The 144179-nt window shown below is 41.0% G+C and overlaps 2 protein-coding genes across 4 annotated transcripts; both read right to left on the reverse strand.

The window, feature by feature from the left end:
- Window positions 1–7226: 7226 nt before the first annotated feature.
- Window positions 7227–65889, reverse strand: RNF19A (ring finger protein 19A, RBR E3 ubiquitin protein ligase). 3 transcript variants are annotated; one of them, XM_086741091.1, is made up of 11 exons: window positions 64754–64771; window positions 31084–31145; window positions 27136–27889; window positions 21536–21744; window positions 19390–19534; window positions 18664–18826; window positions 14048–14162; window positions 11821–11982; window positions 11422–11635; window positions 9855–9998; window positions 7227–9465 (listed from the first exon to the last, which is right to left on the reverse strand). In XM_086741091.1, exons 3-11 carry the CDS (start codon window positions 27750–27752, stop codon window positions 8775–8777), a joined length of 2460 nt encoding a protein of 819 aa, XP_086597217.1. In that variant the 5' UTR covers window positions 27753–27889; window positions 31084–31145; window positions 64754–64771; the 3' UTR covers window positions 7227–8774. The 3 variants fall into 3 exon arrangements, with proteins under 3 accessions (XP_086597217.1, XP_086597218.1, XP_086597216.1); XM_086741092.1 differs by lacking the exons at window positions 31084–31145; window positions 64754–64771 and adding an exon at window positions 65875–65889; XM_086741090.1 differs by lacking the exon at window positions 31084–31145 and having other exon boundaries at window positions 64754–64842.
- Window positions 65890–127514: 61625 nt separating this feature from the next.
- ANKRD46 (ankyrin repeat domain 46) lies at window positions 127515–135878 on the reverse strand. Its single transcript, XM_010116770.2, has 3 exons — window positions 135538–135878; window positions 134162–134320; window positions 127515–129582 (listed from the first exon to the last, which is right to left on the reverse strand). The coding sequence occupies exons 1-3, from the start codon at window positions 135846–135848 to the stop codon at window positions 129366–129368; spliced, it is 687 nt and encodes a 228-aa protein (XP_010115072.1). The 5' UTR covers window positions 135849–135878; the 3' UTR covers window positions 127515–129365.
- Between the last annotated feature and the right edge of the window lie 8301 nt (window positions 135879–144179).

Genomic DNA, 144179 nt, shown 5'->3' on the forward strand with positions numbered 1-144179 from the left:
AGAGCATGCTGGGAACAGGGGTTTGTGGTGGTGCTCCTCTCAAAATATTTTTGAAATTTTTTAGAAAAGCCATCGCCAGGTAGAACAGGTGCTGTCACCCAAAGGGCAACTGTAAGAGATACTACAAGGGCTGAGTGTCATCATGGCACAGTTGCTTCTGGTCCCAAAAAGCTCCTTTACTGCAGAACCCTCACCACTACTCTTTCCTCTCCCTGCATAGTGGGACAGGCAGCAGAAGTTGGTGAGAGCCCAGTTGCTGGCAAACCATGCTCTCTGCTCTTTTGTGGGAAGTTTTTCTCCACTCATCTGCACCTGCTCTGCTTTTTGTAATCCAGTTGGACAAATCACAGAATCACAGACTGGTTTGGGTCGGAAGGGACCTTTAAAGGTCATCTAGTCCAACCCCCCCTGCAAGGAGCAGGGACCTCTCCAACCAGATCAGGTTGCTCAGAGCCTCATCCAACCTGGCCTTGACTGTTTCCAGGGATGGGGCTTCCACCACCTCTCTGGGCAACCTGTGCCAGTGTTCCACCATCCTCAGTGTAAAAAAAAAAAATTTCTTCCTTATATCCAGTCTGAATCTACTTCCCTCTGTGTTAAAACCATTACCACATCAGCTTATCACAACAGGCCCTGCTAAAGAGTTTCTCCCCATCTTTCCTGTAGGCCCCCTTGAGGTACTGGAAGGCTGCTCTAAGGCCTCTCCAGAGCCTCCTCTTCTCCAGGCTGAACAGCCCCAACTCTCTCAGCCTGTCCTCATAAGAGAGGGGCTCCAGCCCTCTTATCATCTTTGTGGCCTCCTCTGGACTCACTCCAACAGGTTGGGGGCTCCAGAGCTGGACGGAGTACTGCGGGTGGGGTCTCACCAGAGTGGAGTAGAGGGGTAGAGTCACCTCCCTCGACCTGTTGGCAACGCTCCTCTTGATGCAGCCCAGGATGTGGTTGGCTTTCTGGGCTGTGAGCACAAATAAAACGCTACTCCTCCTGGCAGGCCTTTCAGAAGGACATGAACTGAAGTATTTAGATTTGTGCATTACAAGAACTAAAACATATTTTTGAACAGCAGGGAACAAGATTTCTTCCCCACTTATAAATCAAGATTTATGACGTGAGTCAGTGTAACTCTGCTCACTGCCCACTAGCTGCAGCTACCCAAGGACAAAGGGCAGGCAGCTCGGCGCAGGGTACCACGCCTGGGTGGCTGAAGGAGTATCAAATATCGCTCATCCGCGAGTACCCCCTGCTTCAGCGGTCACTGCCTGTGCAGCACTCCTTACCTCCCCATCAGGATGTGACACATCTCGGTGCGAGCTGCAGCCTCCAACTGCGGCAGTGCTGGGCACTGGTGTCATTTCCTTGTGGTCCCGTGCTATTTCTCGGTTGCTGCTTGCTAAATGCCACCCTCATAAATAAATTCAGCAACACGAGAGTGGTTTTGCCAGTAAGCGAGGGGGGTTATAGGGGGTAAAGTGCCCAGCGCGCAGAGTGGGTTTTCGGAAACGTCTTGAGCATGCAGCCTGTGAGCACAGGGTAGCTCGAGCCACATAAACTCCATCAGCACTGCTCTGGTGCCTAAACCCTGATTTAGGCTGCTGTGAATTTTTTGTCTCCTTATTGCTGAGATGGTAAGCGATAAGAGTCCTTTTGTCAAGTCAGCTCACCAAGATCTGGTGTAAGCAGAGCTGTGTCTTGTCAGCCTGCTGGCTTTGCCCACCGGAATGATTGCTGCTGCCCACCATGTCTCAAAGGTCTGTGGCCTGGCACGTGAGCGAGGTGTGACGGCAGGTTCATGTTTGTAGCCGAGCTTCCAGCTGCTGCAAGGAGGCTGGAGGTTGTTCCAGGCAGAGCTCTGTTCCCTCTGGTGCCTGAGCCAAAACCAAAACATTTCCAGAGAAGCCCAGTACAGCCGTTTTTAATCATGTCTTAGGAATCAGCCCAGAGGCTGGTAAGGGGATGCTCTTACCCAGCTGTGCTCCCAGGCGCTTTACCTCCTTCTCCTGCCCCACAGTTCCCACAGAGCATGCAGTCAAACCCAACAGCTGGGAGCTGGCGATAAGGCCCAAAGCATTTCTCAGCAGTTTCACACTATTTGCTTATTTGTCTGTGTTTAACTCAGTGCACTCAGACACACTGCCGTACAGGCCACGGCTGAGGAGCAGCAGGACAGATTTGCTCAGCCAGGCAGTTCCACTCCCTTTGGGCTTCCCACATGCCGCTGAAGTGCCAGCTCTGTGTTTGTCTCAGCCCTGCCTGACGTCGGGGTCAGCACAGCTCAGTGCTGGACGGCCATGCTATGCTTGCGGCTTTTGGTGCTCTGTGGGAGCTGGGAGGTGAACCTGCAGAAGTGAAGCTGAAGGAGGTCACAGAGAAATCCCACTGCAGAGGCAGTAACAGACTTGATCTGCCTCAAACGCCGTCTTTCCCCACTCCAGGTGGGGGCTGCCATGATGGGGATGGTGCAAAGCTGAGATCTTGCAGGAGCTGCAGCTGGCCCCAGTACTCAAGGGTACTTTAAAATACATGTTTCAGTCTAATTACATAGATGAGATAGATAGATTGCTATGTTATTCTATTTTAGCAATAATTTCATCTGAATTCAAACAAAACTGAGAGACGAGAAGGTCTGGAGGCAGCTACTCAAAGAGGTCCTCCAGCACAGCCCAAGCATTCCCTTCACCACGACGAGAGGGTCAGACACACTGCACAATTGAGTTCCTCTAGCAGAGGACTCTTTACACAGGTACAGCCCAAAGAGGGGATGCTCCTAGGCACTGAACTCAGCTCATGTGAAAAGGGGACAAATGGTCAAGACTCGTCTCAGCAGCTTTTCCAATTACAGCTTCAGAAGGTGGTTTCCTGCTCTTGCAGAGGTTATTCCACCTTCTTGACAGTTTCTTTAGGGCACCTCACCCTTCTTACACAGGCAGGGTGCAGCCTCCTCCCTGGTGTGCAAGCAGCAGCTGTGCTCAGCACCAAGAGAGCTGTCAGCATTGCGCTCTGCCTGCACAGCTGACTGGCAGAGATCCTCCCATGGAAGCAGGTAATGGGAACTTTTGAGCAACGTTCTAGCTCGTTAAATCTGCAAGGCTTAGCACGAGTTCAGTGCTACAGCAGCTGGCAGCAAACTCACAGTGGTGAAGATGAGATCCCAGATGCTTCCAGGGAACTCAGGAGTCTGCTTTGACACAGCACCGTGACACCAGCAGGGCTGACCAGCACTACACACTCTCCCAGGAGGCAGCGTCTGTATACGATGGTGACTGGAGAGTGGCAGGTTTTGGCAGAACAATACAAAACCACGTCACTTCCTGGGGGAGAACTGGAAGCTCTTCGTCCAACATCACATTCACCTGTCTGCAGTCTATACCCTCACTTTATGCCGAACGTCCTTAACATTATCATGTGAACAGCAACAAACCACAGCTAGGGACTGGAGGATAACATCTTCAGAGCCATCTTCTAAGACTTGGGGTTCTTTTTGATTGACTTCCCTTAGGCACAAGAATTAGAGGCACAAACCACAAGAGTAGCACTAACACTTCCTTTGCCTCCCACACAAACTTCTTGATTCTCGTGTTCACATTTCCCTCTTGTTTCTCCTGCCCTTTGAGAATGAAGGTAATGAAGACAAAACCACCAGTTTGGGAGTGTCTCTCACCAAGATCAGACCTGGGGTTCTTTGATCCTCATGTGGAGAACATTTTGCTCCCACAGCAGCATCAGATTGCTCCATCCAAGAAGATCATGTGTCTGTCACCCTCAGGGCAGACAGGAACAGTCAAGGTGGTAATGGTGCTCTTTAGACCTTTATAATTTCAGAATGGTTCTCTCAGGTTCAATTCTGAGTTTCTGCTCAAGACTGCCTCAAGGTCACCTGAATTAGATGGAATGTTAATGTTTGTGTCTTTTCCTCCCAGAACACCAGTTGAAGGAGGGTGCAAAGTAGCTTTTGATAGTTTATTCTTAAAGTAACAAAACTTTTAGATTATGTGACTGCCAGAAAAGAAGACAGCAGTGGACACAGGTAAGCAGCATTATTCCCAAGGGAGGGCCACCGCTGGTTAGCAGGATCCACACCAGAGCCCAGGCTGCAGCAGTGCATCTACTAAGAATTTCTGCCACTTAAAAGAGGGGGGGTGGGGGGAATCTTTACAATGGTCACTTAAAGCCCTTAGTTGCACCTTGATCAGTCCTTATCCAAGGCAGAGGCATCCAAAAATGCTGCTGCCTTTTAGAGTGACATGCCATCGCTGCTTGTCTGCAAGGCAATGGTGAAGGTGATGTGCTGAGTAGCTGGATTTCTTCAGCTTCTCTGCACACGTTCACCTCCTGCCTGCCTCCCCATCTTCAGAATCTTTTCATTTCTTGAAACCTCCAGTGCAATGGAGGCAAGGAATCCCTGCCCACCCTGCACAGAGCACCCAGCCACAAGAGAGGTGGGAGCACCATGCAGTCCGTAGGATGTGGTTCAGAGAAGTGTTCAGCTCCAAATGCCAGTGAGATGCCTTCAGAGCACGGCTGTGCCACGCGGACAAATTTCCAAGCTTTCCTTTCCAAACACCAACAGAGGACAGGATATGTAACCTTTCTTATTTTTTTGCTTAGTACCATTTTGCCCCCTTTTTTGTATGATTTGGCTTAAATCTAATTGAATAAATTTTAAATAGACAATTTCATAAGCATAGGACCTGGTATTTTGGGTTGGTTTGGTTTTTTTTTTTTCTCTCCCAGTAAGGTAACTAAAAATCTCTCCCCTAAACACTTAAATAAAGTGAACTTTTATTAGGAAATTATTTTTAAGTTCATTAACTCCAGGTAATATTTTCGAGCCATCTCCTTGGTTATCCTTATAAAGCATTATTACCCATGAGAGTGATGGCATTACAAAGTAGGCAACTATTTAAAAATTAATTTGGATTTGCATCTTGAAATGACTGGAAGAGACATACGTCAGTAAAGTGTTTACATATCAGTAATCAGCTTATACATGCAAAAGTTTGAGACATTAATTCAACGAAAGGAAGGCATGTACAAATCCAGGTGCTTTACTACAAAAAAAAAAAAAAGCATATGCAAACATCGGGAGGAAAGATTGTATGATTGTTTATTTCTATTTAAAGTTCTAACTCTCTGATAGAGCAGATGTTAAAATTAATTTCCTCTTGAGATTCACAATCTGACATAAATTAGTCACACTGGCCAGGAACCATGAAGAAAATTTCTGAAAAAAAAAATCACCATGATAGGAGACCAGATGCAAACTCGATCTTTCCTGTGGTTTATTTAATTGAAAGAAAAAATTTGCTTTATTGAATTCTTATCCTGGTAGATCTATAAATAAGAGAAGCATATTCTTTATTAGTGTATTAATGGAAGTGTTGTATATTTTACTTTTTTTACAGACTCAAAACAAAATTCAGTGCTGCATTGAATTTATAGTGCTGTTTAGACAGCCTCACATATGAAATATTACCTCTGAATAAAAAAGTTACAAAATGAATCAGCAAAAAGTTTTCTGCTGAAAACTGACCTAAAAGTGAACAGAAAAAAACTTACACATATTTCAGCATGTTATCTCTTAATATGGCATATAAAATTATCAAAGATGGTTTTAGAGTGGCTGAAAATAACACTACCTTTTGATAAAGTTTACTTACAAGAGTAAGCCGTATTTCCAGTTTCCTGCACAGCAAATGGAGACCCTGAGAAATGAAGGTTTAAACTCACAGAAACAGGTCTTCCACTTCCCCATTCCCTGCTGAAGATTACATTGCATTGCTACAAATTGATGTGCTTCAGTCATTTCACAGGTGTCCTAGACAAACCTAAATCACACATTTTCAGACTGAGACATCAGCTTCAAAACAAAACTGAAAATAAAAGCCAAAGGGGAGGTCTGCCTTCTGCTGTACAGTGTGGAGCAAATAACTTCTGGCTTGATATGGCTAACGGAAGGTGGCTGTATGAGACTGCAGAGAAATTTAACTTACTCAGGTTTAGAAATAGGAGGCCTTGAAGAACATTCACCAGGTGTTGGACTGCTTGTGCAGTGACAGAAGCATGACTGGCTCACGTTTACCCCTTCCTCCAACCTCTGTCTAAAGATTCAGTTAACAGTTCAGTTCATGACTGTAACTGAGACATTTCTATACTGGCCTGAAAAATTACATCAGAATTCACAAACTGGTGCTGTAAGATGATCAACAGCAAATGCTTCATTCAGTTAATGCTGATCCTGATTCAATACATTTACTCTTCGGTAACAATGCATTTATTAAGTGTTGGGGGGGGGGGGGGGAGGGGCTGGGGTGGGAATCAATCAGGAGCAAAGCACAAAAAGAAACTATTAACAGTAACCTCCCTAAGTAAATATAAAATTTGCATTCACTTCCAATTCAGAGTGCCTGATGATATGGCAAAAATTGCCTGTATGCCTTGCTACCATTTCTAGGGTACACCGTTTCACTCATCCCATTTCTTATCCTCACTTTGAGCATCTGCTATCAGAAAAGGTATTAAAAAATGCTGTAATTGTAGCTTTAAAGTTGACCAAGCATAAGAGTTATCTTGTCATTGATTCTGATACAAACATAATTACATACAGGTTTGGGATGAGGCAGATCCAGCTATGTCTTCTGTAATGCATCCCAATCCATTTTAGTTTCTTACTTCCGGAGTCTGTCACGATGCAGGTAAAGAAAATGAGCCCAGTGAGTAGGCAGTTCAGCGAAGCAAAAAAATACCAGCTGTTACCCAGAAACTCTGGCCAATCTGCAGTATTTCAGAATGAATCTCCTACAGATTGTGAATTGGGAAGATCCCCACTTTAAATGGAGAAAGAGTCCTGAGCTTAGCTCAGCAATCTGACCATGGCCTGTCCATTTGTACCAAGACGGTGCAATTCTATTTCAAGTACTATGCTTACGCCAGAGCCGCATCCTCTCAACAGCCTACTGTCCTGCCTGCCACAGAGGCAGCTCAGATTGCTATTCTGTAAAAGATGAAAAGAAATCAGGTTGAAGCGTTGTACAAAAATGTAACTAACTTTAGATTCTATATTTCAAAGCATCAGAGCATTCAACCTCCAAAGCACACCTAACAAAATTAAAATGTTTAAAGGCAACAAGAGACGACAGCAGTCAGCACCTTACAGAAAAGCAGCTCCTGCTGGGAGCATACTCATGTTCACAGGCTAGCCAGCACACTCGACTAAGGACCACTAGAAGTCAGTATTTAGACATTTATTTCAGATAGGCAGTTTACACGCATATTATTGAGCAAAACTGAATTGCAAATATACAAATACTGTAACAAGCATTATCAAATAACATAACTGGCACTAGTGTTATAAGCATATTACTGAAACTGGTGAGGATAAGTCATGGAAGAGGATTGCAGCTCACGGCATTTTCTTTTTATCCGACCAAACTTCCAGTAGCACCATAATGGCAACATATGAAACACAAGACAGAACATTGTTAACTGTTATTCTGATATTCACAATTTTTTTTTTTTTTAATTTTAGTGAATTACATAGCAAAAAAAAAAGTTAACAGTGTAGGCGCTTTGGCCAACTTCAGCTTGTGTTCAGCTGTACATCTTCCATATGGAAAAGAAAAAGAAAAAAGCCAGCATATTTGGAACCCATCTTTGCACTTGGGCAGTCATTGCACTGCACTTTGATTCTGGGACTGAAGGTATGTATGTCTTGCAAAGAGATGTCATGTCCACTAAAGCCTGAGTGAGTCTTTGGTAGGCTAATACTTCATTATTATTACACATTTATCTACCACAGTCATTTTTTTCACTAGAATTTTCTTTTGTGATCCAAGGTGGCCAAAGAGGACATTCTGGAAAACATTACAGTAAAATCCTCAAACGACCAGGCACTTCAAACCCAGTCTTTTCCAAAGGCACCAAGAATTGATGGGGCACCATTCCCCCCCCCAATGAAAGGTGACTGCATCTGCTTTTCTACAATGCTTATAAGTCACTGGATTGTTATCTTACAGTTTTTATACACTCTATAATAGCCTTATCTGCTGCATGGTTGGTTGCATGAATAAATAAGTAACCCCACTGTTCTTCACAGGTGACATCTTCATTCCACCATACAATAAGTACCTATTTCTTCTGTTTCAAAACTATGCCAAATGCCATAACCTTGCTCAAAGTGTACACACATACAAACGCTTCCGACACAGGCTACATCCATCTGAAGATATGCAGTTCATTCTACATGCATTCTAAATACAATGTGTCCAGTTATGAAACAAAATTATCATTACAAATATTCACTGTTGAAATATGTTTATATAGGTCTCTGCAAAACTTTTGCTTCCCTCAAATAGAGTTCACACAAGAATGGTTTTAAGTCACTAACGCTCAGCTAACACCCATTTATCCCAAACCCCTTATTTTCCAAGTGAACAGTGCAGGACATATTATTCATTTCAGCATTTAACATATTAAGAATTTACCAATTTTTATCTAAATACACCAAGTATATGCTTTCAAGCAAAGTTGTGGCAAAAATACAAAACATGGACGTATTTGTACTGCTGTAATGCACTTGGTTAAAGCCTTCATGTCTTCACACAGGTCTAAGATCCATATGAAGTATTTTGCCTTATCAGACAAGTATATATAAAATGCAGTTGTATCAAAACCTTGCTTCTGCTGGTCACCTGAAACTTACGGAAGTCGCATGTAATTCAACCAGCTTTCAGACAGGGTTCGTTAGTGGTAAATTTATTTTTGCAGCACTTACAGGCTTAGATTTCAGTCTGAATAGCAGTGCTTAATTCCACAGCATGTTGTGAATGGTTGTTGTTTGTTTCTTTCAGTGTTTCACCAACACCTAAATCGACATCTGTTGAAGATCCATTATTAATGCTCTCCTCAGCAATGTAACTCAGCTGTGGAACATCAGTGCTTGGGGCTGTTGGAACAGGCGCAGGGATTCCACTTGGCTGTGGAGAGTTTTCCAGGCGATCATTTTCCACCTCTGGGAGAACGCTGACTGTGGTAAAGCGGGTATGATAGTCGCTGGAACCATGGCTACAGGAAGTTTTCATACTTTCCATATCTGAGCAACTAAACTCAGAAAAGTGACTTGAGTGAGAATCTGCTACAGATGGAATACTGTCGCTAAGAGAGGGAGAGTCAAATTCACTGGAGTTTGTGCTTTGTTGTTCCAACAGCTGAGCATCCATGTCCTCTCTTGTCTCATTTATCTTCATGCTGCTCTTCTTTCTCAGCTTTCCTTTACATTTTTTTCCTGCTGTTGTTTCTTTGGACCACTTGGTGGCACTAGATTTACTTTCTGGCAAGCAGGCCGACGAACAACCGGCATTACCACGACCTGCAGCACTGCCATCATCAACACTACTGCTTCCGCTGTTGTGTCTGAATTTGGCTGGCTTTGATTCAATATCCACTTGCACTTCCATACTGTTGCCTTCCCTAGAACAAAAAAAGAATCCGTGAGTTGAAGTGGTCATCTAAGGCAAGTCAGCTAACAGCAAAACAAACTCTTACTGCTTTCCAAGATATATAGCAAAAGAAAGTTAGAGATGTAACTGGTTTTAGAAAATTTAAGCGTTTAAACAAATAAACAATCCAAAGAAAAACATGAAGTCTGAAAGATCAAACGCTTAACTGAGCTACAGTGATGGCATTCCTCTCTGGAAATAACCTTGGAAAATATAAGCAAATAAAACATGCAATTAAATTTGTAACAAAACTTGCATTTTCAAAGGGTAATCATTAAAGTAGAACAGCTGGGGCATGCTTAGAATATCCTTTAATAATCAAGGCCTCTTAATGTTCTGTTTTCACCACATTTGTCTTACCTGTCCAAAGGGATGTAGGAGTTCAGGATGGATCCTGCCATCGCTTTGGTACTGGCGTTATCACTAACTGTTCCCAAGCTGACTGTGCCAGATTCTCCACTTAGACTGTATCGTTCTTTCTGCACGTCTGCTTGTACTTCCAGTCTTGGAGAGAACGAAAGAGAGTTGCATATACTGCAGCTACAGTTAAAGCACACTAACTGAAAATTGGCGTCACCTTGTAGAGTTTCTCCACCATTCAGTAGTAAGTAGAGTTTATTAGCTACTCCAATACAGAGGTGCATATTTACCCTACTGAAACAGGTTCTCTCTTCCCACTGTCAAAACCGACTATCTTCTGATCAAAAAATCCCAATTACACACACACCCAAAAGCAAAACCAGATTAATTTCCCAACAAAGCAAAGTGTTGCGTGTTAACCAGAGGTTCTGGATTCTTTCACTTCCCGAGATTTACAAGAACAACTTCCAGGCTTAGCTACAATTCTTTTGCAGATAGTGTACCATACTCTAAAAATGGAAAAAAACAATTAGAATGGTACATAAGTTCAAGACATTTTAGTTACCCTGTTTCTCCAGCTGCAAAATTATTACTAACCAAATCACAGGGAGAGAACTGTGTTCTGTACTCTGCTTTATATTGTATCCTTATCAGCTGCAACAGGAATAATGAAAGCTTGAACAATCTTAAGCTGGGCTGAGCAGATAAACTAGAAATCAAATTATAAGCTTTCTTCTAAATCTTTGTTTATCTATGTTCTGACAGTGAACTGGAAGTGTTTTTTCTTTTTGTTTTCCACTCTCAGCTCTGTAAAGAAGAGGATAGGTATACCTCACTCAGCAGTCACAGCCTGAAACACATAAGGAAACTCTTGATGCTATACTGCCCTCCTTATTCTATATAGCCTGGACTTCCGAATAACTCAAGAAAATGAGCAGTGTTAGCACCTAATTTAAACAGCAAATTCCATCCTAACACTAAATGTTAACAATCCTTTCCAGGGACTGCCTTTGTCTTTGCGGTGCAGGACAGCCAACAAAGAGTAAGCCCCCAATTCACAGGAGGCATTGAGCACATAAGTGACAAGAAGTTGCCACCTCAGCAAGGCCAGGTGCCCAGCTGCCTCCCCTCCCCTCCTCCCTACGTCCACTTTGAATTCACACTCGAGCCAGGTGTTCTGAAGGCACAGCTCAGTATTTCTAGACTACTAAACGAGTCAGCAGTTCTGACTTTGGAGTTATATGCACTGGAGAACACGACTCTGTTAGACGTGAGGTGCCTCCCTCTGACTCCTGGGTACAAGCCACTCTCCTGGGAAGCAGGAGAACAAGATCTCAGGCCCCACTCACCCTGAAAAAAATTAAAACTTTTCTTTGAGGATTGTGGTCTGGCAGGATTCTTGGAAATCAGCAGGTTTGTCAGAGACTAACTGTCTCTATTTCCCAGACACAGTTCCTTTTAATAGTAACCAATTTAAAAAAAAAGAAAAGTCAAACCCCCTAGTAACACCACTTCCTCTGCTAACGTGTAGAGCAGGATACCGTACAGCAAAAAGTGTGTCTCTTACCTGTTAAAGCAGTTAACCATTGCACTTCCTGAGAGACTCCCTGTTATGCTAGCCCCAGCCAAGGCCATGGTACTAGCAGTTTCGCTTAGGTTGTCCCGAATGGCTCCTATTCTGTCCATGTGGCTACCACTTGCACTCAAGCTGCCAGTCAGTCCTCCAACGCTTCCTTCGCCTATGCTAGGGTTATGACGTGCCTCTGCTACTGAAGTGGTATCTAGACAGAAATAAAGAAGTTAGTTGTCAGTAACTTGTCAGTTATGGAAGTAGAACTTAGTAGTTTCTAGAATGTGACCATGGAAACCATTCGTCTTCTGTAAATAAGTACTTTAGTATCTAAGGCCATCGAATGTAAGTCACAAAGTCCAAATTTATAGAAAACGAAACACTGAATTTTCTTACCTACAGCTGCATTTGTTCCACCAACATTTATATCATTTTCATCGTCAAATTCTATTCTGACACCTTTTCCATTGCCTGCTGACACACCACAGCCTCCACTTCGGCAGAGGGAAATTGGAACCACACCATACACGTAAGCCAGCATAATAGGAACACCAATACCTACAGACAAAAGCAGAATCATTCATTAAATGTGACCTATATTTTAGAGCCTTTCATAAAAGCTATTTTATTTTCCATGATTACTTAATATTTCACACTTGAAAGAAACCAGGAGGGAGCAAAATTAAGAAATATTGGTAAATCGCTAAGGTGCAATCACAGAGAAGTACTTTCAGCAGGCAGAACGTCCTCTACAGCACTGGTGAGCAGAGAAGCTTAATGTTTGATGAATTAATACTTCCAGTATGTCCATAACATCTTTTACAAACAAAATGAAAATACTTTAAAGGTTCATATAAGCTCCACTGGGGACTGTAATAATGTTCCATCTGAGAAGCACAAACAGTAGAGATCTATTTCAAATGTTATTCAACTAAAACTGTTACTACCTCTACTAATTTAATAAGAGTCTTGATTTCGCATCCACTGAAGTCAGATAGGGCTTTGCTATCAATTTAATAGGACTTAACATTATTACTACTGTGGGAGCTTTCATACTTATTGTATCACACTGATTCAATTAAAAAGAATTAATTACACAAGTTTTCCTTAAAAGTAAACAGTTGTGTGCAGCACAGTTGCAGGAGTTAAGGCAAACCAGTGAAAGGAACTGTGGGCTAAAGTGCATGCAGGTATACACACACACCCATCCATCCTACCGTTTCTAGTGGTCTGTGAAAGCTGCTACTCTGGCATATGAGCTAAACCATTGTATGGCTTTGCTGATGTAAGTACACAGAAGGTACAGAAAAAACACAGACTGAAAAATGGCAAGGTGGCACATCCTGATAAAGCCAGGACAGAGGCAGACCCAATGCAAAGGCCTCTCTGTCTTACCCAAAAGAAGGATTCCAGTTGTAAGAAGTCCCTTTCACTAGAAATTCCTCAGCATTCAAGGAGGAAATCTGTATCTCAAGGTTATTATTTTGGAAGCTACATGATGCCTGAGCCTGGAGGCCACGTGTTAATGGCAACAGGGCAAGAGTAAAACACCACAAAACTCAACTCTCTCCCTAAAAAGTCAAGTTTCATCTCCGGTCAGGAATAAGAAATAGCTCTTAAGAATGAGGTAAAGCAGACCTGTAAATACATCTATGACACTTTGTGTCCAACTACCTGTTTAGTGGGGATCTGACACCACAACTACATGAGAACAATGCAATGCAGACAGACACCAGAGACAGTTTTATGACTAGCATGTCTGCGTTTGCAGAGGTCCACCATTGTTAACAAGCAGTTCAGAGTACAGCTTCATAGCCAGTTTAAACCATCACTTGCTAAAAGTGTCCCTGTCTTCCTGAGGCCACTCATTCCTCTCTGAGCATTATTTTCTGGCACAAGGGGGAACACTGCATACACAACTGCGTGACGAATTGGATCAGAGGACGGATCCAGCTTAAAACTAAATGGTGGGTCTTAACGTGAATCAGTTATCCATGGCAGCTTACTGTGCAACTGTAAAGATGCCTGTGCTACAACAGAGGAGAAGCAAGGCAGTGCTGGGCAAGTTCACTCCTTTCAAAAAAATCAGAGTTTGTTTACAGTGAGCTTGAAATTACAGAGTAGGACAATCAGTATTTTGTAATGTACAGACAAGTCTTCCTCAAATGCTATCCTCAACAATCCCTATGAGAAACAATGCGATAGAACTCTGACTCCCAGAGCACAACAGTTTGTCAATTATTGTCACATTAAGTGTAAGAGACTTTTTCTTGTGTGTTGAGAAAAGTTTGATATGAAGTTACTCAAATACAAATATTCTCTGTGCAATAGTTCTTTCTTGGTCAGTCATTTAAAAAAAAGCTTTAAATACTTCAGTTTTAAAAGCCAGATATGACAGTGTGGAAAATTCCATTTGCAAGATAAAAATTATTTTTAATTCTTCATTTTAATGCAGCACTGTATTCTCCATGCTGCCTCAATAAATGTGTAACTCCTCATTATCTTGGTTCCTTCACCTATAAAAGGAAACTATGGGATTCATCTCAGCTGTTTTATTAATGAGTGCTTATAGAGCTCTAGTTGCACGGTGTTACAATTACACAAAATAGTAATATTTGCTTACCTACAGTTACCGCAGCTACAACTGGGGAAACAATTACAGACAAGGTTACACCACCTGCTATAGCCAAGTTTCGCTTGTGCTTCGAAATGTCTTTGCCTTCGTATCGATTGTGAATCTTGAGAGAAGAAAAGAAGAAAGGGTTTTTAGAGTATTATCATAATCAATAATACACTGCTGCAAGGATTGAAGAAATGACATATTATAGTTTGGAATCTGTACTCTGCTCTCTTCCAGAGACACCGCAATTTATGTCATGATTTATTCCTTATCTCCAAGAAGAGAAAATGTATACATTTCTTAATTTTAGACAACTTCTTACAAGCTAGAAGTCCTCCTATCCAGCAACTAAGCATTTACTTTCAGCCTCAAGTTAGAAGAGCTAAATCACTGAACAGCTTTTTTTTGTTTGTTGGTTTAATCATTACTCCAGCTTACATGGTTGGGAAAAGTAGACAATTTTCAGGATCAAAAAATTACCACATCTGATTAAACTGACACTTCTTATTCCCAGTCATCTTTCTCCTGAACAATATGGAGTGAAACTTTCACAGATTATTAGATCTATGGAAACAGAGGTTGACATAACAGAGCAGCTAAAATCTTGCAGAAAGGCAGCCTTCACCAAACATATCCTAGAAGGGGGGAGAGCACAAACTCCATTGCTCTGGCACCCTCTCATGACAAGTTGTTGAGATAGGAAATATTTTAGCAAACCCGAGTCTTAGCTGTGCTACTATTTACCAAGGAATCTGCTAACTAAAACCCTTACTGACGCTTCAAGTCTGCAGCAACTCCGAAATGTGACTTATCTGATGCAAATCCCACATGAACCCGAAAGGCCTTCAAAGATCACTGTTTTACAGAGATTTCCCACTTTTTGCATGTTTCATTTATTCTCTCTAGGAACACAGCTTTTCAGGAATATACACTTCATCTGTCATCATTCTTGGTTACAATGCAATTACAAAGGAACAATAGGTGGCTGTCTTAATGGTTGTCATAAGGCTAAGTTAATCCTCACTGCATCTAAGGAGGAACACAAAAGAGCGTACCAAGAAGATAATCACAATATTTTTATATCAATACGCTACTGAAAAAAAAATTACAAAAAAAAAAATGAGCTGGAAGTTTTATTAAATGCACTTTTGAAATTATAATTTCAATCAGAGATTTGGTAGAGTAGTTCTCATTTTGGAATAAACTTAAAGTATTTGTGTTTGTTCAGGAAGGACAGGCAAGGAAAGGGCAGAGAAGACCCTGCACTTCATATAAAGAGAATGTATTTACTTGCTCTGAGGTACATTACACAAAGAGCAACACAGAATGAGGGAGGCACTTGAATGTGGAACATATCTATGCATTAAAAAGGGAAAATTGAACATGAACACTCTCACAGTACGAGTGTGGAAGAATAACAAACCCAGGAAGATCAGGTTTCACGGGGCTCTAAGCAATTAGCAGGATCACCTCAGGCACTGAGCTTTACTGTTATGGGCGATTTTAACTACTGAAACAAAAAGCATACTGGATTCCTTAAACATAAAGCAACAAAAAGGAATGGAAGGGAGTGGTTACAGAGGAGAAACCAATTAAAAACATTAAGATAGAAGGTTACATTGGTAGGAATGACTATGAAGTAAGATACTTCCAAATATTGAGTAAAGAATATCCAAATAAAAATGCTGGGCCAGAAGAAGAGGGATTTCCATAAACACAGAAGACTGGTAGGTTACAAGACTTGTATCTATAAAAAGAGAGGACTATCACTTCCTTAAGGAAACTTGCAAAGCACAAGCACAAAGTCTTCCAGTACAGAAGACAGACAGCATGTTGTACAAGAACAATGAAGCTTCCTTTACTGAAGCAGCAGCAGCAGCATTAAGAAAATAGAAAGTAGGTCAGATTACTATGAATGGGTATAAAAGAGCAGCATGACGGTGTCAGGACAAAGTCAGAGAGGTTAAAATAGAGGAGACAAAAAGCAAGGGATTTCAAAGTCAACAAAAATTTATTTTACAAGTACACTGCTAGTAAGAGGAAGACCAAAATGGATCAATTTGTTATTTAACAAAAAGGAAAGAAAGCCAGCAGATGAAATTCGAGACTTATTATATGTTTTTTCCCTTCAGTTGTCACTAAATATCAACTATGAGCCAGGTGACTGGTGACAAAGGAGTAAGATCTGTAAAAAAAACAGTAAGTTAGAGCGTACTTACATGAGTTGACTGAAAAATATCTCAGTAAGCCCAATTTCAGAGCCCCTAATAATAATTTTTGAAAATTATTATTCATATGTCTGGAAATAAAATAATCAGGAAAGCTGGAAAAAGTTAAACTGCAATGATAATCTTTAAAAACACGTAAAACAAGAAGCTGGGGAATTAAAGACCAGGGAACTGCACTACAATTTCCTGAAAACTGGGAACTTGTAGACACCAAAGCAAATGCAGGACAGAGGATGCACTGTTTTCTTTCGAGTATAAATCACATCAACTTAATTTTCTTCTGTGACAAGATAACTAGCTTTGAGGATGGGGATAAGCACTGATTTGAAAAAAATTTCAACATTTTCTTCTATGACACTCAACAGGTTGTAATGGTCCAGAGTGAAAAATGGACTAGAGAAAACAGCTGTTACCTCCGTGTAAAATCATCTGAGTTGTCATGAGGTTTTTCACTCCTCAAACCGAAACTCTTCACCCTACACTCTTCCAAGAGATATGCCCTGGATCCAAGATTATTCAGCACGTTCATTAACCTTGAAGACGGAAGGAGAGGAATGTGTGTGTTGAATTCCAGGCCAATACAATCTGGCAAGGCTGCAAGAATGCCAGAACTCATATTAGGAGTCGAAAAGATGGCCTGAAATGACTAAGATGCAGCACAACAGTAATGAATTCAAGACTACCTTTAGGATGAGACCAATTGCCTAAATTACCAGTACGGTAGCGAAGGGTATGCGTTTTAGAGTAAACAAAATGAAAATAGCATGCTGTTGAAAAATATAACTGGCACTTATATGCACAGGATCACCCTTTCATTAAACTCAGCAGTAGTAATGCTTCAGCTTCACTGCTACATTCCAGGAGACAAGATGAGAATCAGAGTTCTAGAACAGTGTGTTTTCCTGACAGTTTGTCAAGGAAAAGTGGAAGTGCTAGGTTTGTTTAGAGAAAAGAATGAAAGTGGACTTAATCATCAAATATGTAATGGGATATTGCAAAGCAAAAGGTTCTTTCTGACAGTTGAAGATAGGGCAATAAGAATTTAGTGTAGGAAGAGAATTTACATTAATGTTAGAAAAATCAATATTACTAAGAAAATTAGGCTTGGAGAGCCTCTGGAATCTCCATCATCAGATGTTTTCAAGAAGAGTGCAAACATGTGACATGAGTCACAGAAAAATGACCATTAAGCAGTGGAGTACAATGGAAATTCTCATGAGGCTGCCCTCACAGGGTAACTTTCTGAGACTTTACCATTAATATATGAAAGGTGCTCAGTGATAGGGACCTATCCCAAAATCTAATGAGAAAAGCAGAACATGCAATAGTAATTTGAAACAGGCAACTCCTGCCTTCTTACTGTCATCATTTTTAAGGTTCCAGTGACTGTATGGCACCAAGCAAACAGAATACAAGGGCCAAATACAGTGGAAAAGTTGCACCCCTGGACTTTTTGTCTAGCAGCAACAGCTCATGTGAGAGAGAAACACCTCCCCCTCCCCGCAATAAGTGTAGAATTATGTGTCTGTGCCAGTCACTGAGAGAATCCATGCTGATAAAAGCAGAAAACCAAGTCTTCTGATTATGCCATCCAGTACACGTAACTGAACACTTAGCATCTGCTGAACCAAGCCATCATTTCAAAAAGTCCGTTTCCAGAAGATGTGGTTAACTTACTATTTTATCCTAAGTTAGAATTACAAGAGGTAATTATCTTGTTTTCCTTGCAATTTGTCATTGACTTAATACTAAAAGCTACTATGTTTTTGAGAGGAAATACATCAACTGCATTCTGATTAACATGAACATTTCTAGCCGATTCCCATAAACAGTAAAATGTAGATGCTGTCTAGTTACCTGCACTGAACGCTGCTCCACCCGGTGCACTGGCCCAAGGCAATTAACAAGCTGTTGAGTACAAATGCTTAAATGTGTGCACGCACAAACCTATACTAGCAGAATTTCATACTGAAATACTGGTAGCTAACTGCTTTTAAGAAAAATAAGAAGGATTTCCTTTTTGCCTTCCCTCTTCTCTAAATATTGTTTAATTCTAAGGGAAACCAGAGATTAAAAACAGCAATTTGGAAAAAGCATGCAAAAAATTCCATGGCAAGATGCAGAAATTGGAAATCGTCTGGAGTCTCGCTCTGCCTGTTTTAAGAGGAACTACATTCTTAAAAATATTGCTTCTCCTTCCTGTACAATTGAAACAAATATCCTTAAACAATTTAGGGGTTGGTTTGGTTGGTTTTAGGGGCTTGGGGTTTTTTTGTTTGTTTTGTTTTTTTAAAGACTGGTGAAGACAGCCAACTGAATGTAGTACTACCCAAGTCATACAATGCAGAAGGTAAAAACCTGAAGCATGCTAGGAGTTGTAGCACAGTTTACCTTACGTCCCACATACACAGGAATTCCAATAATCATAGCAGGAATGGCAATGCCAGCTATTAAGGCAATTCCTACAGGAGCTCCCACAAGTGTTCCTAATTGCCACAGTATTTTCTTCTTACGGCTCCACGGTTTCTTTCCCCAAAACGTGCAACCTGATGGGCTAATAGAAAGAAGTAAGAAAACTGTAAAGAAATTGTAAATAAATCAACATAACTATACACTACTGAACTGTTCTCTAGGTTCAAGTTACAGATGTTATAGATACCAAATCACCAGTTATCTTTTCTTAAGAATTTTTTTTTGCCTTTACAGCATATTTGGCAGTGTAAAAAGAAGCATATTGCATATTACCACATGCCAATCTGTGGTTCACAGGTAGCTTATATAATCAGAGTTTTTGTATTGCTTATGGTGAAGACAATACAGCAGTATTAGGACATCAATAAAAACAGTGGGTAAGTTCATCTAAAACACTTCATTTGTCGTACTAAGTACACATTGCATGCATCAAACTTAGAAAAATATTTTAAAATAAAAAAAATATCAAAGCACTAATTTAAATACATAATTTAAAAACTAACTTAATTCTCAGATATGGGTACTTCATCTGTGATTCTCTACTCCAATAGGAAGAAAGCCAGACTTACAGCACTCAGGAATCTACTTCTATATACTTTAGAAAACAAATTACCAACCAAGTAGATTTTTTTTTCTTAAATGTACCTTAAATAATGTAGATCTGAGATCTCTTTCATACATAGCCAACAGAATTCACAGCCACAGACAGCACAAGTCATATGATTGCAGCTTCCATCATTCATTTTTATTATATAAGCAGCACAGCGTGGGCATGGCTTTATGTCATCAGCTGTTTAAAAATGAGTATTAAGATATCAGTTTTTTAGATGAGCAGATTTAATCAAGATATAGACACACATTTGGAAAAACTGACTAAACCGTTATCTGAAAAATGGAAAAAATGTATTATAAGTTTGCTTTCCAAATCTTGATTTGGCAATGACTTGATAGCTATTTGTATTTGTAAACCTTGGACTAAGGAAAACAAGGTATATTAGATCACATTAAAGTAATTGAATAGTTAAAGCATACACTCTGTTCAAGGATTTTCTAAGCATAATGCAATATATATTAAGTCAGACATTAAACATGTATGTTAATAAAAGATGGATAATATGGCCCCTTTAAATACAATCCTCCTTTACAATTCATGCTGTTATTAATCTTTTACTGGAATATTCAGACTCCACTCTGTTATGTCTTCTCTTATCCTAAATCGACCTCCCCTTACACATTAAGTGCATTTCTTTGGTATCACCACAACATCCTCTAGTCCTTTTCACGGCCCTCCTTAACACTTAGTCCCTAAAAAAAAAAAAAAAAAAACCAAAACAAAAAAACCCCAAAAAAAAACTGTAGCAAAAAGAAAATTCTGAAGGCTCTCTTTGTTCCCAAGTCAAATATTGAAAAATGCGGTTAAGGGACTAGCTCTATCATTAACAAACAAGGGGTCACTCAGCAACAGTGAAATACTTGTATGCTGACACAACCACAGTTGTGATCTTCATTCCTTCACATTACTGATCAGCATCTGCACTTTGGGACAAGCTATTTACTCACAGCAGCAGAAGTAACTTGCAGCTCCTAGTGCAGAAGTGCAAGTTTATTGCCTCTAAGCTACTAGGTAGGACAAAGGGAAAACATGGGTTATACTTGGTATAAAGAATACCCAAAGAGGTGCAGAACCATCAGAATCAGTACCTCTACCAACTCCAGTGCAAAAGGACACTGAGCAGCTGAAAGGATGCACTAGCTGTTCCCCGATGGGAACAGACATGCAACCCTATAGGGCAGCAACTAAACTGAGCAAGTCCTTACAGGACAGGTATGGCAGAGCTACTGCTGTTCATGCTGGGAGTGACTGAAAAGGCAACAAAAGGAGCTGGTGTGCTCATTTATCTGAAGTTTATTTTTAAATTTATTTGAAAACTAGAGCAAGACACCGATTTTTAAGATAAGATGGAGCCAACACAAAAAACAAACTAGAGACTCCCAAGTCTAGGGCTGGATTGCAGAATGACAGCTCCAACTACATTCAATGTGCAAGAGAAACTCTTCTCCCCAAATATCTACTACCTTGTTTGGCCAGACAGACACAAAAGCTGCCAAACAGATCAGAGTTTGGCAAAACTCTGAGTCAATTCTTATCAATAGCAAACTGGACTCTTGCTCTGCAAGATCCTACTCTGAATAGTTTATCCTCTTTTAGGAGGGGTTACAAACAAGTTCAACTTTAAGAAGATGGAACAGTTTGCTTTCTGGTAGCCAGGACAGATGAGTATTTTACTGAAAAACAGAAATTAGTACTAACAAACAGACATCAAACATCAGGTCTGGCATCAGACTAACAGTCTCTTTTGAAAGCAGAAAATCAGTGGTTCTGAGTTTTACTTTTAACATCGTTCATTATTATCAGCCCTAGGAAATTTCACCTACAGTGGAGAAAATAAGCGTTCCCAGTGTGTAAGTGATACAATTAATGAAGTCAGCCTGCCAAACACAGAGAATGCCTTGCAGCAAGTTCCTTTGACTTCACATTTTTCAGCTACAAAGGAAGAACTTAAAATGCTTACAAGTCTAAGATTGAATTCAGGTGCTGTCGTCAGAGAGTACTTCAAAATGGTTAACATTTAAAATTTTAATTCAACCTAAAATTGTGTATTTTATGTTCCTGAAAGACAAAGCAGCTAGTTATCTACCATGCTAGTATTCAGTTCTTTCCTTTCTAGAGTTCATTGTGCAAATGTACTAAAAAGATATTTTACAGACACAGTATCCTAATCATAAATACCTGCTGCTCCAGATTCCTGGCTGTAGCTAATAGATGAAGAACGAATTGTTCTCAGGCGCAGACTCTGAGCTCTCTCCTGGCGAGCAGCATCACAGGTCTGGTTTGGATGCCAAATTTGCTTACAGTGGTAGCAGAACTCAGTCCCACAGCCTTCTCGTCCACATGTAAGTTTGGGACAGCTGGCACATCCAAAAGCAATCACAGCATATCTGGTATGACCAAGAGGGGCAAGAGAATTTTGTTAATAAAAATAGTCCTAGCTGTAGACCAAAGCAGACAAGACAGCCGCCAGAGCAGCTGAAGCAGGCATAAAGGCAGCGGACATCAGGAATTGACATTAGGTGGCCAACGCAGGTTCTTTACCACCTCCTTCCACAACTCTGTCGCTACTGCATTAGATTAAGGCTGTACAGAAATACCACATTCAGCATAACACTTTGCCCTACTCCACGTTAATAATTTCATGCAGTAATGAAATAGACTGCATTTAAGGCTGAATGCAGTACTGTACGGTTTAGTCACAAAGCACCCACAGTTTAGAAGAATGGGACAATAAAACCCAAGAGGTATTTAAGCAACTAGAAAAAGTTACAGTTTCAAAAGTGTCCCAGTCACTATGGGCATGTCTAAGCTTGACTCTTTCTATAATCTGGGAGGATCCCTGCCAAGTGATCTGTAGTGTCATCTATTAATGACATTTTAGTATTTTACTGGCTGCCTTTTATAATAAATACCACTATCTACTTTAAATAGATGTGTATTTATTCTTTATATTTTAACGTGTCAAAACAGCAAAGTATTTTATAAATAAGGATTTTTTTCCTCAACACAAATTTTTTTTTTTTGACAATTTTTGAAATACATTTCAAACTGTCTATGTAGAAATTCATAAGAGTTCAGGGCCTCACTGCCACCTGTACTCTGACAATACTATAGAACAAAAAGCTCTGAAAACTTTGGGATTTACACAACTGTGTTTCTTTATCAGTAATGATACTAAAAAAAAATTACTCCCACTCAAAATTTAGCTATTTTCATTTTAGAATAGCTACATCTGAAGCTCTGCAAAGTTAACGCAAGTTCTGTCCCTTTCATTCAGTGTTTTAAAACCAGCATGTTTGAGGTTCCCCTCCTGAGAAGTTCTGCAAACAAATAGGAATTTTCAACCTTTAATTTACAAATGATGCAGTTACAAATAAAACTGAGATATATGCTGGTCTGTTTTCAAATATTTTTTCTTTTCCAAGCAAAAACTTGTTTCAATAATTGCTGGACTCTTCTACATTGTTGCCAAGTTAATCAGCTCTATTTTCTCACTTAGAGCAACCATAAGAGATAATTGCCTTCTATGTACACAAAGAGACTCTAATCCAAATGTTTCTTCAACATACAGGGATACATTCAAGACTCGCTAACATTATACCAAAGAATCTCAAGCGCAGGCCACAGAATGAAGTATCAACTGATACCCTGCCTTCCATTCCTAAAAGAATGGAGGCATCTCTGAAAACACTCCTCATTTCGGATTGAGGTATTTGCATACCTTCAGAAAGTAACTTTTTCAACCAGAGCAAATCTCAGTTCAAACTGTATTAGATTACAGGTCTAATTTCAGCATTTTGCATTTATTTTACAGGTGATGTGAAAGTTCTTGTTAGACTGAGAGAAGGGACAAACAATCAAATTCAAAGTAACAACGAGTAAAGCAAAAACCAGAGGCAAAGAGCAACTAATTGAAGAAAGGATGTAGAGTGAGAAGAGGAATGAAGAATTTGTACTCTTTTGTCCATCTGCTTTTTGCTTTACAAAGACAAGAAAACCTAGGAATTGCTGCTCCCTTCTAATAACATCAGCAATACAATCTCAGAGCAAAATCATTAAATAATTTAGAAGAAAAGAGAGAACACATCTGGAATACTGATTCACTGAGGCTTGTGAAAATGACCCTGGAAAACTGATAAGAAGAAACAGAATATAAAAAGATTAGTCTGGAACAAAGTCCAAAAAGGTTTCCTTATCCGGGCTCCCTCCCCAGGGAAAAGATCATGTACTTGCCAGCATCCCATACCAAGCCACCACAGGTAAATTGTGGCTGGTCCAGACTTTTTACAGTATTTCAGGTAACAACAATGGTCAGGATGCATTTCAGCTTTCAACAAAAGCTGAGGGTCTGAGAGACCGTGGTGCCAGGGGTACGGACCACTTCTGGCATTAGACTGCTTTAGTGCTAGAGGCCCCACAGCTTCCACGCAGCTCATCCAGCTCATACTGCAAAAGAGATTCTCCTCCAAAGTAATCCATAGTTATTTTGTTGGGAAGATCATAAGAAATTCTCCACTGAAACAGCAGAAGTAGCAATAAACTTAATACTGCAATTAACTTTGCTTCAGTATCTGTTTGGTTCCACTTTTGCCATCTCTAGAACCTGTTCTTACCCCAAACACAGTGAAAGATAGCTGAAAGAGATACTTGCTTCTTAACTATTCTGTTGTTTCCTGAGAGCACAGGGGCCCATGATGCAGGAAAAAAAAAAAAAAAAAACCTGCAACAGACTAACTTAACTTCCCTCCTTTTTTTTTTCCTGCCTCATTTTTTGTTTCCCTCAGGGATCAAAGTTTTTATAATTATTTGCTCTTTATGTGGTCCAGATCTTCGTCCAAGTGTTATTCCCAAACTTGGAGAAAAGATTACATAGGATGTTTCATGAATGCTGAGGAGAGCTGAAGCACTGTCATGCACAACCTATTCAGTTCCTTCTTTTACTTATTTGTGCAGTAAGTTTTTCCTACCAAAATGCTCTACTGTGCACCTATTTCTTATTTATTACAGTACTTATTTCTAATTTTAAGGACAACTTTAGGAAATAATGCTATCCTCTGAAGTTATTGCACCTCTCCTACTTTGGGACTAACACATTCCATTCAGCTCCTTCATGAAATATTTGTTCCATGCTAAAATCAGGTCAGCTACCAGCACAGCCCTAATGCATTCTGCCAGTACTACATATCAAGCTGTTCAGACAAAAAAAAAAAAGCCTTCAGTTTTAATTGCATATTGTACAAGTTGATTACAGTTGCCAAAGCAGTTAGAAACTGACTACTATCGTACCACACAACTGTTAAAGCAAACGTCTGCTGATGTGAAGTTTGTGCATACTGTATGTGATAGCTCATCTTCAGGCAGCGTTTGTTAGCACAGGCTGTTCAGTGAAAGTCTGAGTAGTGTTTACTTCCCTAAACCTCACACCTGTACAATTCCTTCCGCCATCCTCTTTCTGTGCTCCAAAACATTAAATCCCCATTCTTACTTTCTATACCGCTCCCACTTCTCCTTCTCCCCTCCACCTGGGTGCTTTCTCCCCTGGCTAACAGCAGGGTGACAGATCACTGCTGCAGCGGCTGCCTGGAAGGTCAAAGTTAAAAAGGTAACTGTAGGATTCTGCAGGTGTTTTTCTTGCTGGAAGCATTATTGATGGCCTCTCTTTTCTTTTCTCCAAAACTTCTCAGATTAACTTATGTTGAACGTTCAACCCTCTCTGCCCAATGTATTTGAAGGTGCTAAAGGTTTCAAAAGCAATCAGGAGAAGGATGGGAAAAAAACCATGATTGATTGCTCAAGCAATCTTTAGGACGACAACCATAAAGAATAATCCTGCTGAGAAGTAACCAACTTCATCTGAATTTAAACTAGTAATGAGAACTCAGTAAGGGGGTACCTACCTGTGCATTAAAACCAGAATGCATCTATCACTGTAAAGCATTTCCCTACCACATGAAATTAGGAAAAGTCATACAGTTAAGGTCTCCCACATAGTACTAGTTTGTTCCCCTCACACAAACACTGGCTGCCTGGCAATATACTGTGTTTTCCACAGGATTCCACCCTCAGAGTAAGGAGCATGCAGTAGGCAGTTCTGGAGCAATTATTTAAATATTTGCTATCTACCAATACACTGCTGTGGTCCCACGCGATTGCATGGAACTGCAACTTTGCTCTGAAGATCCACTTTTTATTTTAAAGATGGTATTATCTACAGCAATCATTACAGTTTCTGATCATTTAAAGATACTTAGATTTAAAAAAAAAAAAAAACAGATAAGAGAAGTGAGGCACAAAAAAAAAAAAAGCAAGGTGAAAAGCGTCCATTAAACAAATCCACCTTAGTCTACTCACTGAAGTGCTAAAAAAGTACCTGAATCACTGAAACATGATTTAACAGAAAGTGATCTAACAGTTCTTACAAACTTCCCCTTACCTTGAGTAACAATCGTTTGTCCAGAACACAAAAACTGAGGGAAATTTGAGCAAAGCATACTTCTGCCTATCACATAATGCCTTCTAGTAGTTCTTTTATTTTGCAGTATTGAAATATCAAGAGCAACCTGTACGATTTTGTCCACACGACTTTGTTACAAGCTCACGCAACCAATCCATCTCTCAAGTAATTTTTCCTTCTCTGCGCAAACTGTACCACAGCAACGCCATCTGCTTTGGACCAGAGGACCTAGAAATTATCGCCTTTCCAGCCCTTTTGATTCCCATTAGCAAATTCTGTTTAATTTAAAGTAGGAAAGCAAAACTGTATTTCAAATATGTTTCTTAACATACCATTAAATTTGAAAGCCTCCTAAACATTAAGCACCTGAACATGAATACTGGAATATTTAATCTACCTAACAGTCAGTCCTATTTTGCTTGTTCTCTACCAACATTTTTCCTTTTCTTCTTTCTACTTATTGCTCATTCATGAGGCTTTGAAACAGAGATGTCATCTTTATGAGTTTTTAATGTGCACTGCACGCATGGATTTCAGTCATGGCTATAACCTTTAGGCATTATGATAACACAATCTCTAGAAAAGCAACTTGCTGAAGAATGGCATTATGAGACATCAACAGGAGAAAAGTATGATGAGCTGCACAGCAGTATTCAGCCTACTCATGTCAGAATTCAGAATGGTTTCAGAACTGTTGAAGTACTAAAGCAATGTTAAAATATTACATTCCTCAGATAATAAGCAGGAACAAGCTGATTATTATCTTACATCAGGATCCTGTCGACAGGCAATAAGTGGTGTCTCAACCAGCCGCAAGATGGAAGATACATGAAGCTGGAGAGGCCTTTTTATTGAGACAGCCTTCAATCATTTTCCACAGTTAAAAAAAAAAAAAAAAAAAAACACAAAAATATCCACTGTGCTTTAACAAATGGATTAAGTCACCAAATTTTCAATTCTCTTTAGCCTGAGCTTTGCACTGTTGCCTTGGCAGTGCAATATCTACTTTTTTTTTGCCTGCTGTAGATACATAGCAATACGTTTCATGACACTGTTGAAATTCCCTCTGTGCAGAAAAACCTCCTACTTGAGAAAGAGTTTTATTTTGGAAGGTGGGTTGTAGTTTGTTTTTGTTGTTGTTGTTTTGGTTTTCATTTGTTTTTGTTGGTTTTTGTTTTTAAAGAGAAATTCTTCCTGCTATCTACTGGTACAACACAGAACAAAATGCTAAATTAAAGCAATTAACTTTTTAAGAAGTATAATGCTATTAACATTATCTATTTATGCTGTCATTTTTTTGCAGACATTGGCATAAAATACATACCCACAATCTGGAGCTGGGCACCATCTACAATCAGGATCCGCAACGAGCCATCGCCTAAGCATAAACTCTTCGTATTTTTCCATCAAGATGTCGTCATTTAATATCAAACGAATATCGTGAGGATTAAATCGTTCTGAGCATTCTGGACAGCTAATATTAACTCTGCTCTCAGAGATTTCTATCCGGAGATACTGACGCAAGCAATCCACACAAGATCTATGGTGACAAGTCATTATCTCCGGGAACCTGTCCTTGGAGTGCCGCAAGAGGCACAAGGGGCATTCCATGAAGTCTCCACTTGGTTTGCTGCTAGAGGTTGTTCCATTATCAGAAGAGGTACATGTGGAGAAAATAGAGTTCTTGTCTGTGCACATTTCTGAATGAATACTTTCAATACTTGCAATTCCATCAACACCTCCATTTAAATCCCTTGACTTGCGTTTCGTGTCTTTTTTTCTCCGAAAAAGAGAGCCCAATGAAATTCTTCTTTTCTTTGGCGCCTTTTTAACTGACGGCAAGCTCACAGAGGAAGCAGAAGATTGGAGGTCCCGATCAGAGCCCATTTGCCGATGTAAACTCATGTCTAGGTCACTTATCAGAAATTGGTTAAATTTCATATACTATCCTAATCATTTTTAAGGATCAAAATAATAGAGTCAGAGGATACAGGCATGTTATTATGTAATCCAGTTTGAAAGTCTTCATGCAGAAAATCCACTGTATCTGCTTCCAGCAAATTCTTCAGAGGAATTCCCTATATCAGGAGAAAAGACGAAAAAAACCCATAGATTAGAATCACATCCATCAATTTTGTTTCTGAAAGATAGCAATCTAATGACCTGTTATTCATATGACTACCATCTTCTCCTCACCATGTGACCCAATACTTCTTCCTGTCAGCTTTTTCTATCCTTTATATCCTTCTCATCTTAACAAGCCTGAAATTGTCCTACGGTCAAGGACTACCGTCATTAAGCAATGTCAAGAATGGCATCTTCACTCCACTGCTCCCTAAAGGGAGTGGTGTATGTTTGTGTGCACATTTGTGTAGAATTTACCATAACCCAAGGTGACAACTAAATAAATGTATAACAAGTTCTTCTACAAAGCACAGTAACAGGCATACAGCGCTGGAAACTTTTCAGTCTTCTCTGTCTCACATTTTCCACACATGTGATAATGTCACATACAAACCCAATACAGTTAATTAAAAGAAGCAAAAGATTTTTGTGTGTTTTGAATCCATTTAGACTGCCAGCAGAAATTAAGTTATGTGGCTAAGTAACTCATGATATTCTCAAAACATGCGGGTTCTCAGAGAGGTACGCAGATGCATATTTATAATGTAAGGCACCTGAATATTTCAGGAAGCAGAGCTGCAGAGTGAGCGACAGCCAACGCTCTCTTGCTCTTCAACTTCCATATTGCAATTCAAGCAAAGACTAGAGGTAAGGTGATGACATTTGAATTCCTCATTATATTGATTTTTATTTAAAAATAAATAAATAAAAGCCTAGAGAACAGATTCCCATCACATATCAAGCTTCAATTATTCCCTGTGTACAAGACAACAGCAAGGATTGCTCTTCTGTCTTGTTGCTTAACTGGCTCTCAAGGGAAAGAAAGCTGTTTTCATATTTTCCTCTGACAGAGGAGACTGCTACAAGAAGTGGCAGATCACCTCCAACCAAAAGCACTAGCTTCCCCCAAACATGCAAATATTCTTACTTCTTGGAATGCTGATTGTACCAGAGGACTTCTTCTAACTCTCAGTGAACCGCAGAGAATGACGAGAATAGAATAGAATGAGAAGGCGTTTCTTACTCAACATCCGTGTTGCGTATCTGGATACAACTACCACTGGCACCATTTCTTTCCTTCGTGTTTCCCAATTTACCTCGAGAAAGGGCTGCACTGGGTTTCTCTGATTTTACCATAGGATCGTAAAATCAGAAACTGAATACTAAAAATAAGTCAAAAGGTAGAAACAACGGACCATCAATGAGGATACAAAAATATAATTTTTAACTTACACACCTTAGTATCAAGAAGATGAAGAGAGGTGAAAAAAACAACACTGACTGAGGTGAATGCCTCTACACACCAGAGCCCAGGCAGTCTGCACGCCAGCTAGAGACTGGCCAAAACACAAACGTGTGCTGTTTGTCAACGGGACGGGATCACTGAGATGACTGGGTCAAGACTAGGAAGTTTCAGAGGAAGACTGACCAGCAGCGGAAACGGGAATCCCTCTCCAAAGAGGAAACAAAGAAACAGCCAACAGGCTGTCCAGCTCACCAGAGCAATGCATGCAGCAAACACACCGCTCCCTCTTCAGACTACCATAGCTGGACATACCAGCAGGAAGCCAAGTCTACACTACTCAATTTATACCACCATCCAGTACAACAGTACCCCATAAAAATACTACCTGCCTCAAGTGTAAGAATTTAGAAGAAAAAAAGCGCACCACAAAAATCACACACATGCACAGGCTAAAAAAAAAAAAAAAAAAAACCACCACAAAAAAAAAAAACAACAAAACCCCCCCACAACTCATTTTGCTAAAGAGAGGTCTTAAGTTTTGGGGCACTAGACTTTTCCATTGGTTGATTTTTTAAGAAAAAAATTTAAAAGCCACTATATTTTATTTTTTCAAATGCTGAATTATTGTTATTTTCTTTTTTTTTTTCCCTAATAAAGAAAAGTCTTACCTCTGTGGAACACTATGCAAATAAAAAAAACAAAAAAAAAAAAAAAAACCAAACAAAACAAACAACTTATTTTATTCCCTGGGTCTAAAATAAAGCATATTTCAAGAACATAACACTCTTCCCTCCCTCCTAAGGGAACATTTCCAGCCTAAAATCTAGTCAAAAGGAATCTTGGATGCTTTACCTGCTTCTGTTCCCAAAACAAATGTAATAGTTTTACAGCTGCTGTTTCTCATTAAATGAACTAAAACATTCCCTTATCTAAAGAAAAAAGGGGAAACTGAAAAAAAAATGGTCAACAATGATGACAGAGGAACATCCTTCTCTCTAGAGACCATGATGTTATATCATAGATACATGCAGTTGGTAGATGGTGACTGAAATATACTACAGATGAACAAACCCTATAGCCTATGGCTGATGATAAATTAAGTTTATATATCTAAAACTCCAAGAATAACCTCAAAAGCATTATTACAACTACATACTTACGACCATTTGTATGTTCACACAGATATTACCAGGACAGTGGAAAGTGCCATCCTCCCCAAGCCAGGAGAGTCTATGAACAACATGAACAGCAATCAAAGCACTCATTTCAGGCAAGAAGGTGTGGTTTTTTGTGTTTTTTTTGTTTGTTTGTTTGTTTTTAAACAACAACAACAAAAAAGTAGGAAGTAAACACAGTAACACAGCCAAGCCTATGACTACAAGCCTTCCCCTCCTCCCTTTCTCTGGAGAGGAGAGAATGAGTATAACAGGATTTTTGCCAGTTCCAACAGATGTACAAAATAAAAAAATGAAAGCTCTGGTGATGAACTAGTTGTACTTTTTTTTTTTCCTTAAATAAACAAAGATTCTCCCATGCTCTAAAGAAAGAGACTACTACATCGTATAGTTCTCTTTGCATAATGGACTCTGATAAGCAGCCTCTCAGAAATAGCAGATTGCTCTTCTAAAGAAAACAGTCAAACGTCGTCAGGATTTTTGACTATAGAAGTTGCCGGTTATTTCAGAAAGTCATAAGTTACGCTCTCTAGATTTAAATGCATAAAGCTAGTTTCAAAAGCCATACTCTTCCTTATATAGTAATTTTGGATTGCCATTTTAGTGACGTTCAAAGATGACTTTGCTGAAGTGAAAAGATTCAGCACATGATTTATTACAGGAAAAAATGAAGACAAATGTTACAACACTAATAATGATCAGAGCTGTAAAACAATAAAAGCCTTACTAGATCAATCTGGAGCCCTGGCCAGTTCTCATGTTGCCCAACCCAGTATCTGTATGTTTTTGCTGACAAAAAGAAGGAAAAAAATATTTGATTCTGTACAGTCAGAGAACACAATGCCTGTATTATTCCAGTAACAATGAGTCCACATGAAGGAGATAACGCTCTGTGAAAAATGAAGCTCTGAAATCAAAAGACTTGAAACGAGCTGAGGCACACAATTACGGTAACAATGATGAACAATCATGATTTCGAGAGGCAACATTCATTGCAAGTTCTGCACCACTCTCGCTGGCCAGTATAAACTCTGCCAACATACAGCACAAACTAATACAGGCAGCAGCAAAGGGATAGAAAAACCACACACGAAGTCTAACTCCTAAAAATCCTAAAAGTCCACCACTGTCCTCAACACTTCCTCAAAAACACTCACTGACTACAGAAAAACCATGTTTCTGGCTTCCTGCCATGCCCAAAGCCCTACCACAAATCCAAATTCCAGCTGTGCTTTGCATTCTGCTCTTGCCTCAGACTGCCACAAACACCAGCACAAACACACCTTGTCATCTGAAGATTTCCGAAGGCACAAAAGACATTTACAGATGTTAACTCAAGTGAAGCTTGGTCCTTAACTGCTATCTGTTCCTTCAAGTCACCCTTCCTAAACTGTTGCTGGGGAAACCTAACTAACATCCAGTTAATTTTCTTCTATAATTCTTTTCAACCATGCTGCTTTACATAAATGTTATTGCTGACCATATAATGGAGGAGGAGGGAAAGGAAACCGGAATAATTTTGCAAAGGGAGAAGTTTTCAACACAGAGACGACTAGGGTGAAAAACATCTTCTAGTATGGCTCTCCATGACATCATCTTTGCTTGTCTCTTACTGATTTCAAAACTTTTAGGAAATGCAGTAGGGCAGCTGAGTATAACCCTCTCGATTTCGCAAGAAAAGAGCGATAAAGCTCTACGTCTATAAGCCAGCTGCTGAGGAAGACTAACTGCCTTGTGCTCCTAACCATCCCAAAACACATCAGAGGTACAAGCTCAACAGGCTGCCTGCTCTTCCGTTACGCATTCAACCCAGTGTACAGGAGCAACAAACAAGGGAGCCTGCCATCAGGACAAGCAGCTTCACACACATTTGCAAAATGAAGGCAGGCTTACACATTTGTGTAAGAAAGGAGAAAAACGACCATGAACAAAGATGTCCCCACTAAAACCCTTAAACACTCCCTCATGTCATTGGTGCTTATATGGTAAATTTTGACTTTTCTTGCTGCAAACACCCTTAATTTTAGATATTCACTCCTTCTGGCAATTTAACCAAGCACTGACTTTGTGTCAGTATACTAAAAGTTGTTTCTTGATTAAAACAGATTATTAACCACTTCCTTCTTTGACACCTGCCATTCCCAGCATCTATACCCTGTAGCTGCTTTCTGAGACACACTGCTCCAGCTTAAAGAAAGCTGTAACAAAAAGAGCATAGAGCTCAAAGGTCATCCACCGACAATGCACCTATGGATCCGAAATAAATTTCTGCCTCCCTCTTCCAGCAAGCACCTCCCATCATGATCCCATAGTATCCCGGAATTTCTAAGCTATGATGCTTTTAATAAAGGTATCTCTAAACACCCAAAAGAGGCATCAAAAACATTTTCCTTTTTGGTTACTCCGTGGTATAAGAATTGTAAAACAGTGGAATAAAATGTAAAACAAAAATATGCAAAAGCTTAAGCTACTAAAGTAAATATCAATGCTCAGGATTTTTAAACCGCAACCAGGTTTCCTGTTTCAATGGGCATTCTTCCTTAAACACCAATTAATTCCACAATAGTTTTAAAATTGGGGAAAAAACCCAACACTTCTGTCTGAGGACTTCTAAAAGAATACACCCCTACTCACTTTACACATGCCTCAGATTCAGCTAAAAATCTGGCATCACTAACAGTTAAAACAGAGTGAGGAACAGTCTCGAAGAGCTTAACAGTTCCGACAGCTATGTGCTTCTGCAGCACTATGTCCCACTATAAAACTCCACCATACTCATGTCAACACACAGAGTCAGAGCATGCTAGGACGGTTATTTGGTTTCATCACAGATGATTTAGTACAAGCAGAACCAACACTTTGCAACTTGGAAGCAAACAAATGGAAATTATGTTGAAACACCAAAGGTTCTGGCAGAACCTTTATATGCACTAAAATTAAAATCCTTTAAGGGTAACATAATGCAGTACAGATGAAATGCTTAATTACAAAAATTAGCAGAATGCACTTATGACTACTCCTTCAATGTATTTACTGTCAAAAACTAAAGTTAAGAATAGTGACATTTTCCACTTAATGTTTAGAAGACTCTAAAGATATTGAAATTTAATTTCTGTAAGGGTTTTTGAAGTCTTCTAACTTTAATTTCTAATAAAATGCCAAATTAAAGAGTTGATATCATTTGGATTAAACAAAAAAAAGTTATTCTATGAAAGAAAGGTAACAAATAAGTATCAGAAGATTTCTCAAGCTTTTAAAACAAACCCATACCTAAGACACTTCTTATCAAACATTTAGAGTGATTTGTTACAGCATGTCAGGTTGCAAAAATGTAAAGTCAAAGTGACTTAATTTATTTAACTCAAACTGAGCTTTGTAAAACTACTTTAAAACATATACTCATGGAAATTTTACTTCATTATGGCTTTTCTCTTTTGAAAAAGAGGGCACCAGTATGGTAGTTTGTTTTATGAAATTCATCCAAGCAAAAAGTAATTCTTACCTTTCAGACACTTTTGCAGGAAGATATCTTTACCTTCCTGTCCTGCTTTGCTCTAAGAGCCAGATACGTGAATGCTTCTCTTAAAGCACAAAGATCATTCATTATGAAAGTCACCAGAGCTGCTTCTACTACTAGTAAATATTTTTCAGAGTGAAAATTACTTGATTATTTAGCTAATTAGGCTCTCATTGCTTTATGTTTACGATGGACTACTGATAGCTGTACAGAGGCCATTATTTCAAAAACAGGACTCGGATCCACAACTGATCAAAGATAAGTTTTTCAAAACCTTTAGAAATCGGCCATGTTTGAGACTTAACATTTAATCTTTAAACAACTGAAGAGCTTCAGTGAAATAATCTCACTTTAATTTATGCAAATTCAAAAGACTTGGAGTGGAGTTGGCTGCAAGTACTGAACCAAGCATCCACTCATTAATTTCACACTGCAGCTTGCAGCAGGCGCAGGGAAGGTGCTGATAAGACCTGGGACATGCCTGTATCAGCCCAGAACTGCTAAGCAGAACAGAGTAGCCCTTGTCCCTAAACTGAAAAGAAGTCAAATCCTCCAGGATGAACCAGCTTGACACACTTAGGCCATCAGACCAGTGCTGAATGAGAAACAAGGGATCTTCCAGGGGCAAAAGGACTTGCTTTAACATATGGGAGTTTCTGTAACGCAGAATCAGTTTACTTTAGGAAGGCCTTCTAACAATCGGGATCAGTTTAGAAACACTATGTAATGCCTTGTTAAAATTAAACAGAAGACTATTACTAGATACCAAAAGCAGATAAAGGTTAGAGTAATTCCCTCATCACATGCAGCCTTTCTTCTCAGCTGTTCATCTGCAGTTCAACTGGGATGTTGACCAAAGAACCAAGACTGCTATTTCTTTGTAAAGCATCTTTCAGCAAACATTAAATCTTACCATTTCTCTAATCAATTTTATGTCCAGATTACTCCATATTCTAAATAATGTTATTAAAAAATATATATTCACAGATACTATTATACAAGAATTAAGACTAAAAGGAGTTGTGAGGCAGAGATATCTTAATCTCTTAAAAATCTACATACTGCACTGTTACCATGTCACAGTTTATTCTTACTGCACTTTGTTTTTCCTTTAAGTGCTGCGTCAATTATCTGGAAATGCTATTTTCACTTACAGAACAAAGCAATATTGTTTGTAAAACAATGAAGCAAACAAACAGACTATGAACCCTCTTGAGCTCAAAGCCTGAGACAGTCAGACTGACCAGGCATCAAAATCAAAAGACTGACAGTATTTAAAATACACAGAAGCCTGCAGAGTACACACTGCAGAATTGCCAAAGTTAACTGGTATACAATGTTCTATTTTAAAAGTCACAATGGCATGTAGCACATGACAAACCAATCCTGACAGCTAGAAAATTCTTCAACAGTTTATTTAAAAAAAAAATTAAAATATGCTTCTTCCTTAGAAATTTATGTGCAATACATCCTGTATCATGTGTCCATGACAGCTGCTATTAGGAAAGGAAGTCTTGCAAGCTGCTCAGCTCATTCTGAAAGTCTCTGAACGATTGCCAGCTCCAGCAAAACTGTTCCTCTGCAGATAACGCTTTTAAAGAAGAGAGTGCATTTAAAGCATCTCCCCTCAGTCTGGCTCGGGTTTGGCTTTTTTTGGTTGCCATCCTTTCAAATCCCAGAGGAACACACTACAATCAAACAAAACTGCTTAGAAGAGAAACATCTTTTCCTTTACAATTCAAATGTTTTAAGATTTCATCACCACTTTTGTAAGCGAAGTCAGCCATGATAAGATGGCAACCCACTGACACTCTTAAGGGCCCACATTGTACTTCTGCTAACAAACGGCAAACAGGCAAGAATTCCTTAAATTCTGAAAATGTTAATTTTCCAAATCATCAGCATTAAATCTGCGTATATTGAGTGCAACGGCTGAACAAAGCTAAGAACTCAGTGGAGAGAGGCTTTCTATTTGTGAATCTCTAGGCATACATCTGTTGCAAATCAGACTAACGAGATCAAGTTTTCCCCTATCTAACTGAGCAGAGCAGTCTTAGTTCAACCATGCACTCACTTGCTGTGTAAAAAGCTTATCCTATGCACTGTGATGCATTAGTGTAAGCAGATACACACCAAACTCAGCCAACAGAAACCAGAGTCCTGGAAACCCAGAGGAAGAGGAAGGAAAAAAAAAGGAAGGAAAACAAAACATCACCAGAACTTTTAACTATTTTAATCCTTTAATCAATAAAATCCTCATACTAGCACCATTTTTTTTCTTGCAGAAGTGATGGAAATGTATTCTTTTTGTGCAACGATGGGCATGTTGCATTGCTCAGGGGTCGGTACTGGGACTGGCCCTGTACCCGTATAGTACACCCTCAGCAAGTTCGCCAATGACACCAAGCTGTGTGATGCAGTCGACATGCTAGAGGGCAGGGATGCCATCCAGAGGGACCTTGACAGGCTGGAGAGGTGGGCCCATGCAAACCTCATGAAGTTCAACCAGGCCAAGTGCAAGGTCCTGCGCGTGGGTTGGGGCAATCCCAGGCACAAATACAGGCTGGGCGGAGAATGGATTGAGAGCAGCTCTGAGGAGAAGGACTTGCAGGTACCCAGAAGGCCAACCACATACTGGGCTGCATCAAAAGAAGCGTGGCCAGCAGGTCAATGGAGGTGATTCTGCCCCTCTGCTCTGCTGAGACTCCACCTGCAGTACTGCATGCAGCTCTGAAGCCCCCAACATAAGAAAGATGTGGACCTGTTGGAGCGAATCCAGAGGAGGGCCACGAAGATGGTAAGAGGGCTGGAGCACCGCTCTTATGAAGACAGGCTGAGAGAGTTGGGGCTGTTCAGCATGGAGAAGAGGAGGCTCTGGGGAGACCTTATAGCAGCCTCCCAGTACCTAAAGGGAGTTTACAGGAAAGATGGGGAGAAACTCTTTAGCAGGGCCTGTTGTGATAGGACAAAGGGTGATGGTTTTAAAACAGAGGGAAGTAGATTCACACTAGATATTAGGAAAAAATTGTTTATACTGAGGGGGGTGGAACACTGGGACAGGTTTCCCAGAGAGGTGGTGGATGCCCCATCCCTGGAAACATTCAAGGCCAGGTTGGACGGGGCTCTGAGCAACCTGATCTGGTTGGAGATGTCCCTGCTCCTTGCAGGGGGGTTGGACTAGACGACCTTTAAAGGTCGCTTTCAATCCAAACTATCCAAACTATTCTATGATTCTATGTATTTTCACATCTTTATACATATATATATATATACACACACACACACATTGAAGTAATAATGTTCTAAATCATCTGTCTAGCTATTGGTCTGGAAAGCGGAAGCAATACTGAAGAACTTAAAAACTGCACAAGCTGCCTATACACCAAAAAAGTTTTAATTTAACTGTATTAATACTTTCAATTAAGCACTCTTTCTGACCATCAGCTGAAAAGAAAATTAGCCTGTAAGAATGAACCATTCAAAAGATTGACAAATGACTCTTTGACCTGCCTGAGATAAATAAATCCAAAATTCTTCCCATCCCTAAAGTAAAAATATACTGTAAATTCTGCTTTTAAAATTCTAATAATCTCTAAGAGCAGTCAATAAAAAAGAAACAAGGAACTTAATTCTGAATTCTGTCTTCTAAGAACGCTTATACAGTATGAGCAGATCCAGATACTTCATCAAAGCAGTCTTAACAAAAGCATAAATGAAACAAAGTAAATTATCTGGCAACAGCAAAATAATCCCAAAGCAGAGTTTTTAGCTCTATATTTACTTCTGTTGAAAGTAACTACTCCCTGCTTTTGGTTTTGCTCTTTAAAACTACTGATGAACAATATCTCGGAATTTACTGCAGCTGCTTTTTATTCTGAACTGTACACTGCAACATAACCAGAGTAAATATATACACCAGTGAAATAATATCAGAAAGCTTTGTTTCCTGCAGTGTCACCAATCCTGCAAGTGGAAAACATCGCAACACTCCTGAATGCCGAGATCATTCCTGCATAAAAACTGCTCCAAAATGAGAATAACCAAGACTTACAGATTTCCAGAACGCAGATGTAATTTCAGGTCTGTAATTTTGCCCAGTCAAACAGTAATGGCTACACACCGAATTCTGACAAGCTTTTGTTTTCAAGCAGGCTTTAAAGTTTGCCCTACCATAAAAATAAACCAAATAAAATGTACCAAGATACAAGGTGGGACAAACATTGCAGTAGAGAGATCTAAAATCAAGAGCAGGAGTTCCAGAGAGAGCACACAGACAGAATTTGAACAGCATACCAGAGAGACAGCAGCTTGGGGGGATATAGAAGAGGTTACCACATCTCAGTTCCTGGCTCCTATTCATTTTTAAATTCAGCAAGAGCCAGAGGTTTCTGTCTTGCATTGAGCAAAGATATTATTGACCAGCTGACGGGCAGCATCTTCCAGCTGTTTTTTTCTCTGATGCAACTACTATTTTCAAGGCAGAGGAGAAAAAGAAAGACAAACAAACAAAAATCAACCACAAAAAGCCACCGCACTCTTGAAACAGTTCTATCTCAAATAAGAAGTGCTGGAAACTATTAATGGATTATTTTTTAATTCTCTGGTGCTATTTTCCCAGTTTTATTAAAAAAAAAAAAAAAACCAGATATACAAATATACTTTGGATAAAACTTACAAAGTAAACTAACTAAAGTAACTAAAAGGGAGCAAGTCAGAGTTTTGAATTCTTCCAGTGAGATCAAGTTAGGCTGTGTTACTTTACCATGGGATGGCATAAGAACCTCATCACAGTTTCTGAAAGGCACTGTGACAACTCACAGCAATTTACTATGCCCCTGTAAACCGACAGTTACCTTCCCCCTTCAGAACTGAGTAGCTACTGTGCATTGGTCCCATTTGATATAAGTCACTTTACAGAGAAACTACAAATTTTGGTAAATACAATTCAACATAAAACTTCCAGAAGAACATGGGTGACTGAGTGAATAATCCATGCCAGACTGTTCTAGCACCAGCAAGTCCAGGATACAGACAGGAACTATGACAGAGTTACGGCTAACACTGTAACTGCTGAAACTGCCCTCAGGGCAGGTACAAAGTTACACCAGCATAACTAACTGTTCCTGTTCACTCATGAAGCAAGATCAGTGCAAAATCTAGTATAATATGCCCAATTCTACTGCTGCTTAGCCTATGAATTTAGTCTGTCAATATGTTAACTGAAAAATCCTGCATGGATGTATTTCAAATCACCAAGTTCGTTTCTTGTTTAATGACAGCTCTAGTTAAATAAAGACCAAGATCAAAACAAGAATTAACAACTGAGAGGGGAAGGAAGAAAGAAAAAAAAAAAAAAAAAAAAAAAAAAAAAAAAAAGAAGAGAAAAAGACAGGGAAAGGTCTAGCCAGGGAAACAAAAATACTCCATCCTGCCAGGAACACTGCCTCTAGCTTCCAGACAGGAAACACTGCCTCCAGAAAAACCACTGGCGTCAGGAAATGGCAGAAGTATCACGAAACTTATCTCACAGCGAAAACTAACATTGAATGGAAGAACAACACTAGAAAAGGAAGGTAAAGACAAACCAACTAGCCACCAAACACACAGATCTGTGCTTACCAATACACGAGGTGAAAAGTTCAATCTTACTAACGCTTCTCTGAGGGAAAGAATTAGTGGAAGAGATTCTTCCAGTCCCCCTGAAAATAAATAAATAAACAAAAGACCAGGCTGAAAAGATAGAATCCATTCAGCACAGGCAGGACAAGAGAAGAGGAGTGATCTAGCAGCCTTTACAAACTCCACTAGCATTACAAATAGTGTAAACACTAGTTAAAAAGCACAAAGCAAGAAAAAGTCGAAGGCTGTCATTAAAAGTACATCCAATGCTGTACCTATGCCGGAAGTACAACATACGCCAAGAGGAGGAGTTATTCTGCCAGCACAGTTATTCCACCTACAACAACATCACATACTATGCCAAAAAATATGCTATGTCAGCATACAGCAGGATTTAGCCAGGTTGATGCGAGTTTTTCCAAACATTTTTCACTGACAGCAATGTAATGTAACTGTAACAGACGGGGGACTAAGCACAGCTTTTCTGTATGCAAAAAACTGCTATATCAAATGGCTAGAAAAACTAGTGCAAAAATACCCACTTGTGGTTTTAAAGACTTACTCTTGTGAAACTTAGTCCTCATTGCCTCTTTAATGGCATCCAAGAAAGCAGCAACACAGGGGAGTTTGTGAATCCCCGGCAAGCCACCACGCATTAGCCAGAAGCCTTACAGTCCTGCGTGTCAGGCGACACTGCGGGTCACACGGTGCTGATGAAACCTTGGCAGCGCTGCGACATTCTGGACCGTCAGAATGCTTCACACCAAACTTTAAAAAAAAAAAAAAAAAAAAAAAAAAAAACAACAAAAAAACACACCACAAAACCTCAAAGATTCTCTGTTGTGCTTAATACATTTAAGAGCAGAATATAAAGTCAGAAAAAAATGCACGGGACCTACAGTGATTTCCCTCTGCCAGCTGAGGAGGGCTGCAGCAGTGTTTGGCGGCACGCTCGGTGAGCAACTGCCGGAAAGGAGAAAAATAAGCGTGGGTCAAGATGTATTTGCACTATTCCACTTACTCCATGACTTTCAGATTAGCAAGTTACATCTCCATTACCAGGCCCCACAACACAGGCAGTATTTCTGAAATACAACTCCCATGCCTTCATGCTTTTGAGGAGGGGTTACAAAGCTTTTCCCTCCAACACTTCCCCCTCCTCCCCCCATTTACACACGGGGGCTCACATATTCTAACACTCTTAAATACACTTCGTTGGATGTTACTTCCTGCACACAGCATCATCTTAAACTGCTTTTTCTACACTATTACAGAACATCATTAGTTAGGCCCTTTTGTCCAACAGACTGTGACACATCATCCATTTCAAACAATTACAGGCACAAAAGAAAAAAGTGAAGCAAGCATAATGCGATTCCTAGAAAAGCTACTGTGCTTATTTTCTCCACTATTTAGAACAGCTAAACACTTTCTAATTATAGTCTCTAAAAAACCTGTGTCATTTCAGGTTCTGAGGTAAAACCATACTTTGTGGTTTTTAAATAGCAACACTGGTATATGCCTTCAACTATACCCTTTTAAGTAAAACTTTTTAAAAAAAAAAATGAACAAAAACAAACCACCACCGTAAGTCAGATTTAAAAGCTTCTTCCACCACAGAAACACCACATTTGGTAAACCGGATTAGTATAGAGGATGCTGCCTCAGGCCAAGAGTACTTGTTAGCCTACACCTAAGATACAGTCCTCAAATGTTGGGATGAATTTCTCCATTAAAAAACAGAGTAAATAATTTGTAAATGCTACAAAACCTTCTTGTTTACTTTTAAAATCAGCTGCAATACTCCAGCTTGACTTTGAATCCTGTCACAGTGACACCCACAGTTTTGCTCTGATGGCCTTAGCTATAGCTCTCCTGAGCTGCCTGTGTCCAGATAAATCTTAGAGGAAACCAATACCTTAAACTGAATCTAACACACAAGCTTTCATATTATTTCCAAGTCAAAGATATTTAATCAGCAATAACAAAAGTCAATCCTCTGTTCATCCTAAAAATAACACTTTCTCTGACATCATAAATTCGCACAGTGTCTTTAAGTCCCTGCTTTCCTTCTACTTGCAGGTTAACCATCATGAATTTCAAACTCCAGTAGATTATTACCGATTTCTTTTCTTTTTGCTTAACTAAACTTAGTGTTAACACTGGCAAAAAATCCTTGAGCAATACACATAGTTTGCTTCCAAAAAAATATCTTCACTTGGAACACCAGCAAAGAACTATTACTGTAATCCCTGTTTAAAGAGCTAAAGAAATATCCTGCAAATCAAGAGTGTCAGGCACAAATATTTACAAAACAATCCCAAATGTCTGCAGAAAACAAAAGGGACAATACATAAGTTGTCAGGTACATTTTCTACACACAAAAGATACACATTGAGTAGCAGGCTACAAACACCATTCACAATTATTTCCCCTGCCTGAACTCCGCTTCCATTCCAACATGCCATTATCCACACTGACCGGAGCGACTGAATGTGCGCAATGAAAAACCTCACCCTAACTTTGCTGTCGTCAAAGTTTTCTTGCCAACAGATGCTTTGGAAGTAGTTACATAGCACAAGGGAGACTTAATGTAACTCAGAGGTTGGATTCCTGACTCGGAAAACAAACGCAGAAGAGCAGTTAACAGGAGTAGGACAAACTCAGTTTTTCAGTTTGAGACTATGGCTGTACTGAGCAGAGTCTCTCCACGTGACTGGCTCATTTTCCAGGCTTCAGGTAAATTCTCTGTATCAACCAGAGCAGGAAGAGAACAAAGCAGCAGCGATAAGAGCCAAAGAGGTCAGCTGAAGCAACCACCTAAGCAGCGAGCAGGCAAGGCAGAGCGCAGGCTGCTGCCCTGTCCGTGTCCTCCCAGTCGGTCACAGCGGCTCGGCAGGAAAGTGGCACAAGCCCTCAGCACACCTTGTCCCTTCGGGCCGCGCAGCCTGACCCAGACAGAATAAGGGCAGACAGCACTGCATTTGTCTTCTTTTCCATCTTCAAAAATGAAACAAATGCCCCAAGTAAGAAACAGTCATTTGAATTATTCTAAAAGCAGAAACTGGAGCCAAAGCTAACAGTTTGTATACTCAGCAGATCATTTAAGACTAAGGGATTCCCGAAACTGCCTGCAGACACTGTGTCCACGATGGTGGCAGAATGCCTCACACTGGCTATCTGGGGGAACAAACAATAATAATAAAAAGATCGCAAAAATTAACTCTAAAGCCTCCTCTACTCACTCAGCTTTTAGAGCTACCAGTGGTCACCTCTGCTCCAATCCAACACCAATAACATTCTGAATTTTTACCCAGAAAGTTAACATTCACTCTCAAGCAAGTCATACAGACACAAAGGCACGTTCACAAGTGTGACAGCACACGTCAGATCCTCAGACTTCAGCCTGTACACAAAAGGACATTCGCAGTGACCCCACTGCACAAGGACCTTGCAAAGTTGTCTTCAGACCTTACTCTCAGATACCTCCATACATATATAATAAAAGGCTCCTCACTTCTATCAGAGCTTCTGCCTGACATACAGCAAGCGCCACATGAAACGTAAGAACCCCCATGGAGGACAGTGGTAGCTGAAACGTTTAAGACGTGGATTTCACAAATCTGCACACGAACATTTAAGGATAACGACACATACGCTACCACAGCCACTGACTACATTCTTGAACAAAAATCGGCTCCTGGGAGAAAAATGAGTAGCTGACAAAGAAACCAGACAAGCCAGAGATGACACTGACGTTTGAACGAAAATCAAACTCCAAGAGTTTCAAGTTTCATATTCAAAGGGCCATGTCTGCCTCTAGATAACCCAGTGACACTATTAAACATTACTTGGAGTCAGCTGTAGTTTACGAAAAGATTCCGTTCCAACTCAGTGGACTGTGATCTGGACAAACCTGTATTTGTGTTCGTCATCTCCCAGTAAGACTATATCAACACAAAATACCTGGACATGATGCCAGCTGCTCTTTGAAAAGTTCAGCTACCACAGCTTCCTTCCCTGCAGCTGTAAGGATTACCACGCAGGTATAAGTCCCTCCAGTATTACCCAGACCTTTCCTCTGGCTATTGAAACAAATTCAAAAAATGCAGTGTGTTTTCTCAGGGGGTAGGGGGGAGGAAACAGCCAGGGTAAACAAACTCTGAAACTATTTAAGGTTTCAAGAATGGAGTATTATCACCAGCTCCATTCTTCAGGCAGCACAGAGCTGCCTACAGAGAAGGTGAAACACAGCTGGGGAAGAAAATGAATCTCTTGCACAAGTCTGCTTTATAACACAGGGCGAACCTTCCACAGAATGAATAAATATCCTTGATGACTGTTTCATGTTCGATTTGAAATGTACTTCTGTAACCTTGTTACGCTGCAATATGCGTGTGGTTTCCTTGCTACAGCAAGTATGAGACAAAAAATGAATCATACGTTGTGCCAGTGCCAAAACAGGCCCAATGACTGTTATTAAGGAATAAAAGTCCCCTGCAAAAACCTCAGTTTCCACATCTGTTTCCATTGTAGGAGTAACATTTTCAGTGATTTTGAAATTTAACAACTTTACCTGAAAAATAAGGCATATAAAATGCCAAAGAAGTTCTAGTAGTCTAGAAGTGAGACATTTTAATCAGATCATTTTAACATAGGCAAGTTGTTAAAATAGGAATTTTTATGATTTAATAGTTATTTAGAAGCTTCAAGTCTGTGATACAAAACAGTAGATACTTCCACAAATTTTATTTACTTTACAAAAAGTTGCAAATCTTTTACATTTGTGGTATATTTATAAAGTCTGTTTTCAGTAAGGAGAGTTTACAGACTATTCTCTAACCAATTACTCAACATTGCATTAAAAAAAACAAAAACAACAAACTAACCGAAAGGTTATTCAGAAAATAATTCTTAAGTTCTTTTAGCTGTTCTTGCCTTCCTTTTTTTCCCCTCAAGTCTTTTTCCTGGTCACATCTTTTAAGATCACCATTATCAATAAAGGTATTCATGACAATTCCCTTTCTGTCCTTATTTTTAACCTTTTTGATTTGCAATCCCACTGTTCAGCACTCATCCTCAAATCATTCTACTGACTGAAAGCTATCAAATACTGGATCAGAGAAACGTAAATGATTCCTCACTCTTTTAAAGTTGCATGCAACTACAGAAATACTCTACTGCAAACTTTTGGCCAGTATTATTAAAGAATCCTCCTTAGGAGAGCAAAACTGTTGTCACTCAGGAAATGAAAATTGTCGCCTTGCAGCTATCACAGTTGTGTAACTCAGAGCTGTGCAACAGGATTTAAGGAAGCAGAAAAGCCAAGGCACATTCAAAAGGATTCTAACATCAAAACAGCAAGAGAATATGAATAATAAATGCAAATAAACTAGAACAACAATCTGCCAAGTCAACTCTTACGTCCCAACACTATGTCTGAAAAGGAATTGTTCTGGCTCGCATCGCAAGACTTTCATTATTTACTTACTCTAGCAAGCCTTAACTCAAATTGAAATGTATGCTGAGTGCAGCATTTTTAAATAACTGCTGGTCAGGCTGACATTGTTCCACACTGGGAAGATAACAGCTACATTCAAAAAGATACAGCTTTGTTTAAATTTAAACTTTGATATAACTGGAGTAGTTTATCTCTGCCCACACTTCCCCATTAGAGAGGCTACAGCAGGTTCAGCTGTTCAATGAAACAGCAAAGAGTTTGTATCAGAAACAACTAGGAAGTTACTAAAACTTAACAGCTTTCCTTGTCTGGTTACAACCCCTCTCCTTTCTGTTTAATATCCTCAAACATTCAGTCACATAGTCACCTCTGGAACAGGGGATCCTAGAGAGGGTTGCACTGCTGAGACAGAAGCAGGGAGAGGAAGAGGAGAAAAACAGAATAAATCTGAAATGGGTGGAGTGAAAGATAAGCTACCAGAGAAGTCACAAGTCTCTACAGCTGGCACACTGCTGCAATATTGTATGTTCACTCATTTCACCTCACCAATAACAATGTCACATACAAATTACTGAGAGAAGGGAAAGGCGGGGGGATGATGTGACACATGGTTCTCAGGACAAAAAAGAACTTTTAAAGAAGTTGCCCTTTTTTATTAGGTACTCTCTTAGCCTGGTGTAAAATAATTGTGTGACATCATCTACTCCCTCCTTAAGTTTGGCTTGATAACAAAGAAGGAAATTAATATACAAGTTTGGATCACGTCTGTATTTCAACATTCGTCACAACTAGGGTTCCTACTTTAACTTTCTATCTTGGTAACAACACCTTTTCTAATCCTTTCACATTTGTCTAGAGTATCAATATACATCAAGAAAACTGAGCTACTAAGTTTTTTCTAGCAACCAGGACAATAAATTTTTTGTATTAAGATGTTTTTCATGTACAACCAAGTATTTCTCATAGCGTACCTAACTATACTACCTAAAGGTCCAATACAGCCATGCCATACCTGGCAGGAATTGTGTAGCAAGGCTATTGTAATCACATCACAAGCACTAACGTGGTTACAGGAGACACAGTCTTATCCTTCTTCTGCCCCCTAGAAAGTCCTTGCCCCAATAAATATATTATCTGCTTCTGACATACATTATCAAATGCTCTACAGATAACAGACGCACACAAACCTACACTAAGAACTGTTTGGAAATTTAACACTGCACACTTGAGTGCTTAAAAATTAAGGATACCAGAATGCAAGCTGTCCATAAAAACTAAATTCAGCAGCCTCATCCATCCACTTAATTGTGTAGATGATGCAACAGAAGGCAACACAAATGCTGGTCCAGTTCGGCACATATGGCTGGATGTGACTATCTGATCCTCATCACCACTTTCAGGGACATCAGGACATCTCCTGTCCACAACAGAGATCCAACAGCCAGGGTGCTGTAGGCAGATGTGTAGATTAAAGTGGGGCCAGTTGCTTCCCACCAAAGCAGCTGGCTGCGTACTAACAGTGACAAGTTGTGAGTATACCAACAGGTAGGTGAACTCCAGTGAGAGAAGATGGAAGACTACTGCTGTCTGGATCCCACTTACTGCTCTAGCAGCCACTTCCAGGTCTTGGGGAGAAGGGCACCAAGCCAGATGGAAGTATCCTAAAGGCTGTGTCTGGCTTCTGAACTTCCTGTAGGATCACCTAGACAAAGATTTTTCTGGAGCTACCCTCATTCCATGGATGGCTATTTCTCATTTCCCTGTTAAATGAGGCCCTGTACCTTATCTATTGCACTTTTTTTTTTGCTTTACAACAACATTATACGACACCGAATTCACAAATACCACACAAGCCCATATGACTTTTTTACCAGACTAACGGCTTCAAAAATATTAACAAATCAATCTTCGGAGTACTCCTGTAAAATCTTCATAGTAATTCTGCAACGGAAGATTACTTTTCCAAATCTGTAAAATGGAAAACAGACACCAAGGCTAAAACTGACACTTGAAATAAGATTAAGATACCGTAGGCAGCCAAAGCTGTAAGGCTGTTTTGTGTCAGTATAGGACTGTATAGATTCAAAACTTATGCTGAGCACTGACAGCAGTCGTGACCTGCAGATCAACACCTGAATGTCTAAAGATGGGCATACAGGAAAAAAACCACCTGCCTACTCTGTAAGGGCCTTGCCCAACACCACAAACATTCTACAAACAAGGCTACCACAGACTCCTCATTCTAGCATTTCCTATCCTAAAGCATCCCCAGCATGCTCCAAATAATGTGGCTGTTGTCTGTAACTACTTAAATGTCAACAATATTTTTTTCTGTTGTTAAGGGATGAGATTTTTCTCTTACACAAGTTTCAAACAGTTTAGTAATGTGCCAACACCAAACGAGTAGACTTAGCTAGCATTACCTAGAACTATTTTTCCTTTGAAACTTCTATTCCCATAGCAGTTTTGATTAATATCGGCCAATGGGTTTCTAAAGAGGAAAACAAACCTAGGAGAACGCTTTCCCTCAAGGAGACTACGGTTTGCTGCAGTGCTTTTTGAACTAGGGGTTGTGGAACACATTTCAATGGAGGAACATAAGAAACCACGAAATAAAGCCATGCTGCTGCAACAGCAGACATGACGTAGTATTTTAGAGTGCTATCCTCAATCACTCCTGCTCCAAAATATAGATATTATAACTTTCTTAGAGCAAGCGAAAGGGATTATATTTTAAACAATAAGAAACTTCTTCTCCGCGTTCTCAGAAACAAGATTTGGTGGGGGTTTGTTTGGTTCTTTTCATATCCAAGTTGAGCCGTGTATGTATCCTCATAGTCTCTCTTAAATATCCACAGACAAAAAGATTATGTTTCTCCCTTTTATCCACTACTCATTTTACAGTACGATATCCTCCATATGACTGACATCACTGGAGAAGGAGCCCTTACATTTTTCTTTGCTCAGCAAAATACACGGTCTGTAATGGTAGCCTGGAGGTATTTAATGCCATTCAAGAGTACGTTTTTCTCATCCTCAAAGGACCTGCATATCACAAGGAAAGACAAATACTTCATAAAAAAAAGGACAAAAACAATCCTAAATAACTTAATAACATTTCCAGTACTAACTTCATAAACTGTAACAGAATAAGTCAATACTTTTAGGTAATTTTTTTTTGTAGTTAAGTACCTAATAAAACTTAATCCACACACAGACAAGCTCACTATAAAAAGAATTTAAAAGATTGAAGGCTTTGCTTCTCCAAAGTGAAGCAGCCTTCCCTAACCGAGAAATAAGTATGTACAAGACCAAGCCTGCTGTATTATCACTCAAACTAATTCTGAAATACAAGTTGAAGAAGGATTTAAATATTATACTACTGTAATCCCAAATTTAATTTTAAAAGCCATTTAAGCAATTACTTCATTTGATTATATTTTGTAAAAGAAATTGCAAACTTCCAACTGTCTCCTAATTCATAGATTTGTGAATTACAGCACAAACAACAATGTCACGAGAAAATACCCTGTTGGAAGTGCTTATGTTTTTCCAGGCATTTGCTTGAAAGGGATGTGATTTAGCTTTTATGTAAGACACACTCTCTCAATACACCTTTAATATATATTATATAAAGGCCAATCTGTATTTTACTCAAAGATCATAAATCTTACAATAATGTATTAAAATGTTACAATTTTAATACATTTCAAGATATCCGTAACTATGAGAAAAATTGCATTGTTATTGAAATAATCATCGACATTCCCGACTACCCTCAAAGTTCACCAGAACATGAGAACAGTTGCACTGGATTTCCTGAGTACAGGACCCTGTCTCCAGAGCGTGTGAGACTCCATGGTGCCAACCAACCATGGTTCACCAAGGGTGAAAAATCTCCCACTGGGCCCATGCCCTAAACATGAACTCTTAACTTGTCAGATGGCTTTCAACTCCAGAAAGTAAGTTTGTCTCCCTGCCACTATGTTCCAGCACTTTCTATACTGTCTTCCATATAAACACCAAATCTCTCTCCATGCTGTGAATCCCCAAGAAAGCCTATGGTAATAAGCTCAATAATGTAATGAAACACAGCTCAGAGAATATTACTGCTTTAAAAATCAGTATTTAATTTGCTACTAATCTTACTGAGTATCTTCTTGTTCTCACATCATTATATGAGAACATAAGAAGTTCTAACTTACCCTCATGTTTCTAGTATCTGAATAGAATTACCACCCAGAGAGAGGTGAGGCCTTGGAGCAGCGGGGCTGGCTGGGGAAGCAAGTGCATGACCAGCGACTGACAGAGGGAAGTACTGTATAAATCTCTGCATCACTTACAGCTACACACAGCCACTTGTAATACAATAAATTACATATTTTCTAGATTTACAAACAGTTGAAGGATACTTGTTTCTGCTTTTGTCCGTGCATTAGCAGAAAAACAGGAAATGAATCAGACTGAAATAATAAACCTTGAGAAGAAACACCACGAAATTTTTTGGTCTTACATAAGATTCATTCTTTTTTTAAAGTGCCACAAACTTCAACAGACAAATTGATTTAAAAATCACAATTTTAAATAGATAGTAGAGTAACTATGGGTTGTTCAGAACAGGAAAACAAACCTGGGTCTTTTTCTTTACTGTAGCGTATCACAGGCCTCTTCCACAGTCCCTCTCATGCATCACATTTTCAGCTCGCTGTTGAATAAATGGAATTTAAGCGATCCATATATAAGTACACTGACTGATGGAACACCAGCCAAGATAAGAAAAGATGAGAGGGATGACAAATAAACATCAGTGCCAAATTACAGTGAACCCTTCATTTTCTTTCTAGCTTTGCCACATGACAGGCTTTATTTCAAACAACTCTGGGCCTCTGTTTCACAGACACGCTGTTGAGACTGCATTTACATTCCACTAAAACTTCCTTCAATGAACTTTAAGAAATAAGATATAATGACAGCAACAACAAAGATTAACCTCAAGTTCTGAAATCACTTTCCCATGCAAATGCAAAATCCTATCATCCTTGTGTACCGTTTCTTCTGGACTGTCCCATCTCTTAAATAAGAGGAGTGAAAAAAATCATGTAAAAAAACAAAAAAAAAAAAAAAGAGAGAGAGACACACACAGAAGCCAACTATTGACGAAAACGTATCTCCACCAAAAGGAAAAAAAAAAAAAAAAAAAAAAAAAGAGGCAGGCAAGAGCCAGATTATTTTGACTCAGAACATTTTAAGACAGCTGTCTAACTGCATATACAGAAGAAGAGCAGAACCAGGCTATAACCCCAACTAGATACCACACTAATCACTTGAATTTCAACTCTGGACTAAAATATTTTCCCTCTCATAATCAAAACTAGTCTATGATACAAAAAACTGAGCAAAATTGCACCCTGAGCAGGTACGGTTTTTGTCATAATAATAAATTTTAAAGCAAACTGCCAGCACATTTTTTTTTCTCATTTGTGAAGCATTATTAAACTTGTGATAAAGTCCCCTCGGAACACGCCGGATGTCTTTCAGCTGACACTGGTATCTGTTTCAGTGATTTAATCCCAGGCTGCAAATTTGTCACCGGCCACCTGCAGGGGTCAGAAATGAACATATCTCCCCAGCTCAACGCGTAACTTCCGTCCTTTCCCACTCTGGGCTGGGGAAGGGACTTGGATTTGCTTTGGTTTTGTTTTAAAGATAGAGGGGAAATTGCCAATCATGACATCGGCTACCAAAACAAACAGACAAACAAAAAAAAACCCCAGCAGGACAGATATTCTGCACAGTACTAAGATTTCTTAGATTTCCTTTCTTTGTTTTCCTCTACAGCATGGGGTGAAGTAACTCCCTGCTATTTCAGTATTCCCCTCTGATTACATATAGCACTGAATTAAAGAAAAATATCTAGTATTGTAATAGCAACCCTATTACTCAAAATAATTTATTTTACTCTAAATCTTAGCTTTTCCTCATTATTTTAAATGCCTCAGAAATACCGTAATTGGCTATAAACTGGTTTGCAACCACAATTGGCAACAGGGACAATTTTTAAACTGATGCCTTGGATGTCAGATGCTCCAGCAATTAGAAGTTCTGCCTTTTAAAAAGAGCATTAGTACACAATTTTTAGTGAGGAATGAAAACTCCCTCAAACTTGGAAAAAGCTTGAGTATTAAATCAAGCATATAACCTTGAAGTTAAAATTTTATGGCCATATAAATATACATTAAGTATTTCAGTTTTCCAACAAATATTTTCTTCCAAAGGAAAAAAAAAAAAACCAGGATGGAAAGCAATGTACTTTTTTTTACAATGTAAGCATACTAACCTCTTCCAAACAATGAACAAACTTGTGGGGAAAAAGCTTCCTTAAAGAAAAGAACTGAAGTAACTTTATTCTAAGGAAACAAAGTACATTTTCACCTAGCTGTGACAGGGATTTTTTTTCCAATAACTTACCAATTTTGAGGCTATAGCATTTAATAATATGCCCTGATTAAAAGCAAGAGGAAGTCAGACCAATTACTGAGCTAGGGAGAGCATTTGCTATATAAAACATAGTCCTTGTATTCATATGTAATTCACACCTAGTCTGGCTTGTCCATAAGAACAAAACATTTCATTAATCATGGACTTGGAAAATGTTTCTCTGAACCTACCAAAAAACTGCTGTGAAGCTGAACTGATAGAAATCTTAGAAATGATGTTATTTCCAGGAGACTGCCAAAACCACTATATTACAGAGCGTAATATTAATGGAGCACACTTTAATAAAAAGGTTTGATAACAGACCAAAGCAAACAAAAAAACTCAAAGTTTTTGAAAATACTAAACATACACTTACAGCAAGAATACACACACTCAACATCCTGAGAGGATGGGGGGAAGTAGTCCTTACAAGTCAGATTTGCAGAAGAAATGAACTGCCAGTGAAATCTAAACAAGCCAGAATTTCAGGAGCATTCAATACTGTAGTTATAATGAGAACAATGAAAACAAATGGGTGTCCACACTTTTGAACATTTGATCTGTGTGTATATATAAGCTTATTTGAAGATCAAATATCTGCAGGCATCCTAATTAAGCAGCCCTTGCCAGTAAAAACTATTATATTTTAATTATGCTCCTTAAGTAACGTCTTGGTTAAGCAGAGCATGAGAACAGATGCTATCTAGTCTATTTTTGGGATACTCTAGGTAAGGAGTCATTGAAGAAGAAGAGACAGTGCCCTGCAGCATCACTGCAAGAAAAAAAAAAAACCAAAACAAAAACAAAAAACTATATTGCCTCTTCTCATCCAGGAAGCTCATCTGCAAGGATAACTTTTCTTTTTACATCACCATAACAAAGATACGCAACAGATGAGAATAAATCCAGTAAATCTTTCCCAACACTAATTCACAGAATCATTTCAGTTGGAAAAAACCCTCAAGACCACAGAGTCCAATCATTAACCTAACATTACCAAGTCCACCACTAAACCATGTCCCTAATGTAACCTAATTCAAGGTGTCCTATACTAATAATTCTTTTCCTATTAAGAGACTAAGACACCCAAGATGAAAATACCTTTAGATTTATACACACGAATAAAAATAAAATGTTACAAGGTAAGATAAGTTTGGGTTTTCTTCATTTGAGAAAGGAAAGTTATTTCACTTTTGAAGGAAGTTCTTTAAGTCAGGAGCTTCACCGTTTATTTGAAACCATTTATTTCCTCTTACAATTCCAAAGAAAATAGTTACACAAATACATTAGAGGAAGCAGGTGTATAATTTCATTGAAAAGCTATTTAAGTTTCTTAAAAAGGAATTTTATGTCAGCACAGGAGATCTTTCACACATTTCCTTAAGTTACTCGCTAGAACATATACTTTAATATTTAACTTACTACTTTACAAAAGAAAAGCAACCACAAGGTATTATTCCACACTACTAGCAAGCACTGCTCTATGGCCCTAAGCACAAAATCAAATGATCACAGAGCCAGGAAAACACCAACATCACTTCAAGTTGTAAATATATGAAGAAAATCCTCAACATCACTACAATTAAATGGTAAAATACCTAGGGACATGACAGTTAAAATAAATAAATAAATAAAATTTAAGCTAGACCTCAGAATGCCACAAGATACAACACCATTTGTTGTCAATGTGTCCTCAGTTTTCATTCAAACCTACTTCTTATTTTATAAATCAGTTATCACTTAAGTTACAGTAACACCTGGCATTGTTTAAGACTAACTAAGCTATATATAACTTTCAGAAATGTATTTCTGCAGGGAAAAATACTTACAAAATTACATTAATGTGCAGTTAGGCACCTTGCAGGTTTTTTATATTTTAATATAATTTCCTCCAACAATGCACAAAGCAACTCACTTTGGACAGAAACATGGCAGACAAGTTCTACAGGAATGTAAATAGATATGAAGTTATTTCCCTGCATTTCAAAACGTTGAATATTAAAGGGAATACATCTTTTACAACATCCAGAGCAAGAGGTTCTGATACAGAGGGGCTTTATGCTCAGTAAGCTTCGCTACACAGTTTGAGAGTCCTACAGATGAAGCCCTTACTGAACTGGCTTAAAAGTTTTAAATTAGTACAAGTAGTCGTCCATGCTGTCTCTGTTGTGGGTTAACCTGCCCTGCAGCAGAAATCCAGAACAAGTCCATCTTGCACTCTTCAGGGCAAGGTCAGATGTTCACTTTAAACTGCCTATAAGACAGGTTTAAGCTAAATCTCCAGATCTGAACAAAAGCAGGGGCATTAATTTCATTATATTGATGGCTGCAGGTTAGTAAATTCCAAGAGGAGGACATTAATAAATAAGAGGTGGTAACATTTTAAACCACTGTGGCTATTTGCTAAATTAACAAATGTCCTTACAATAGCAGCTAAGCTTCCAAAATAGCTTGCTACACTTTTCTGTGGCACTACCTTCCAAAAGACAATCATTTGCCAGAACTTACCGTACAGGCCAGATATGAGCAGCATATAAAAAGAGTACAGCAGTCCTACAAAAAGCAGCAGCAGGCTTAAAGCAAGGATGGATATAGCACCTCATAGTTAAACAGCAGATGTTATGGGGGAGGAGAATGTAAGCAGACAGTCAGATTAAGTCAAATTGGAAAAATATAACCATGCTATTGAAAACAGAAACTAAAGTAATAGAAGTTAAATGCAATGTGACTCACTTGACTTTTACAGTTTAGTAAGTCATTTATTTCAAAATACAATAATTTCTTTTTAAAGTAAAGGCTAGTAACTCTATTATTAAGACTGCCCGACACTTCATGCTGTAACATCCTATTTCCAAAGCTGCTTAGAATCTTCTCAAGCAAACTGGGCTGAAAGTTATATACCAAGATCATCTTCAGCACTCATTTCAACCAAACTACTTAAGTCAATAACAAATAAAACCCCACAGCTCAAAAACCGCAACACTGTAACAAAGAAAATTATGTTAGAAAAGAAAATAAATCAAAAACTTGCAGTATTTTCTCAGGAAAGGTTTAGCACTAGCACACTCTGAAGCTGGAATTTGAGTTCTGGCCTGCATATGTACGATGTACATTTTGTCAGCCTTCCAGCAATGTGAATATATACATGCTTGCAAGTTTTTGGGAATGGGAGATGATGACACTTGATTTTCAGCAAAGAACATATATTTTATCTGCTAAAATCTCTCCTGAACTTGATCCGGCCTGGAACCAAACAGAATCTTCCTTTTACTTCCGGTTTTACAATATGCTGGGTTAAAGTACTAGAAGATAAAGCTAGGAAGCTGGCTTATCATTTTCAAGATCCTTACTATTAAATAACAGCAACGTAGAAGACACTCTAACCAAATGTGGACAGGATTAAACTCATAGAAAGAAGCAGGGCCAGCAAGGAGTAGATGAAAACAAGAACGGATGTAGTCCAAACTTGCTTAGACATGATCCTGAGCAACCTGACCTAGGAGTAGCCCTGCTTTGAGCAAGGGCTGGACTCCACACCCTCTGAAAGTCTCTTTCAACCCAAACCACGCTGCAATTCTAACAGTGGAAGTGGTGGCTGCCAGAATGCTGATTGAAGTCTGCACCAAAATAGGAATAGGATGGTGAAAGAGATACTCCAGAGACTGCTAAACAGAAAAACATAAGAGGAAATGGGGATCGCAGAGTGTGGAGACTGGCAGGAGTTCTTCAGGGCAGTCATCTGGGAACTCTAACCCAAGTAATAGAGACAACATATACCATGAAAAACCAGTGAGGCAGGAGAACTAACTGGCTGATCACAAACAGTAGAGGAAAATGAGCTAACCACCACAGGTTAGACCCTACAAAAAGTAGTTGAACTGGGAACAGAGAGAGAGGGAGCATCTCCAAATGACAGGAGAGAAAGACAAAGACATCAGATTAGATATTGAAAAGCATATGGATTTAGATTGGCTAGGATATTTTCCTAACAAAAATCATAACTGACTAAATATGAATAGGATTTGGATAAAACACTGTTAAGTAGTATGCAGAAAGGAAAAGGTACATTGTTGGTGACAAATTTAAAAAAAACAGCAAAAGCAGCTTGTACTGTCAAAGCATGCCTTCCTCTCACACTTATCCCCCACAGTCCAAAGACATCCACAAAGCCCTCTGCATAAGCACATGGATCATACTATCCAGAGTTGATCCCTATAAAGCATGACAGAGTATTATTAGATACCACTAGCTCAAATAGCAGTGGTCTGTGTAGTGAGTAGCTTCCAAACCTGCCGATATGATGGCAATTATTATTTTTAACAGCAAGGAAACACCACACAAACTACATTATAAAGAACTTAATCAAGTAAACAGAACTAAGCCCTGGAGTTTGAAAATGAGTACTGAAGTACATTATGACAGTTTAATTCCATGGCTTTTATCCATTTCCCCCCCTAAAATCTTTGCCAGCTTCACACTTACCAAGTCACTATGCAGTATTTCATTTGTTCTTACTGATCATGCCTCCTATCTAAAAAAAAAAAAAAAAAAAAACACAAAAATAACAAAACCACACAAACAAAAAAGCCCACTACATATAATGCTAAAATTGAAAGCAGGAATTGATTTCCTCATAGGCCATTACAGAATGCTGATATGTTAAACTACTATTGCTGAAACAATATTAAAGCATATGATTAAGGATGGATTTATTTGCCAGCCTCAGGTGCCTGATCTGAGATACCCAGGAACTTAATTTATTTCAGGCTATGTTACACAGCAAATTATATGTTCAAAGATACCTGCAATATCAATTGTGTAAACACATACCCCCCATCCCCATCTGCTCCGTCAAACCAAGAAATACCACTGATACTACATAGCCAGGATTCAGATGGCTTCATCAGGCAATAAGAAAATGTTTTTAGTTTTTTGCTTTATTTGCATTATATCTCCAAACTCACTCAAAGGAAACAACTGCCCTAGAGACTAGGTTTATTGCTGCCCAACCTAGACGGACTCCCCAGTGGACAGAGCAAATGCATTCTGAGGAACGCTTCTGCAGGGAAGAAAAAGAAACAAAAAACCACAGCTGTGTAATCAAGGACTGTAACTTAATAAAGGTAGGCACAAAAAGTAATCAAATTATGGTTACTTCTTCAACCCTAATTCTGGCATTTCTTAACATCTGAGAATTTGACCTGAAACCTGAAAATGACAGTGAACTGCATGCAATGGCAGAATTCATTTCACTTTATTGATGTCTGCAGTCCTTCACATTACAAAACCAGTGCAAATAAGGCATCAAACTGCTGTAGGAACCATACCTACCTGTTTCTGGTATTTCTAGTGCACTCATTATCATGGTTTATGAGAAACAAAGTTAAACTACCAGCATCCTGAAGGCATCTTGTCTTTACAACAGAAAAACAGAGTTCTTGCATTCTACACACTATTTAAACCTCAGCCATTCTTCACCTACTGAATGCACCGTTTTGCAGAATGCCCGTCAGAGAAGTTAAAGTTACTGCAAGTCCATGTCCACAGCCGTACCTCGCACATCAGAAACAAAACAGAAAGCAGCAAGGAAAACAAAAAACAGATCATTGGCCTCATATTTTACTCAAATAACACATCTTGGTCTAGATCCAGGCATGATACTACGTTGATTAGGGCAGACTGTAGGAGGTGGGAAGAAACAGTTTTCACTGCTTACTGTTTAGAGAAAAAGCTGAAGCACTGCTGGGCAGGACTAACCAGGATTCTTCTATTTCTTAACCCACTCCCCAGTAAACAACACCTCCTTGCAAAGCTTCAGCTCAACAGCGAAAGATAAGGTATATGCTATGCAAGATAAACTTATCTACTAACTAAATTAACCCTGAAAACAGGGGAGCTTGTTCTCCCTTTCCCAGACAGGCAGGCAGCACGTAATCTTAATCTGAATTCTTGCAAGGCAGGATCTTTCTCTTTGTTTATCCTTGTTCTCTTTTCATTAGTTAGTTAATCCATTACCTAGTTCATCTTGGAATAATCTTTAATTGTTAATAATGGAAAGACTTGGGACTCCTGTGCGGAGCTTACAGGGCTCTCTTCTATTCTTACCCTGGCTGAATTTCTGCCTGGTGTCAGATCACAGGAGGCAAAGTCTAATTTTCTGCAGCTACGCACCACCACCACAGACAAAGTCTGAACAAGAGCATGCTGACACATAACGGGGAAAAAAATAAAAGGGCAATAGCAAACAGGAACAGGAAGGGGAAGAAAGAAAGGAGGAAAAAAGTAACTAGCCAGGCAAGAATATAAGGAGGAAAATACCTTTGGTCACTAGATACAAAAATCCCTCAATCCAAATGGAGATGGCTTAAAACCATGGTGGTGTTAAATTAAGAGAAATAGTGAACATAGGAGCTTTGCAGGCTTCTTCTCTATGTTGTCCCACAGATAAACTTGCCCTGACTGCAGAATCTCACACTTCAGAAAAGCAACAGCCTGGCTTAGAGGCCATAGGCACTAAAGATCCCTTTGCTTAAAAAGGACCTAGAAGTTTGATACCTCCATCTCTGACCCTGAGTAAAAGGGCTCCTGGTCTCCCAAGATGTATTTTTAGCATTGTCATATAAAGGACACTTGCTTTTTTTTTTGAAAATGCAAAGTCAAACAAAAAGTATCAGATACAGCTTCACAGGTAAAATGAAACTGAGAAGGTAGCTGCTCTTCTCAGGAAACTGAAGCAAGGTCTTCAACTCAGGAAAAAAAAAAGCAAACAACCCAAACAAACAATATTAAAGGCTTTATTCTGTTTATATTTGACTTAAGATAGAGGAATACAAAGTTAGAGGACCTTCATCAGGTCACACAGTGGAGAAGTCTTGAATAAAAGTTATTTTTCCAGTATATATTCTAAAAACAAAGCGTTTAACCTTGAACACATTTCATCCTACAGCCACATTTCTTTGCATATTAGATTGTTTATTATGGAAACACGAAAGGTAGACCCAAAGTAAGATACTTCCCAATGACTGACCAAAAGAAAATGTTTCTCAGCAGGCCTGACCTTTGCCACTTGGGTGGTCTCAAAACAGCCACTATTTATTTCCATCCAAATGTTCTTCTGCTATTAGATGTTTGAGGACAACTGGATGCTCCCTACATAAAGCATTCTGATATGAAGGAGAAAAGCCAAACCGTATGTTGCACAACCACTCCCTGTCAGCATCTCCACTTATTCTATACAGTCCCTGTACAGACGTTCAGTTAATACTTACTAAAACATTTACTGTCAAGGTACAATTAGATCTTGATACAAGGAAGAACTACAGCACTGAATATGAGCTGAGCACATGGCCCCCAATTTTCAGGTCACAAAAAGCTCAACACACTCATCAATTATCTAATGTAAGCAGAATAAAAGCCTTTTATTTCCTAAAAAAAAAAGAGGTATAAATGTTTCTGAGTTCTGAATGGCAATACTGCAAAAGATCTGCCAAAACATCCCTCCCCTTGTCCAGTTTCACTGAAATGCACTGCAAGTTCTGTGCACCATGTACTTTCAGCAAAGGAAATGGATGAAGGACGCATTTAGGCATGGCACCACCAACAGTCTTTTCCTCTGGAATGCAACCATTAAGGTGCTAAGACTCTTATTTGCCTAAGAGTAGACAGTTAACAAGGCTGTTTTATACAAATATTTAAAGGTAAAAACAAGGCACAGCAACAGCAGTGCTGTGATGCCCTCATATCCAAAACGCTAGTCAGGCAAGACTGTAAAATCCCCATGCCTCAACTAATGTCTTCAGTCCCACCTGCACCTCCACTGTTCAGTAAATCCCCCAAGGTGCAGGATCACTGCACTCCCTATAAACCATTTCTTGAAAACATACACAAGGTAAATTTGTCTCACCAGAAATCTTACACAATGCACTAAACTATAGCTGCAACTGTCTTGCAGATCAAGCATTTTCAGATAAGAAAAGAACTCGATTAACTTGATGTGGCTCACAGAGTTTGGTTTTATGTGAAAAATCTGATTAGAAACTGAGAAACTTAAAAGTAATACTTCTATTTATTAAGGATATGCAGCATCAGTGCAACACAATGAGAACAAACCAACGTGATTCTTACTGCACACAGTTTCTCCAGGGTTAGTCCTCTTCCTGAAGCAGTTCTTCATTCACTAAACGGAACAACTGAAGGGGACAGCCAGAGGCTCCAATTTAGAAAAACAAACAAACAAAAAAAACTCTGATCTGCCTTATGGGAGCAGCTAAAGGACCTATGGAAAATGCTTGTTTAACAGTAATTTGTCTCAACTATAAATGGAAACAGAACAGAACTGACATAGTCCCACAATGACAGTTTGTGCTGAACAATAACAGGATACTTGCATTAACAGAGCTGTGCTCTACTTAGGAAGCAAAAACAAGCGACTATACCAAACTGAATTCGTACAAACGTTGATTTCTGCAAGATGCCCTTCAAACATCTTGCTGAAGACATCATTAGGGGATATGCTGGCCTCTAAAGAGAGGAAGTTTTAATGCCCGAGGAAATATCTGTGTATATGTAACTTTTATTTAAGATCATTTCATTATGTCTCTCTGCTAAGTTGCTTTAGGTTAAAGCAACTCTGATATCAGCTTTCCAGAGTGGTGCAACACATCTAGATGTAAAGTAAACCTGTTGGAAACATGTCCTTCAGAAAATAATAATTAAAAAAATCTACAGCTATTTTCATCTTGTAAATGGCAATTTACAAGTTACAAATGGCAAATTTTATAGTTGCAGTGTTCTGGCTGCCTGTCCAACAAGATACTAATAGTCACCCAGCAGGTGACTAACTTCAATATACAGTTTGAGAGTAGAAAAGCCTACAGTAATCTTTCCATTGCAAAAAAAAAGTAACCTAAAACAGAAGCACTTCTACTTTTTCTTTCCATGGATAAACCTCAAGGTAGAGTTCATTCTTCTTAGACGTATGCCATGACTTCCCTGAAGGTGAAGCAAAACAGACAGTTGAGGCCCTCCTCTCTTGCCTTAACAAGGAAAGACCTAAGGGTAGTATCACAAATGACACCTCACAACTCAACTATGAGGCTTTTCTTCCTTCTCCGAATTCTACTTTGAAGAACTCAAAGACTATTCTAAGGCTGGTATAAGCCATGCTTACAACAGGAAGAAAATTTCTAGTAGAGCCCTGGAATATTCTAGTACCACATAACATTTACAGTTCTTTTCAGATACCCATTGCTTTGTTTTGGATCCTGGAGTCAGTACCTGCACTAAGAGGAAGAAGAAAAAAAAAAACAAAAACAAAAACAACAACAACAAAAAAAAACCAAACAAGCAAGCAACCCACACCAGAGAAGAACCAGCAATCAAAACCAAGGTAAAACACAGTTCTGCAGTGCCTGAGAATTGCCAGAAATGCACATGAAACAACCACAGATCACTGAAAATAGAAGACTAAGCCACCTTATGACTCAGACGAGCCAAGTCTCTCACACAAAAGTATCTTCTTATCAACTAAAAAATAGACTTACAAGACAATCTGGGCTAATAAGCTGAACATTAGTTTACAGAAGTTTGGAAAAAAATTGTCAATCCATAAATATCAGCAATGGACCAAATATCTACTTATATAATCACTTATCACAAAGTGCTAAGAAATAAAATAAATAAAAAAAGAGTGCCTGAATAAATCTTCTGAAGTAACATTCAAGTGAATACTTAAGAGGGAAGACTGAAATTCAGCTCTGAATTCTAACTCTTTAGTTCAAACTCATAGCTGTTTATTTGGACTTTTATTTCTTTCTGATTAAAGCAGAACACACAGTATCTGAAATCTAATCTATATACAACACAAAAAGGTTTCTATTTTTCCTTAAAGATTACTTCACTGAAGATTTAAAATACAAACTACTAGAAAGGAACTAACACTAGACTAAATCATGGATAAAACTTCCACTTTAGAGACTCAGAAACAAAAGGAAGTCTCTTGTGAAAAATTAGGAACATAAAAAAAAAAACCAACTGTTTTCAAGGTACTGATACAGTCTTTTCCATATTCTTCCTGTGAGGGAAAAAAAAAAAAATGTATACCACAACACTACTAAAACCAACCAATTCTCTAAGACTCAATGTAACCTTTTACTTTCTTGGTGGTAGTCTACCTCTAGGTGCAATTCAGACAGTTTTAACAATGTAAGATCCAACACCACTCTCAGTACCTTGAAGCTGTGTTACGTACACCAATTCATTCAGCTACACATCTGCCATCAGTTAGCATAGAAAGGACAATGGAAACTTAGAGCTAAGATAAATGCAAAAAAAAAAAAAAGTTCTAAAATCAACTTCTTTATGGATAAGCCAGTGTTAGAATTAATTTTACTACTCCTTCAAAGAGCCTTCACTGACCCTAAGAAAGAATCGGATTGACTCGCAACTCAGCTACGAGCCAGAAATCACACTAAGAGTTAAGCCTAAAACACATATCCATCAACTCGTTTAGTCAGGTATTAAAATGTATTCTACTAGGCTGGTATGTGGTGGTTACGTATAATTCAGAAAACAAATCACAAAGCTAATTATGGATGTCTGACCATGGGCCAGAGTAAACTGACCCCATAATGGAGACCACAAGCTTGGCTAAAGGCCATCAGAGGACAGTGGTGCAGAACAGCATGGTTGTACTTCAGAGTTCAAAGACCTTTCTTAGCGCTTCCAAACCAGGATTCAGACGCCCTGTGAAAAGATTCAGGCAGCCTACTTTGTTTCCCTGGAAAGGAAGGGGGAGGAATCTTTGTGAGGAATACTTTAATAAGACTAAGTAAGGATCAAAAAGGCCTAAGTAAACAGAAGAAACCGAAACTTGACTGGCTGGGAAGAATCACCTACCCACTGAACAAATTCAGCCTGAAGTATTTGCCATGGGGAGTAGTAGCTAAACACTGTTAATTAATAATAGAAAAAAAAAAAATACACATTTTCAATCACAAAAGGCTCTACCCAACTGCCAGAAGAATTCAAGGGCTTGTATTCCTTCACAGGTTAACAATATTCACATAAACCAAGTTTTTGTAAGGCATATATTAAAGCTAACTGGGAATCTCACACCTAAGGGAGTTTTAATGATTCATTTACTAATGGAGAGACCAGGATTTGTACACACTATAAAGGTAAACAAATATATCTGTCAAGCTTCTTACTTCCTCCTGAGTCTCAGCTAGCATAATTAATCAAAACCTCATGATTGCTCTATATAAGAAATGTGTCATTTGTCTGGTAGATTTAAGGGGAAGAGGAGGGAAGAAAACCACACATACACAGTTCAACTCCCTCTTCTAGGAATTACGATCTGATGTCCTCAAATTCAAAAATAGCTGACAACATAAACATAACAGCTAGAATTCAGCATTTATGCTGACTTGTATAAAGCACAGCTAAAACTCTGGTATACTTCAAGAAATACAAGTATAGAAGAGTTATGCATGTATAAGCTTTTTACTGAACTTGTTTTGAAAAGCAGCATTATTGCCATTATGCAAAAGTGAAACTTTCATTTTCTGGACTCACCTCACATGCAGTTAAAAAAAAAAAAAAGTGCTTTCTCAGCTTTCTGAAAGCTCTGAGTACAAGCATTTAAATGTTTACAGTTAAATAACAATAAGATTTTGGAAACTGTTAAGTAGTGTTACACAGCCATCATTTCTAAGCATGCAAGTGAATTCTATTAGCTGGGCAATTCAGAATTTATACTTCAGTTTCACCTGGACATTAAACTGAAAACCTTCTTTTCCAAATGAACTTAGTAAAAAACATTTCATCAGCTAGTGAAATAGGGTTCTTCGGCTGACAAAAAAAAAAGAACCGTTAAAAAAAAAAACTTTAAAGAAATAAATTCAATTTTTAAAAATGAATTTATAATTAGTTTTGTCTACAGAATTAAATCCTGCAAGACCCATTTCCCAGACTGCCCTTGCTTTTTAAAAATAATGCTGTCCTTGATGGCAATTGAGATAAAGCACTAATCGCTACCAATGCCAACTACAGTATTTTAACAGAAACAAGATTTGCTGTGCTCCTCTCGGGGAAACAAGCACGCTGCCAGTAAGTGACCACAAGGGCATGAAGGCTTCAAATTTTCATTTCTCTGCTCAGCAGTAACCGCACTCTACTACTGTCCTTTTGGCATAGCCCCATAACTCTACTCCGCCACCATCCCTTTGGCAAAGCCCCATTTCTTTCTGTCAGAGAACATGGGAGCAGGAGGGGAAAAAGCAGAAGGACACTTCCCTTTTGCCAACCATCACCTCTTCAGCTCACTCATATGCAGGCTGGGGTGCAGACTGTTTGTTACCCGTTTTTCCCCTATCCTTCCAAGAGAGGACTGCAATAGTTGCTGTGTGCACAGCACACTGCCAGGTGGAAAACTCCCAGCTCTGCAGAGGGACCTGTGCAAGGAAAACACTCGGCAAGACGCTGGCTGTCACCACTGCTGGTCCCCCCACCGGCTTTACGGCCGCGGTGTCATACCCCGGCGGTTCCAAACTCATCCACCCCTCCGATTCCCCGGATCCGGGCTGGACAAGAGAGCACAGAGAGGTCAACGAGAAACTCTCGGGGGGGGGTTAGAGGCGAGGGGGCGGGCGAACCCTGTTCCCCGGACGGCGCTGAAGGCCCGGGAGCGGCGCGCACTGCGAGTTCAAGCCCAAGAGTTTCCAGGGCCCGGCCGCCGGCCCGATGCCGTTGCCGGGCGGCGGGAGGGAGGCGCCCGCCGAGGGTCCCGCTCGCCCCGCGGCGCCGCAGCCCACCCGGGCCTCCCAGCCCGCCGCGCCGAGGCCACGCGAAACCCACCCGGCGGCTCCTCCGCTATCCCAGCCCCTCGGACGGGGGGGGGCGGCCCGGGCCGGCCGCGCCCCCTCGCCTCCTCCACCACGGCTCGGGGCGGGACGGGCCCCTCGCTCCGCCCGGGGGGAGCACAGGGGAGACAATGGGCACGATGACTTCACCCTCCAGCAATGTGAGGAGCAGCGGCGGGCGCCGCCGGCTTCCCCCCCCCACCCCCGGCCGCTGGGACACCCCTGGGCCGCCGCTCCTCCGGCCGCAGCGGGGACTCACCCGGGCCCTCTCCCAGCCGGGCCCGGGCCCCCGCCCAGAGGCGGCTCCGGCTCGAAGGCTCCGCTCCACCCCCCACCCTCCGCCACGCTCAGGGCGGCGGCGGCTACTGGCCGCCAGCGGAGACCGGAGGCGGGTGACCACCGGTGCCGCCGCCGCCGGGCCCCTCTGCTCCCCCTGCCCTCGCCGCGGGCCCACTCCCGGTACCTGCGAATCGCCGGGAGGAAGCAGCGCCGTTCCGCCCGCCCGGGCCCAGCCTCCCGCAGGAAGCGTTTCTCTGTGTGTGTGTGTCTGTGTGTGTCTGTGAAGCGGGGGAGGCGGCGCCGCCGGGGCGGGGCGGGACCGGCGGCGCGGGGCCGGGGCGGGGCGGGGCGGGACGGGACGGGCTCTGCCCTGCCCTGCCCGCGAAGGGAAGGCGGCGCCCGCGCGATTGGTTTCCGCGACGCGCTGAGCTCAAGCGCGCAGCGGTGCCGCCCCTCCGCCCTTCCCACCCTCCCTTCCCCCGGCGACCGTTGGTGCGGGGCGGCCCCAGCAGGAGGTGGCCCCAGCAGGAGGTGGGCCCAGCGGTCCCTTCAGGGCGCCGCTGCCCGCCCGGCCGCCACCCCCTGGCCGCGGTGGGAACCGCGGCGGCCTCCCTCGCTCCCCGGGGCTCGAGAGCGGCCCGGCGCGGGGTGGCGGGGTGCTGGGCGCCGGCGGGGCGGGTGCGGTGTCCGTTCCCCGGTGGCGTTCAGCTCGCTGGGCCGGTGCGCGGGAACAGCAGCAACACAGAGTAATTGTTTGCTGTTCCGTGGGCTTCGTACCCATTAAGACGTAACAGCGCCTGGCGAGGAATGTTGAGACGTTTCGGTGGGGTCGTGTCGCCGAGTGCTGATTCACTCGCCGAAACGACAAAGCGCTGATTTCCTGCTGTGAAACACGGGCGTTTCTTTTCGCTCCGCTTCTCGCCATTTGAAGCAGAACCTGCTTCAGCGTTCGCCCAGGATCCCCCCACTTTTCCTTTGCGGCGTGTCCCCCGCGTTACATGGGTACCGCAGCATCACATTGGCTTTTAATCCTGTGCCATCCCCCCCCCCCCCCCCCTTCTCTAGTTAATAATTCATACTGGCTGTTGTCATCATCTGAATTCTCTGGAACTGGAGTTTACCCCCTGTGCATAGATAACTAATGGTGCTTCCGTTAAGCCGGTATGGAACCTGGAAGCTTACTCTGGGAAAAGTTACTAATTACCCAACCTGCATTTAATGTGTGTACATACTGTAAAGTGAATAAAATCTGCCACCTTTTCCTGCGGGATTTGCAGTCTGTTAAAGGCTCGCACATACACTTACCTTTATTTATTCCATTGGAGTCAATAGGACTGCTTCCAGTACGTCAAATTAAGAGCGAGTACAAGTCATTCCATGGTGAGATACTTAATCTGAAATGACAGAATCAGCGATTACAACAAACAGGAAGGGGAAGTGGAAAATGAGGGTAATAGCAGTGAGATTATACTGGAACTTTGGTATGTTGTATACAAACCATGGCAGTTCCTTTGCTTCTAAGAGCCAGTAGCTAGGGGAGTTACTCAGGCTCCAGTACTGCAAACATGTCCATATCACTAAAGGCATGTACACAGTGCCATTGCGTTCAGTTGGATAAGCTATGCAGAAGAATGCTGCATATAACTGTTTGCAGGGTAGAGTCTTGGCCCCTTTGTTATGTATGAAATTTGGTACAGATAAATGGAATTAGAGAGCTGAAGTTCAGAAAATCAGGGGAGAAAAAGGAAAGGCAAGAGTGGAGATGAATGAGAGAAAGAAAACAAAGAGGGAAACAGACAGATTAATGTATGGAATCGCACGGCAGGATAGGTGAACAACTTTTGACTGGAACAGGAACAGCAAACCATTTTTCCAACTCAAATGTACAACCACCAAAAAAAACCAAAACACCCCCAAAAAACTAGCAACAAGGAATGCAAAACAATGCAGTAATGTATTGCTTTCTAAATGTCCAGAGGGATTCAGCAAATCAGTACAAATATTCTGAAGTCTCTTGGCTAATGCTGGAGAACAGGAGGGGAACAGAGCCCAGGTGTTTTAAAATTCTGCACTGAGAGATTGAGTGGTCTCTGTGGTGGTCAGAGGGTTTCTTCTTGAAGCTGATGAGGGACAAAACCTCCAGTCAGCCACCCTCCTGAGAGCTGTGCAGCAGAGAGCCTGCAGCCAAATAGGTGCTTTTTATCAGAAGCATTCAAAATAGTCCATTATCAAAATATAGAAAGCACAGGGGGGAAAGATAATATTTTCTGCACAAGCTGTACACAAAAACAGACGGCGGTTTGTTTCGATATGTAGGGAAGATGTGTTTGCTTGCTTGTGTGTTATTATTATAGAACAGGATGACAAAGAGGAATTAAGGAAAAGCAGGGGCTGCCCAAACCCTTAAGAGGAAATACCTCATGCACATTGCATTTTGTGAAGCGTACAAGCTTTATGAAAACAAACAAGCCTGTCTTTCTGAAACACTTTCTGGAGAACATCTAGGATTGAAACACTCTGGGTATTTAATTCAGCTGCTGGCAGAAAAGTACAAAGCAAAGCATCTGGTACGTTCTAAGGAGACATAAGGACACACAACGTGCTATCAAATGTGGAAGGGCAAAAATCGTATCAGCATGAAGACAGGTGAGCAGACAAGACGGAGAAAGAAAAGTGCTTTTTCTCTCTGTGGTAGGGGATGGAGAAAGGTATGACATGGACAACCATGTCTTAATTTAGTGTATTCTTCTCATAATCTATACTTGTATGGACTACTGGCCTCAGTATAGTTTCATTGTTTACATATGAAATACTGCTATCTCATATGAAAGGGTACTGTAAAATCCAGTACCTTGGGCCAGAATTTCATATGCTTAAGGTCTTTTCTTTAAATTTGTGTTGGAAGAGTATCAAATATGATGGGTAAATGTTTCTACTTCTCCGATCCCACATCTGAATCTCTCTTAGAAATCTTTATCTGAATATTCAATCATCATCTTCAACATAAAATTGACAAAGCCAAACTCTTTCTTTCTGCAGATAATTTAATATTTCCTGCAGCCTCTGCCATCATCTGGTCTCCAGTCCATCATTTTTTAGGGGAAAAAGAGACAACCTCAACCTTTCCCCTTCTGACACATACATTTGTGTCCCTGACCTTTCTTTCATCTTATTCTGAAGAACTCCCTTTATTTGGGCATTCACCACTCTCCTACATTTTCCAGCTCAACTGTCTTGCCAATTTTTTTTTTCCTGGAGAGTTTATTTTTAGCACCCCTGATTTTACTGATCTTTTTACTGTCTTACAGTGTTGCCCCACAGATGGCTGCATTTGCACAAAAAGCATAGCAGAAGATTGATGTGGCAGCAGGAACAAGTGGCATCGGGAAGGAAGAGAACTGTCTAGCTCAATTTTGCCGCTGGAGAAAATGTAATATGGAAATGCATTCTGACTTGCAACTAAAGAAGAAAGAATAAAAGCCTTTGATGAACTAAAATATCTGCAATATCCGTTGTTAGCAAAACATGTCTTTAGACTGGGCATGCAAAAATAGGCAATACTAATAAATATCAGTATATAACTGATAAATTTCTCATTATATATTAGTATAGCTAAGATACAAATTGCACAGGACAGAAATAGGTGTTGAATTCTGTCAGGCTTCTGTTTACCCATTGTGAAAGATTATTCGCCATGCACTGATTGTTATCAATTGTGTTGAGCACAGTAGATTCAAAAATATATACTCTGGAAGAAATCAAGATTGGGTTTTTCTCAAAAGGCATCATTAACCTGAAGATAAAATGAAAGGATATTTAAATACAGGAGTACCATGACGGCAAGCCTAGGATAATGGATTAGTGTGAAATAGTGCTATCTGATGTAGATGCAACCTCACTGATCCAAGTTACAAAGTGGCAAGATACCAGCAGGCAATGTGCAGTCTGATAACTTTCCAAGTTATTGGCATGTCATAAAACATTAAAGATTAAGCTTCCATAGCCATTTCAAACATTTCAAATATCTTAGAGTTGCATCATCTGATCTAATAAGTTTCTGTAATAGTCAACAAAGAAAAAGCAAGGATTGAAAATTTAAGATATCTAGAACTACAGGCCCCAGACTATGCCTACCACAAGAAAGAAAACCTCTTTAAATCAATTAAATAGGTTTATTTCCAGCTCCAAAGAGAGAAAATAGAAATAGTTAGAGAAATCTCTGTGCCTGAATCCAAAAGTTGCTCCTAAACACATATCAGATGTCACTCAACTTGTTAAGACTCCAAAAGACTATAAAAGACTTGTTTATTAGCTTAACATTTCTTTAGCACCTAAAACTCCACTCCTGGACGTAATAGTTCAACTCTGGAGACTTCTGGAAGTCGAGTGCCTAAAGGTGAGGAGTTGCAAGATGCATGTGCAACAGTCGTGTATTTTCTTGGAGCTACCCCTTTTTAAAGGTCAGTTGATATCCCTGTCTTCAATTTGTTAGAAAAAGAAATAAAAATCAAGTAAGAGTTAGTTATATTGAGAAAAGCAGCAGACTATAATTTCTCTTGCACAACACCACTGTTTCCATTCTAGTCCTCTGGGCTTTCCTCCTCTGTTACTCAGAACAGCCTGAAACTTCTGTTTTTCTGGATTGAGAAGTTATGTGCTTAGTCTCTGCCCAAAGGTGAAATTGTTTCTGGAAAGCTTGAGCAAGACTGTTTTTGCTGCTTTAAGTGTGAGAACAGTGGGTTAGGGGGAAAGAATTGCATAAAGGTAAAAGCACTTGAGGGTTTTCTAAATAACTTTTTCATCAGCATCACTAGATGTGAAAAGATTAAAGTCATGGTGGAAATAACTCTGCTCAGGAAAGGCCTGTACTTTTTCTAAAGTCAGTCTCAAATTAGTCGGAGGGTCCTCTCAGCAACATGTACTGCCCATCTTTGGCAGAGCCAGAGAACATTTACTTGCCCTTCCCTGGGGAGCTAATATCTGCTCAGATTTAGCTGTCCTTTGAGTCACAAACAGTGCCTCCCTGTTTTCATGGTGACACACTGACCAAAGTCACAGTCTACCAGTTGGCCCATTACTGCATGGTGGCTCATCTGCAGTGTATCTACAGATTCGCTCACAAATAAAGTTGCACAGGGCAGGCTGGTGAGGGAGGTGCTTGGTGCCTGTGGAGGTCTCGCTTCAGTGTGCACCATGGCCGCAATCTGCTACTGACGGTACAGGACCTCCAAAGGTGTCCCAGTAGGCATAGTGGCCTTGTCTCTTTGCATGTTCTCATGCCACAGTTAAGCTTCATCAGCCACTCACAGGCATTTAAAAAAAATACGCTGTCTGTATGACAATGAGGGGCCAAAGGGAGCCCCTGTCGCTGTGTCTATGGCGTATGCAGAAGCAGAGCCTTTCTCTACAGGAGCACCTCACAATGTCTGGTGAGATGCCTCAAGTCAACTGCAAGGAGGTCTGTGGACATGAAGGCAGCAGGTGTTTGGACCAGGGTGACAACTGCCAGCCTGGATAGCATGAGGAGGAGATTCTAGGCAGGCATGACACCACACAACCCATTGTCACGTGCTGTGACCTGTAGTGGTACACACAAGCACATGTTGAACAAAGATGGTGAGGGAGGTGTCCTCCTCGGTTGGACCTGTAGTCTACAACCTCTGACTCTCCTGTGGCCACAAAACCATCTTGTCAGCCAGAAACACAGGCCGAGGGCTCCCCATGGCAGGGGAGGGCCTGACAGGCAGGGCCTGTCCCACCACCCCAGCCCTGAGCCAGGCAGCCAGAGGGCACAGGGGCAGCCCCAGCCCTGGGCGTCAGGCACCTCCATGGGGACAGGCTGAGGCCAGGCCAGGAGGTGAGCCCGCAGGTGAGCCCGGCTCAGTGGGGCCCGTGGCTGGGCAGGACAGGGCTGTGGGAGCTGGAGACCAGTCTTGCTGCAGCGTTGCTGGGGTAGGGGCTGAAATAAGGTCCCTGGGAAGGGATAGTCAGGGCTGTGGGTGCCCTCAGGGCCCCAACACATCCTTATGCAGGGACTCCATATGGTTTTGACCATCCCTGACTTCAAGAAGAGCTCACGCAAACAGAGGTCTGGTGGGAGCAGCAGTGTGTGCAGTCATGTTGTTCGTGGAAAAGGACAGAGGTGGGGGTCAGTGAGGAGTGGTTGCCTTTAGTCCATGCTTAGAGGGCACATGGTTTCTGATACGATGACTAAGTCTGTGAAAGCCAACAGATAAGCAGCAGTAGGACACAGGACCTCTGTACAGGGAGAGCTTTCCAGAACTGCGTCATCCATCCTGGCCTCACCAGAGCAGATGGGCCATTTGTGGGGCAGAGGCGCTTGCTGTGCATGGGGAGCTCCAAACACAGGAATTACCAGGTTGTCTGGTAATTCCCACTTGCAATAAAACATCCTGCAGCCCCGGCCGCTGCCCAAGGATGTGATCAGGGCACTCCGAGGGCGCCTGGTCCTCCACAGCATCAGCGGGTGAATTCTGTGTGCCATGTACAGCCGCTCTCCTCTGTGTGCTGAGGCCACCGCCAAGGTGCAGTTTCGCTATGAGCATTGCACTTGTGACCATGCCTGCCTTCCTGCCAACATCCCTGGCAAGTTTGCTGTTTATTGTGGTTGCTCTCAGCGTGACCCTCATGAAGCTGCAATTGTGGCCTTTACCTCTTGTCCAGAAGTCTCCTCTGTTGTCTCTTCTTCCTCAGGCTAGCCAGGAGCCGTCCTCCCAGACCGCCTCCGGAGTGAGGTAAGAACCTCTTGCTTCCTCGCATGAAGCTGACTCCAGACACAAGTTAGTAGCAGCAATTTCCTGTCGTCAGTAGCATCCAACTCCAATAATCTCTCCAACTGTTCCCAAAACTTCAAGCCCTTTTTGGGTCAGTCATTGCATAGAGAGAGGGCAGTGATTGCAGCGTCATGAGATTACCCATAGTTAAATCTTTGACAGAGAGCTCTAAATAGTTTTGATTCATGGTAAGCAGCATACCAGGACGTGCCTAGTTTGGCCATGGTGCAACATGACTGGAAGATAACTGATGGTCTCAAATGTCCCTTCCACATACAAGGGATATATCTGAAGCAGCCAAAGGTTTTCAGTCTAGTCACCACTCAGACCAGGTTACAGAGAAGAAGTATTAATGAAGACCATTGATGTAATGCCCCAAACCTTTGATAGAGATTAGCTTCTGTCTACCAAGCTTTTTCATCCTGCACTCTAAGCTGGTCCTCACAGAAATGTGCGTGCATGGTCTAGGGCTGAGCCTAGTTCCTGACACCTCTCTCAGATACCTGGGCAGCTAGCTTTGGATAACTGCTCCAAGTAAAGCTCCTAGGTTGCAATCTGAAAAGGGTTGAGACAAGTCCCTGCATCCATACACAAGGTTGCAGTGCTGGCCCTGAGGGTATAGGTGTCTTCAGGAGACGTGCTGCAGTGCAGACCTGAAGGAAATCATGGCAGAGGATGGGCAACAGAGCTATCTCCAGCAATATTGCCATCAGCAGCAGATCCAGCCCCAATGGGAATCTTTTCTCCTACATGTGTGAGGAAGGAAGCCAAACTGGAAGATGATCCATTAAATGTCTGGGCTGAGTCTTCAAGGACAGCTCCTGGAGCTCCAGGCCTGGAAAGGGAGGAAGGGAGCACACCTCACAAGCTTCTTCCTTCTAGGTCCATAGCAATCAGTCTGCTTCTTCCTTCTGGTCCGTAGCAATCAGAGAGCTTGTGAGGGGTAGGAAGGCCACAGGAACATTGTAGGAGTCTTTTCTTCATAAAGACTTCTTAAAGTTTGCTTAAAGACCAACTTACTTCATGGGTAGAAGGGCATTTTAAATAGTTTTTTTCAACCTATTAATATTTATTTTGGAATTTGAAGTACTTCTGTTTACTTTCTAGCTCCTCTCTGCATTCTTGAAGACTTTGACAGCTCGGTTTCTTGTCTGCACAGGGATGAACTAGCCACTGTTACTCAGTGAAAAAACACATGGAGTCTGGATCCATGAAAGGCAAGAAGAGAATCCCACTGGGTTCCTTGAGAAGGTCTAGGTTTTTTTGCTACCCATTAGCCATTTAACTACATAGTTGGCAGAACATTCCTGGGAATATCTCAGATTGGCTACAGACCATGGTATCTGGGATAGGATCAGCTGTGTGTGGTTGAGAATGGGCAGTGGATCTTAATTCATAACAGCTTGTGTGTTTACAACCTTCTGGATCAACGATGGGATAATCCTCTGAACCACATCTTGCAGAGTCTTGTCCAGTTCAGTCTCTTTATTGTGCTCAGAACCACAGGACTAGAAAACGTATTATGCAGTTTGTACATGGGGGACTGTATGTGAGCTTGTATTGATGGCAAAGTGAGGAAAATGCTGTCATGTGTTTTCTTCTCCCTGCTGTCCAACAAGGTCCCCAGGAACTAGCCCACCATCTGGCTTCACTTCTGCCACACTACAAATGGGATGACACATTGGGTGGTGTGCCCACTTTGCCTGTCCTTCTCAAAAAGAAAACTGAATTGATTTAAAAGATATTTAACATATATTTTAGGCCACAGTTGTTGATTTCTAGAACTAAGTGTCTTGTGTTAGCTTCTTTCTTCCTTTCATGCTAGAATTTGACCTCTGTCCCAAAGTAATCAAGGCAGGAATCAGCAGATTTGGCTTCTCTGAGGACTGTGTCTGCCTCAAGTCCTGCAGAAGGTACTCTGTGTGTTGCTGTTGCTTCCTTTCTTTTTTTTTTTTTTTTTTTCCTTGGCTTGCCTTCACAGGGTTTCTTTCCCCTTGATTCCTTTCTATTTTTGTATTAGATCAGCTAAACACATGACACCTAAGACTTCACTCACTCATCCCCCCCACCCCCCACCCCCGGCACTCAATTCTAGCCAAGATACACGGACAGAGATTTCCTCTCACCCAAGGGTAATGAGTCACAAAGCCTGGATGATTACAAGGAAGGGTTAGGGTTTCACCTGCCTTTTGGGAGATCATTTTCTCCTTCAGATACCATTCCTAATCCTATACTCACTGTAGATGCAGTCTACCACAAGACTTGCAGAAGTGAGTCCTCTCTGGAGACTGCAGTGCTCCTCATCACTTTCTGGAAGGTGTTTCTGCACCACATTTATCGCTAAAAGGTTAGAACTGACACTTGACACTGAAGCTTTTTCAATATTGTTTGTTTGTTTGTTTCAAGTTTTGATAAAGTTTAACCACTGAGATAGTCCAGGTTTCTATTTGAAGCCACAAAAGGGCAGCCATGCTGCTCAGTAAGCAGGTTCTCTGATGGTGGTGCGGGGTTTATCTATCATGCAGGGTCTGTAGAGGCATCTGGGCTAGCACTAAATGGGTTCAGCCAGCTGTGCAACCACAGAGCACAGAACCCAGTGAAGAAAAACAGCTCACCAGCCTTCCAGGCTGAGCAGTGCTCTGTGCTGTTGCAGCATTAATGCTGAGAGTGACTAAGTCAGTTGAGATCTTGAGATCCTAGTCTTGCCATTGCTGCTTGATTGTTTTTTCCCTCGCTTCAGCAGAGAATGCTGAGTTAGAACAAAACAAAGATTATAAGATTTGGTACAAAATTATTCCCTGGAACAGTAACTGACAACACATGTCTCTGCTCATGTGGAGGTCTTTCTGCCATTTGTGTGTTTTAAGCTTTTGGTCACCCCAGTTCACCACCTATTTACCTGCCAGATCTGGGCCATGCAATATAGAATCTGAAGTTACTGGTGACTGGAATTCATTATTACACCCAGATCCTTAGCTGACATTCACAAAAGGCTAGATGAATTTATGATCAATAAGAAATTCACATAACTACAGAGCTGAAGAAGGCAATAAGCAAATGATGCAATCTACTAAGCGCTGACCGGGGAAGAATTTGCACCTCCACACATGCATTCTGTCTTCATAGTAGAACAGTTCCTCTGAAGACTCTGATATTGCCCATTGCTAGAGACAGGGCTCAATGGAGTAATTACCTTAGTCATAATGACAGATACTCCAATGCCATCAATTTAAATCCTTTTCATAGTGCTGAATTACAGCTTGACAGCAGGGATCTCATGACACACTCCTGCTTCTGATTCCCCACCTGCCTCGTGACAACTGTATTGCTTGGTTACATGAAAAAAAAACATCACTGCCTAAGAGGAAGACAAAATGACAATAAACTTTTTTTTTATTAAATCTTTGGATTCTTTGCCATTTCCTATTTGCTTTCTGTATTTTTGTTTTTCCATTTTGCAGAATTTTACATTTATTGGGACTGAGTCTTTTCATAGCTTGCAACTTCCCATTGCTCTGATGTGATCACTTTGCAGTTTGCGGTTTCTTTCTGTGTGCTGCTAGAAGTTAGGATCCAGTGTAACCATTAGCATTTTACTAGGTTGCAATTTATACCAGTGAAACACCTCCCCATCCCCAAAATGGGTTTAAGGTAGTTGTCAAAGGTATGGAGGGATGCTGTTAGTTTTGCTGACAAAAAAAGGAAAAAATTCTCCAGCTCACAGATTGCGTTCCTATCATCTGGTCATAGGAATGCATGAAGATAATTTTTAAAATTTTTTTTTTTACTTACTATGCTAAGACAAAACTCTTGGAGCTTGAGCACCTACAATTAGGATATGACTGATGTACGATAGAGTTCTGAAGACTGGAGATACTTAAATAGTTTTTATTCTGACACTGAAGTCATAGGTTAATGTAAACATTTTATCATATATCCAAGGCATGCCGTTTTCCCATGACATACTGTAGCCTCATATCAAGTAGTTGTCAGTGAAGAAGCTGTATGAATCATCTTTTGGCTGCAGCTGTATTTCTTCTTTCAGTGTAGAGAAAGCACAGATTATGATCTTAGATTCATGCTTTACCATTTGAACAGTTAAGGTTAGGTAAGACGAATTCTGCCCTCAGATTAGTCAAATAACAGAAAATATATCAAATGTTCCTTCCTTCCTTCCTGCACAGTCTAAAAGTCTTACTAAAAGTCTAGATAGTGATTCTTGGAGAATTATTTGGTACAATAAATGCTCATATTTAAAAGTAAAGTGCTTTAATTAATGATGACATAAACATAGTTTAATTTGCAAATGAACTCTTATCCCATTTCTAAGACCCTTAAACCATTTTTTCTACAGCTGGAGGATGCTGTCAGCCAGATCACAACAGGCAACTGGAGAGAAGCAGTGAGGGCTCTTTGGAAGGATTTTTTTTGCTATGCAAAGATGTGAGCTAGCTGGTTGGTAGCTTTTATTCCTCTTTATTGCACATTAAACCTTGATTTAATGCTTGTGCAGTACCAGAGGTGTGCAAGGGACACTACAGCCAAGTGAAAGGCATTGAGAATGCTGCATGTGGGATTAAAGCATGTCAGGACTACTGGAGGGTTAGAATGAGTAGAAGGAGAAAGTACAAGATCACGGGTCTTTGCACCATACCAAACTGTCATTTTTACACTTTTCAGAGTCTCTTTTTCCTGAAGGATCCAGGCTGAGTTATAAAGCTTATTAAGGGAGGTAGGGCTCCCCAAAAGACCTCCTGCTTGGAGAGAGGGAGAGGCTGACATGTGTGGGATGCAGCTGGCATGGGCACTCAGAACCAACAGCTTGCAGGCATTGGCTCTACCTGTGTAGCTGTTGAGGGGCTTGAAGCCAGCCTCAGAGAGAAGTGCTGTGACTGTTCAGCAGTGAATAAACCAATAGTAAGAGGTTTTCTGTGATTCTCTTTCGTTATAGCTGAGGCTTCAAGGGAGTGACTGATGTAAAAACAGGAGACAGAACGCTACTCCGGAGCATCTGCTCTTGAGCCTCATTGCATTTCTGAGTCCAAGCCCATGTTCCCTGCACAGAAGCCAGAAAATAATTGTTCTAAACATAGTGCTAAAAACAAGAATCACCCTCAATACTGATAGATTAGGAAGAGCCCAGAGAGGAGAGTGTTAACATCTCCATAACACTATGCCCATAATGGCCTGCTTTCTTTTTGTCTTACTACTAAGCAAAATACAGGATGCATAAATAGAAACACTGAATATAGACTGCAGAAGATTATTTTGGCACAGTATGACCACATGATGCCAGTAAACCTGTAATTTGAATATGTATTTTTGTTGCTAGTGTTCTGTTTTACACTTAGACACACATACATACCAAGAGCAATGAGGTTGTCAGCTCTGGCCATCTCAGTAGTATTGCGGAATTCTGAAGTAGATGACAAAATGCGGCATTCAGTTGAGGAATCGAATTTAAGAAAAGTGCTTAGAGAAAATAGATGGTTATCTACAGAAAAGGGGAAATTAAGGGCATGTGGAACTTCACTAAAGTATGCCCTGCTTTGGAGAAAACAGAGAAGTTCTAAGCCACAAATGGAGTTAAGCTTAAACAAATTAAGCAATTAAACTTGTTGAGCTTGTTTAATTGCAAGGAGAATAATCCATAATATCTAAATATTATGTTTCCTGATATTGAAATGGACACTAGCAGAATATAAGGTACTTCTATACCAACTGTCCAAGGAATACTCACAAAAATTCATGTATGGAATGAAGTAGCAGGGCAATAAGAAAACCATATGTCATGTTTTAAGAGGGCTTAGGAAAATCTTTGCGCATTCAGACTGACTAATGCTCCTGTTGGTGAAGAAAAGCACCCAGATGTACCGTCTGGGTATTTTCCATTTCAAAATTCCTTCATCCCTGTTGCCCAAGGATCTCTTCACATTAGAATGTATCAATGGGCAATTTTGTGATCAATAAATAAATCTAATAATTCGCTATATATATATCTAATCCTAGTGCCATTCTCTAGAGACAGGTAAATGAAAGACAGTTTGAAAATAGCTGTATGGAAAGAAGACCCTTTCCTTCCCTTATTTCATATGCACAAATAGGCTTGGAGAAGAGTGTTGTTGGCATTTACTTTCCGTAGGGAAATACTGGCAGTTATTCCAACAGGCTTGGCCAGAGTTTGCCAGAACACAGCCCTGCCGTGCATCTCCAGTTCTCTGCAGCTTTGTCACTTCCCCAACTCTTATGTCCCTTCCAGTTTAATGAGATTATTTTCCCTTGGTGTTTTGTAGGTTTTTCCTGTCCCTTCTTGTTTTTCAAATGAATAATTGTGCTTACTAACATCTTATCCAAAAGGCTAAGACTTTCGTGCAGCTTTGGAAATATTGCATGCTGTGAGCTTTCATTTTGCCTATTGTTTGTGCCTGCCTTTAGATTATTAATAGAAAAATTCAGAAAAGACCCATAACTTAGCCCATATAATACTCTACTAGATATACTTCCTGGCACAATTAAAGATAGTGTCTCAGTGTCAGTGCACAGAGCGAGAGCAAGACCAATTCTTTTCAATCTGTCTAGAAATTTCCAACTGCAATCTATGGAGAGCTGCCTGATGGTCTCCATGGACTCGTCTGATCACATGTTGCTGGCTCCTCATCTTTTCCAGCTGCTAGCTTCTAATAAAAGCAGGGGGAAAATGGTATTCCACAGAAATAATGAATATGGCTGTCCCAGGGGTATTATGTGAATGTGTACTAGACAAAAGATGATTTCCACAACCCTGAAAGCAGGGGAGACTGAGTTTGCAAGCCAGTCTCTTTGTTGTCCTGTGATCTACCATATGAAAATGTTGGACATTTGAGTGGCCATTTAAGTCCTAGTTTGATTAACCTCTTCAGGGCCATTCTTTACCCTCATCTTCCTCCCTACAGTTGCAGTACATTGTTATAAAGCACTTTTCCTCTAAATCTAGATCTCTGGAAACTACATGTAGGATAAGATCCTTAGCTCCTGAGGCAGGGCCATTTCTCTGCCAATGCAGGACTTTTTAATAGTCCTGCTCTTAATCTAATTACTTCTCCAGTCTAGTTTAAAATTTTCTCAGTCAGTGCAGAAGTTAAACAAAACTGTAGGCTGTATGAATAAGCCTAGCCAAATGGGAATTTTCTCCAACTAAAGGTCAAGTTTGGCCTCTAAAGACCAGCCTGTGTAGTAATGAGTGTTTAACTCCCTTGAAAATTGCAATTGTATGGAAATGTCAAAAGAATACATGTATCTTTATTTAAAGAACAGGGGTTTCTTTTACTGGGTTGCTTAAAACCACATGACTGAGGTATTTTACAATGCAGCTGTTACAGATGACTCCAACATAACCTCCTTTGCAATCAAAGGGAGGCATGGAAAGTAACAGATTTTCAGATAAGAGAAAAGTCAGTTGCAGCTGTGCTTAGGCATGTCACTTACTTCTTTTTCAGAAGAAGACATGGGCCAAATCCTGCCCTCACATCCATGGGACCACACTGCAGGCTGGAGAGTCGAGGGACTCAGCCTGGCTCCACACAGAGCCCACCGAGGGGCTGCCTGGGGCTGAGCCTCCTGACCCTCCACTCACCTTTAAGCATTAAAGTTGGGTAGAACCCCTTTCACGCTACTCAGTCAGTGCCCCACACCAAATTCATCATCCTGTTTAATGAAATTCTCTCTATATCCATCTCCCTCTCCTGTGTTTTGCCTTCCTCTCTAGAACAAATCCTGACCCTGGCATGTCCTTAGGGCTACAAGAGATTGATTTTAGCTGAAATAAAACAGATAAGAGACACTCAAGTACCTAGTACTAATGAGCAAATGGCTCTTATTCCAAAATAAAACACGATGCGAAGAAGTATCCTTTGGACAGAGGACTGTGGAGATGTATCTGTGGATGTTCACACTCAGCATGGCACTTACTACTGCCCTTTCCACAATTATCACCTCCCAGCGTAACCCAGGGCGGTTGAGCTGATACAGAGCTGGCTCTCCCATGGTAGAGGGTGCCAGTGAGGTTAAATGTACCACTGCAGGGAACGCCTTCCTGATGTGCCACCAGAGCTGAGCTGTGGGCAGCCTCAGCCTCCTCTCCGGCAGCTCCACAGCACCGCTCTTCCCTCTCACCCCGGCGCCATTCTCTCCCCAGAACACAAGCCCCACTTCTCACTAGTTCTGAGAGGCAGATGCTTATGCTGCCAGCCCAAATGCTTGGTAACAGCATGAGCAGGTCCTACGAAACAGCGCTAGTTGCAGTCACGGACACATAGGGCACCCTACTGCGGTTATATCTTCCTTGTAAATGGCTGCGTAGAGAGAGGGAACTTTTTGGAAAGGAAATGAAAGCAGCAAGGTGGATAGCCAGGCAGAGATGCTGGGGTCAGACAGGGAGAGGCAGTGTAGTATATCCTAGGAAGAACGCAATCGAAACTGCTGAGAGGGAGCACACATGGCTTATTGCTCTTTTCCTCCAAAACATGGGTGTGTGGTTGTAGCAGCAGTCAGTGAGCAGCTCTGCGTATTGCGTGGCTATTCATTATTTCAGCCCACTGCAGACTCAGAGTAGAATTACCTAAACACTCAATATTCATGTTTTGAAATATTCTTTTAATTCCACAACTATAAAGACTGGAGATTTTACAGTTTCAAAAATGAAAGAGAACCATACAATAACTTGCAGACGCACTTAAGAGCTTTTTACAGGAGGTTATAGACAATTTTCTGACTACAGTTAAGCTGTAATGAATGTAAAAGAACACACACCGGCACACAAAAAAGGGAGGGGGAAGACAGAAAAAAACCTATTTACTGTTAAAGGCCTGTTGGCAGCTAACATAAAATAAAAATTTAGATTTTGAAAAACAGTACGTTTTTACCAGGCAAAATCTAATAAAGCTGATTTTTAAACAACTTAGCACAATTACATTGATTGCAAGAGCAATTTGGGTAATTACATGTGGAAATGACCATAATTAGCCAGAAATGAGCAAGAACCTCACAAATGTTCCCATATACAAGGTTTTCCTATCTTTCTATGAGATGCTCAATGCTTACTACAAGCTCCTTTCTTTAAGCCAATAAAAAGATGGGGTTAGATCAAAGAAAGAATCTGTTGTATGTTCAAAAACGATGTGTCATAATCCAGATACCAAAAAAATCACAAACTTTGGGGACTGTTCTGAATTGTTACACATGGCTGTCAGGATTTTTTGGGGAAGACTGGGTGTCCGTTGTTACAGTAGCAGTGCCCAGTGACACACGGAGTGGCATTTTGGTACGTGAATGTGAAGGGGGAGGAATCGTGCATTTTGTATTGAAGTTCTGCCTGGCATCATGTCAAAAAGTTAATTTCACTGCAGTAAGAAGAACAAAGAACAATTTTATGAAGGATTTGATATTTTATTCATATTTAGATTAGGTCTGAAGAGATGATGAGAATGTTAATTGGTCTCTCTGAAGAGACAGACATTCTCACCAAGAAGAAAAAGAATCTCAAGCAATTGGGTCTTTTTTCTTCATTATTCTTTTTTCTCTTTTAATCTCCTCTATGCGAAGCTAAATAGAAGCTGAAGAAAGGCAGGCCAAATGGCAAGAAAATGAGCACAGGAACAGAAGAGACTTTAACAACAGTCAACTGATGAAGGAAATTGCGGACAGCAGGGACAATAGTCAAAGCAGGTTCTATCTTTCTGGATAGAAATGAGTTGGCTAGGACCTCTCGTAATTGTTTACAAACTTTGTTCAGCTGGGCCGTGGATAAGTTTTACAGAGGAAGTTTACTGCGTTGATCAACAACGGGGTGAGTCTTGCCAAAAACACAACTCCGCTGGCAGTATGTTGAGTTTTATAGTGATAGTCACTTTGGATTGGTAATCTATTATTATTGTTGTTATCGTTATAGATCTCTAAAGAGAGAGAAAAGTAGCTAATGGGAATTTATGGCAACTTTAGAGACAAAATGGTGACTCTGTAGAAACTTTCCCTGTTAAAAAGCCATGATAGGTGGTTGTAAGAAACTTCTCTGTTTAAACAAGTGATCCTGGTGGAAAGGCTTCCCAGCAGAAGGCTCAAAATAACAGTCTGAAGTGACTATCACTATAAAACTCAACATACTGCCAGCAGAGTTGTGGTTTTGGCAAATCTCACCCTGTTGTTGACCAACGCAGTGAACTTCCTCTGTAAAACTCATCCATGGCCCAGCTGAACAAAGTTTGTAAAATAAATACAACAAAGTAGATTAGCTTTAAAGCTCTAACCAAGAGGTGGCAAGACCAGGGGGAACTGTGCCAAAGACCTGTTGTTCAGCTCTGACAGGCAATCTCCTAGATTAATATCAATTTTCCAATGTTCAGTGTTATTTCAGTTGGCTACAGTACTCTTGTTTCCTGGTGTTGTTCCATCTCTGTTAATGGTTTATATCTAACTTTTGACTATTTTTTTCCACTAAGCACTTCTGCTCCCTTAGCATTGCTACTAAACACAATGCAGGAGCCTAGTGGATCTTTTTGGGCTATTGACTCTACTGAGACCCAATGCCCAGCTCTATCCCACCATGTCTGGCTTGACCTAGTACTGACAGCCTGAGGAGGAAGAGTAGCCATGTCACAACCTAATGTGAAATACATCCTTTTGTTATGATAGCAGAGGGCAAACCAACCCCACATGAGGTGAGTAGTAACGTTACCTGCTGTTGTAGCTTCTCATCTTCAGGTAAAGAAATTACGAACAAGGAGTGAAAGTGAGAAAGTATTTAGTAAGCCTTCCTCCCACATTGGGGACTCACTGCTGTCCCTGCACACTGCCAAATTGTTGCAGAACATTCCGCATTCAAAGCGGAGCAGTTTGCAGCGGGCTGAGGAGAAGGACATCTCTGCTTAGCCTGCCCTATGCAGTGGTGGGTAATGGCCATCTGGCCCAAAAGGCCTCCAGCAAAAGGCAAGCCGTTATTCATCTGGGCCTACAGGATGTCTGCTTGTCTTTGAGGAGCTTTTTTTGCTCATCAGCTCTCTTGCCCAATAAATTCCTGTTTGGTCAAGTCTGTCTGTTTTTCCTTTGGAAATGTGACATGCTGGGCATTTAGGTAGGAAAAGGACAGTTTTCCTCAGAGGCTGGCTGGGGGCTTGAACTGATGTTTCCTTGATCACCCCTGACAGAAAGCCTGCCAGATGGGTAATGTGATGCTAGTGTCCGAGCTGGAAATATTTATGAAAAGAATTATATGTAGTGGGGGACTGGGCTTGACGACTCCACAAACTCAAGCCAGTTGTGCATCCATGTTCTGTCCTCTCTTTTCCTGTCCTACCCAACTTCTTACGTTGCAGTTGACACTACAGTTCCTGAAGAGGCAGAAAATGCATCCTTGTAGCTAGTGAGGAAGCAGTAAATACCCTTGTGAATGTCTTGGGCTGTAATGATCCACAGACCAGCATAAATTTGGGCTTAACTTCATTCTGGCTTCCACTGTCAGAGGAATGAATTCAAATAGATTTTTCCACCTGGGTAGGATGTGATACCTGATGAGAGCTGTCTGCCTATGGATACTAATTAAATGTATTGTAAGATGGAATATAACATTCTGATTTAAGTAAAAAAATGATAGTTTAAGAGACAATGCTTAGTTTTCAGGATGTGTGTGTATCAGACCTTCAGCTGGCCCATGACTGTGAGACTCCATCAAAGAGCTATTATGGTACATAGAAACAGAGGGGCTGGCTTCAGGGCTATGATTACTTTTGGCCCATATTATCCAACCTTACTTTGCAAATGAAGTGAGTCTGCTCCTAAAGTAAACATCCAGCATACTCTGAGAAAGACCTGGGAAGCAACAATGCCTGCCTGAAATGCGCTCCCATGTAGCTCAGTTTCATCTGTAGGTGTTGATAGCTCTTTTATGGGCTGCTGGGGATACATCAGATGTACATAACATCCTCTTTTGTTAAAGTGCCACTGAGTCTGGCCCAACTGTTTAAAACTCAGCCCCTGCACAGTCTACGCTGATCATTTTCATCACTTGCTTTGGCAAACTTTCATAACCTGGAGAGGTTGAACAGCAGTTAGCTCCAGTAGTGTAAAATTAATTACTTTTGTATATTCCTGTCCTGTAAGCCCTGAGTGCAGCTACTGTGCTGTAATATTAGATTAAACTGAGTACATTATTAGCCTTATCAATGATTCATTACAATCTTAATGCGAACAGAAAGGACACAGAGTACCCATTTACCAGTGTGCCGCTAGCAAACACTGCAACACACAGGTGGGTTTTTTTGGAAGCGCCTTTATCAAGGAATATAAAGTAGCTGAAATTTCCTGAGTGGAGTACATGTGTTTCAAGTAGATTATATCAGAAATAGGAAAAAAAAAAAAAAAACCAAACAAACCTGCATTTAACTTCAGACTTAAGGCAAGGTGCTCAGGATGGGACTCTGAGCCACATGGGAGCGAGGGTTAATACAAAATCTGTGTGACAGCAGACAGCTGCAGGCTGAGAGCTAGGCCGTTTGTAATACTGGTTGGCAACCCTGCTCATGTTAGTCTGTGGGAAGGCTGGAGCAACTGAATGCAGCTGTGAAATAAGGTTGAATGTAAAAAGGGGACTTGCAATGTCTCTCGGAAGCATGTGGCATTTGAGCGATTGCCTCCCCTGAGCCAGCCCCTCCCTGTCTTCCCCCCACATTTTGGAAGGAACCATCTGCTGGATTCACCAGGCCATCAGTTTCCTGCACCAAAAATCATTCCTCTTTCATTCACCCTGTCGTAGCAGGTCCTGAAGGAAGAGTGGGGATTTTTAGTGCTATTAATATGTAGAGAAATGCTAACCAATAACAGAATAAAGAGAACAGGGTAATGTTTTCTCTTCCTTTCTCTTTCGGGTCAGGATCAGAAGGGGTGTTTCAAAGAGCAGACTTCAGCCGGTACAGATGCCATACACAATCTCAAGGCTTCCCAGTCTTTTTGAAAGCCGAGGCATTGGCTTGTGATACGTGCAACAACTGTATATTCACCCTTGTGGGCTTGAATCAGATCTTACTACACCCCAGTTTGTCACTGGTGTAACCACTGATTTCAGTTAAATTAATCTTTATTTACAGTGCCGAGTATGAAGAAAGGCAGGTTTGCTAGGTACAGCAGATCACATGAAACCTGTCTTTTTCTTCACAGGAGGCATTAGTCACCACTGCAGGCACCTTGTTAGTCTGTGCACAGCATAAGCAGGCTTTTGAGAAAGCAGAAGAGTGTTTGTGTGAGTTTCCTGGGACATTCAGTGCTCTTGTAAACCTTGTGTTGTTTTTGGTGAGGTTGGTTGAAATAGGTAGTTGTCCGCTGCAAAAATGAATCAATGAAACTCCAGAAACAAACCACACTGGAGGTTAGAAGCAAGGGTTGCTGTGCACGAGCCTGACAAGGAAATACATGTGCCCCAAGAATAGCCCACAGCTGTTTACAGGGCATCTCTGTTAGGACCTGGAGGATGGGAGTAATGCCATGCGTCTCAATACACACGTATGATAAATACTACTCACTGGTAACTGTTTGAATGTGCCTGGTAATGCTCAAAGTCCTTCTAAGGAAAAAAAATAGTTATTAATGAAAACAATTACTGGGATCTTTGGAGCCCTGCTGGGGTCCTCTGACCCAGGACCAGGAGATTCAGTAAACCACAAGTAAGAAAATTAAACTTCCTACGATTACATTTCATTTCACTGTATATGAATCTGTATTTCTACTGGAAAACATTTTGGATTTAATGACTCAAAACCAGCTGAAAACTACTGACTACCACTTTTGCCATTTGCAGATGAGAGTAAATGCCGTTATATAAATGAGAAATCTAAGTCATCAGAGTTAGATATTTAGCCCAAGCAAACACAATCACAGAATGACAGCAGGGCTGAGGTGGGAAGGGACCTGTGGAGACCATCTGGTCCAAGCCCCCTGCTCAAGCAGGGCCACCCAGAGCCGGTTGCCCAGGACCAAGTCTGACAGCTTTTGAATATTTCCAAGGAGGCAGATATCTCCACCCTCTCCCAGCAACCTGCTCCAGTGCTCAGTCATTCTCACAGTGAAAAAGTGTTTCATGATGTTGAAACTCATATGTTGAGTCTCAATTTTCATGCAATGCACACATAAATCATTTTGGAAACTAAGAAATCAGGTTTTACTCTCCCTCCTTAAAAACTGAGCAAGCAGAATTTCTACAAAAGATAAATAAAGAAAATTAAAAATAATTTCCCATTGAAGTGCTTCTTCAAAACATCTTCAGCCAAACCTAATTAGAAGGGTAATTTCCTAGAAGCTTTCCGAAAATTTGCCCGTTCCTTTCACATACACTTTTGCAATATCACTGCACTTCACCTTATGCATAGAGCATCTCCCTGAAGAAATGTGGAAGCTTGTCTTTGATGTGCCTCTCTCAGCTCGCTGATGCTATAGAGCCAGCAGGAAAACCAGCCACTGCGTATTAGCTACACTACAAGGCAGCAGGGGAAAGGCAGTGCTTCATTAAATGCTGAAGACACATATATAGAATTCTTCAGATACTCTATGCATATACATATATATTTAAAATGCTGAGTATTTAAATCAGTACATATGTAACATATACGTGTATATAAATGCATTTTTGTGTGTGTGTGTGTGCATATATATACACACACACACACAACTGTATGCATTTAACCTTATTTTATTTCTCCTTCATTCTCTTCCTTCGGTACTAGTGTCCTTACATTGTAAGCTTGCTGGATCGGATGCTGTGCCTGTACTGGTGCATCTTGTCTTGAGGGGGAAATGGGGGTATTCCTGTAATATAAATACTAAATTAAAACCCAAAATCTGTGGTCACAGAATACTAAGGCTGCAAAGTCAAGCAGCCAAAGATAGGAAAGACCAGGATCAAGGAGTTTTGTGCCACTTTAATTCAGTCTTTTTTGCATACTGCTAATTACCTGATCATATATTCTGCTTTTTCCTTTTTCATTGCCTCATTCAGAGTATGAAATGTGCAGCACGAACTTGTTGAGCAACGAAGCAAGATTGATTTTCCACATGTGAATTTACATCCTAGTTACTGCATGCTGTTCAGACCCTGGTACCGAGAAGAAATTGTTGTTTCCTCATTTCTTATCATTGGTGCTCATCTCTATTGCCTTGGAGTGCCTCATGAGCTTCTGTTCACAACATCCTCTTTGCAGTGGGAGCGATGTCCATCGCTGATGGCAAACTGAGCTAGATTAAGGTAAAGTAAGTTTGATTTGGTAAAATTGAAATAGATTAAGGTGAACAATTAAAAAACTTGGGGGACATAGTTTGAGATATACCTCATTTTTCACAGTATTCATCATCAAATAATACTTATAATTTCAAAGCTCAGCTCCTGAAGACTTCAGTTTGGTGCTCAGCCTTTCTGATAAATGAGCCTAGGGAGCACCAAGACAGACCTCAAACCCCAGATGACAGGCCCAAGCCACCGAGCCATGGGAGCCCAGCTGTGTGCCTCTGTAGTTGTGTTGAAGACACTGGAGAAGTAGAAGAGGGCTCTCTGAGCTCTCTTCATCCTGTGGCGTGGGTCCCCATACATCCCGCGGTGAGAAACCTTGATTCAGTGCTGCTCCGGGTCAGCACATGTCACAGGATCTGCAAATGGATTTCTGGAATGAATTAAACATAGAAATGAATAATGCACCTTTTGCAGCACTCCTGGGGAGACCTAGTTGGAGACCACATTTAATTTCATGCTCCTCTTAAATATTACATTGTCATTGCACTATGGAATGCTAAAGCAAAAATGCCAGGCTACATCCTGGGAGCGGCGGTGGAGGTTTTAGCAGCCAGGCAGGGAGAATCGGAGCTGCCAGCCCTTGGGAAGGTAGCAGGGGCACTGTGAACTGTGCAACGGGGGAGTTGCCTGGATATTTCATGAAAGCCATCCCCCTTGACACGATTCCTGGTGTTCAGGTCGGACTTAGCATCATTAAGTTTCAAAGTCAATCTTGGGTGTATTTCTGTGGGGCTGCCATTTCCCGTAAAGAGTCTCCCGCTTTTCACAGCCTCTGACATACTCGCATCTGTTTGCACTCACTTTGGGCTTGGAAACATTTCTTGAGAGAAGGAGCAAGTCGGGTGAAATTTTCTAAAAGAAGAGGTGGATTTTTTGAGCACATTTTGTTAGCACTGCAGAAAAAGTGTGGTTTGTAAGAAATTTGTCTCCTTTCAAGCCTTTGGGCTGATTTTTTTTTTTTTCCCCATAGGCTCTTTGGCTCTGCTGTCTGCTCTCTGCGAGCTGTTCCCAGCTCAGCTGGCACAGCCAGCCCTTGTGCGTGACTGCGAGAGCCTCTGCGTTTCTGGTGACTTTTGAATTCATGCCCACGCACAGAGCAGTCCCCAAGCTGCTGCGTGCTGCCTCAGCTCCAGCCTTTAAGGACTACCTGAGGTGCAGTGCCAGATGAAGAAGGTCACTGAGGCTGTTTTTGGAAACTACCCACAACTACCATATAGGTTTTTCCTCCTTGTAATTCATTGAAGAGATATGAGCTGTGTCGGGATGGTGCCCCATGCCTGCACCTTTCTGGTACCCTTCAGTCCCATATGACAGTACATGTGAAGAGAAGGAGATGTAGGCTTCGGTGTCACACAGCTTGCTCTCTTCTCACCTCGTTGGCCGTGGAGCTGGCACCATAGTCAAATTCTTACCAGGTGATGGGGAAGGCAAAAGTCTGAAAGCACAGATTGCCAGGAAAGGAGCGTGCAGATTGACAGTGTGAGTGGCCAGAGATGTGAGGGACGGAGAGGCTCGTCTGTGTGGCAGAGAGGAGATGAGGAAGGATGGAGTCTTTGGGGTGGGGCAGGCTGTGAAGGATGTCAAGGGCGGCGTCCACTGTAGGAAACTGACAACTGAGGATTTCAGGAGGGGTCAGAGTGAAAGCCAATATGACAGGCCCGGCTGCAGGAGCAACAACGTATTACAGCCTTCTTCCCTTATGTAGCTTAATGCTTCTAAATCTTCCCTGGTGCAGCTTTGAACCATTCCCACAAATCCTATCACTGGATACCAGGGAGAAGAGATCAGCACCTCCTTCTCCACTTCCCCTCCTCAGGAAGCTGTAGAGAGCAATGAGGTCACTCCACAGCCTCCATTTCTCCAAACTAGACAAGCCCAGAGTCCTCAGCTGCTCTTCACAGGACATTCCTTCCAGCCCTGTCACCAGCTTTGTTGCCCTCCTCTAGACACGTTCAAGGACCTTCACATCCTTCTTAAATTGTGGAGCCAGAACTGCACACAGTACTTAAGGTGAGCCTGCAGCAACGCTAAATACAGTGGGTTTTCACCTTTCTGGTGCTTATGCACTGGGTCTCATGACCAGGGTCTGCACCAGGGCTAGTTCTTCTACTAACCATCAACAAAACTCCTGATAGTTTTAAGAAGAAGTGGACCAAGGAATCTGTGAAATTTTAATTTCGGGTAAGAGGGACTTATGTAATTTACCATCAATAAGAAATAATTCAACTAAACCTGAAAATTAAAACATATTCAAGAAAACAATAGAAGAGAAGCAGCTGACTTTCTTCTATACTTCCATAGAGGCAGGGCACTTTATTTCATTTTTCTATGGATCAGAGAAAGTAACTCCTCATACTACAGTTATCTGACTCCACAGCCAGTGCAATAAATCATTACACTTTTTTTTTTTTCTGCTATGTCTGGTAAGGAATCGGAAATCTGTTACTTGGGCTTCAGGAACAAGCCAGGAGCATGACATTCAGGCCCTCGCTTCTCCAGTTTGTGTGCGTTATATCAGCGGCGTCGACCACTGTGAATTAATTGCTATTGCCTTTTGTGTACTTTAGCTGGCTACAGCTGCTCGAGACACTTTTAAATATCCCAGCAACTCCAGTATTGTTTGCTGACGCTTTCTAAATGCTCTGCTCAGCACTTGGTTGTCTTGATAGCATTGACCGCCCTGTTTCACTGGGAGGCAGCCAGAGGCTTTGGTTAAGGGCTGTACAGGTGTTGCGGAAATAATCCAGGGCAATTCTAGCACCATCTAAAAGCTGTACTGTTTACTTTTCTGTACGCACGGGCTGCTTATCACAACCACCTGGAAAATTCCACACACGCACTTGTCCCAGAATGGGGCTTTGTGACAGTGCAAGAAAAATGGGTTTTGCATCTGATTTACTGGCAGTAAGCCTCCAGTAGGTAAAAGCATGTTTGGTGTGAAGTAGGAAGGCAGAGAGATGAGAGAGAGCTTTAAATTAAAATGGAAGCTTTGTTGGCATAAAATATTAACCCAAATTTTGGCTGTTGCTGGCCAGAAACCTGCTCCCTTGCTATGACCCCAGCTCCCACCATCAGCTTATGCTTGTCTGGAGTTACGCTGTCTATATGTTACAGCTGCGCACGTTTGTGCCGGGGTTGTGTGTCAGCACAACTCATTATACTGACAGTTTATCTAGAAACACTCTCTCATGGGTGCAAAGTGCTCTCTTTCTCCAGTGCTTCTTCCTCAGCTTAGCTGAGGTGGTGGCACTGGCTCAGTGGACTCACAGGTCTTGGGGTGCAGGCGTGCTGGGGAAGAGGGCGTTGGGAAGGGAAAGCCAGAGTACGCCGAGCTAGTGCCCGGGGCAGGGCATACCAGTGGATGGCCATGGTACCCAAAGAGTCCAAGGGTGTGCCAGGCTGCGCTGGCAGGCTCTGCCCTCTCCAACTCTTTCACAATAACGAACTGAAAGACAAGGTGCTAAATGAGCCTGAGACTGGGGTGAAATGGCCTGTTCTGTGCCCGAAGCATCGTGTGGGGCCACTCTCTCAGAAGCAGTGTAAGCAAGAAATCACGAGCCAGGAAAGCAGAAACTCTTCCCTGTGCCTTGCTTTCTTCTGAGGTACAGGCAATGTGCTCTTCACCCCTACTACATTACCTCTCGGTTCTGCTGAGAGGTGCTTTGGGATGGCTGAAAGGGCACTGTGATCCTGTCCTGCCCTTCACCTACTCTCTTTGATAGAGCAGTGCAGCACTCTGTGCCCAGCCTTTCCCTTCCTCCTCCACCTCAGCCTCCAGCCTTTTCTTGTGCAAACACGTGTAGGGTTGGAAACAGCCGTCATCTGAGTGACAGGAGCCGTATGGCCATTCCTGGGTGACCTGGAGTGCGTACGCCGCAGCAGCTGATGACTGAGGAAGCTGTGGCCCTTGTAGTTGTCCTAATCCTGCAAATGGTGTATGTGTGGGGATTTCTTTTCCATGCTGCACAACCACAGTGTTAAAGGACTAAACTCTTTAAGGACTCGTCCCACTACCACTCAGAGATAGTTCAGCTAGATAGATGTCCAGGCTGAAAAGCAGTGTACCAGGGAATGCCATGAAACACATTAATGCAATGAAATCACGGGGGTGTCTGGAAGTTGTCCCGAAACCACTTGGATGTTGTAAGAGAGTGACTTCCCTGCAGATGTTCCAAGGCCTCCCGTAGTGACCAGTGAGCTCACAGTAAAGTTTCCTGCAGCAGCACCCAGATTTGACTTTTGCTCTGCAGTATAAACCTCTCCACTCTAGCTTGGCTCTGCTGCCTCCATTAACGTATTCTCCATTTTTACAACGGATTTAGCAGTCTCCTCCCCATGACCTATCACATCAGTATTATCTTCCTTATTAATCATATCTGACAGTCAATTGGCATGTTTTGACAACCTTATCAGCAAGATTTGTGCTCTCATTTGACCTCAGCCTGTCGAGGAGGGGAGGACAGGGAGTCCTTGAACAAGCCTGAGCCCTAATGATAAATGCTAACAGAAGAGACATCTTTCTTTGCCACCTCTTGCCATATTCTGTAAGAAATGATGGGGGAGCCTATTATTAGGCTGAGTGCCTGCACTGAGCGCCACAGGATCCCCTGCCTTCACTGGGTTCAGCAGGCACTGCCAGAACACGCAGAGTACCACACGGCGTAGTACTTAGTCGCCTGTTTTAATGCAAGGAACCACATGCCTGTTCTTTCCCAGCTCTCTCTCCATCCTGCTGCTAGGGTCGAGAAGCGTACCCCTAGTCAGCGCCTGCCACTGCTTTACGAACTCCAGAGCACAAACTCCTCCAAAGCTGCCCTGCTGTTGGTCCTGTCAAGTCTCACCAGTAAACATGCACAAGTGGTCTGCTACCTTAGGTTTATCATGGGATTCACAACAACACTGGAATTTTTTTTTGTTTCAAAAAATAGCAGAATGTGAAAGACCTAAGTATTAATGGAGACTAATCCACTACAAGACTAAGAGACAGCCTGTCCTCATATTGACACCTCCTAGACTGTGAATTCCTCCGGGCAGAGAATCCTTCCCTCTTCTGTGCTTTGTAAAACGAGGCAGGCTGTTGTGGTGATAGATACCTGCTGAGGGAAAGCTGGGCACCTGATCTTAAAGAGTTTAGCCAGGTAGAGGCTTTTGCATGGCTTTCACAAATGCTTTTCAATTCCTGAGCAGGGCCTTCAGGATTTAGCCCATGAATTGTGATTGTCCTAGCACACATGGCTCCTGAGATGATTGGAACTAAAATCGTGTCAGGGAGGTCTCTCCTTCTGCTTGTGTTCCTGGTGGGGCAATAGTCTTAATGTCTGTAGTTCTCCTATGATTGCAACGTGCTGCACAGGAAGCAATTATGGATGAGGCCTGAGCTGCCCGGCGTCATGGCTGCCTTCCTGGGCCTCATTAAGCATCTGTGGACAACTGGATGGATGGAATGTGCTAATGAACATTTTCCCCTGCACCAAGGTTGTCCTTCTGCTTACATCAGCCACATACTGGAGCCAAGGTAAATCAGGCGAGTTAGATAAAGGTGTCAAGTGCGGGATTGCCTCCAAGCACCAAATGCTGAGGTGCATCTGTACCTCACCCCAGCACAGAAGAACCTGAGGAGGGAGGGCTGGTATACAAGGAGCTTTCTTACAGCCGTCCTGTGCAAGGCTACCTTGCAAGGGAAGCTCCTGGAAAGCTGAGGCTATGTCTCCTTACATTATTCTAAATCACCATAAGACACTGGAGAAGATGCAAGACCAGGCAAAATTGTCCAGGTGCCCTGGAAGAGGGAAGCAAGCTGAGCTAGTTGTGATGTCTTGTAGCCTACAAAGCTAGCCTGTGGATGTGAGCCTGGTTTTGGTCTGAGGTGTTGTCCAGCACACTGTACCCTCTTTTCTCAAGCCCACTGGCAATTTGCCAGGCTGTCAGAGAGGGCTATACAAATCTTACATAGGGTGTCTGCACCAAGCAGGTTATCCCTTACCTACTGTTAGGCTGTCCTGGAAGAGGTTCCCATTAATTTTTTTTCCCTCCCTCTGATGACACATTTTCTAAACCACAAAGCTGCTTTGATCTGGACAACATCAAGAGTCATGCTGTGCTGTGGATTTTCCCTTTAAAACTCTTAGCAATTAGGCACACTGGTAGCTATGCCTCCCCTGGGGGCCGCTGATCAGAGGTCCTCCAAGTGGGCCGGGTGCTTTCGTACAGCTCTGGACCCTTTTTCTTCCCGTGACCTTCAACCACAGAGGCTGTGCTTGTCCTTGATTCTTGGCTGCCTTGGGTGGCTGCAGCTGGTAGCACACTTGAGTCTAAGCCTTCCACGTATACAAAACTTGACCTGATGTGAGCCTCACATTGCTGACTCCTTCCTCAGGTTCCTCCTCTGCAGCCAGGCCAGCACACAAAGCTTTTGCAACGTGGCGCTCCTGCTTCATGACCCACATGGATCAGAGACAATTGGACAGACTGATCCATGATTCACTGAAAAGTTGCCTCTGACTTAGGGTTCAGGGCAGGAGAAAGGCTAGTTTCATCTTGCATGTGATGCTCCAGCATGATGCTACCACATGTGTCAGAGAAGTAATACTTGGAGGTCTGCTTATTCAAATGGAGAATTTGGCTTCTGTTGACCTGGGTTTAGTCACATTGCTGACTGCAGGGCTGCTGCCTTGAGTTTTGATTCCAGTTTTTGGAGCAGATGGTGTATGGGAAGTTGTGTGTTAGCTTCCTGCCTGTTTCTGCCTGCAGCTGGATGTGGTCCTGGAATATCCGTTTGGTGATAACTCATGGTTTGGACCAGCAGAGTCCAAACCATTCTGCCTGGCAGCCTCTTTGGGAAGGCTGTCCCCGCCATCCAGTAAAGACTTTGGAGTGGCTATGAAAAGACAGCAGAAATAATCTATTCCAGACTGTCCATGGGACAGCATTGCAGGAGCCAAAATGGGTTTCAGGCACAGAAAACACAGCTTTTCATGGTTTTGTTCTTGACCTCACTGGGAAGGAGGGAAAGCTTTCAGCTGTCACCAGCTGCCTGGTGCTCTGCAGGAGTGTAATTGGTGGTGTCCATCCATTTCTCCATGCAAAAGCCGCCACCAGCCACCTCCACATCCAGGCTATGTGACAGCAGTCCTGAGACTCCTGATGGCAGGAGGCTGCCTAAGCACCACAGGGTGTGGTGTCCCTCATCGCCTCTTCCAGGGGCACGCCTGGGCCCTCTGTGCCTATTAGAGGTCTCCCAGCCAGGGAGCAGCTCCCTGCCTGGGCCTGGGGCCAAGAAACATGCCTGACCTAGGCACGTTTCATAGGTTATCATAGGTCACCAAGCGTCAACCAAAGGACAGTGCTAACCAGGACTTCAGCTCACTCTGAGAGCATGGAGTTTCTTCATGTCTTGCTAATTCTGCAGGGCTTTCCACCTCTGCTTCTCCACTCTTCCCCTGCTTTTTGCTGCAGCACTGTGTAGAGGCAAAGTAAGCAAGTTTTCTGTTTCTCCCATCCACTGAGTGCCTGCTCACGCTCCAAAACATGCTCCCCTTTCCCATTTTTCTGATTTATAAAGAGTTCCAGTTTCTCCAAGCTCCATTGCTTTCCCACCTCTTCCTCCCCTGCTTTTGTCTCTCAGCAAAGGGGCTGTGCTCCACAACAAGTGTGAGCTATGCAAAATGCTTGTCTCCCGTCAGGTGTAACAGATATTACCGTCATTTCTGCCCAACTCCACTGCCAGGAAAAAGGATGTAAATAATGCATGAGCTGATGCTAGATGATGATCAAATATGCACAGCTGTGAGTTATTATCTGGCACTGTGCTTTAAGGTTGGTAAAAAGAGCCACTTTGCAGCTACTTAGAATTTTTCTATTCTCTTCCCAGGAACTTTCATCTGAATGTGCTCACAAGATAACATCTTAATTAGTCACAGTTCTTCATTTCAGTTTCTGCTTTGCTCGACTTTGTTGGTTAAACAGCTGAGGACTTCCTGGACCAGGGTGATAGCAGAGCCAGTGGGAGGCAGGCTGTTGAGATTTTTCACTGCAGGAGGGCAAGCAGAAAGGTTTCAGGTAGAAAGAGAGGATTGTTCTCATCTCTTTGTCTCTCCTTTGTCTCAGAAGTGTCCTGAATAACGCAGCCTAAAGCATCCCCATATTGAGGCCTGTGGATACCTCCCTCCTTTGACTGCAGAATGGAAAATGTTCATCCGAGGCGGGATGCTAGCACTGAGGAAACAAAGCAGCCATTTACCTCTCCAGAACATTTGACTTATTTTCAAGTTTTCATATTATGTGATACGACAGGCAAATCAGGCACAACACAAAGCAAATTGTCTCTGAGGTTATCAAAATTGTCACTTTTGGAGGCTGTTGTGTTCAGCTATTACAAGTACGCTTTTCTAAATCTTTTCCTGTCTTTGCTGATGTCGTGGCTTGCTCACTGAGACACATCAAAAGGCTTGCGATGCTCCTTTCTTGTCCTGTGCAAAAGGCTGCTGCATCCTGACCTGTTTCTAGCACACTTGCACACGCGGGTCAAACACTGCTTCTGCTGCTTCTGGGTTTGTGCATCACAAACCAACTTATGTGTGTGAGCACTCTTTTCACAGCCCAGGGGGTCAGGCAGTTGTGGCAAGGCAGCACCACCAGAAACCAATGAGCTCAGGTCAGGAAGGCTTCCCTTTGCAAATCATCTCACCAGGGATGACTCAACCCCATGTGCTTAAATGGAGGGGCACTGTCATGAAAATGCCATCCTTCCCAGGCTGGAAACCGCAGGCAGCCAGAGTGAATGTCAGAGGATCAAAGACAGTGGAGATGCCAAGTTCCCAGGCTGGTTTAAGATTATAAAGAATGTTTTAAGGTTATGAATAAGGTATTTTGGGAACAGAGGAGGCTGAAAGGCCCATCCTTCTTCTCGGTGGTCTCTGTTTTCCTCTGAATTGGGATGGCGTATGGGGAACAAAGCAGAGGTCCTTCCCCAGTACACTGCTTCTTGGGTCAGAGCAGAGGGTGAGGCTGGGGCTGCCCATGGGGCAGGGAACCAGGCCTTAAACCATGGGGTGAAGTTTGGGCAGAACACTGGTCTCACTCAGGGTCCATTGCAGTGTGCTGGTGCCTTGGTGAAGGCATCATGTACAATGATGTGGGGAAAGACTACTGTAATGCACAAAATTAAGCTGAGGCAGTTCAGCATTTACTCTAACTTTTGGGGTTATGTCACTTTCCAGTTTCTAACAATTCTTCATCTTATCTTCTTGTACATGGAACATGATTCCTGTCACCCACTAAGCTGTTGCTTTGTTCCTAGTGGTAGCTACAGGATGTTCTCTCAGGAGCCGTAACTAAATGCAGTCTTTTCTTTTAACTTAACCTCCCTTTAGGTGGACCGAGTCACTGGTACTCACGCTATGCTGCTCTTTGCTGGAGCATCATGTGCAAGCTAACTCAGGGCCCAGAAAGGACAGGCTTCCTGATGGAGGGCAGGGGCGAAGCAGCCCAGCAGCACCTCTCTCCCCAAACAAGGGCACTGTCTTTTTCCAGTGTGAGGGCAGAAGAGATCTGTGTGTCTCTCATAACGACTCTGCAAAGGAATGTGCATTTTCTTTAGCTTTGCAAAGGGAGAGGCTTCTGGCCCAGCCATCTGCATCCAGGCTGCCTCTCATCACTTTGGAGGGCACTGCCTGGGGAAAAAAGAACCAAAATCAAGACCAATAGAAGAACAAGAGTTGGAAAGATTATGACATGTCAGTGCCCAAAGCCCAGGCAGGAGCAGAGCACACCAGCAAGCAGAGCTGTGACAGTCACTCCAGAGGTAAAATGAGAAGCCCCGCAGCCTGGGGAGCCTGGAGATCTCCCAGTGCCTCAGAGCCGGGCACACCGCAGCGGGAGAGAGATTTCAGAAAGACATGAGAACATGAAGGGAGTGCTGCTGGCCATTCGTTTGGCTGATTTTCCTCTGTGTCCCTTAGGGGACACCCTGTTAGACACATTACCTGAATCCTATTTATCTGAGGTCATTAAACATCCCTTTTTACCTTTGCTGAGAAAAACAATGGTCTATCCAGTGCCCTGCAGTTATGTTTCATTTAGTGGCATACTTCTTTTGGCCAATGGCTTGTCAAAGGTGTTTAAAATCATTAAACATTCAGCACTCCTGCAGCTTTCCTGGGTGATTATTGCACCAGATCATTGCACTGTGAATATTTGGAAATCCCAGCTGGGATCCTTTCTAGGTTCCTCTGCTCCCTGGTGCTGCAGTAAGCATTCCCAGTCCTATCCGTGGATGCTGTCACATCCCTCTCCGGTTTGCCAACATATGGAATGAATAGCTAACAGCTTTATTGACATTTCTATACAGGGTGCAACTGTCATAACAAAAAGATACCCAGGCATGCAATTTAGGTGCAAATTTACCTCTGTCATACAGACCCTAGACCTGCAGTTCTGAAACGTACTGTCATAACAAATATCAGATTTTTCCAGTATGGATACTAAGTATCCCAAGTATTCCCACACACTTCTCTGTCATCCTTTTTGGATCTTTTTTTTTTGCTTTAGATTCATTTTTAATCTAAAACGATGCAGCCAATCAGTAGTAAAGCCCTTGGATGGCTTCTACATCAATGCTCAGGAAAATAGCGTCAAAATTGGGGAATAAGGGAGGGGAACAGAAAGAGAGGAGGCTTTTAATTTGGTTTAATGATGTCTACTAATACGTGCAATGTCAGAAGATGAAGCAACATCATCTACGTCTGGAGGAGAAAAGGAAATAGTTATAGTTCCATTTTCAAATCCTAACGCTTATGAAGTGACAAATGGTGTTTATCCTATCTGGAAAAAATGTTATTCTTAATTGTAATATTGTCACTGCTGCCAGCTCCCACAGCTTCAGTGTGTGGCTCATGACAAATGGTGTCTTTTCAAGCCCTGTTTTGATTATATAGGAATCTCAACAATGCTTTTTTTAAAACTTGAAAGTATATCCCAGAGCAAAACCTGAAGGTTGAAAAAGTGGAAGACAGAGCAATCACTATATATTGACTTTTTAAAAATCTCATCATTTTTAACGAAGTGTAACAATTTCCTGTTATTTTTCAGTTTTTCACATTAGTAGTACTGCACTCCGGAAGAGGAAGGCACAACATATGCACGTATACATACATACATGTCACTTCATTTGTCACTCTGCAGATAATATCCTTTGGTTTTGAATTTATTATATTTATATATGCAAGCCTTCTATTTTTACACAGCTGTTGGACCCTTGCATGTATAGAAGGTGCAGGAATATGTAATTACACTTCTGTTTGTTCACCTGTTTACATTTCCTGGACAAGTCTGGGAAGATGTGTGCCATAATCGTCCAAACAGTATTCATAACATAAGATCACTTGAAGAAACTTTCTGGGAGACATCTAATAATGTGGTTTTAAAAGCCAAAAAAGAACCTGAAAAAAAACCAAACAGTTCTCATATCTCATCAGACTATCACATCAAGATACAGAGAATCTAGAAATTAAGAAAGCTTCCAGGAGACATTTTTCTGCTGTTGAAGACTGGTGGGAACATGCAGGTAACTCCAATGTGTAGACGGAGTTGGTGCGTATATTTTACCGTGTATATTTTCACTGGACATCAAAGGGCATTAAAAAAGGCAACTGTTTCCTGGAAGTGCTGGGTACTCATTCATGTGCAGAGCAGCAATGCTTCTCAGGTTCTGGGCCACTAGAGCCCTGACACTCACTGTACATCACCGCTCAGAAACAAGGGGACGATGCATGAGCAGGAGAGGACCTTTCCGTCCCCTGGACAGCTAAAGCCAGCTGTGCCCTGTCACAGTTGGCTTGAGGGAACGCTATTGTAGGATGAAGGAATGTCTGACTGTGGGGTTTCAACTTGAAATAGACTTTGGTTCAGTCTGAAAAAACATTTTCATGCTTAGCCACAGAAAGAAGTTGTCAGGATGATGGTTTCACATGCTAGAATTAGAATATTTCTTGTAAACTTTAGACTAACTTTGTTCCTTTGAACATGGAGGAGCCTCGCCACAGGGGAGCACAGGGTTTATGGTTGCGCTGGCGCTCTTCCTGTGACAAACAGAAAGAGCAGCAAAAGCAACAAACTTGAGAAAATAAAGCCCGGTTGAGAGGAGGTGAGCTATGGGAGCAGCCAGGGGTGTGGGACAGACTGTTTCTGTCACCTGAGCCCCTGCTAGCTGCTCCTTCAGAGAAGGGATAGATATCTGCAGGCGCTGAGGTTTGTCCACAAACACCTTGGTGGGAGTATAACCTGTGGGATTCTTTTGACAGGGTGGCTGGTCTTTGCCCTTTGTTTTCTCCCTGCCTGTTTTGCCAGTGCGCTGAGTGCCCTCAGCTCTTTCTGCCATTGGTTGGGGGTCTCCTGTCATTTATGGGAGGTACAGTGGGGCATCCTTGGAACGCCCAAGATAAACAGCTCTCTTACTATGTCTCCAAGCTGAGGCTTTATAGAATGCTAGAATAGTTTGGGTTGGAAGGGACCTTTAAAGGTCATCTAGTCCAACCCCCCTGCAAGGAGCAGGGACATCTCCAACCTGATCAGGTTGCTCAGAGCCTCATCCAACCTGGCCTTGAATGTTTCCAGGGATGGGGCATCCACTACCTCTCTGGGCAACCTGTGCCAGTGTTCTACCACCTTCAGTGTAAAAAAAAAAATTCCTTGTGTCTAATCTGAATCTTCCTCCTATTTTAAAACCACTACCCCTCATTCTCCCACAACAGGCCTTGCTAAAGAGTTTCTCCCCGTCTTTCCTGTAGGCCCCTTTTAGGTACTGTAAGACCACTGTAAGGTCTCCCTGGATGCTTTGGATGCTCCTCTTTGGACGCTTCCCAGTTTGGAAGGTCACTGCTGAGATGGTGCTCATTTCCAGCTGTAAAGACCTTTGAGATCCTTGCTTGGACTACACTGTGGAAGCAGGACACCTTGTAGATAACAGTGCCCTTAATGGAAAATTCTGCAGGAGCCTGGCCAGAGGAAGCTTTCGGGGTCGCTGTGGAGGAGTCCCGCAAACATGCTGCCTGGTGCTCAGCAGTAGACAGCACGTGAGTGAGCACATGGCTTGTCAGCCCCCATGCACTGGCAGACTGCTAGGGCAGGTATTCATTTGGGCTTTCTCTCACCTTCTAGGGTCACAAGGAGCCAAATCATCAAACTGACAGATTATTTGAACTGCCTGGTCTCACTCAGCTCATTCTGACAGAAGGACATTTGGGAGTGGTCTCACCAGCAGCTCAGCATGTTGAAGGGACAGTGTTCTCCACCAGAGATGAACAGCGGGAACTATTAATTGGTTTGAGGATGGCAGGCGTACCACATGCCTTTCTAGAAACAATCATGGGATATGTAGAGGTTGGGACAGCTTCTGGGATTTCAAGCAACGGCTTGGTGGTGGCTGTATTTACCAGGCCGTTGTTTACTATGAACTAGATGACACCAGTTTTACAAAGACCATATAGCTACTGCCAAAGTGCGAGGGTGCTGGGATACTGCTGATGTGTGGGATTCAGACAAGCACCCTTCATGGCATTGCTATGAAGGCAATTGGCACAAAGACACATTGCCATATGCCTCGATCTGCACAAAAAATACCAAAAATTCCATGCATCTCCCTGTCAAGCCAACTAGCTCGTGATAGTCCTCTTTCCTGCCTGCGCTGGCTAGTGTGGGAGATGATGGAAGGGTGGAAGATGAGGGAAGATTATGGAAGGGTGGAGATGAGGGAAGATGTGGAAGGGTGAATGGCACGACTGGTCAGACATGAAAGGAAGGTTGTGCAAAGCAGAAACACAAGGATAAGGCACGGCCTTACTGCCAGGGGCACTGTACTCCTACTTCTGCTCAAGAATAGTCGTTCCTTTTCCTGGTACATTCGGGATATTGCAGGGGAAGAAGCTGAGGCCGTGGTCCCATAATGTCTCTGGGTACAGATTTGTCCCTGCTTAGCCCTGGGCCTGTGTTCTGAGGTGATGCCTGTGTATGGATCTGCAGCGGGTGAAAAACAGGCAGGTGTAAGTCCAGACTAGGTGTGGGAGCTTGGGCTGTACCTCGTGTTCCCAGCAGAACCCATCCATATCTAGAGCAATTCATAGAAATCAGTAGATTCCCTTCAGATTTACACCATTATAGGAAAGCAGAGACTCCTGAGAAGTCCATGTTCCCAGAAGAACTATGTACTTTAGCACAAAGCACACCCACCCTTTTCTCTGTTTTTTTTTTCGTTTAGGATGACTCACACAGATTTCTGCTTGGAGCTGCCTTCCATCACTCCAGTGTGTCTGCTGTGATTCAGCCGTTCTTATTTTGAACTCCCTCAGAGCATTCAGTCAATCCCAGCTTACCAAGGTCAGAAACTAATGAAAATAACATGATACAATTTCCAGAGATGCTCGATGTGCTTGATGCTTGGCCACCTTTCTCTGCTGAATCATCATGCAGCTTCTCTGCAGGAACATGATTAACTCCAGCGCTCCATGGGACAGCAGGCACGGGGATGTTTGCCACCATCTCCAGTCAATAGTTCACATTCCAACCAAAGTATTTTTTAACATGTGTTATGAAGAAAATATAACATGCTACACACATATAGAAATAGTTGGGAATATTATTTTACTGGGCCAGATGGTATAAGGCTGTCACTGTTGGCCCTGAGAGTCATGGCTTTCCGCTAAAAAGAGCATGTCCTGTCTGAAACAGGAAAATGCAAAATTAGGAAAGGCAAAAGGTTCAGCAACTCCGAAGGTCCTCAGTATGTGGAGCAGATGTGGCAGAAACTACTCTGCTTAGACCTGGAAAGTTGAGAGAGGGTCACGTCTAGGAGCTGAAGTACAAGCTTGAGTGGAGAAATAGATATGAAGGGCATTCTGAGAAGAACAGCTGATAGGGAGAACCAGGGAAATGTGTCTACAAATCAGCCTGGCTTTTTGCAGTAAACAGCATTAATAGATACTTGAACAGGGCAACAAGCTGTTTTAAATGGGAAGAGATGAAGGAAAATGAGAAAACAGATTTTGTTGATTAGAAAGTTCCACTGCATTTAGCAAAGGGCTGAAAAAAGTATGGGATGAGGAAAGACTTATTCTGGGGAAGGTTGCCAACTGAGCTCTGATGTTATTGTAAAAAATGCATTTTAGGGCTTGCGCAAGTATTAGGAGGCAAGGTTTTTTTTAAATTCCAGAGAAAAGGGAAACCAAATCAGCAAGATGTAGTGAAATCTCTTTTCTATCTACTTTTCTGAGCAATAACAACTCAAGTTACAAATTAAGACTATTTGTGTTTAAGATTCAACATGCTACCTTTTAATTTCCAGTGAGAGAATTTCCAGTGCACATCTGTGAACCATCTAAGAAGTCCTACAGCAAAAACAGGAAAGATGAATGATGATATTAACCAGTAAAACAAAACAAGGCAAAAAAAAATCCAAGGGGAACAAAAAAAATCCTGTTTGGAAGAAAACCCAAAACAAAAGGGGTTTTTTTTGCCCTTTTAGAAAATATACTATGAAGAGCATAGAGGGCATGCATATAAATTCTTTTCCTTTGGGACACAAATACAAACCACATAATGGCAAAAGACACTCAAAACAAGTTGTCTAGAAGACTGGAGCAAATGCCTGGCTCTAATGGAAATACCTCAGCCTTGTTGCTGATCCCAAGACCTCTGCTTCTTCTCAAGTAAAAGGTTGAGGTACTGCACACCCACAGACTGGATCAAGTCTTGGCTCAAGAGTGATAGACCAAAAACTTGACTTCCTGCAGAACAGAGGATGTTGCTTAGCAATCTGCAGACCTCCTGGGCACGGGTTGTGATGCGATCACAGGAACAATCTTGGTCCCTGTGACAAGAAGTTCCTCTGGGGGACTACCTACACCATCAATGAAGCTGGTGAAGTTGGCTTCCTGGAAACAATGGCTTTTTCTTTTTGGCGAATTACTCCCTCACTGCCAGGTGACCAGATTTCACGCCCACCTCTATTGTTTGAAAGGTAAGTTCACAAAAAAGTCTTGATTGCACCCCAGCCATCTCCTCCCTAATGCGAACAATCCTGACTTTCCAAGTCTTTCCTCTCACTGGTCTGTTGTTCCCCAAGACCCCTCTAACTGGGAGCTGCACGGGCAACTCTGCCCTCCTCCAGCACAGAGGCCATTTGTAATGACAGTTTACACACCGTGGCCAGCCGTTCTGCAGCTTCACATGTGAACTATCATGTAAATGGTCCCTGGTCCTGCTGGTTTACTGACCTCCAGCTTATCTGTCTGGTCTGATATGCCCTGTGATTTCAATTCAGATTGGTCTAGCTCTTCTGATGAATTGCAATCAATAATAGATTGAGCATTTCTGCTGTTTCCTTGTCTTCCTCAAGTGCCCTTTTACGTATTTGTCATCAAACTAGTTGGCTTCCTGCCTTTGCTATATAAAGAACTGTTTACTATCAGTCTTTGCAAGGTTCATCTCACATTCTTTTTTAGCCCTTTTAACTTCTGGTATATGGTTGACTTGCCATACTTCATGGGCTTTCCTGTTCTCCTAATTTGGGTAAGCTTCCCATTTTCAAACATTAACCTATTGCCTGTGACAGGATCTATAATGTTCCTATTGACCATGAAATGGCCTTTTTGCGTAACATGGTTTTATTTTCAAATTGTGGCACAACTTTTACCTGGGATCTCAATTTAGTAATTTTTAACAGCATCTAGGCTGCCTGTTCCTTTGCTTTTTGGACTGCTCCTTTTAAGGTTTTCTTTCTTTCTTTAAACTCATTTTGATATACCTCTCTTGAAACTGGGTTTTTCTGAATATGCTTGGGTTCTTCTCTCCCATTGTAACACTGACATGGTTGAATTGTGGTTATTATCACAAAACTGCTCTCCCATTAACGCCTCCTGAAGTAGCTTCTGTGCACCACCTCACACCAAATCCAGAATAGCATCTTTTTGTGGGTTCTGTGGCTAGTGTTTTTTTAGGAAACAATCATGTATTGTGTCTCTGCATCTCATGTTGATAAGGCATTAATCCAAATGTGAGCAGCTGAAAGCCTCTCCTCCTATGACCTGTCCTAAACGTATAGCTTCTTTAATCTCACCTCACAGTTCACAGAATTGCAGAGTAGTTGAGGTTGGAAGGCATCTCTGGAGACCCACTCATCAACCCACCACTGCTCAAAGGAAGGTCAGCCACAGCAGGTTGCTCAGGGCCATGTTTAGTTGGGTTTTGAGTATCTCCAAGGATGGACACTTCACAGTCTCTCTGGCAAACTGTTCCAGTGTTGGAACATCTGCACAGTAAGACATTTTTTTCTTAAATTTAAATGGAATTCCCTGTATTACAGTTTGTGCCCATTGTCTCTTATCTGTTCACTAAATATCACTGAGAAGAGTCTAGCTCTATCTTCCTTTCCTTGGCTTCCTCAGAAAGCACTCAGGTAAGAGGGAGGTTTAGCAACATGCTAATTGCAGTGATGGAGTTCTCAGAGAGCTCAGCACAGTCAGGTCAGGTTTTTAATTCATGAAAGTACTTTTTCTTGTAAGGATCCTCTCTGTTTAGTACTCATGAGACTGCATTTGGAGTACTGTGTCCAGTTTGGGGGTCCTAGTAAAAGACAGACATTGACAAATTGGAGAGAGCCCAGGAGAGGGTCAGCAAGATGGTCATTATGCTGCAGCATGCACTGCAGGAGGAGGCACTGAGAAAACTGGATTTGTTTAACTCTGGAGAAGAGAAAGCTGAGGGAGAGTCTTATTGCTGCCTACAACTGCCTAACAGGGAGTTACAGCAAAGACTGAGTTACAAGATTCTTGGACGTGCATAGCAAAAGAAGAGTAGGCGTGGTTACAAGTTTTAAGAGAAATTCCAGCTGGACATATGGAAAAAAAATTTCACTGGAATATTTAACCAGCGGAACAGGTTGCCCAGAAAGGCAGCGGGATCTCTTGGAGATACTGAAAACCTGACTGAACTAGGCCCTGGTGAAACATGAAGTAACTTTGAAATCAGAGCAGTAGTTTTTCCTCCACCCTTCGCTTTTGGCATATCTTTCTCTGAAAGCTCACCTACAACTTAGGCAAGGTAATTGCCTTCTCTGGGCATAAGCATTTGCGAATGCTAGGCTTCGTTACCGGTCAGTGCAGGGAGCACATTTAATGATGCAGCTCTCTGGTAATAGAACAAGTTCGGCATCTCGTAGTGCCTCACAGTGCCTGGAAACACAAAGCTGAACTAAAACTCCAGGGCAATGAGAGCAGCTCCAAGATGAATAATCCTTCCACTGCAAGGCAAGATGGAAAAGACTCCAGAACTCCAGAAGACATTGCTCCTTTGCAGGGAAGCTAATCCTTGCTTCTCCATCCTTTCATGTAATCCACCCACTACAGAAAGTTGCTAACTAGGACTTGGAAAGAAAATGTGCATTAAACGAATGGGTTTGGCAAAGGGAACATCTGTTTGTGAGTAACTTCTTGTTCTCGACATGTGATAATGGTTATGGATTAGCGTACAGAATACTGAACTTGTTTACAGCTCCTAGGAGCTGTATGTTTTGAGCCATTAATAAGGAGTGTTTTTAAATGCAGAATTTCTCATCAATATGAACGTAGCTGTTTTTCTTCTCCCTAAATAAGTGCAATTCAGTTTGCAAATTAAATATCAGTGAGATTCACTTAATGTTACTCTTTCAGCAGCCACAGAGATCAACATCTTTTTAATCACAGTCTGTTCTGCTTTGTATATTGATATTCATGACAGTTACCCGGCAAAAATAGAACCTTTTACACATGATCTCTAAAGGATATTCCAGGTTTAATCCAATATGACACCAAAGGAAGTAGGAAATATTTACTGGGAGGGGGTGGGTTTGCTTGTTTAAAACAAACCTGGCAAACAAAGAACCTAAAATGAAATTATCCTTAGCTCAGAATGTATACATTCACACTTCTTTCTCCTTAGCGCAGAGTGGTCCCTTCTAAGGGAGATGGGCTAACCAGAAGATGAATGAAGAGGACTCTGCACCTAATGCTCTACTTTGAAGGGTTTTCCATGATCTAATTCTCACCTTACTCAGCTCAGATGCTTCCTTCTCTCCTTGCTTTTCGCAGTGCTCTTTAGGCAGCCCATTCTACCGTGGGGATATTGCCTTTTAAAGCAATATAAAAAAAATATTTTAGTAGAAGTACTTATGAGTAAATCCTAGCTAATCGTTACACTTACTTAAGGTCTGGTTAGTGTTAAATGTAGATTTGTCGAGCTGTGGATTTGCTGAGCTCCCTACACACAGCACATGGCATTTGCTTATTTATCCCTGTCATTCCCATGCAATATTGCCCCTGCCTTGGTGCTTATTTTCTCTAGGTTGCAACATGAGCCCCTCGAATGCCGCCAGTCCTGTGTGAGACTGGGAGGTCTGCATTCCAGCTCCCCATCCGAAGCCCGTCAGAGCTGGGAGCAAGAATAGTCTGTGACATATTCCAGTAGGAATGCCTTTTTAAAAGAGGTTTTCTGTTTGGCAAGACTCCAAACACAGCAAGTGCGGGATGGGGATCTGATTTCACCTCTAATGCAAGAAATGTTCATGTGAAAACTTCTCTTCCACCGAAGAGATGGCAAAGACAGTTAAGTTGTAATTAGTTTTCTGGTGTTATCTGATTTTGATAAGCATACGCAAGCACCACACCCACACATAATCACACTCACGCCCTCTCATAGCTAAACTAACCTGAAGGGAATCGGTAGTGTGCTTTTTCATGTGTTAAAAAAGATACTCAAAATGACTTGGGGATGGCTGGACAGGTTTATCAGACAAGACAAGACAAAAATATTAAAATCACAAGAAAATTCACATGAGTGTATTTTGGATTTCTTGTTACTACTTTCCCCAGTGCAGAAGTCGAGGGGGGAAGCCTCCAGATGTGATGTACTGTGGTCTCTGAGGCAGCGACCCCAGGACCTCTGCCCAGCAGGATGGCCTCTCCAAAAAACCCTGTAAGCCAGCTTCTTGTGAGAGAACATTTTTCACAAAACAACTAGCCCATCTCTACTCACCAGTTCTCGAGAAAGACCCACCAAAAATAAGCTAGGAAATAACACTCACCTTCACTAGCTACTAAAAGTCAGCAGATCAGCAGAGATGTTTGCTTCATGTCATCCTGCAATGTTTCATACATCCTTCACCTGCTAATCTCTCTCAGTCCTCAGGTGCTCCCTACCTGTCGCGGTACCCCCCAAGCACATCACCTCTCCCCTTGCCAACACCCTCTGTGGTCCATGGGTGTCATTACCTTAGTCTATTAAAATCACTTTACTAAAAGTAAACGGTTCTCAAAGCAATCCTTCCCAACCAGTACCATGGAAATTGCAGCTTCTGTCTCAGACCTAGAAAAAAAAGCTTGGTTGTCCAAAGATTTATGTATATTTTTTGAGTGCACAGGTTGGTCTCATGAAAAATTAGACCTACAATCCTTTCCTTGTCTGTGTCCTTAGACCTTCAGAGCTATCACAGCGCTAAGTAACATTAGGGGCTGGACACTTCCCATCTTCACAGAAAGGCTTAGGCTCCCTTCTGGAACCAAATCATTCAAACAACAAATATTTTGCCTCATAACAAAGGCAGAGTGGCTCCTTTGCTATCTCTGGTGGTTTGTGTGGATGTAAAAGACATGCAGACACAACAGAGAAAAAAAAGATAGCAACTAAGTGCAGACAAACATAGAAGTCTTCATAGCAGGAAAAATTCCCCCACCCTACCACAGACTTTTGGCTGAAAGATAATGTCTTTGTTCCCAGCTCCAAGATGCTGTCACTTCTGTTTGATTCCTTCTGCTCTAAAAGAAACAGACTTTTGCACATGCTTTGTAAATGAAAGGGATTGCATTAAAAAAACTGTTTATTGTTATTTTTCCTTCTTAATAGAAACTGCCTGCAGGGTCTCCTCTTTGAGCTAACAGCTTGTTAGAAAGCAGCAATGGTACGCTGAAGGAGTCTGATGTGTTACCTTCATCCTTATTAGCCATTATTGATCCAAACGAAGGAGAAGCAAGTTGTACTGGATGCTGGAGCATCTGAGCAGACGCTGCCTATATTGGAACTGCTCAGATATTTGAGCTTTGCTAAGTCTGCAGATAAATGCTCCAAGACACTGTTAAAGGGTCCTCTTACAGGATATGGCCTGTGGTGGTTATAAGCCTGAGACAGCCTGTTAAAAAATTAAATCTGCCTCCTCCTCTAGGGAGATTTGCACAGTAAGAAAAATTACAAACTTAAAGATAAAAACTTTCCAACCCACCTTCCAAAAACTAGACCATGTATCAAAATGTTATAATCTAGTCATGAATATTTTAAAAAGCTCAAGATTTCCATCCAAAAGCTCGAGAAGAACAATCCATCCAGCTGGGCCTCAAATTGTTATGTAGTTATATCTACTTACAGGTACAAAATGTAAATGAACATAAGGTTGTTTTGCAAATGAGAAATTCTGAAACTTCAAAAGATAAACACCCTTAATAAGACCATCTCCTCCAATGCTGAACACTGGATAATCTAGAAATACAATTAAGAAACTCAAATATCTTAAACTCTGCCTTGCTCCTCACTGTATCGCATTGATTTTTTCTCTGGTGAAGATCCCAGGGTTACAGAGACGTGAAACAAGGCCACAGGAGAGAATAACTGTGTATAACATCCGCCCCTGGTGACAACCACCACGGCAGCACAGCTGAATGTTTAAATGTAAGGTGCTATGGCAGCTGGGTGCCTCACCCTGTCCCCTGGCTCCGAGCTGTAAGAAACTCTTGTTATTTAACTGTGGTTATGGGACTTCTCATGTCCCTTGCCACAGGCTTATCAGAAATACTGATATTATTGCCATGAGATACAACTATTTATTAAGACTAATAGTTTAACAACTAACACCCCCCCTGAGAAATTGTGCATAACATCTCACACACAACGTCTTCCTGAACCTAAAGATTTATTAAAAGTGAAAGAAGAAATTAAAACATTGGGGTGACTGAAAGCAAATGAAACCCCTTTGTCTCAGTGCCCCCTCTGAGTGCATCAGGCAGTACATTTTCTGCCGCCGGCCAAGGCAGGCAGATCTGGGGCAGGCTTCTTTTGCGACCGTGTGCTGTACGCCAAGAGTATAAACACGAGATAGATAAGAACCACTCCAAAACTGGACGGCTGCATCACAGTGCACTGCCAGAATCTTTCGCTTTCAGCAAGGAGCAGAGAGCAGAGGGGCAGAGGATGGGAGCCCACTGGTAAGCAGGGCAGCGCAGCCAGGACAGGATCGTGTTGAACTCGTAAAGACAAAAGGCTTTCCTGTACATGAAGAGCATTTTAAAAGCTCCCTCTCATGGCCTGAGAGTTCACAGGCTTGGTAAACAGGCTTTGCTAAAGCTAATTAAAGACTTGCCTTGCCTCGTTCAGGAAAGCGATGTTTTTCTCTGGAGTTACATCCTGGCTTTGGACATGGTGAAGCTTTTTCTGAGAAAAATGTTGTTAGCTGTCTAGCAGGGACGTCCTCGCCCTCCACACCAAGAGAGGCTGCGGGGTGGGGTGCAGGGCCAGTGCAAACGGCTGGGGCAGGAGACAAAGAACCAGCGAGAGGAGTGAGATCCAGGGGTCAAAGATCCAGGATCTGTGTTTGAGCAGAACCAGAATTAAGATAGCAAATATATTGTTACAAAAGATTTCCTGGGATTCCCAGGGCAGCTGTGGGAAGCCAAGGGTTCCTTGGAAACTCCCAAATGTGCTGGTGAAGGCAGAGGGCAGCTTTAAGCCTCCTTGGGCTTCACCCAAGTGCCAGCCAGCTACAAGTCAGGATGGTCAAGTTTTGACCATCAAATCCATTCAGCATAACCTTTCCTATATTCACCAAGTCATTTGGGAACTGGATAAAAAGCCTTTGTCACTTTCAAGACAACATGGTATAACACTGACAGCTAACACACAGCACGGCAGCGTGGCTTTTGCTGTTCCACGTGCTCTCCCCAAATGCCCTGCAATTACCAGCAGCATAAAAATAACTTCCTCCTGGTTCTTGTTTTCTTATCATGGTTATCCACAGCACAATTGTGCCCACATCTGGATGGCTGGGGATAAGTATTACCCAACAAGTATTGCTGTTGTGCCCAGCGGCCAGGAACCCGCTGTGGTAGGCACTGATCTCCCAGGCAGAGGCAACGCCTGCCCTTAAGAGCTCACGACTGTAATGGAAGACTAAAATGGAAAGATAAAATATAAAATTTTCATCTGGATACAACTGAAGGAGAGGCAGTAAGAATCACAAGGGCCAGTTTTTCCCCTATGTTCACGTCTTCAGACTTGGCTGACAGGATGATGTCCACAACACTATCATGCAGATGAGAGCATTTTCCAGCTGTAACTAACCATCTCTGGCAAAAAGGGTGGTGAAGAAGCAACAGACAAAGATTTGATGTGATATTAGGACAGATTTACATCTCTCTGCACTGTTTGAATGATGCAGGGAAGATAACACCACAGTCTTTATCACTGAAAGCATTTTAATCTTTCCCACAGAGTCTTCTCCAAAACTGTAGTTACCACTGCCCCTCTCACCACACACAGCATCACAGTCACAAGATGCCTGATGACCATGGGAACTGAAAGCCTAAAGTCTCTTTCTTGCTTTTTTTTTTTTTTTTTTTCTGTGGGAAGCCCCTGCTCAGATCAAATACATCATTACTGCATGAGACACAAAAGCAAAGCTCTATCGTTTATGATTATAATCTGTCTTGGGACATATTTCACATTTCAGAGGTGTTAATCCCAAAATACTGTCCAACTTCTTTGTCTTCACAATTTCCTTCTATTATAGAAACACAGTTGTTGCAATGTGAAGTGAGTTTTTTCTTTACTTTTTGTTCTGAAGTTCCTGTATGGTCCTGCACTGCAGGGGCCATGTAGATCTGATCAGAAAATTCTAACTAAATTATTTTCCCTGCAAAAATGCCTCACTTACTCTTTTTGGAGCTACTTTTCCTGATAAAGTATATGCTGTGCCAGGGAAAGAGGAGGGAAGCTAGCACTTTCTGGCCTGAAGATCAGGGCACTCTTCTTAGATGAAAGAGCTCCAGGTTCAGGTCCAATTACTATTTGATTACCAGACAAACAGCGAATCTTTTCTCATGTCCTTTTAAAGAAAAAAAAAAACAAAACAAAAAACAAACAAACAAACAAAACCAAAACCCAAACAAACAAACAAAAAAACCCAGACAAAAAGGCCTTGGTGTTGACTTACTAAAAGAATTTGAAAATTCTAAAATCTCAACTGTTTTTGTGGGATGGCATGAAAAGCATTTCACATCCCCCTCAACCAGGAGGTTTAATATTGGAAGCAATAGCTTTTAGTGGGGCTGAACTTCCCCTCAGCAGCTCTTCCCCTCAGAACTGGTTAGAAGAGACCTTGGGAAGTCATCTTGTCCCTTGTCTCACACAAAGTTAGTTCAGATGGCTCAGGACCTTGTCCAGTCAAGTTTTGAATGTCTGCGGGGATGGAAATGACACAGCTGCTCTGGGAAGCCAGTTCTAGTTCTGAACTATCCTCATGGTGAAAATTGTCTTCTGAATTAATTTCCCTTGCTGCAGTTTGTGCCCATTGCCTTTCATCCTGTTAGCATGCACCACACAGAAGAGTCTGACTCCCGTTACTGAGTTGTGGAGAACCAAAACATCTCCCCTTGGCCTTCTCATCGTGGACTGGACAAACCCATCTCTAACTGCCTCTCTTCAAACATCATGTGCTCCTGTCTCCTAACTGTCCTGGTGACCCTCTGCTGGTCTTGCTCCGGCTTGTCAACAGATTTCTTGAACTGGGGAACTCCAGAGTGAACACAGTACTCCAGCTGTAGTTCCACAAGTGTAGAATGAAAGAGAAGAATGACCTCTCTTGAGCTGCTGGCTATACCCTTGTTAATACAGCTCAGCACATGCTGGTCTTTGCCAGAGTGGCATATCTCTGCCACACGTTGTCACACAGCTTGAGGTCCACCAGAACACCCAGGTCCCTTTCTGAAAAGCTGCTTTCTAGACAGCTGACCATACTGAACTGTTGCACAAAGTTATTCCATCCCCACGTGAAGGACTTGGCATTTGCCTTTGCTGATTGTCATGAGGTTCCTGTCAGTCCATTCCTCCCACTGTCAGGGTCCCTCTAAATAGCAGCCCTGTCCTCCAGCATGTCAACCACATCCCTGCAATTCACTATCATAGAATCGTATCATCCACAGGTTCTAGTTGTTAACAAATGCATTAAACAGTGTTGACCCCAGTATTGATCCCAGAGGGACACCAGTAGTAGTAACCTGCCACCAGATGGGTTTTGTACTGCTGATCCCAACCTTTTCAGTCAGGCAGTCCAGTCAATTTTTCATCCACTTTATTGCCACTTATCCAGTCCATATCTCACCTTCTTACAGAGGCACAGTGCAGATTTTTGGGTGTTTGTAAGATGCTTTGAAAGCTGCAGCCCCTGTGTTAAAAGCAACACAATACATTTGGGCAGAAATAGATTTGTAACATTTTCCAAGTGCTTGACTTTGCAAATTAACTGACTTTTGGTTTACACAATTTTATTTATATTTATATGAAGTGGGAAGTGTTGATTTGGGGCTCAAAGGCTTTTAAATGTTGGGGTTTCCTTAGTGTGGAGTGGGGTTTTTTTTTGTTAGACGCTTTGAAATCCCATGGTTAAAAGATGCTGCAGGAATAACTGTGAGTGATTGTTCCTAATGAATCTCACTAACTGCAACTGTAGTGACCAATACTCTTAACATACTAATTTTCCACAAGACACCTGCCTGCTGTAGGTTATTATGTGGTTGATCAGGTTTCTCTCCATTTACCTGTGTAGTTCCATGCCTGCTTTTCCTCTCTGTGCTACCTATGGTTCCTGAAGACAGCCCACCCAGCTGCAGCAGGTACTATGCTCCCCTCTTCCCGCTGCACTGGCAATGGCAGAAGCAGAAAGTCTGATTTCAGGACCACGCCAATCTTTACCTCTGTTCCTTCCCTTGTCACGTTAGGCCAGCCCATCCTGGAGATGGCAAAAATTAGTTTCATTTACAGCGCTGAGGAACTTTGAACTCGGTTTGAACAGATGACGAATTTACTTCACAACCATGATTCATTCCTGACACTGAAAGGGACAGCAGGGGGGTGGAAAAATTACACTTGAAGGGGGAAGGCTTTTCGCAAAGAAACTGAAGAAAACTTATTGACAAAGCTCAGGGGATCATTACAGTGCAAAAAGGGCAGACAGGGCTTTTGGTGACACTGTTGGTTGTTGTCTTCCAAGGATAAGACATCCACTTCTGAAGAAGAGGCCTTTGTGAGAGAGGACTAGCTGTAGGCATTTGGGGCAGGTTTGGATGGTGGAAAGCCCTGCATGTCACAGCAGACACACGTAAAGAAGCTCACTTGCCAAATGAGTCAAACACAGTGGAGTCAATGCACCTCGACTGCTATCATTGCCCATCAGGATTGAGTCTCACCCTCAGAAGAGCTATCCCAGAATTGTAGGCTCATAGCAGGCGCTGCTTTTGAGATGGTCATGTGTACTGAAATTTCTGTTTTGCTTCTGCTTAGGCAATGAGAAGAGCTTAGTGACAGCTTTCCAACAACCAAAATTAGGGAACTATGCAGCGTTTTAGGAGGCAGGAAAAGGAAATAGCATACAAGTTCACAGAAGAGCTATTTTGAGGGAAAAAAAAAGTCTATCTTCCTACACAGCAATTGCAACTTCTGAAGCTACTCAGTAGCCTAAGTTGCTTTGGATATCTGGATGGAGATGGGTGTTACTGAGGAAGGCAAGTTTGAGCAAAAATAGCAGGAAGCAGAGTCTAGAGACTGATGCTTTTGTGTTGAAAAGCTCAAATGGAAAGCATGGACACATGGCAACAGTGAGAGAACAAACCTCACTGGATAGATGTTGGGCACAGTGCTTAAGGCGCTACTGGAATGCACTCAAAGACGATGGGGATGTGGCTAGTCATAAAAGCCCATATAAAATGAAAGCTTTGTAAAACTGGGATTTGCTGTAAGTTCAAATGGGTGCATCTTAGGGTGGAAAATAGTTTCTTGCTCTTGTCATTGAGTTAATAACATGCATTGGGATAGAGAGACCCCAGAAAGCCATGGCTTACTGTATTCTTCTTCTGTGAGGGCCATCCTCATGGACAGTATGAGTGATAGTTATTATTAAATGCTAATACAAATATATTTGTGATTTAAAAAAAAAAATGGCATGCTTTAAAAGAAATCCCAAAGTTGATTGCAAATTAATGCCATAGACAGGAAACAGATTGAAGTAACTTTTGGGGTAGAAAATGACAATTGTCCATACAGCATGATGGACAATACACCTGTCTACAGACAACACTGCTGTCTGTAGAAAATGTCTTGCTGACTCCTGCAGACTATGGCTCAACCTCCTGTAATGTCAATTGGTATCTCTCCAGAAAGAGTTTACTTCCTGATGCTCTTTTTGAAGATATGTCCTGGTTCATGTGTTTTTATCTCAACCCATGAGTTTTTCTTTCTTCCCAATTTCTCTCCCCTGTCCCACTGGGTAGTGGGACAGTGAGTAAGAAACTGTGTGGTGATCCGGGCCAAAACACCACAAGATATAAACCACCCGTTATTATTATCGAGTCTTGCCATCAGCAATCTCAGCTCTAGGCCACCACTGTGATCAATACTTGGGTAATGTCTGAACAGGGTTTGCATGCTGTGGAGGAACAGGGTGCTTGTGTCCTGCCTAACACAAACTGGCCCCACTCTCAGCTGGGGACCTCTAGGCTATACATGATAAAGAGCATGGATAGCCTTTGTAAAAGGGTGAATCATGTTATACTGATAGAAATAACTTGTTTCAGGGAAAGCACTAGAAGACTATAGAGAAGTGTGAAGTCAGTTAAGGTCTTTGAACACGTCCAGAGGAGGCCAACAAAGCTGGTGACAGGGCTGGAAGGAATGTTCTGTGAAGAGCAAATGCGGACTTTGGGCTTGTCTAGTTTGGAGAAATGGAGACTGAGGGGTGATCTCATTGCTCTCTACAGCTTCCTGAGGAGTGGAAGTGGAAAGTGAGGTGCTGATCTCTTCTCTCTGGTATCCAGTGATAGGACATGTGGGAATGGTTCAAAGCTGCACCAGAGGAGGTTTAAACTGGACATAAGGATGCATTTCTTTATCAAGAGTGTGGTCAAACACTGGAACTGGCTTCCCAGAGAGGTGGTTGATGCCCCAAGCCTGTCAGGGTTTAAGAGGCATTTGGACAATGCCCTTAATGACACGCTTTAACTTTTGGTCAGCCCTAAATTGGTCAGGCAGTTGGATTAGATGATTGTTGTAGGTCACTTTCAATTGAAATATTCTATTGTGTTCTGTTCTATTCTGTTCCATTCAGTGCTTAAAGCCAGATATAGGTTAAACAGTAATTTAAATCCAGAGTAACTCCATCAACATTGAATCTATTTACTTAATATTTGCCTAATAGATAGAATAGATAGAATTGGCCTCTGATTTTGATAGAATTGATAGAATTGGCCTCTGATTTTGTATGCTATGCTTTCTTTTTCTTTGTTTATTTTTGCATCCTTTCCCAGCACTAACCAGCCAGACGCGCACCAGTTTAGTCCATTCCATCCATATCTATGTTTACATTCTTTCTGTACTTGCTCTGTATTTTTCTCAAACATAATACAGTCAGGTACATAAATAATGACTACTCAAAAAAAATCTCATTTTTGCACATCCCACTCTGCCTCAGAGTGTATAAAGCTCCATTTGTATCTTTTTCATCTTTGTTCCCAAAGTAACTATCATGGTCCAAAAAATGGGGGTGGCACAAAGAACTGGGGTGCCTTGGTGTAGGTTTCTGACACCGCTCATAGCTGGTGTGCTGGATCTATTGCCCCTCAAATCGGAGCCAGTTCCTTTCAAGAATTCAATACCTGCAAGGTCTCTGGAAGTCTTTTGTGGTGGTAATCTCATGCACGTTAGCCTTTTTGGAACTACATTGCCTGTGACTTACAAACCTGTGCTGGACTCCGTCCTTCATTGTTAGCACAGGAGAAAAAAAAAAAGATAATGGGTATATAAATTAAGAAAACAGCATAGAATTTACTATTTCCCTTTTTAATATCCATGAAGTAACCATGGCAGGATAATACAGCTTTCTCACAAAAAGGCCTTCAGTGTGATACAAACGATGAATAAACATGGAAAGTAAAGACAAAGCCACTGAAAACGCATGAGGTGGGGTGCCATTAAAATGAGGTGAGGGAACTACAGAACTGAATCCTAATTTCATTTTAAAAAGAATCATACTTCATTATTCCCAGTGAGGCAGTATTTTTTCTTGCCTGAATCACATGGCTTTTTACTTTGTGTAAGTTACTCTTTACAAGGAAAGAAATATCTAGTCTAGTTCGGTTAGACTTTCTGTTTTCTGCTGGGCTGAGATGGCTAACCAACTCTCGCTTCCCTACAGACAGCTGGCTTTACCTTCATTCACTTTCTAATATGCTATTCAGAATAATTTTCCTGCTTTCATGACTTGTTTCAGGACTTGGTCTTCAAACCACCTCATTATTAAAACTCCCACTTACCTTTTTTTTTCTTTTTCCTAATACCAAGAAAATGCATTCAGATTTTAAAGCTAAAGATGTTGCAAGCAGAGCCTAAGCGTTTTAATCACTATTTAATTTAGCTAGATTTGCCACTTAACACTGAGTAGCCAAGTTCCATGCATTAAGAATTATCTCGCACCTCTTAGTTTTACATGCAGTTTTTACCAATGCAAGCACTGTTGCTGAATTCTAGCACATTAGTACCTGCATCTGCAACGACTGAGAGAACAGGTTAGAGGCTTGCAGTTATTATAGCTATTTTTCTTAAAATTGCTTAGGAAAGGATTAAAGATCACTTGTGTGATGTCCTCAACGTAGACAGTGCAGCAGGGTGGTGAGGGGATACCCTGACTGAAATCTGCCTGAGCCAGTGATTTGTAATGGCAACTAAATTTGTTTGTTTACAGATTGTAACAACTCCTTGAAAAGTATTTGGCAACAGAAAACAGTTAATCTTGTCTTTAGAAAAGGAATCTATGCTTTTCGGGGGGTTTTAAAGATGCTTAAAGTCTGCCAGTGACAGAATTTAAGCAATGTAACTCAGCTTACTCATCTCTTCCCCGCTCCCAGAGTAACTGTCAATCAGTATTTCCACCCTTTTGTGTTTCTATCATAAATTATAACCAGATATTTACATTCACAGATCTGCTAAGATAAAATCCACTGGACGAGTTACTTTTCCTAAGTCAGCTGCTCTGCTAAGGCATAGCAATGTCTCTGATGAACTGATGAGCTGCCCATATCCAAAAATATTTTTCTGGACTGTGAATGGTGGGAGAGATGCCTGCAACTCACACAGCTGGAAAGAGACAGTTTTGTTTATTAGACAGCTTTGTCAATCTCTACCTGATATCTCGATGTGCAGCGAGCCTCAAGACAATGAAGATGGGCAATTCCATAGCCGGAAGCTGGAGTAACAGCATTGCTTCAGAGGAGCTACTCTGCATTTACACTGGGGAAAGTGAGATTGGAATCTGGACAACTAATAAGGGGTCAGTAAATCCTTTTCTCACCTTTTTTTTTTTCCCCGAAGAAAGACAATTAAGCTAATAAAAACGATACTAGACTGAAAGTAAAGTGAAGTGACTTTTGCACACAGTTAATGCTGCACAGTGTTCGCATAAAGAACAGGGAGTTTCCACCTGGGAAATTCCCTCAAACTCTATGTTTATCCTCTTGAAAGATGAGCAAGCAGCCAAGTAAGGGAATGTGCAGGATACAACTGCTCTGAAGGAAGCCCCACCTTTGACTGCAGAGGGAGAAAGATTTTTCTAGAATCAGAATTACTACTGTTTCTAAATTTAACAATTGATGTAAGTGACAGATCTCTTAGTGGGCAATGTGGCCAATGCAGGCTAAGACATGAACGCCCAGCGAGAGAGGTTCACACTTGTTCTTGTCCCAGTCCAGTGCAATAAAATCTGTGGTAAAGGACGTTTTATAAAGCAAAACACAACAGAAAATAGAAACAATGAAGCTTACACAGAAGCTCTGGCTAACTGGCTAACTTACATCTCTTGTGGCCCCAAGAATGCTCTTTAGTCTGGCTGCTCTCATACTAGATAGGCGTCTCTGGTGTTAGCTATGTTGCACCAAGAGCCCCACCACAATCAAGGCGACGTTTCTAGGCAGCTTCTTGCAATGCAGCAGACTGTACACCAGCATTTTGTTCCCACAGTCCAACACTGTGCACAGTGGTGGTGAAAGCAATGACTTTTGCAGCCAAAATAAAGCCTCATAAAGTACTACCTGCCATCAAGACCTTGACTTCCCTTTACTCTTCCTCTCTCCTGTCTCCCAGTGGATTCTTGTTTGCTTTTACTTCCCCCTGTCCCTGAAGTTTCCTGAACGTATACCGGGAGACATGTTGGGCTATCAGCCCCTGTCTGCTCTGACAACAAATTACTTGCCTCCTCCATGGCGGTGAGGGGTTTTGGCGCTAACCTCTGCTGCACAGGACCAAGTGCTGGCAAGGGCCATACGAGAGCTGAATAAGACCTTCAAGATACGATCCTGGGTGAGTGCCTGCACTGGCAACCCAGGGAGCAGAACGGGTAAGACTTGGAAATGCTATGGGAAAGAAAGAAGGTCCTTTTTAAAAACTTGTCTTCACTCTATGAAAGTTAGAGTAACTGTGGGATTGGAGCAGTCTGAACAAAGTAGCTCCACCGCTAGTCCCAGACACAGCTGGAGAGCACTCCCCTAGCTTCCTGCACACAAACGTGCAACGTCTGGCCTGACTTCTGAGACTGGGTGCTGGATTTAGAACCTAGCCATCAAGTGCTGTCATTAAATGATGTGCTAAGAATGGAGAAATGTCACTGAAGACCTTCCAAAGCTCTGATTCCACAGCTCATGCATCCTCTTGCTGCCAAACTTGTTTCCAGAATGAAAACTGATCCCCTCCTCAACAGGAAAATGTGAGAGCCCCTACATCCACCAGAAAGAAGAAAGGGAAGTGCCTTGGTCACAATCCTTCCTACTCTGCCTACACTGATCCTCAGCCAGAGGCACTGACCTTGGGAACACGTTTCTTAAAAACTTAAGGAAACAGCAGACACCTGGCTCAGCTTCTGTATTTTAGTCTTCTTCCATTTAACAGAATCATAGAACAGTTTGGGTTGGAAGGGACCTTTAAAAGTCATCTAGTCCAACCCCCACCCTGCAAGGAGCAGGGACATCTCCAACCAGATCAGGTTGCTCAGAGCCCCGTCCAACCTGGCCTTGAATGTTTCCAGGGATGGGGCATCCACCACCTCTCTGGGCAAATTATTTCCATTATGCCTAGCTGAAAAAAGGCAGGTCTTCCACACTTGGCCATGATTCTGGAGCTAAATTATCTCTGGACACAGAATTTGTTGTGCAGGAGTCTGAGCTGGAGGGTGATGATGTGTAAGATCAGAGCTTTTGCCTGCAATTCATGTATGCCTAGAAGTGCTAAAGAAATAACAGGAAACAACAATGAGATTAATAATTGACGTATCAAGGAATTCCTTTGTCATTATATTATGCTTAGAATATATTGGGAAAAATTAACACAATTACTTTAAGTAAAAAAGCCTACAGGCTATCAGTACCACTATTTATTTTTAAAGTCTTTTAATGCATATTAATGACAATATTGCTCAAAGATTGATAAGTTATACTGATTTTACTGGTGGGGAAGCAGAGGTTAAGTATGTTTGTAAGGCCACACAGCAAGTAAGTGCTTGGATTTATAACTCCCAAATCTGCCTTCTGCTCAGTCCAGCGGCCATGCTGACTCACTGTGGAATGCATATTTCAGCAAACTTAAGGACAAGAGGAATCAAAAGGAACAAAAGGTACAGATAAAAACTAAATAAATGTTTTCTGCCATGCAGAAAATGTGAGCTAACTTCTGTTTAAGTTGTCACACCTCACCAGCGCAGTAGCCAGAAACAGCTCTAGAGTAACACAAGGGAGATCGTTCTGACAGTGTTGTTAACAGAACTGAAAGTCAGACACATCGACCTTACGTCATGAGATTTCCAGTACAATGAAAATGTAGTATGTGTCTGAAATGTCAAATGAAGTTTATGGAGATTTATCCCAAGGTAGCTTTCAGTTCAGAGAAGCCAGAACTGTTCTCTTCCATGCAGATCCTGGCATCCACAAGACCGTAAGAAACCAGCAGTGATACCGTTACTCCAGCTTCTGGAAAACTATTTCTGCGCGACTGCTCTACATTATATAAGTCTATTCCGCAGTGTTGGACCCATCTGTATGTAACGGCACATTTTACAAAAAACAAACCTGTTTTAAGTAAATTAAGAATTTAAATATTAATTTAGTCCTCCTAAAGATTAAATATTTTAGGAAAACTAAGAAAATTAAATGGAACTGACCCTGTAATCTCAAAGATCTTTTGTCAGAAATTAACTGAGACGAATGTGAAAGGAAGTGCCTATTACGCGACAACGCTATAACCAGACCGTCTGGAATCTGGCTCTGGAGCGGGAATAAAGAATTCATTTCCATTCCATTAAGAGGCTCCATCCATAAAAAGTTAATTTCCTTTTATACGTAAACAGAAGGGAGATGCCCCATCTGACATAGCTCCCGGAATAGTCAGACAGGACTTTGGAAAGGCAGTTCAGGCTGCAAACTGCCTGCTCCACATACCCTCATCTCATTTATGCCCTCTCCACGTACCCTGCATCTCTTTTATGCTTATACAACCTATGTCATGGGATAAATCCCAACCTATTGCTGGCAGAATCAAATTTAGTTACCTATAACAATCTTTTTTTGTGCACTCAAAGAGAGGTAGAGACTGAGATTCACATGACAGAGAAAGTGTCAACAAAAAAAAACCCCAGAGAGTAAAGAACTGAATGGCCCTATTTGAACTTGGCTTTGACTTAAAGTCAAGCATCTGAAAGAGCTCCTGATCCAATACCCGCACATAAAAAATAGACGGGGAAATCACATATTCTGATACTTAACTTAGAACCCGACATTCTAAACTTACTCTGTGGGTAGTTAAGTCAGAACCAGACACTACTCCTGCTATGCATTATCGTTTCAGAAACACAGTGTTCTGAGTCCCAGTATACAGAAATGTCTTAAATGATGCTACAAATAAAACACACAATAAAAATCTTACCAGTTTTAGCCAACAGGAAAAACTCCAATTCTGTTTATGTTTCTTGCTACAAAACTGGGAATGTTTTGCTCATTTTGAGAGCTCCAGTAAAACAGATCTCTGTAACTGGAAGAATGAAAATGAAAAGATTTTCCCAAAACTGTTCTTTTTGCCAGGAGCATGTCTGTGTCTGCCCGGTTTTCCTCAGAAACATCTGCAGTTTCTAAGGAAGTTGTAAATGTCTCTGAATCTTTCTCCTTACTCTTTTTGATCCATTACTTTCAGCATTCCTTTTCATGTGCCAGAAGGTCATGCTGAACCTCAGATCCTAATGCTTGCTTGCCTACAAAAAAAAAAACCTGCTAAACTGTGGGAAGTTACTTACATAAAATATTTTTATGACAAAAATATGCTCTGTCTTCTGCACCGGTGGCTCTCACATGTGGTTTGTGGCCTCCAGACTGCTTGCTAACTGGCCACACAGAGATAACAGACTACACAGCACTGCCTCTGCTTCCTCTCCTCTCCACCACTGCACCAGGTGCACATCCCTGTCTCATCTGTGAAGTGACAGGGCACAGCTGAAAAAGCTGAGGTACATTCATAAACCACGGCAGATGTGCCGCTGGTTCTACCAGCTGACACTTAGCAGTAACTAGGAACCACACTGCTCTCATCTCTTAACATCTGTTTTGGCTTCAGTAGACTAACTTGGTCCTACGTCAAAAGCCTTGCAAGAGAAGTGGAGTATCTCCAGTGGTGTATGTCCACTCTAGAGGCTATTTCAGCATCTTCTACATGCCCAGCATAAGCCTATTACGGAGCCATAGCCCAAAAAAGGGTGGTACATCTGGGGCCTCCCTGCATGCTGTTCTCATGATCTGCGCTGCTGCTGTAGACTACAAGAGTCCAGAGGCTACAATACCCTGTTCCATGGAGCAAAGACTGATCTCCATCCAGTCCCACTATCCAGATAGTCTCACAAGCAGTGCAGCCTCCTCATATCCACCAACCTAAACTAAGCTCAGCTTGTTCACAGGTCAGATTTCGGACATTTTCTACTGAAAGCTGAAGCAATTCACACATGACTTAGTTTGATTTAATGAAAGTACCAAAAGAATCAACTACAGAGTTAGAGAAAGGAAGTAAAACTGAAAACAAGGCTCATACAACAAGGTTAGCTTCTCATATCTTTATTAGAGGGAAGTGTAAATTAAAAAGATGACTGCTACTGATAGTAGTGAACTGGTGAATTGGAGCCAACTGATAAACCTCTCTTCAAAATACGGCACCTTCTATCCCATAAAGAGCTTTTAGCACAGACTAGGCTAGGCAAATAAAGATACCCAGTAAAGAACAATGGCTCAAACAAGATGGGGGATAGTGTGCTGTAAGCAATGAAGACACAAAATTTTAAAAAGTTACTGGGAAGAAATATGTTTTAAGAACAGAATTTGTGGTGCATAAGAAATGAGGCAGATCTCAAGCCTAGGTGAAGCACGATAGAGGCGTGGAGTGGAAGGCAGGAGATTAAATGATGGGGAGGGGCAGAGGTAGGAAGAATGCAGTGGGAGTGGGAGTTAATTTCTGGTAGGGCTACGTGGCACAGCTTCCCAGTTCACGTCCTTGGGGTCAGACTCGTGCTAGCGCTACTGCCAGGGCAGGGACAGGGAAGCACACAGGGAATAAAGTAGCAGGTGCCTGGGTGCCAGCAGGAGGTGAAGTCTGTGACCTTGTACTCTTATGTTAGTTAAGACTTTAAAAATGACTTGCAGTTAAATTGCTTTCTTGGCTTGAAAAGACATATAAAGTGTTCCTAATTGCTCTACTGGAGCTTAGCTTGTTGCCTGGTGGAAGACAAGAGCTTTCAAAACTGTACCCCTTTCAGAACATACATAAAGGCCAAAAGTTTCTACAAAGCTATGGTCCTTCTGGCAGTGACTCCAAATGCCCAATATGAAATTCCCAGGGTTCTGGAAAACCTGAAAATGCAGGGAATAGACATCTCTCCAGCTTTATTGCCAAACAGCCTTTCAAAGTGTTTGCTCCTTCTGCAGAGGCTTTCTGGAGGACCAGGTAAAGGTAAGGCCAACAGTTCCCCTACCCATTGCTGCATTTCACATGAAAAATGGACAAAACGACCAAGTCCTTAATTAAACAAATTGTACCATACTAGCAAATCAGTTGCTCACTTTGCGAAGCAGACAGTGTAACTCTAAAAACCAAAGGGAATTGACTAACATTTTGAAATGGAAGAATTCACCTACTATCAAAATAATGGTGCTTGGTGGGCGAAGCACACCTTTACAAGGCAGGTAATGAGATCTACACTTCCCAAACTGTTTCACTGAGACCAAGGAAATATGTCAGTAAGTCAGTGCAACGAATAAAAACAGAGCTGCTGGTATATCCATCTGATGACAAATGACAAAACCCAGAATTCCTTAAATCGGGCTTATTTCAAACTGATCTCACTGGAGGCCTTGCTTGCTGTTCCTAAATCTCCTTTTGGCACAGGAGTGCACAGAGTAAGGACACAGACACATGCTCATTATCTGTGCACATTTGCAGTCTGTAATTCTAGTAAACATTAGATAAAAGTTCATTGAACCTTGAAATAAAGAATAAAGCTTTGACTTCTATTATAATTGAAATTTTTGAAAACAGCCTTCAGTTCAAGCCCCATGTAAAACACTGGTGTTCATTGACTGACACAAGGATCCAAACCAATACCATAAATGGGAAAACCACCAGTTCTGTGAGGAACATGTCTGGCAGGACTGAGCAGTCCACATGCAAGCTGCCAGGACTTTCAGTGGGGTGCTCCATTATTCTTTATGTCCATTACAGAAATTCTGCTTGTCAGCTTAAACTTATGGATGCCTCCCTACTTAATTTTTTGTCTGAAAATATCTGTACCAAAACAAACCAAGCCAGATGTTCAGCCTGCAATGAGACAACAACAACATGAGGCTGAGCATATGGCATCTCAATTCTTACATACTAGCAGAAATCCGCTATCTTTATTAACTAGTTTTGTTTCAATATGCACACTTCATTAAGCCAGCACAACCTTTAAACATTACTACCTCCACACCACTGCGAGGCTACGTCAGCCTTTCTACTAGAAAACTTACCTGCCAGAGATTATGTTATTTCAAAAATTCCTCATACTAAGAAATTTGGCTCAATAAGGAATTCATATTCTACAGTTCAAAACAAATTTACTATGATTTCCTTATTGCTTTGCATCAAGAGAATGTTATCTGGTTTTAGTTTGGCAAAGGAAAATTAGATATTATTGCATATACTTGATCCTTCCTCTGGATTCCTGCCTTCTGATATTTAGATAAACATAATTTAATACACCAGAAATATTTAATGCTTTACAAAGAGCTTCTGTTCACATTTGGTAAAACTTCTTTTGCTAACCTATGCGCAGAAGGATTCTTGTACAAGAGGAACCAGTTCGCTTTCCACATGAGCAGCTGTTAATGTAGGCACATATTCAAACACACAGTTGTCTGAAATAGTAGCGCTCTAGACGTCGAAAGTCAAGAAGGGCCAGCTCAGGTTGCAGGGCTGCATGGCCACCCCTGTGAGATGGTGTAATCAAAAGCCAGTGAAATCCTTCTCCTGCTAGGAGGCTATTACTGGTCACTCCTCGTACTTCTTACAAGCATTGGGATTGGCCTTTAAGCAGTGATTCATGAAGGTATCACACTGCTCTGCCTCCCTTCCTGCTCTCTTGGCTCACTGCATTCATTTCCCTCCTGTTTTCTGCAAACCATACAAATTCTGTTCCAAATGTCTCCTCATTTTTCCTTACACAGAAAGGTAAGGAGGTTTGTGTTTAAAATCACAAATGGAAAGAATGTGTCCCTTGAAGCCACAGTTGTGTATTGTTCACACTTTGACTTCAGAAGAAATTTTCCCATTCCCTTGGCAGCAATGAAGAACAATAGTTTTGTCTCATCACAGTCATTAGGAAATATCGGTTGCTTAATGCTTAGTTGGAACAATGATTTACAACCTAGAAATGCCTGCAGCAGAGACATTTTCCACAGTTCTGCAAACAGACTGCTTCAGCTGCAACACCAGAGTGTTTGTTCTGCTTTGCATAAGAGCACAGACTACACCAGATCACTGTCAGTTGGAGACTTCTAGTTTTCATCTCAGATTTCTCTGGCAGCATGACCCTGAGAACACTTTGCTTCCTGGCAGTAAAGAGCAAAGAACTATCAATTAGTTGCATTTGTTTCCTAATACTGTGTATTTTAAAAGTATTCCTCCTTTGAAGCATTTGTAAGGGCAGTACAAAAGATGCCAAGCAACACAAAATTCAGCTGAAGTACTTAAATATGTTTAAAATAACAAAGTGCAGATACAGAATTATATCTACTGTCACCAGAAATTAATTTCATAATATTACAGAGATTTGAAATTCATGATTCAGCCGTATTTTAGCAATTACCAAGTTTACAGAGAACTGCAGGTTATGAAACTGTGCAACAATGTCTGACTTCTTCTAGAAAGGCCCAACATGAGGGATGAGCAATTGGCAACAACGATTTCTGTAACGTTTTGGATCACTGAAGAAATTTTGCATAATGTAACCAGTCTACAAGGATTAATGTTGAAACGTAAGAAAAGAACACTGAATGCAGAAAAGCATTCTGACCTAATTCTCACATCATTTAAGAATTATTTTAATCACCAATTCAAATATGACTTTAACAAAGAGCTGGCTTCAGAAACAGGAACAACTTCAGAAACAACCAGCTTCAGAAAGTTAACTTGTATGTCAGCTGAGGAAGAAATCAGTTCTGTTAAAAATGAACTTTAGGTAGTGTTTAAAAATATACTAGACTTCTGAAAATTTTAATATGAAAACAGATATTACCTTTTTTTTTTTTTTTTGAGTTTGCAAGAGTTTTCACTTGCAATTTGTACTTTCTAGTACTACTTACAATGATGGTATTGATTTTTTGAATAAATTACTTAAATTGCATCCCTCTAATGTCTTATGACCAAACATATTTTGATCAGAAAAAAAAGCCACCTAGCTAACTAGCCCATCTACAATACACTGGCGAGCTGATTACTTCTACTTAAGATATCAGAAACAGCCAGAGAGATTAGTTGACTCATGCTAAAATCAAACTACAGATCAGCTGCGGATCCAGAAACTGCCTAGATCTTCTGTTTCAATACTTTAAAGTGAAACCATGTTATTTCTCTCATGGGAGCTTTTCATGATGATACACCTCACAGTACCAGATCATGTCCAGTAATGAAATACTTGTTGTATTGTGGCAACCAGAAACAATACCTACCCATGACAGTCACACAACAGATCATCCCCTTCTACAAAGCAAACTACCAATACGAGTGAAAACAGGAGTTCTTGAAGATAAAAAGATATGTACATGAAGAAGTTACTATGAGGTAAGATAGGTGTGCTTTTGCCATGGAATAAATGTGAGCACAGGGACAGCCCACTGCAGAGCAGCTTATATGCATCCATTTTACACTCTGGTTTACCTTACACTATCTTGTCTGCCAAGTCATTTTATAACACTGGAAAAAAATCACTTCATCCCTCCATGATTGTTTCCTCTCTCAATTCCTTATTCAATTTTAGCTCATCAGTCTGAGGACAGCTTGAGAGAACAATCTCTCTTGGATTTGAAGAGCACCTAGCCAAATGGAGTCCCTAGATCCAGGTCTCTAGACACCACTGCAATAATAAATAAAAGAAATCTTATTGCCCTACAGACAATCAAAACCCATCTATGCCATTCTGCTGAAACAGTGAAACTCCCTATGACAACAGCTTCAAGAGGAAGTAGGCTGAAGTCCTCTCTTTGTTCTTGTAAGAAAGACAGATTGTATTCCTTGAAATCTAGTGTACAGGAGGTAAATTCATTCTTTAGAATCAACCTTTGAAAAGGAAGTTGTTAATGTTTATAGATCTATTGAAAGGCACAGCTGCCTTTTTTCAATAACAGAGGTAGACACAGAACAAACTCCTCTTTTAGTTTATCATGTCCTTATTTCAAAGAGTAGCAGTCATTACACAGTGAAGTTCAAACAGTGCTTTGGATTTCTTTGGGTTTAAAAAGTGACATATATTAATTTGGAACACACACGATTTTTCAACCTTTTCAATGCGCAGTCCTGGAATTACTTATGCATGCAGCTAAGCAAAGCACAGCAAAGTAGGAAAGGCTACTTAAGGCTCAAGCTTGGTTTTCTTGGTTATATTTTGTACTCCCTCATAGGTTATCTTAAATCTTGAGGGGCCTCTAGATCACACGTTCAATACTTGAAATCCTAGATAAGAGAGACAGACAGACAGCAGTGTTGATTCAGTAATAACACTGAAAATAAACCAGACAAATCTAAAGAAATTGTGCTCTAAAACCTCCTTTACACCAACAGTGTGGTTGCCATTTCCTAAGGAGGGAACCTCCCCACTTCTGAAATGCTAATTATCAATGCACAACAAACAAATAAACTCAGTAAAATAGAGCAGCATCATTACCCCTGCACTAATGCAATAAAAAATCAAAACATATTTACTACATATATTTATTTGTGGCATTCACCCATACTGAGAATACAATTACAAATTATGCAGATAATACATACCGAAAGACAATGATTATTCAAGATATAGAGTAGTATTAACAGAAATGTACTTATTTAGATAAGTAAATGTAATTCAGGTATATTATGAGTTTATATTTCTCTGTTCATGAGAACAACAATTAAAATATTAACAAAAACATGCTCTGGTTTTTTTTGTTTTGTTTTTTTTTTAAAGACGCTTTCCTTTCTGCAGCATTGCTGCTGCTAGAAAAGCATAGTTTCATTAACCTCTAACTTAAGAAATGACATCAAGAATTATTCCGATGCAATTTAGAATGGGGCCCAGTTCAGTGAAGCCCATGTCACACATCAAAACAAAGAAAACTACCCTCTTCACTCAAACTCATAAACAAGAAAGAAAAATATACATGGTAGCAGAACAGGGAGATGTAGGTTACTTTACCAATAGTTACTGTAATTTATAATTTTATAAATGTTTCATGTTATTTATCAACAATAGGAGTGGCTAAGTAAAAAAAAAAAAGATTGATTAGGCTTGCAGAATTTATTTTGTTTGGGATTTTCAAGGTAACAGCAACATAGAGTTAGATGTCTAATCAGCATGGGAGAAGAGAATCTGCTTTCTTTGAAAACCTCCAACTTACCATGTAGTACCTTTCTAGCCTTCATAAAAGAGTATCTAACTGATTCATATCCCTAGGTTATTTACAAACAAAGGATTTCACAGCTAAGTACAGAATGGGTCAAGATTTCATTTCATACCATGTTCCTGAATATGAACATTTAAAATACTTTTATTCTGCATACTCAGAAAATAATTCATAAGCCTGTAAGTGCTGTGTGAAAACAACTGAAATAGAAAACAATTCTAGAAAGGAATTCTGTTCAGTCAAGTCCTCTGCACAAACACAAAAACAATAACATCGTATGGTTCAGTCTGGTCCTTGTGGGAGGAAGAAAGTTATCCTTCATGACATATTTCACAATGACCTTACAGAATTATTATATACAGAGCAGGAACACCTACATCACTTTTTAACCACCCTTACAAAGAAAGGTTTGCTTAGTAACATTTCAAGAAAAAGGCAAAATTTTCAGCCTAAGGCTGAAACAACTTTACTTCCAAAGCACAACAACCAGCTTTGTTCTACAAAATTTACTTCAGGCAGGTATTAACAACATTAAATTAATCTGGGAAAGAAACACTACATTAACCTAATAAATAAAGGAGTGATCTATACATTAAAGACATAGTAAAACTTGAACCATTTCTCATTCTTTTTATAAACTAGCAGATATGAAACTATGGGGAGGCACGAAAAGAACTATGAAATTGCAGCTTATTACTATCTATATATCAGAATGCATTATTATATTACTCAGATTTCTTGAGCAGGACTTTTAGAAGAGTATTTTTCTTTCAACTGAAACACACAAAAAAACCCCAACAATAAATTTACCTCTCTCCATGCGAAAATAAATCAAATTTGGTTCTGTACTAGGATACACTTTTAATGCCCAGGAATTTAATCTTCATTATGAAAGGCCTTTTCTAATAATACTATTTTATCGACAGAGAGGATTATGTTCACATCTTGCTTGCAAGTCAAGATAAGTCAGAGGTAGTCCAGGAATGCTTTAGAATTTAGTGTTTTACTTGAAATGAATTAATCCCTCTTTCAAAGGGGTTAATAATAAGTACAAAAGGCAAACAGTATATACAGCTGCCACTGCCTGCACCAAGAGAATAATTGCAAAAAGCTCAAAATAAAATTGGAACATGGAAAAGCACAGTGCACTTCTTTGTATTTGCTTCAGTGCACCAGTTCGGGCTGGTTTTCTACAAAAGGAAGCACCCCACTAACATAGTACGCTATTCCAAGTGACAGAAGAGCAATGACAACGACGAGAAGCAGCACCCTCCAGAAGCCCAGGTCTTCCACAAACTCTTGCCATGTTGTGCGGAAACTGGAAAGAACTCCTTCACCTTGCTGTAGGTTTGGATTAAGGAGGGAATGGCTTTCCATCGCACTACGAAGGATTAAAGTTAAAAATACATCAGAGCAAAAGAATGCACCTTTAAGTATGACAGTAATCCTACTAAGAGCAACTGAAACATTCTAAATTAAAAACTAAACCCACCTGCAGATTTATAGCATTGCCTCTGCTAAATCAAGACAAAGCAGATAAGGCAAAGACTCCTAACTCTAAACTTAATTTAGCCGAAAGGATGTTTTATTAACCCGTGTAAAGAGAATGATATTTGTATCTGTACAACTGCACTGAGTTTGCAGACTTGCCACCTAGAAGCCTTCAAAAGTCAGCCCTCGTAATTCCTACTAAACATGGCTTAGTAAAATCTAATGAAGCATAAGCTAAAACTTCAAGGGGCACAGCTCTTGTTCATAAAACAAATTATGATTTTAAAATAAACTCTGATTAATAAAATGGAAGCTTTACCAATATAATTTAGATTCTGAACTCCATAGTGACCTTTACTACTCTCCTGCATGTCTGACTCTAGCATAAAAATATCACAGAACACAATAAATTTGGATAACAAGAAGTTCAGAAACTTTCTTTCTTCAAGACAAGTTGGCATTGCTGTGTGTTCTGCCACATGGTATTCAGCAACTGCTTTGGTGTCTTAATACTCCACTACCAATCCATCAGGCCCCCTTAAATTGTCCGACTGGAACTCTCACTTTTAAATGAGAAACAAATATAAAACTAGAACGAGGCAGTCATCTTGACAATGAATTGCCTTGAGAAAAAATGTAAGTTGTTTCAAGTACTGCATAGCTTCTTGTGTCATTCTCCCAATTTTGCTGGTTTCACAATTGGTTTATGACAGAAAACTTTCCCTGCTGCTGTATGAGAAATCTTACAAACAATAGGAAAACTCTCTCATCACTTGATTTCACTTATGTAAAATTTTAGCCATCTGCACAGTCCTACTACTTCTCACTTGAGTGAAATTACATACACAGGTGTTTACAGGATCAGGCTCTGACAATCGTGGAAATGAAAGGGTGAAACCAACTACGTACACAATGATGTCAATAGCAGAAGGTAAGCAGTAAAAAACAATTTTCTCCTCCCTTCTAATTGCTTTCTGTTACCGTATTCCTAGACATTTCTTATAGCAATAATTAAAGAAAACATTTCAGGGAAAGGTAATTTCCAAGTAAAAAATAACTGTAGAAATGCTATTGTTCTGGTGACAATAACAAATTGACAAGTGATTGTTATCAGAAAAAAGGTCTCATTTATGAATCCCTCTTCTAAGATTACACCACGGAAAAACTTCACACTATTCATATGGTATTTTTTTCTTAGGAAGTACAGTCACTGAAAAATAATTAGCCTAAACTCCCATAGCTCGCTAAAGTATTGCAGCATCACGTGCAGAAGATTTCAGAAATTGCCTATTCAATAGCTTGTCTTTTTTGGTTTTTAATTATTTACCTTGCTGTAAAGTTATTTTTGCTTGCCCACAGCAGCAGGATTTAGTCATCTTCCTTGCTTATTATGATTTCCCAAGCAAAACAAAGGGTTTAATAAAAAACAGCCATTGGTGTAGAACAGAACTACTCACTCATTAAGTACTAACTAGTTAATACATAACCACAGAGAGGTTAAATAAAGGTGCAATGCAATTTAAGTGAAAAGATCACATGCTTGCTCATTAAATAGAAAAGACTACATAGAAAACATTTTTGCTATTTTATATTACAACCCAATTAAAATCAACGTTATTCAAGGTATTTTTTCTTATTACGAGTTACAGCTGCCCAAGAAATGGTAGTGCAGCAATGCATCCTACAGAAGAGTTTGTGCCCCACAGCCCAGACCGATGTTCTCTTCTGTTTCCAACACGATGTTGAAGTTCACATTTGGATGCACTTGTGGGCACAGTCACAGGTCATGCTGGGCTGTGCAGACAGACAGATCCTCTGTGCTGACAGACAGATAGAGCGAGCTCTGCCTGCTGACAGCACAGTGCCACTGCTCACTGGGAGGAGCGCAAAGCAAGAGAGAAGAAATTTGACTCAAGAACCTAGTTTTGGGCTGAGTCTCCAGAGCAGCAGCAACTGTATGAAATGAGGAGCAGAGAACTTAAATCTGAGACTGTTTTTTGAAAGAGCAGCCATTATTTCTCCATAGGTTCATACATAATGTAAGAGAGTCGGGGAGGAGAGGACAGAAGACATTCATCTAAGTGTCTCTAAAATGTGAAAATAATACTAAGAGGGAGGAGTGAAAGTGTGGAGGTCTGAAAAGCCAACTGTTACAAAGACATTATTTATTTACAAAGCAAACAGCACACAAGCTCGCTTGCTTTTGCTGCTGTAGGCATCTGTTATTTGTTATTTTAAAAATAACTATTTCAGACATTTTAAACACCTTCACAAACAAGCTGGGTAGTGCGCTGTTTATGTCTCTGTGCCTCTCCCCAAGGAGAGTTGCTGGCTTCCTTGCCAAAGCAAACAATACGACATTTATGAAGGTCAAATAACAGAAAGGAAGCGACGTTCATTAAAGGGACACTTTCGAATCAAAAACCAGAATTTAAATGGGGCTGAGCTGTTGGTCCATATACTTAAACAAAACCAGCATAAATGCACTTCTGTGTGTCAAGCAGCTTTCAATAAAATTTAGTTAATCAGAAATGTAATATGCACAAATTCTTATAATTTATATCCATGTAATTTTGAGAGTAATTTTATATTTTCTATTTCAGGGCTTAAAATAGTCTCTCTGACGAGTGGGGGTCCTGATGCATAAGAAATAACTTTCAATCTGCTCACGGGGAGTATTTGGCATGACTTCTGTAATTTTGTTGGTTTCAACAAAATTTCCTGTTTACTTAACTTAGATAACAACTCCATCTACACAGTTTAATTTTAGTTTACAGTACAGGCTGTGTACATTTTGACACAAACTGAACAACAATTATGTGACAAAACTCCGTCTTTTGTGATATAATTTTCAGCAGTCACAGTTCATGATCATTACTAGGCAATATTAAAAAAATCACAAATTCAAAAAAATTCAGTGTAAGAGCAAGTATTTCAAACAACGTTGTTATCCTGTTCCAAATATAAGTTAAAAAACAAGAAAACAAAACACTAGTGGAAAGATCTCCTGCATTATTAATCTCAGTCCCATGTTCTGTCATGTTTACTGGCAATTCAATGATTTTTGCAAGAGAATTAGCCTCCTTTGAAACTTGCAAGGTTTCTTGCCTCACCTAAATCCTACATGAAGGCTGTCTTGGAAGCTCATTGTAAAAAACCACTCACAATTTTCTATCAAAAAAGTATCTGTGGTTTATCTGTATCCTTTGGCTCTTGTGCTATCAGCATCTTTTGTCTCAGACAGTTATTTTATGTTGCTCAAAACCAGTATTTCTTGTCAGCAACCACACACTTCTCAGCTTTCACTCTGCCAGGCTAAACCAAGCTCTAGTTGCCTCCTTTTGCAAGGAGACGCTCCGTTCCCTTGAGCGCTGAAGTAATGCTTCTCCACGCTTCTTAAAGGATAAATTAAACTTTTTTGAGTGGGGCTAAACAGCATTATAAAATGTACTGCACAGCAGATGCTAGTGTTGCTTTTTACAACGCTGACAGTTTTCTTTATGTAGTGGCAATATCTCGTTTTGTTCGTGGCAGGAATTCACTGCCTTTTTCAAGTAGCATCAGCTCCTGGAACTGACTAATAAACCAAGCCTTTTCTCCTATACCCTCGTTTTCCACTGAGGAACTTCCATTTTACGGCATACAGCTTTAGGTAAATGAAGTTGCATTTTGTGCTACTGGATCACAATTTATCCCTATTAATTTCCTCTCCACTGCCATCCCAGGTTTTTGTCTATGTCATCCCAATTTTCTTCTGAGTTGCCTGTATCTCATTTCTTAGTATCACTAACATGCTACTACTTTCTATGCCAGTATCATTTATGAAAATTTTAAGTAAGCACAGTCCCAAAACCAGACCTTTAGGAATTCATTACTAACTTCCCTCTAATCCAATACTTTCCCTGAAATTGTCAGTAATTTTCCTGAAATTTTCAGTTTTCCTTTAACTATCTCTTTAGACACCATGAAATTCTTACTTCATTCTCCATCTTTTCCAGGACTACTACCAATACAAGTGTCATATATGGCACGGTATAAAATCCTTTATTCAAGTTCAGATAGATGAAAAGTCTGCTATCCCTTCTTTGCACAGACAATCCATCTTATCAAAAGGATGTTAGGGTAGCTTGTGATACTGGCATTTTGCGTTTCATCCCATTTTCCCTTTGGCTTTGTGATAAGTGGTAGAATATTTATTTTTGGGAGTCTGTACTAGAAAATGAGTAATTTTTTTTTTTTTAGTTTCCACCATAAAATTAAAATCTTAATAGAAAAAGTTTTTTTTTTCTCGCATTTGATGTGTTTAAAGAGATTTTTCCAAAATTTAAAATTTTATTTTGCTTTGGTCTGATAACACCAGGCCAAATTTTATATTCTCTCTTTTGAGGAATCAACAATCAAGTCAATCACAAAACTCTAAAAGCCATAAACATTATTTCTCCTAGTAATTATTTTTGGTTTGTACATACCTTTCGCTTTCAGCAGTTTGCATTGTTTCCAGCTTTGAGTGAGCTCCTCTGTTAAATCCTTTCACCTCTTGCTCCTCTAAAGATTCCAGCAGTCTAATCACATCTTTATTCACACCCCTTCGTTTTGCAAGAACAAGTGGTGTTGCACCTTGGTGATTGCTAAAATAACCCCACAAAAGGACATGAGAAGAAAAGAAACTTGTAATATAGAAATTCTGTAACAAGACAACTCAGTATAACACATTACAACTTAGCAAGTCCTCTGAACTATTTTCTATTTCCTCTAAGTAAAATCAAAATTCCTAGTACTCTCATCTAACTGGAGTCTCTGGGTGTTATAACAAAAAATAAACAGTAGGTTTATGGTAATGTTGAAGATTAAGCTTAATTTCAAGAAGGAATTGTGCAATCTGGTTCCTCATAGTTCCTTTTCCACATGGGTATTAGGACACCAGGCAGAAATGAAATAAAATACAGATGGTTCCTCTACTACTACTAAAATAATACTGAACAGGACCAGAGCAGCCTTCAGAATAGGGATTTTCACCAGAGTTGTTTGAAATGAGGAAAAAAAACCCCAAACCACAACCCATAAAGAATCTGGTCTGCCAATAACTAGTTTTGCTGAGTTGAAAACATTAATGAGGGTCAGGTGAAAAAGGGACAGATTAAAAAAACTCAAAGGTTTTGAAGTTGCTACTGTTTTTTGCACACGTGAATATGCAGAAAGTTCCACAAACAAAATAATTCAGTTACTGCAATGAAACAGCTAGTTATTTTGCAGCTTGAGAGCTTACATCTGAGCTCTGGCATTTGACAGCTGCTGGAAGCCAGAAGGAAAGAATATACAATTTTTAAAAGAAGAGCTGAGTCACAGACTTTGAGGGAGGGGGAAAACACTGAAAGGAAGCATTGTTACTAAAGGAGTATGGGAATGAACCGACATACACATACACAGCATTTTCTTTGTCTTATACAGTACAACAACTAAAACAATAGAACTGTAGTGGAGAAAATTCTTTTAGAGTAGTCAATGTGATTTTTTCTTTGGTGACAACCACCCACACCTGGCTGTCTGGCCAAACCAGGACGGCAATGTCATCAGTGAGGCAGAATTAGACACAGCAGCCCACACCAGCAGTTGCTATTGTTATTTGCTTTGCTTGTTGCTCAGACTAGCAGAAGTGGCCTCTTACTGTTTTCCTGCCCTCTTATTTTGGGTTTTTATGAAGTGATATCTTTAAAAAGTTGAATTGCACCAAATACAGCATTTCAGAGAAAGCAGATTTATATGCCAGGCTTTGTTGACAGAAGACTAATATATTATAAAATATGTGCTGTAAAGGAAAAAAAAAAAAAAAAAAAAATAGACTTACCAAATATCAATTTTAAGTCCGTTAGAAACCAGGAACTGGATGGTATCCACATGCCCACACAGGTGAAGGGCTGTGTTACCTTGGTAATCAGTGGCTAATAGGTCAGCCCCAAACTTATGCAAGAGTTGACAGATGTCTACATTTCCTCTGGCTGCAGCAAGGTGAAGGCCAGTTCGGCCTCGGCTGTCACGAATATTTGGGTCAAAACCGCTCTCTAACAATCGTTTGGAATAGTTAAAATCTCCATCAATGCAAGCCTGCAGCAGCGGCACATTTGTCTGGGAAGAGTCGTTTACAAACACGTAGGACATTGTTCGGATTCTCTCTGGAGTAGGTGACTAACCTGCAAGTGAAAATGGGAAGAAATAATGGTGAAACAAGGCAAATAAACACAATGTGAATATTCAGTAGACTGCTCAGGTTCCCAAAGAAGAATGCAAACTAGCTTAAAAAACAACTCTGAAACCTTCCTGCCCTACATATTAACTTGGTGGTGCTGCAATCCCTTCTGGTAATACAGAAAGAGCCCCCTTTAGCCTACCTCACACTCTGGGAATAGCAGCAAAGCTGTGTTATTACAGAAAACTGGTAAGATCAATGCCACAAATGTGAGACAGGTGATTAGCTTTCACCTAGTGAGATATCACATGCAGTAGTATTGATATTAAAGGACAAAATGCTGTAGATCAGAACTGAAAGGGAGAACCACCACATCTCATAAATCAGGAAACTATAAACAGTTCAGTTAATAGATACAGTGATGCTAACGGCAATTCTTACCACCTATATGCAAAGCTACTCCACCATCTGAATTTGAACTTCGACGCACAACGTACAGTCAGTTGCTGAAAATGTTTACTAAAAATACCAATTCCTTCCTTCTAAGAAATATATCTTTCAATGCTCTTTGCAGAAAACTATTTTTGTAGTGCCACAGATACACAAACTACTGAACAAACAAGAACAGCAGTACGGACCACAGAAAACTGAGTGTTTTATGTGAAATTGCCCATCTGAAAGTGAAAAGCAGAAGGGGGTACAAGAAGAACAATGGTAAAATCAAATACAGAGCTAGTGTGGCTTCAACTAGAATCCCAATATGGAGAAGCACAAATGTATTTTCTCTGGCTTAATATTAAATAAAGGATTAAGTCCTTTTCTGTATCAGGACCTAAAAGAGGAAGATAAATGTTGTTTCACCATGGATTTCTTGATATAGACTCTATGACTATGACTGAAGTTTTGCAGAAAAGTATTTTAAGCATGAGTCAAATAATGAGGGTATGGTGACACTGTATGCTTACAGGACTTGATGACTTGAAAACAATAAGAAAAAAAAATAGGATGACTATGCAAGAAGATGGTAAAATGTGCATGAGGCAATGGTAAGAAGAAATGAAAATATCTAGGAGACTGGACAGCAAAGCTTTGCACTGCCTCGGAGAGAAGGCCAAAAAGGGAGGGCGGGGGTGGAAATCACACAAACTGGTAAAAATCCTTAGAAGAAATCCCAATACAGACATGACACAGTTCAAGTGACAGGAAGGAAAAGTGATTTTACTCGATAAGCTTTGAACGGAAACTGAACTGAAACTTCACTTGAAACAGTGTATTTCACTTGTCCAGGGTTTGTATTTTGGGCTGATGATGTAGCAGTGTTCTTATTAACTATCTGAACCTCTTATTAAGACTGCTATACGCAGATTTAAATTTTCTCATCTATATAAGGTATCCTTCCACACCAGTGCACTCTTTCAGCTGGGAGAATGGAAACATGGCCAGCAGCCAAAGAATTTGATTTAAAACCTCTCCTTTTTTTGAGAGTTTATAATGTCTATATTTTATAGCTCTTCCCCCACGTTTTAGATCAAATTCAAGATCAAAGTACCTACAGAAGTAATTTCAAAATGTTTACACACTGGCCTGATTAACAGCTGTAGCATTTGGGGCTGTTGAGGTTAATAAATCATATTTAAACGTCACTAGATTGTATTTCCTTCTGCTACATGTATCAACACTATCTAGTTTCCCAGTCCTGGAATGCACAACTTTTTTCTTTCTTGGACGCAGAAGAGAAAGAGATAGGAATAACTTCTATGTCCTGGTATCTGTATAAGGAATGATTTTAAGCAGAGTACATTCCCCTAGGCTGAAAGTATATTTTTAAGCACATGATGGTGTACCACTGGCTCAAGCACCCTTTTCCACAATCATCTCCAATAGCAAAAGGACAGTTCACTGATGTACTGTAAAACATTTCATGCAATACTGGTGTCATTCAGGGCACTAACAGCTTTCTTACAACCCTACACAAAACAAAAGGACAATGTACTTACTCATATTCCCAATGAATATGTTAGAAAGCCCCTGGGTGTTGCAAAGCTAAGATTCCCAGCTGACAGCAATTTCAATTTTCTTGCCCATTGCCCACCCAAATCACAAATGATACGAGAATTCTTCTTCAACTCTGCTAGTCCAGTCTTTGCTGAGAAAAATATCGGGCCCGGTTTCTGTACGATGTGATTGTGACCTTTACATTCCACACTAAATCTTCCCTAAAGCAAGATCATAAATCATTTTAAAACCTCCAATTACCAGCCATAGTAACAGCGTATCAACAGCACAAAACCCTACTTGTACTTGATAAAAAGATCGTGGTTTGCTTCTAAAATTATACTTGAGTGTCTCAACTTGTTTAATAAGACAAGGCCTAACATAAATCAGCAGCAGAATATTATACTGGAACAAACGTATGCTGTTTGAGAAATAGTATGGTACGCTCTGTTAAATGTAAGCTAAAGGTTCGTGTTTTCATACCAGACGTGTATGTCTGGTAAAGCCTTACAGAATTTCCCTTCGGTTCACATACAACTCTGATGAAACATTAGCTAATAATACCAGGAAAAAAAAAAACAGTCACTGCCTTATCTTCTCAGGAAAGGAAGCACAAAGATGAGCAGTTATCAGTGTAACTGGAAGCAATTCTGATTCAGAATTTATTATCACTAGAATCTGTTAGAATTGATCGCTGAAGTGCAGAAAACTAAAGTGAAACCTTAGTATTTCACAGTAAGAAAGACAAAAAACCCCAAAAGTCCTTTTTCCCAGCTCTTGAAGACTGTGGATTAAGCAAATGCATTCACAAATAAAAGAAAATAAAATCTGGACCATCTGGTTTGATTTATCTTTGTGATTAAAATTTTTTTTCTATAAACAGAATTCTGTTTCACATATGGCTACGTAACCTATGCCAGATACAAGCTGCACACAAAGCTGAACTATACACAATCTTTAAAATGCCAGTCCCCAAATGATACATTCTTGCCTCAGATTTAACCCAATTTAGCAAAATTTCCTGTCTAACAAAACTCAGTAAAGAATTACAATAGTCAACTTAATTAGAAATTTTTGAATAAACAAACGGCGGTTACATTTCTGTCCACAGTATGCATGAAAAAGCTTATTGCTGTAATGAATAACTAATGCAGTGGATTTAGAAACAGAATTCCAAAGCATTAGCCATTCTGTTTAAATCGCTTCTGAAAGGTGAATCAGATAACAACTCTGAACCTGCCCAAAAGCCGGTACACCTACCATTAACTACTAATGTCACAGGCACAAATTAGGACAAGCAGACTTGCTTTAGTGACAAGACACAAAAGTACTGCAAAATGAGCAGCACCCTATAAATTACTACTGCCACTGGAATCAAAGAAATCTCATTAGGTTCAGCAAATGACTGCTCCTGAAAATGCATGACTATCTACTGAAAATGTATCTTTTAAATTATACTTTCATTAAAAAAAAAAAAAGTTTTGCTGTTAATAACTTGGTACTTTGATAGAAAATTAGTTTGTGAAAAAAAGTAAATTCAAAGACGTCCTCCCAAGCAAGAAGGATTCCCAGTAGAAAAGCATAATATAAGTACATTTTCCCTAAATTTATACAACACGGATATAGCCTGAGCACAGGACACTTTTATTAATAATTTTAGAAATTATGCTCTGCTGTAAGACACAATGGCACATGTGGGCTAGTACAGGATAAGAAAATCCAGTCAAAGTGTTCTGTTTTCAAAAAGAATGCTTACACTGATTCTGTAAGAGTAATTTACATGATTAGAAGTCAGTTGTCTCTCATTGCACTGTGCACAACAGTAACTCCGTGGCACACACGGATCTGTTGTATAACACCTTCACACCTGCAGAAGCCAGGAGTGACTCTGAATAACTCAAACCATAGAGCTAGATGCAAGTTCTGTCGCTTCCTAAACGAGTCCCAGCTTTGCACTAACCATGGAGAGTTTTATTTTACAGTAAATATAAGCTGTTGTCTCTGCCTTCTCAGTAAGTTCAACAGCTACCAAATAGCTCCACAAAAAGGAGGGAACAGCTAGATTGCGAGACAGAACCACTAACGGGACACATCTCTCCAATATGAAAATATTAATGAATCTGACAAGTTGTAATTAATCACCCAGTCACTGGTACATAGGATATATCAGTTCTGCAAAACTACAACATTTCCAAAAACATTCAGAAAAACTGAAGTAATTATGCCTATTTTAAAACAACACGTCAGGACAAGGGAACAATATCAGATTGCTCAAGCACTTGATACCTCCCAATATGAATACACACTTTGACATCTAGAACCTTAGCATCACTAAGACTAGCGCTGGAGAAACTGTCAACACCAAAAAATGGAAACTAAAACAAAACTAAGAAAAACTAACATCCCCCACCCTGCGCCAGCAAAACACACACCATGCATTACTTGCAAAATCTGCATTTGCCAACTCCCTCATGGCAAACAGCTTCCTCTTTCTGTAATACACTGTCAGAGCATTTCAGTGGCAGTGGCTTGCAGAGCTCTTCCTCGAATGAAAAACATTCCAGTACTTTGCTTAAACTGTAAGCCCATGACCTCTGAAGGCAAAGGTTCCTGGTCAAATGGGATAATTCTTTTAAAAACACCACGTGAAGATAAGCTCTCTTTGGTTATGCAAGATATTTTTTTAAGAGGTGTAATTTAATAATTAAAAGAACAAAACAAAACCACATTTTTTACACTGAGGGTGGTGGAACACTGGCACAGGTTGCCCAGAGAGGTGGTGGATGCCCCATCCATGGAAACATTCAAGGCCAGGTTGGACGGGGCTCTGAGCAACCTGATCTAGTCGGGGATGTCCCTGCTCCTTGCAGTGGGGCTGGACTAGATGGCCTTTAAAGGTCCCTTCCAACCCAAACCATTCTAAGATTCTATGATTCTATGACATTACCTTGCTTGTGTATCCTCTGAACGCTGATCAGACGTTGCACTGTAAACCAACAGTATTACTCTCTTTCCCTTTCTAGATAGGCTGACAAAGAAACTCCTTGGTGAGTTTTCATGCACACTTGTATTTATGTGTAACTTACTGAGAAGTCATTTAACTGAATAAGTGTTATACTTAGTAAAAAAATCATATGATCAGCTGTCATTTCTGTTTAGGAAAGAAACCTATTATCTACACCAAGTTCAACAAGTTTCTATTAAAAACCTTTATCTGTTCAGTCCAGCTGGAACAGAGTTTTATTGCTTCGCCAACATGGATCTGTTGCTAAAAGCAGCATCTCAGATTCAGTACTGCATGATGTCTGTTTTACACACAGCCATATTTTGCAGCATTTTCCCTTCTTAACTTTTAGCTTTAGTTATTTTTCCTGGATTCAAGGTATCACAGCAGGTTCATAAGACCTGCCTCTCCTTTCATATCTCTAGCCAGACACATGGGTGAGTGGTAATACAAGAACATCATTTATGCCATTCGCTTTCGGTGATTCCCGTTCCCTTCTGCAGATATGAGACATACAACCATATTCTCTTGATGTCAGGACCATCCTATAAGTACAAACTTTGATGCACTGCATATACACAGTGCTTTGCATGTACAGACTACAAAGGGCTTTATGAAAAAAAAATCAGAATAACTATTGCTGCTCTTTTATGGAAACAGGGAGCTTTGCTCATCATTGTACAGATGTCAACATTACAAAATAAAAAATAAACAAGATCACAAATGCCAATCCAGGGCTGCAGAATGCTTCCCCAGATAATAATAGTACATACATTGTGTATTTATGTACACAAAATAAGGGAATAATAGGAAAGAGACTATTCCTTTAAAACACCTTTATTGACAAGAAGATTCACAAACATTTTATCCTTTACTGCACTTAACTGGTAATTCAGTTGCATTACATGTTTCAGTGCACTTCTATCATATATACATCTAACTACTTTTGAACTTTGCTCATTTCTCATCTTCTGCAAAAGAACTACCTAGGAAGAAAGGCAATTTACAGATTTCTTCAAATCATCTCTAAATTGAATTCCCCACAACTGGCTCAGGTAAATCAGTAAATAACTGCAGTACTTCCCTGATCATTGTGGTCAGTTTGAATACATCTGCCTTTATAGAAAGTTATCGCATCACTTACGTCGGCCATAATTATCAACCTCCTCACAAATCTTTATCCAAATTCCTTCTTTCTTTCTGCTGGGAACACACAGGGTGCTAATATAGCTGGTCAAGAAAATATTACAGGTCACTGCATATTGTTTTGTTGTTGATTTACTTCTGGTTGTTAACAGACTAGAGAGAATTCATTCCACACTTAATGAAGTGTTTGCGTTTAAATTTGCTCCAGACCTGGAAGCAGTCTTCTGGACAAGAAGACAACAGTAACTGAGCTGTCAGGGCTCATTAGCAGCTGGCTGTAAACTGCGGCAGCAGGTACAGCACTTGTGTCTGGATGAACACTGCCACATCGTGGACTGACAAATTCCTGTCCGACTGAAGTAAATGGTGTGGTGGGTAAACCGGCACCCACACAGACCACTTTTTATTTCTAGATTTTGTGGTGTCTTCTATTTTCCTGAGAAGGAAATGATGGAGGTCTAACAATAAGATTTTCTAAAACTTGATAACAAAGATTTCTGAAATCCGAACTGCTATTCCCTTGTAGTATAAACATTAAAGCTCTCATTCTGTATTAGTGAAACGAGGACTTCAATATGTGGCTTGAGTTCTGAAAGTGAAGGTACTTTAGGAAAGTATGCATTTATGCCTGTTTTTAAAAAAACCTGAAAAATAAATTCAAAATACCCCCCACATACAAAAAGCCCAGTCCTTACCTAGACAAACAAAAAGTCTGAGATGACAAATTTACTCAAATGGGAAAAATTTTCTGTGTCCAGCTGGAATCATCAGAAGTCAGGGCTTACTCAGCTTTATTCCAGCAATAAAGCAAACTAAGAACCCAGAACCTGTCACTAAACCACTTATTATTATACAGCCCGTATTTTCTTACTTTATTTTTTAAAATGTAGATAATAGCTTATATACTTTCAGACATATATAATCTTGATGACAAGGCCTTAGTAATGTATGCAACATCAAATCCAGTTTAATGGCTAGTGAAAAGAAGCAGGTCACTTTAAAAAGCAGACATCTCCTAAATTGGGTAGTCATTTATATATAACTGTATGTTTCACTTTACCTTTACAATAATATATCGCTCTGCTTGTTCATTAGTTTATTATTTTATATTAACAAATAATACCAATGGTAAGACAACTAATGCTGTCAGATACATGATTCTTACTACAACTGATGTACATAGATACAGGTATTTCTGCTCAGAATTTTCATATCCACACATTAAATCATTCAACCAGTTTATGAAAGCCAAATAGTTAACTGATATATTTATTTATTTCAAATATTCTAAATCTCTATCAATACAGCATTACTTTAAAAACTTAATTGTATCATGTTGGATCACGATATGTGACATGGTTAGATGAAATAGTAAAACTAAAGGTTTGTTTAAATTATTCCCTCCAAGACATCATGTTACCTTTATGTACACTGAATCTCATGTGCAACATTTCTGCCCTCTTCCTTTTTGTGGTAATTTATTTTTGCCCTCTTTTTAATTTTTCAGCTCAACTATTTCTGCATGTAAGAGATTTCTTTCATGCTATAATCACCCAGTCTCCTCAAAAGCCTCTGGCAGGGTACTTTTTTTTTTTACACCAGAAGCCTTCCCTGAAATGTGCTGCTGCCCCTTCTCCGTCACCATCCATTATTGCTGGTCCGACACTGTAAGAGCTCTTGCGCATGCTGGAGAATATAACCTCATCGACAAATATTAAAACATTTATGCCTTTAAGTTTATGTTACAAAATAATAAAGCAAACCACAACTAATCTGAACATTTCAGTATTTGTGCTCTTGACTTAAGTGGCAGCAGAATCTCAGTAAACATCCATGACTGAAATTTGGTGGAACAGGCCCATGCACTCAAGACAGGCCCATCAGCCTGTCACCTACACTAACAGCATGCTATGAATTGCCTTTACAGAAAACCGAATGCATCAGGGATCATGTATTTTACATTATGTATATAAACCAAAGCTCTCTGAAATATTTTATGTGCTTATTAACTGACCCATCTGGAAGTGGAGCATCTACAACTGAGATAATGTTGGAGGCGACCAACTGACAGCCTGATCAAAAGAAAAGAGCCCTCAAAATTCCAGCACACTCAAATCCCTAGAAGAGCCACTAGTAGTTCACTCCTTGGATCACCAGG

This window comes from Chlamydotis macqueenii, chromosome 2, assembly GCF_036417535.1.
Source record: "Chlamydotis macqueenii isolate bChlMac1 chromosome 2, bChlMac1.mat, whole genome shotgun sequence".
NCBI classification, from domain to species: domain Eukaryota; kingdom Metazoa; phylum Chordata; class Aves; order Otidiformes; family Otididae; genus Chlamydotis; species Chlamydotis macqueenii.

Bases quoted from the DNA above. Each gene is read 5' to 3' on its own strand.
- RNF19A (XM_086741092.1), bottom strand. From the start codon at position 27,752: ATGAAATTTAACCAATTTCTGATAAGTGACCTAGACATGAGTTTACAT. The intron at 21,745-27,135 runs GTATGTATTTTA...TGGTCATACCAG, and splicing joins TGCCCAGCTCCAGATTGTGG to ATATGCTGTGATTGCTTTTG. The intron at 14,163-18,663 runs GTAAACTGTGCT...TCTTCTCTCAAG, and splicing joins CTGTGTATGTGGGACGTAAG to ATTCACAATCGATACGAAGG.
- ANKRD46 (XM_010116770.2), bottom strand. From the start codon at position 135,848: ATGTCCTACGTGTTTGTAAACGACTCTTCCCAGACAAATGTGCCGCTG. The intron at 134,321-135,537 runs GTAAGTCTATTT...GGGTTATTTTAG, and splicing joins GGACTTAAAATTGATATTTG to CAATCACCAAGGTGCAACAC. The intron at 129,583-134,161 runs GTATGTACAAAC...AATCCTTCGTAG, and splicing joins CAAACTGCTGAAAGCGAAAG to TGCGATGGAAAGCCATTCCC.